Source organism: Oncorhynchus keta, chromosome 3 (genome assembly GCF_023373465.1).
Source record: "Oncorhynchus keta strain PuntledgeMale-10-30-2019 chromosome 3, Oket_V2, whole genome shotgun sequence".
NCBI lineage: Eukaryota > Metazoa > Chordata > Actinopteri > Salmoniformes > Salmonidae > Oncorhynchus > Oncorhynchus keta.
This window is the reverse complement of record NC_068423.1, coordinates 3,732,104-3,872,075: the sequence shown is the minus strand read 5'-3', so window position 1 is coordinate 3,872,075 and position 139,972 is coordinate 3,732,104. Positions and strand designations below refer to the sequence as shown.

At 42.9% G+C, this 139,972-nt stretch overlaps 1 protein-coding gene across 5 annotated transcripts; it reads left to right on the top strand.

Moving 5' to 3' along the window:
- Positions 1-56,140: 56,140 nt before the first annotated feature.
- On the top strand, positions 56,141-135,832 carry LOC118363939 (double C2-like domain-containing protein alpha). Of its 5 annotated transcripts, XM_035745235.2 has the most exons (13): positions 56,141-56,228; positions 56,588-56,652; positions 97,204-97,263; positions 99,019-99,374; positions 99,936-100,015; positions 103,654-103,728; positions 103,988-104,097; positions 109,817-109,943; positions 113,791-113,850; positions 123,152-123,348; positions 125,174-125,255; positions 128,403-128,499; positions 133,863-135,832. In XM_035745235.2, exons 4-13 carry the CDS (start codon positions 99,023-99,025, stop codon positions 133,997-133,999), a joined length of 1,317 nt encoding a protein of 438 aa, XP_035601128.1. In that variant the 5' UTR covers positions 56,141-56,228; positions 56,588-56,652; positions 97,204-97,263; positions 99,019-99,022; the 3' UTR covers positions 134,000-135,832. The 5 variants fall into 5 exon arrangements, with proteins under 5 accessions (XP_035601128.1, XP_035601139.1, XP_035601142.1 ...); XM_035745246.2 differs by lacking the exon at positions 97,204-97,263 and having other exon boundaries at positions 56,160-56,228; XM_035745231.2 differs by lacking the exon at positions 56,141-56,228 and having other exon boundaries at positions 56,257-56,652.
- The last annotated feature ends 4,140 nt before the right edge of the window (positions 135,833-139,972 follow it).

Here is a 139,972-nt window from a genome sequence, read left to right as displayed (position 1 = left end):
TGTGAAGCATGGGGGTGGAAACATCATGCTTTGGATCTGTTTTTCTCCAAAGGGACCAGGACGACTGATCCGTGTAAAGGAAAGGATGAATGGGGCCATGTATTATGATTATGAGTGAAAACCTCCTTCCATCAGCAAGGGCATTGAAGATGAAACTTTGAGCATGACAATGATCCCAAACACACCGCCCGGGCAACGAAGGAGTGGCTTCGTAAGAAGCATTTCAAGGTCCTGGAGTGGCCTAGCCAGTCTCCAGATCTCAACCCCATAGAGAATCTTTGGAGGGAGTTGAAAGTCTGTGTTGCCCAGCAACAGCCCCAAAACATCACTGCTCTTGAGGAGATCTGCATGGAGGAATGGGCCAAAATACCAGCAACAGTGTGTGAAAACCTTGTGAAGACTTACAGAAAACGTTTGACTTCTGACACTGCCAACAAAGGGTATATAACAAAGTATTGAGAACCTTTTGTTATTGACCAAATACTTATTTTCCACCATAATTTGCAAATAAATGAATTCAAAATCCTACAATGTGATTTTCTGGATTTGTTTTTCTCATTTTGTCTGTCATAGTTGAAGTGTACCTATGATGAAAATTACAGGCCTCTCATATTTTTAAGTGGGAGAACTTGTACAATTGGTGGCTGACTAAATACTTTTTTGCCCCACTGTATAGTGAGCCATATGTTTGGAAAATCAAATCGCAATACATATAGAGATCGAAGTATCGTGGTAATATCGTATAGTGAGGTCCCTGGCAATTCCCAGCCCTGATTTAGCCACTTATCTAGCAACAGGTATTGTAAATACAGTGCATTCTGAAAGTGTTCAGACCCCTTCACTTTTTTTATTTTTTATTACGTTCCAGCATTATTCTAAAATGAATTTAAATAGTTTTATTTCCTCATTCTACACACAATACCCAATAATGATAAAGCAAAAACAGGTTTTTAGAAATGTATTAAAAATAAACAAACATCACATTTAAATAAGTATTCAGACACTTTACTCTGTACTTTGTTGAAGCACCTTCGATTACAGCCTCACGTCATCTGGGATGACGCTACAAGCGTGGCACACCTGTATTTGGGGAGTTTTCCCCCATTCTTCTCTGCAGATCCTCTCAAGGCCTGTCAGGTTGGATGGGGAGCGTCGCTGCACAGCTATTTAAGTCTCTCCAGAGATGTTTGATTGGGTTCAGGTCCGGGCTCTGGCTGGGCCACTCAAGGACATTCAAAGACCTGTCCCGAAGCCACTCCTTCGTTGTCTTGGCTGTGTGCTTAGGTTCGTTGTCCTGTTGGAAGATGAACCTTTGCCACAGTCTGAGGTCCTAAGTGCTCTGGAGCAGGTTTTTATCAAGGATCTCTCTGTACTTTTCTCCATTCATCTTTCCCTTGATCCTGACTAGTGTTGCAGTCCTTGCCGTTGAAAAACATCCCAACAGCATGATGCTGCCACCACCATGCTTCCCCTATGGGGATGGTGTCAGGTTTCCTCCAGGTGTGATGCTTGGCATTCAGGCCAAAGAGTTCAATCTTGGTTTCATCAGACCAGAGAATCTTGTTACTCACTGTCTTTTAGGTGGCTCTTTGGCAAACTTCAAGCAGGCCGTCATGTGCTTTTTTACTGAGGGGTAACTTCTGTCCGGCCACTCTACCATAAAGGCCTGACTTGGAGTGCTGCAGTGAGAGTTTTCCTTCTGGAAGGTTCTCCTCTCCCCACAGAGGAACTCTGGAGCTCTGTCAGTGACCAGGTCTTGGTGGTTTCAAACCTCTTCCATTTAAGAATGATGGAGGCCACTATGTTCTTCAGGATCTTCGATGCTACAGAAATTTTTCGACACAATCCTGTCTCGGAGCTCTACGGATAATTCCTTCGACCTCATGGCTTGGTTTTTGCTCTGATATGCACTGTCAACTGTGGGACCTTGTATAGATTGGTGTGTTTCTTTCCCAATTATGTCCAATCTATTGAATTTACCACAGGTGGACTCCAATCAAGTTGTAGAAACATCTCAAGGATGATCAATGAAAACAGGATGCACCTGAGCTCAATTTTGAGTCTCATAGTAAAGGGTCAGAAAATGTTTTTTTTTTTTTTTGTTGCAAACATTTCTAAAAATCTGTTCGCTTTGTCATTATGGGGTATTGTGTGTAGATTAATGAGGAAAATAATACATTTCAGAATAAGGTTGTAACGTAACAAAATGTGGAAAAAGTCAAGGGTGTCTGAATACTTTCCGAATGCACTGTACTCCCTTAATTTATCATGTATTGTCAATGCTCAATAGGGGGAAGCCTCTTGTATGACTGAATCCTCCTCCTCATTGTACTTGGGTGTAGACTTTGTGTGTCTCAAATGGAACGCTATTCCCTAAATAATGCCCTACTTTTGAACAGAGCCCATAGGGAATAGAGTTCTATTTGGGATGCAGCCCTGCTCTTGATCAGTGGGACGGAACCATTCCCTCCAGGCATCTACGTTGACATGACAGTTTTTCTGTTACACTGTGACAGCGCCACACAGGATCAATTGACTTCCTACCAAGCGTAGTTACTTTTGGGCAAGACCGAGTACAGCGACAATGCATGTGGTTAAGACAGTAAAACATTATTCTCATTCCCTCATTCACAGATTCTCTCACACATTTTCTCTCTTCGTCTCCCCCTCAGTGCTTTATACCCCTTACTACTTAAACATGATCCAATCCTTTCATATGTATACTAGTGCCTGGTGTCTATAGGTCCTGAGGTTCAACTTGGAACCAGTCATATGAATGTGAGTAGTACTGAATGCCATAGAATGATAACCTGAATCCAAACTGTTTCACTTCACGATAAAGTCAAATAGTGCAATGCAGTTGCCCACCTGGTGAATGGCTGGCCCTGAATCGTTATACTCCCACAGCTGGTTGCGGTAGCCCAGGGCATCGCTAACCCCACTCAGCAGCATGGCAGCCTTGTAGTCCTGGAGAGTGGCAGGCCTGGCAGAGGCGATGGGTGTATAAGAGGGAATGAGTTAATACCATCGGTTGTGGCTCTGAGAAGGTTTATTTGACTGGGTTAAATTGTATAACATTTTATGTAATTTTATTTGAAAGGGTCATTCCTACTGTCCAATGTATTTTCTGTCCACCTGAAATATCACTTATTATTTAGTGTTAAATGTGGATTAACAAAGGCTTTAATGATGAGGCTACAAAGTGGCGTAGCGGTCTAAGGCACTGCATCTCCGTGCAAGAGGCGACACTACAGTCCCTGGTTCAAATCCAAGCTGAATCACATCCGGCTGTGATTGGGAGTCCCAAAAGGCGGCTCACAATTGGCCCAGCATCATCCGGGTTTTCCCCCGGGGTCGGCTGTCATTGTGAATAAGAATTATTTCTTAACTGACTTGCCTAGTTAAATAAAGGTAAAAAAAATGTTAAAGGATACAGTGCCTTCAGAAAGTATTCACACCCTTTGACTTTTTCCACATTGTGTTACAGCCTTAATTTAAAATGGCCTACACTCACTACCCCACAATGTCAAAGTGCAATTATGTTTGTAGAAATTTTTACAAATGAATTACAAATGAAAAACTGAAATGTCTTAAGTCAATAACTATTCAACCCATTTGTTATGGCAAGCCTAAATAAGTTTAGGAGTAAAAATTTGCTTAACAAGTTGCATAATAAATTGTATGGACTCACTCTATGTGCAATAATAGTGTGTAACATGAGAATGGCTTACCAAGAAAAACATCCAAAAGGACAACTTCAAGGTAAAAAGGAGTTGGAGCGCTTGACAAAAAAAGTTAGTGATTTATTTTTGTTGACTTTAATCCATTGTACAGGTTGCGAACAGTTGACAGACGTTTCGACATCAAGTTGATGTCTTCCTCAGGTGAATCACATGATTTTTCACTTCATCTCTGTACCCCACACATACAATTATCTGTAAGGTCCCTCAGTCGAGCAGTGAATTTCAAACAGATTCAACCGCAAAGACCAGGGAGATTTTCCAGTACCTCGCAAAGAAAGTCACCCATTGGTATTTGGGGGGGTGGGAAAAAAGGGACATTGAATATCCCTTTGAGCATGGTGAAGTAATTAATAACACTTTGGATTATACTACCGTTCAAAATATTGAGGAAACTTAGAAATGTCCTTGTTTTTTAAAGAAAATCAAAATTTTTGTCCTTTAAAATAACATCAAATTGATCAGAAATACAGTGTAAACATTGTTAATGTTGTAAATGACTATACTAGTTGGACATTTTTAATGGAATGCGTACAAAGGCCAATTATCAGCAACCATCACTCCTGTGTTCCAATGGCACGTTGTGTTAGCTAATCCAAGTTTATCGTTTTAAAAGGCTAATTGATCATTAGAAACCCCTTTTGCGAATGTTAGCACAGCTGAAAACTGTTGTCCTGATTAAAGAAGCAATAAAACTGGCCTTTAGATTAGTTAAGTATTTGGAGCATCAGCATTTGTGGGTTCGATTACAGGCTCAAAATGGCCAGAAACAAATCTCTTTCTTCTGAAACTATTCCATGCTGAGAAATTGGCAAGAAACTGAAGATCTTGTAGAACGCTGTGTACTACTCCCTTCACAGAACAGTGCAAACTGGCTCTAACCAGAATAGAAAGAGTGGGAGGCCCCGGTGCACAACTGACCAAGAGGACAAGTACATTAGAGAGTGTGTAGATTGAGCAACAGACGCCTCACAAGTCGACTCCGGGATGCTGGCTCATTCCTCTCTCCTGTATCTGTGTACTTTTGCTCATTTTAATCTTTTATTTTTGTTGGCCAGTCTGAGATATGGCTTTTTCTTTTCTTTGGAGCAGCCAGAACATTTTTGTACTGATGTTGAAAAAAAAAAAATATATATATATATATATATATATATATATATATATATATATATATATATATATATATATATATATATATATATATATATATATTTTTTTTAATATGACAGAATTTCCAGACCAGGGGCACACGAGCGAGATTTACTACAAATAAAATTCCAGATATACCACGTCAGGCCACATTGCTGAAATTAGGACAGGGATTGGTGTGTGTAATTTTATTTTACTTTGAGCCAAAAACAAAAACTACTGGAAAATGTGGCTTTATGCTTTAAGTTACCCTTAGAAGTTTCAAACTCAGTGTCATCTGTCAACTTTTGGTTTAAAAAAAAAAACACACACTTCAAGCTAATGTAAATATTTCATTAAACCAATTTAATCAAAGAGCAGTTTGAACAAGAGTTAGCAAAGTTTAGGATCAGGGGGATAAAGTGGTTGATGTTGTCTGGCAGCAAGAGATTGGCAGTGGTGGGAAAAGTGTCCAATTTTTATACTTGAGTAAAAGTAAAAAATACCTTTACGGCTGCTGTCCCTGTACAGGGATCAACATCAGCGGAAATGTCAGAGTGACAACTAATAGTACTCGATACAACTCAAACTTTCATTAAAACACACATGCAGGGTACTCAATTAAAGCTACACTCGTTGTGAATCTAGCCAACGTGTCAGAATTTTAAAATGCTTTTCGGCGAAAGCATGAGAAGCTATTATCTGATAGCATGCAACCCCCGAAATACCCAAAGGGGACGTAAACAAAATAATTAGCGTAGCCGGCGCTACACAAAACGCAGAAGTAAAATATAAAACATTCATTACCCTTGACAAGTTTCTTTGTTGGCACTCCTATATGTCCCATAAACATCACAATTGGGTCTTTTGTTCGATTAAATCCGTCCATGTATACCCAAAATGTCCATTTATGAAGCCCGTCTGATCCAGGAAAAAACTGCTTTCCAAAACACAACGTAATTTTTTTTAATTAACAAAGTTGCCTATAAACTTTGACAAAACACTTCAAACTACTTTTGGAATCCAACTTTAGGTATTAGTAAACGTTAATAATCGATCAAATTGATCACGGGGCGATCTGTATTCAATAGCAGCAAGTCTTGAAATCATGGTCCATATTCTCCCTTTCATAACTTCCTCCGGTGTACTCGACGACAGGAAGTGCCTATTTCTCATTTGACCAAGGATTAACTTCAACCCAATTGCCAAGACTGGCGACATCGTGTGGAAGCTATAGGAACTGTAAACTGGTCACTATCTTTTTTCCCTTGCCATAGACAATTCAGAGACTGGCGGAGTGATATTTTTTTGTGTTTTTTGTGAACAGTTTTCCCACACACGTTCTGTTATAGTCACAGACATGATTTAACCAGTTTTATAAACTTCAGTGTTTTCTATCCACACATACTAATCATATGCATATACTATATTCCTGGCATGACTAGCAGGACGTTGAAATCTTTTAAACAAAAAGCTGCGAAAATTCGCAGCCTCTTTAAGAGGAAGAAAATGACTCAAGTAAAAGTGAAAGTCACCCTAGTAAAATACTAATTGAGTAAAAGTCTAAAAGTATTTGGTTTTAAATGTACTTAAGTATCAAAAGTAAAAGTCTAAATAATTTCAAATGTCTTATATTAAGCAAACCAGACACAATTTTCTTATTGTTTTTTAAATTACGGATAGCCAGGGGCACAGTTCAACACTCAATACTAAATTCACAAACAAAGCATTTGTGTTTAGTGAGTCTGACATTGTTATGGTTTTCTTCCGTCGAAGGAGAGTCGGACCAAAATGCAGCGTGGTTAGTTCGATACATCTTTAATGAAGAAAAAACATGAACAAACAAAAACAACAAACGGAACGTGAAAACCTATACAGCCTATCTGGTGACAACTAACACAGAGACAGGAACAATCACCCACGAAATACTCAAAGAATATGGCTGCCTAAATATGGTTCCCAATCAGAGACAACAAAAATCACCTGACTCTGATTGAGAACCGCCTCAGGCAGCCATAGACTATGCTAGACACCCCACAAAACCCCAAGACAAAAACGCACCACAAAAACCCATGTCACACCCTGGCCTGACCGTGACAGAACCCCCCCCCCCCTAAGGTGCGGACTCCCGGACGCACATCAAAACAATAGGGAGGGTCCGGGTGGGCGTCTGTCCATGGTGGCGGCTCCAGCTCGGGACGTGGACCCCACTCCATCAATGTCTTAGTTCCTCCCCCTCACATCCTAGGATAGTCCACCCTCGCCGCCGACCATGGCCTAGTAGTCCTCACCCAGAACCCCACTGGACTGAGGGGCAGCTCGGGACTGAGGGGCAGCTCGGGACTGAGGGGCAGCTCGGGACTGAGGGGCAGCTCGGGACTGAGGGGCAGCTCGGGACTGAGGGGCAGCTCGGCACTGAGGGGCAGCTCGGCACTGAGGGGTAGCTCGGCACTGAGGGGTAGCTCGGCACTGAGGGGTAGCTCGGCACTGAGGGGTAGCTCAGGCAGGTAGTTGGATCCGGAAAATCCTGGCTGGCTGGCGGATCCGGAAGAGTCTGGTTGACTGGCGGATCCGGAAGAGTCTGGTTGACTGGCGGATCCGGAAGAGTCTGGTTGACTGGCGGATCCGGAAGAGTCTGGTTGACTGGCGGATCCGGAAGAGTCTGGTTGACTGGCGGATCCGGAAGAGTCTGGTTGACTGGCGGATCCGGAAGAGTCTGGTTGACTGGCGGATCCGGAAGAGTCTGGTTGACTGGCGGATCCGGAAGAGTCTGGTTGACTGGCGGATCCGGAAGAGTCTGGCTGACTGGCGGATCTGGAAGAGTCTGGCTGACTGGCGGATCTGGAAGAGTCTGGCTGACTGGCGGATCTGGAAGAGTCTGGCTGACTGGCGGATCTGGAAGAGTCTGGCTGACTGGCGGATCTGGAAGAGTCTGGCTGACTGGCGGATCTGGAAGAGTCTGGCTGACTGGCGGATCTGGAAGAGTCTGGCTGACTGGCAGATCTGGAAGAGTCTGGCTGACTGGCAGATCTGGAAGAGTCTGGCCATCTGCAAGACTGGCTGGGCAGATCTGGAAGAGTCTGGCTGACTGGCAGATCTGGAAGAGTCTGGCGGACTGGCAGCTCTGGCTGCTCCATGCAGACTGGCAGCTCTGGCTGCTCCATGCAGACTGGCAGCTCTGGCTGCTCCATGCAGACTGACAGCTCTGGCTGCTCCATGCAGACTGACAGCTCTGGCTGCTCCATGCAGACTGACAGCTCTGGCTGCTCCATGCAGACTGACAGCTCTGGCTGCGCTGAACAGGCAGGAGACTCCGGCAGCACAGGAGAGGAGGAAGGCTCTGGCTGCGATAAACAGGCGGGAGACTCCAGCAGTGCTGTAGAGGAGGAAGGCTCTGGCTGCGCTGAACAGGCGGGAGGCTCCGGCAGCGCTGTAGATGAGGAAGGCTCTGGCTGCGCTAAACAGGCGAGGCGCACTGAAGGCCTGGTGCGTGGTGCTGGCACTGGTGGTACTGGACCGAGGACACGCACAGGAAGCCTGGTGCGGGGAGCTGCCACCGGAGGACTGGTGTGTGGAGGTGGCACTGGATAGACCAGACCGTGCAGGCGCACTGGAGCTCTTGAGCACCGAGCCTGCCCAACCTTACCTGGCTCGATACCCACTCTAGCCCGGCCAATACAAAGAGCTGGTATGTACCGCACCGGGCTATGCAACCGCACTGGAGACACTGTGCACTCCATAGCATAACACGGTGCCTGCCCGGTCTCTTTAGCCCCCCGGTAAGCACAGGAAGGTTGCGCAGGTCTCCTACCTGGCGTAGCCATACTCCCTGTGAGCCCCCCCCCCCCCAATACATTTTTGGGGCTGACTCTCGGGCTTCCATCCGCGTCGCCGTGCTGCCTCTTCATACCAGCGCCTTTCCGCTTTCGCTGCCTCCAGTTCTTCTTTGGGGCGTCGATATTCACCAGGCTGTGCCCAGGGTCCTTTTCCATCCAATATCTCCTCCCAAGTCCAGAAGTCCTGTGATCGCTGCTCCTCATGATAAACAGGGGGAGTTGGCTCAGGTTTGAACCTTGACTCTAACACACTATCCCTGAGCCCCCCCCCCCAAGACATTTTTGGGGCTGACTCTCGGTCTTCCGTCCGCGCCGCCATGCTAGCTTCGCCAACTCCATTCTCCGATAACCTTCTTCGCACGGCTCCAGCGAATCCCAGGCGGGCTCCGGCACTCTCTCTGGGTCGACCGCCCACCTGTCTCCCAAGTCTCATACTCCAAACTTCGTAGCTCCTGCTGCCGCTGCCTGTCACCATGCCGCTTGGTCCTCTTGTGGTGGGTGATTCTGTTACGGTTTTCTTCCGTCGAAGGAGAGTCGGACCAAACTGCAGCGTGGTTAGTTCGATACATCTTTAATGAAGAAAAAACAAACAAAAACAACAAACGGAACGTGAAAACCTATACAGCCTATCTGGTGACAACTAACACAGAGACAGGAACAATCACCCACAAAATACTCAAAGAATATGGCTGCCTAAATATGGTTCCCAATCAGAGAAAACGAAAATCACCTGACTCTGATTGAGAACCGCCTCAGGCAGCCATAGACTATGTTAGACACCTCACAAAACCCCAAGAAAAAAACGCACCACAAAAACCCATGTCACACCCTGGCCTGACCAAATAAATGAAGACAAACATACTACACATTTGAAATCCAAGATGGCGTAGCAGTCGGACGTATGTTTTGTCTTGTCCCGTCCTGTCTAGTGTAAATATAGTTTTCTTCGTTTTTTTTTTTCTGTATATATTTCGTACATATTTTAATCTCACTCTCAAACTAGAGCTGAATATACTCTCCTGCAACCCGCATCACCCAATGTGGTACGGATCCGCCTTTTCTATACTTTACATTAGATCCGGAGCCACCATCAGAAGCTAGCCAGTTAGCCACTTTAGCCATTGCTAGCGGTCTTCTAAGCTAACTAGAACACCAGCGCGACATCAACCCAGAGCATATCAGACTGCTCTTTCTCTACCACATCTCCGGATTCCTACCGCAAGCTCTGAACCTTTACACCGGATCATCGCAACTAGCTAGCTGCAATTCCGAGTGGCTACTCCTGGCCAACGTCTCTGGCCCAAAACAAGCTACAGTTAGCCTTGAGCTAAGCCCATCTCCCGACTAGCCGAAGAGGCCCAACGATACCTCTTTTGCCAATTGGCCTGGACCCTTTACTGCCGACACGGAGCGCCGCCGATCCATCACGACTGGTCCGCCGACATAATCGTCCGAGGTGGTTTCAACAGGCTTTTTCGTTGCGACATCGCCAAAGACCCATCTGCTGGCCAAGGCCCGCGAGCTTTCTGAAACGCTGTGTCTCCAGCTCACCCAGCGCACTAGAGCTCCTGTAGCATAATCCTGGGCTACAATTACCCGGGCCCACGACCGGTCTGTCGATGTCACCGCAAGAAGAGGAATAAACAGACTCACCCCATCGCGACGTCCCCCAAAGGTTAGCTCTCTAGCCCTCGCTATCTCCCTACTTGCTATTCGGCCTGCTAACGGCTAGCTTGTCTAGCCCGGGCCTACGAACTGTTAGCTTGTTAGCACAGGCCTGCTAACCATCTGACTCACCTCATCCCAAACACTTCTGAACCCATTTACTTTCTATCTCTCTTTGATTTTTATTTGTTTATACCTTCCGGAAACCTGCCTCACCCACTGTGATACGGATTCGCTATCACTTTTAATTTTGATTTATTTTTATGACACACTCAAGAACCTCCAGACGCTAACCAGCTAACTAGCTACAAGCTATTTAGTCATTGTTAGTTTAAAAAAAAAAAAAAAAAAACCCTGGATAACACTCGCCAGCCCAGCTTCCCTGCCCATCCACCGCTACCCCTGGACACTGATTTCTTGGCTACATAGCTGACGCACGCTGGACTGTCCATTAATCACGGTACCCCATTCTGCCTGTTTGTTTATCTGTCGGCCCAGTTGCCTAGTCAACGCCATTTTACCTGCTGTTTGTTGTGCTAGCTGATTAGCCTCGCCTACTGTTTTTAGCTAGCTTTCCCAATTCAAAACCTGTGATTACTGTATGCCTCGCTGTATGTCTCTCCCAAATGTCAATATGCCTTGTATACTGTTGTTCAGGTTAGTTATCATTGTTTTAGTTCACAATGGAGCCCCTAGATCCACTCTGCATACCCCTGTTACCTCCTTTGTCCCACCCCCACACATGCGGTGACCTCACCCATTACAACCAGCATGTCCAGAGATCAACCTCATCATCACCCAGTGCCTGGGCTTACCTCCGCTGTACCCGCACCCCACCATACCCCTGTCTGCGCATTATGCCCTGAATATATTCTACCATGCCCAGAAACCTGCTCCTCTTATCCTCTGCCCCCAACGCTCTAGGCGACCAGTTTTGATAGCCTTTAGCCGCACCCTCATACTACTCCTTCTCTGTTCCGCGGGTGATGTGGAGGTAAACCCAGGCCCTGCATGCCCCCAGGTACCCTCATTTGTTGACTTCTGTGATCGAAAAAGTCTTGGTTTTATGCATGTCAACATCAGAAGCCTCCTCCCTAAGTTTGTTTTACTCACTGCTTTAGCACACTCTGCTAACCCTGATGTCCTTGCCGTGTCTGAATCCTGGCTCAGGAAGGCCACCAAAAATTCAGAGATTTCCATACCCAACTATAACATCTTCCGTCAAGATAGAACTGCCAAAGGGGCGGAGTTGCAGTCTACTGCAGAGATAGCCTGCAAAGTAATGTCATACTTTCCAGGTCCATACCCAAACAGTTTGAACTACTAATTTTGAAAATTACTCTCTCCAGAAACAAGTCTATCACTGTTGCCGCCTGCTACCGACCCCCGTCAGCTCCCAGCTTCGCCCTGGACACCATTTGTGAATTGATCGCCCCCATCTAGCTTCAGAGTTTGTTCTGTTAGGTGACCTAAACTGGGATATGCTTAACACCCCGGCAGTCCTACAATCTAAGCTAGATGCCCTCAATCTCACTCAAATCATCAAGGAACCCACCAGGTACAACCCTAACTCTGTAAACAAGGGCACCCTCATAGACGTCATCCTGACCAACTGGCCCTCCAAATATACCTCCGCTGTCTTCAACCAGGATCTCAGCGATCACTGCCTCATCGCCTGTATCCGCCACGGAGCCGCAGTCAAACGACCACCCCTCATCACTGTCAAACGCTCCCTAAAACACTTCTGTGAGCAGGCCTTTCTAATCGACCTGGCCCGTGTATCCTGGAAGGACATTGACCTCATCCCGTCAGTTGAGGATGCCTGGTCATTCTTTAAAAGTAACTTCCTCACCATTTTAGATAAGCATGCTCCGTTCAAAAATGCAGAACCAAGAACAGATACAGCCCTTGGTTCACTCCAGACCTGACTGCCCTCGACCAGCACAAAAACATCCTGTGGCGGACTGCAATAGCATCGAATAGCCCCCGTGATATGCAACTGTTCAGGGAAGTCAGGAACCAATACACGCAGTCAGTCAGGAAAGCTAAGGCCAGCTTCTTCAGGCAGAAGTTTGCATCCTGTAGCTCCAACTCCAAAAAGTTCTGGGACACTGTGAAGTCCATGGAGAACAAGAGCACCTCCTCCCAGCTGCCCACTGCACTGAGGCTAGGAAACACGGTCTCCACCGATAAATCCATGATTATCGAAAACTTCAATAAGCACTTCTCAACGGCTGGCCATGCCTTCCGCCTGGCTACTCCAACCTCGGCCAACAGCTCCGCCCCCCGTAGTTCCTCACCCAAGCCTCTCCAGGTTCTCCTTTACCCAAATCCAGATAGCAGATGTTCTGAAAGAGCTGCAAAACCTGGACCCGTACAAATCAGCTGGGCTTGATAATCTGGACCCGCTATTTCTGAAACTATCTGCCGCCATTGTCGCAACCCCTATTACCAGCCTGTTCAACCTCTCTTTCATATCGTCTGAGATCCCCAAGGATTGGAAAGCTGCCGCAGTCATCCCCTCTTCAAAGGGGGAGACACCCTGGACCCAAACTGCTATAGACCTATATCCATCCTGCCCTGCCTATCTAAGGTCTTCGAAAGCCAAGTCAACAAACAGGTCACTGACCATCTCGAATCCCACCGTACCTTCTCCGCTGTGCAATCTGGTTTCCGAGCCGGTCACGGGTGCACCTCAGCCACACTCAAGGTACTAAATGATATCATAACCGCCATCGATAAAAGACAGTACTGTGCAGCCGTCTTCATCGACCTCGCCAAGGCTTTCGACTCTGTCAATCACCAAATTCTTATCGGCAGACTCAACAGCCTCGGTTTTTCGGATGACTGCCTTGCCTGGTTCACCAATTACTTTGCAGACAGAGTTCAGTGTGTCAAATCGGAGGGCATGCTGTCCGGTCCTCTGGCAGTCTCTATGGGGGTGCCACAGGGTTCAATTCTCGGGCCGACTCTTTTCTCTGTATATATCAATGATGTTGCTCTTGCTGCGGGCGATTCCCTGATCCACCTCTACGCAGACGACACCATTCTATATACTTTCGGCCCGTCATTGGACACTGTGCTATCCAACCTCCAAACGAGCTTCAATGCCATACAGCACTCCTTCCGTGGCCTCCAACTGCTCTTAAACGCGAGTAAAACCAAATGCATGCTTTTCAACCGATCGCTGCCTGCACCCGCATGCCCGACTAGCATCACCACCCTGGATGGTTCCAACCTTGAATATGTGGACATCTATAAGTACCTAGGTGTCTGGCTAGACTGCAAACTCTCCTTCCAGACTCACATCAAACATCTCCAATCAAAAATCAAATCCAGAGTCGGCTTTCTATTCCGCAACAAAGCCTCCTTCACCCACGCTGCCAAGCTTACCCTAGTAAAACTGACTATCCTACCGATCCTCGACTTCGGCGATGTCATCTACAAAATGGCTTCCAACACTCTACTCAGCAAATTGGATGCAGTCTATCACAGTGCCATCCGTTTTGTCACTAAAGCACCTTATACCACCCACCACTGCGACTTGTATGCTCTAGTCGGCTGGCCCTCACTACATATTCGTCGCCAGACCCACTGGCTCCAGGTCATCTACAAGTCCATGCTAGGTAAAGCTCCGCCTTATCTCAGTTCACTGGTCACGATGGCAACACCCATCCGTAGCACGCGCTCCAGCAGGTGTATCTCACTGATCATCCCTAAAGCCAACACCTCATTTGGCCGCCTTTCGTTCCAGTACTCTGCTGCCTGTGACTGGAACGAATTGCAAAAATCGCTGAAGTTGGAGACTTTTATCTCCCTCACCAACTTCAAACATCAGCTATCCGAGCAGCTAACCGATCGCTGCAGCTGTACATAGTCTATTGGTAAATAGCTCACCCTTTTTCACCTACCTCATTCCCATACTGTTTTTATACTGTTTTTATTTATTTACTTTTCTGCTCTTTTGCACACCAATATCTCTACCTGTACATGCCCATCTGATCATTTATCACTCCAGTGTTAATCTGCAAAATTGTATTATTCGCCTACCTCCTCATGCCTTTTGCACACATTGTATATAGACTGCCCATTTTTTTATTTTTTTTATTTTTTTTTCTACTGTGTTATTGACTTGCTAATTGTTTACTCCATGTGTAACTCTGTGTTGTCTGTTCACACTGCTATGCTTTATCTTGGCCAGGTCGCAGTTGCAAATGAGAACTTGTTCTCAACTAGCCTACCTGGTTAAATAAAGGTGAAATAAAAATAAATAAATATACTTCGACCAGGGCATGACAGACAGATCAGAGTCAGTAGGGATGACCAGGGAAATTCTCTTGATAAGTGCTTGAATTGGACACTTTTCCTGTCCTGCTAATCATCCAAAATGTAAGGAGTAAAAAGTACATTATTTTCTTTAGGAATGTAGTGGAGTAAAAGTTGTCAAAAATATAAATAGTAAAGTACAGATACCCCAAAACGACTTAAGTAGTACTTTAAAGTCTTTTTACTTAAGTGCTTTACACCACTGGAGACTGGTGACAACACCAAAGCAGCTTCCCCTAATGTATCCTGGAGAGAAAGAGCAAGAGCATGTGGCAGTGGAGGGATCATTAAATTATGTAAAGGTAACAAAGTAGAAGTAGACACCAATTCAGGCAAACTAAGTGTAAGTGTCTATGAGTAATCTATATGTAATACCACACAACATGGAAAGAGACACACCTTGAGAGCATCATGCCAAACGGGAAGTATAAAGAAGGTGCTTTTCTTGAAAGACTGGGAAGGAGAGAAGGCGCTCAGCTGAGGTCCAAGCATTCTGATATGTTCTGTCCAGTTGTCCCTTCAAACAGGCATGTAGGTGCCATCAACTAGCCTATACACCATCTGAGTGAGTGAACTGTGAGGATGGCAGAGAGAATCAATAATCACTGTTGAGCATTTCATTTAAAAAATAGTGTAGTACTGTTCTAGAGTCAGATTGTCTCAGCACGGTAGGGTACAGCAGGGTTAGAGATATGCAAATGTACAGTCATGGTGCCAGGCCTTTTGCTTCTCGTCAGGGTGTTGTAGGAAGAAGTAGTGTAAACGTTTTTGGATCGGGCTGAGTGACTGAACTGTGTAAATGAGAGGATGTGATGGGAATCAATAATCAAGTAATATCAGACTGGATCCGTATCATTGATTATCAGCCCCCCCCTGAAAGTTGATAGGTATACATTCAGAAAAGTTGGCCAATTGTCCTAGAAATTCATGTAGTATCCTCACACACATGCCCTTTCTGCATGTGCCTTTTATTAAACAGGAAAGGTTTGTGACATATACCCACACCAATAAAAAGGCGGATTTTTAACTTACTGCATTGGTTGATGTAACGTTAACTGGATGAAGTTCATGATGGTCTGCTCAGGTGCCCTTCTCCTGCAGGCACATTCCCGAACCCACACACAATATCAGCATTGACTATAGCTTATCTGGATATTGTTGTAATGAATGTGTAAGAAATAGCTCTATAAAGGCCCAGATAGGTAGCCATTTACAGTAACTACGGTAAATTAGTAGCCTACTCCATCAATGTGCACCAGCATCAGCCAGACAGAAGATCTAGTTAGCTACAGAAATTCATTTAGAAATATCACCTTGCTGTAACAGGTACCTCTGGCTGGGCAGCTTCATCTTGTATCAGGTTGAGGGACTAACTTACTTCCACTAGCTAGTTACTACTAGCATGACTATAGCCAGTAGCCATATAGGGTGTAATATTTGTGTTGTGGAGAAATGACCAGGCAGGAGACGGGTGTACAGTTAGTTTTTCCTTTAGTCAAAAAACCCTCGTGCTCTACCGTTCCCGGCATCCCAGTGCGCATGTGCATTTCCTATTAGGTGTAGTAACGTAACACTGCCGTAATGCATTACTGCTTAGTAACAGCACAGTAACTAATATAAACAGATGTAGATCCCAGATACGACATAGGGCTGGCTATCCAGTCTGCTAGCTAGTCAGTCAGCCAGCTAGTCAGCAGTAATGTTAGCCGGCTAATGCTAGCTAGCCATGTAGTGCAAGCCAACTTTGCTCAGATGTTGAGTATGTTCTATTGGCATGCTAACTTCATGGTAAGTTAAGCATTTTAGCTAATTTTACCATTTTTATATTCCTGTCACAGAAATGTCTGACCCTTTCCCTTTCTCAGCCCAAACGGTAGACAAGCACCCAGATCCTCCGTGAACTTCATTTTTTTGCTTGATGCGTAACTCACAATTCTTCCCTGGATTGCGAGTTCTTCATAAAGCATAAATTGAGGTTCACGGAGGATCTGACCTCTAATTTGGACAGAACTGGTAGGCCTTTTATTGTAAAGAATTTACACAAACACTTGAATGAGAAAAGGATGAACTGAAAACTGTTAAACTAAACACTAACTATGGGTGAATAAATATAGAGCTCCATTTTTATGGAACGGTCTGCCTACCCATGTCAGAGACGCAAACTCGGTCTCAACCTTTAAGTCTTTACTGAAGACTCATCTCTTCAGTGGGTCATATGATTGAGTGTAGTCTGGCCCAGGAGTGGGAAGGTGAACGGAAAGGCTCTGGAGCAACGAACCACCCTTGCTGTCTCTGCCTGGCCGGTTCCCCTCTTTCCACTGGGATTCTCTGCCTCTAACCCTATTACAGGGGCTGAGTCACTGGCTTACTGGGGCTCTCTCATGCCGTCCCTGCAGGGGGTGCGTCACCTGAGTGGGTTGATTCACTGTTGTGGTCATCCTGTCTGGGTTGGCGCCCCCCTTGGGTTGTGCCGTGGCGGAGATCTTTTGTGTGCTATACTCAGGCTTGTCTCAGGATGGTAAGTTGGTGGTTGAAGATATCCCTCTAGTGGTGTGGGGGCTGTGCTTTGGCAAAGTGGGTGGAGTTATATCCTTCCTGTTTGGCCCTGTCCGGGGGTGTCCTCGGATGGGGCCACAGTGTCTCCTGACCCCTCCTGTCTCAGCCTCCAGTATTTATGCTGCAGTAGTTTGTGTCGGGGGGCTGGGGTCAGTTTGCTATATCTGGAGTACTTCTCCTGTCCTATTCGGTGTCCTGTGTGAATCTAAGTGTGCGTTCTCTAATTCTCTCTTTCTTTCTCTCTCTCGGAGGACCTGAGCCCTAGGACCATGCCCCAGGACTACCTGACATGATGACTCCTTGCTGTCCCCAGTCCACCTGGCCATGCTGCTGCTCCAGTTTCAACTGTTCTGCCTTACTATTATTTGACCATGCTGGTAATTTATGAACATTTGAACATCTTGGCCATGTTCTGTTATAATCTCCACCCGGCACAGCCAGAAGAGGACTGGCCACCCCACATAGCCTGGTTCCTCTCTAGGTTTCTTCCTAGGTTTTGGCCTTTGTAGGGAGTTTTTCCTAGCCACCGTGCTTCTACACCTGCATTGCTTGCTGTTTGGGGTTTTAGGCTGGGTTTCTGTACAGCACTTTGAGATATCAGCTCATGTACGAAGGGCTATATAAATCAATTTGATTTGATTTGAATAACTGCTTTATTGTAAGGTCTAATACACAACGTCTCTCCCTTGTGAGTAAGAACAATTTGGAAACTTTTTGACCAGTATTTCATAGTTTTTTGTTGGAGGAGTTAATAATGGTATGGAAACCTTTTGAGATGCATATCCTTAGGAAAGGCTTATATTAGCATAACAAGGTTGTTGTTTGAAGTTCGTCTATCTGTTTGTTCAATTAATATCAGGGGTATTTGTAATTTACTCAAACGTATGGCCATTTTCCTGTATTGCAAACGGTTTAATGCAGACTTATACTTTCTACAAGAGACTCATGCTTGTTCTTCCAATCGATTTTTGGGGAATAATCAATGGGGTAACAACCACTCTGCGGGTGTTGCAGTTATAAGAGGCGCATTTTAAAGGGAAGGTCATCAGTAGTAAGACTCGCCACTCTGGATGTTGGTTCGTTTTAAAAGTGAATTTCAACAGTGAAATGTTTTTATTAGGGAATATTTATGCATCCAACAACAAACAAAACAACAGGATATTATTTCAAGAATTTGAAGAAGAGATTCATGGAGTTATGTGTGTATTTCAGGATATCAAAATTATCTTAGGTGGAGATTGTATTTCTGTATCTATTGTGATAATAGACACATATCCCCCACCTAACAGATCCAGCATTGTTAATCCTAAATTTAATAATCATTGTCTTCGATTAGTCTATAATTGGAGATCTAAATATCCTGATAAAAAGGACTTGGAGAAACAAGGACATGTCCAGACAGTAAAGAATTGACTTCTGGTTGATTTCTAATTCATCACTAATTGAGGGTATGTAAACTTCCGACCCACTGGGAATGTGATGAAAGAAATAAAAGCAATACAGGAAAATGGCCATACGTTTGAGTAAATTACAAATACCCCTGGATCTCGATGACAAATGCGTAATGTTACTTCCTGACTCCTCCAATAACATGACCAAAATTCTTCTTGATATGTCTAATTTGTAGTTCCTGTGTTGATAGGCTTTTGCTGTTTTTTGTTGTCTTGGTAAATGGGCAGAGAAGAAGACCATGCCTGGCCATTAAACCAGTCATGGTCTTCTTCTCTGCCCATTTACCAAGACAACAAAAAACAGCAAAAGCCTATCAACACAGGAACTACAAATGATAAGATACCCATTAAAATCTGGCCCATAACATTTCCAAATTTTCCAGTGAACCATTTACCCATCCTGGTCAGAACATCATCGTCACTAGGGCTGAGAGTATTAGAGAGCTTAGACATATCAAGAAGAATTTTGGTCATGTTATTGGAGGAGTCAGGAAGTAACATTACGCATTTGTCATCGAGATCCAGGGCCTTACACTTGCCTTCCTGTGCTGACAGCAGGTAAAGCCAAACTGTGCCTAGCCGTAACTGCCTTAATGACCAGATAACCTCTACCGTCGCAAATCCACATAAACCCCCAGGGTGATCCCATACCATCGTTTAGAGAAAGATAGGTCACTCTAGCGCTCTTCGTCAGGGAGTTAGCCTGCATAAGATCTACAATGCACTGTTACAGCCAAAGAGCCATTGTTACAGATACATAATGGTGGAACGCGTTCTTGCTTCAGATTCTCTAAAATTGGTTCAGCCACAGTGGTCCCCAGGTTTTCACTCCAGCCATACATCGTTGGGTGAGTACACAAGCCTTTTCCTAATTATCATCATCCCGGGGATTATGCCGTGGCCAAAACCCATGAGTTACAGTCCCTATTTTATCCACAGCTTCTGGATTCCCATTTGTTAGACACACTCCCCAGAGCTTGTATCCCCCAGTCCCTTTCGATATGTTCTTATTACCCTGATCAATTTGCTCATGTCCATAAAAGAGTCCTTGGGTACAATTACACGGGCTCTGCTTGTCTTATGCCCTCCTCATAAAATACAACATTCCACAGGCCTGATCTGTCTCTGCCATTGGTCTACTCATTGAACTAAACAACTCTCTCATGGATTTGGGTTTAGACAAAATTAACACCGCAGTTCCATTTGGGGACACTTTTCTACCTAAGTCTCGAACAAACTTTACCCACGTGTTGACAGGGCCGGCTTCACCCACATAAACAAGTTGTGTGGATAGACCCAACACAGTCAACCACCGACAACCACATGCAGTCGTCTTCCCTCTCTTATACCCCCTAAGGATTTTTTTTATTTACAACATAACCTTGCTGATCATGAAAACAGTTGGTTCTTCAGGGCTTTGGTCTTGCCCTTCATCTATTTCAAGTCTTTGGTCTCGACTCACATCTGCTTCTGCCTCTTGTTTCAGGCTGTGTCTGGTACCATAATCTCCTGTGGGCTGAACAACTTCTGGCAGTGGGACAGGTGATAACAGCCAGACCTTTCCTGAACTCTGACCGCCTTTGGTGTTGCCATGGTTACCTTGAATGGCCCCATCCATCTTGGCTGGTTCCATTTTCTCTTGTGGACCCGCATTTTGATCCAGTCTCCAACCTCCACAGGCAGGTAGTCGGGGTCCTCACCTGGTACCCCCTCCTGAGCTTTCCTAGTGTGAGAGTGGAGAGATCTGACAATAGTAGTTAGCTCTTTCATGTACTCCAAGTGTTCTACTTCAGTTAGAGTGAGGTCTATTTTTCTGTCAGTCATGGGTCTGTGTGCGGGAACATTCATGGGTCTTCCTGTCAATATTTCATGTGGTGTACACCCCAGGCCTTTATTAACACTTACTGCACATTTTCATGAACAGCAGTGGTAAACAATCCACCCAAGATTTCTTGGTGGAGTGGCATGCCTTAGCTAACCCTTTAATGGATTGGTTAGCTCTCTCGGTAACCCCATTACTCTGGGGGTGGTAGATAGACACAAACTTCTGGTCCACTCCCATCATTATGCCTACCTGCTTCACTACATCACCAGTGAAGTGGGTACCATTGTCTGCAGAAAATACCTAGATTTGGTGTTCCTGAGGTTTTATCTCCCTCACTAGTAGCTTTGCTACTGTCTTAGCATCACAGTGTGTGGTGGGAAATGCCTCCACCCACCTGGTGAACCTGTCAATAAGGACTAAACAGTACCTTTTCCTTTTCTTTCTGAAAGATCCATAAAATTCACGGCAAGATGGACAAATGGTCCTCTTGGCGTAGGGATATGACCTGGTTTCAGAGGTGTTCCTTTGGTAATGTTAAATTGCATGCACGTACGTAGCACATCGAAATAGAAACCGATTCACATGCTCAGTCAAATTTGGACAAAACCAATCCAAAGAATTTGCCTCTATCATATCCCCCCTTGACAAATGGGACACATGGCAAACAGAGGTGATAAGACAGTCTGTCTCCAAATTTTAGAAACGTGGTCAATTTTACAACCCCGCAGTTGCCATACCAAATGAGAACCAACATCCAAAGCCCGTTTAGATGCCAAATCATCAGCGCCTTTCCCAACAGTAGCAGATAAGAACATGGAGTGGCTATGACACTTTGAGGCAGCAAATTTAGCAGCCTCAGCTGCCATGGCATTACCCATATTCACAAAAAAATTCCCCCAGTTTGAGAAGCAACCTTCACAAGGGCAACATCATAAACATTGAAAACCATAGTTCTATTACGAATAGGACTTCCACAAGCATTGTAAAAACCCTACCTTGTCTCAGGATGGTAAGTTGGTGGTTGAAGATATCCCTCTAGTGGTGTGGGGGTTGTGCTTTGGCAAAGTGGGTGGGGTTATATCCTTCCTGTTTGGCCCTGTCCTGGGGTGTCCTCGGATGGGGCCACAATGTCTCCTGACCCCTCCTGTCTCAGACTCCAGTATTTATGCTGCAGTAGTTTATGTGTCGGGGGGCTAGGGTCAGTTTGTTATATCTGGAGTACTTCTCCTGTCCTATTCGGTGTCCTGTGTGAATCTAAGTGTGCGTTCTCTAATTCTCTCCTTCTCTCTTTCTTTCTCTCTCTTGGAGGACCTGAGCCCTAGGACCATGCCCCAGGACTACCTGACATGATGACTCCTTGCTGTCCCCAGTCCACTTGGCCGTGCTGCTGCTCCAGTTTCAACTGTTCTGCCTTATTATTATTCGACCATGCTGGTCATTTATGAACATTTGAACATCTTGGACATGTTCTGTTATAATCTCCACCCGGCACAGCCAGAAGAGGACTGGCCACCCCACATAGCCTGGTTCCTCTCTAGGTTTCTTCCTAGGTTTTGGCCTTTCTGGGGAGTTTTTCCTAACCACCGTGCTTTTACACCTGCATTGCTTGCTGTTTGGGGTTTTAGGCTGGGTTTCTGTACAGCACTTTGAGATATCAGCTGATGTACGAAGGGCTATATAAATACATTTGATTTGATTTAATACTCCTACAGACACCACACCAGGAGAGATAAACCCCTATTGCATAAGCAGAATCACAGAAAATTGTAACCATTTTCCCTTATCCCATTTTACAGTCAGTGGTTAGTGCCAAAAGTTCAGCCTGTTGAGCTGAGAAAGTATCTGGTAATGGTTGTATGTGAGTGGTTCTATCAATTGTCACAATACCAAACCCTGCATGTTTCTTCCCTGTAGTTTGATCTATATATGCAGAACTTCAACGAAAAGCTCCAAGTCAGCATCAGTCAGGGCAGTGTCAGAGAGGTCAGGTCCCTTTTCCCATCTTCGAATATGTACTGGGGACACTGGAGGAAAGGGTCTGGGCCTCTTCATTGCTGAACGTCAGGAAAATTGGAACTGGTGGTGTTCTGATTTTCTTGTGGCCAGACACCTCCCCTTCCCCGTCTGTGGTTGATTTCCTCTGCGTCCTCCTAGGTGGCCAGGGCCAGGCTGGCAACCTCCTTGTGCCTGCTGGGGGTTGTTGCCCATCCTTGATATTGAAGATTTTGTAGACATTGGTTCCGCATGTGTCCAAATTGTCCACACCCCCAACATTGCATAGGTGGCATTCTGGGTGATGGTGGGCCCCATGGTTGTGGGTTCCCATAGGTCTGAGGGGGAAATTGTACATAAGGCACTATGGGCTGTGGTTCTGGTGCATGTCCACTTGGGGGCGCTGTAGGAGCAGGAGTGTTCATCATCACCATGACAGGCTCACCTGCTTTATTACTCTCCTCCAATTGGGCCTTTTTTACTGCACCATCATGCCCCTGTTTTCTTGATTTCTCTGCTTGTTTATCACAAAGCCAGTTCTGTCAGTGGTGTCTCATATAATCCTCGCATTACTCACCCGCCTTTCTCTCCCAGCCCACGACCTCCCTCAGTTGCATCTGTACTTTTTCTGGAAGGTTGAGGCAGGCTCTGTCATAAAACATGTTCTCGGTGGCTTCAGAATGGTCATTGCAGTCTCCCAATTCCTCAAGCCATTTCTGTTTCAGGTTATCTATCCAATCTCAGAAATCTGAGTCAGGTCCAAATTTATAGTCAGTCTTCTCATGTCTCACATGGGAGTGGACATATCTCTCAAGCAGTCCCATAGGTGTTGTCTGCACTGGCTTAACTCCAGCTCAGCGGGTTGAGCCAATAACCCACAACGGATCATTACATCATTGAACTGTCCATGGGTGAGTGCCCAGGATAAAATTGCCTTCATATCTCCAAGGCATAGGTTCTGGTGGCCGTGCCTTGTTCCAAATTCTCTTATCCAGACTTCGGCTCCTTTCGACATTCTTGGTAGGGATTTAGCAGCAATTGCAATGTCTCCAAAACTCCAGGGCTTGTATTCGGCATAAATTTGCACCCCCCCCTCGGGCCTTGTTTGTACATTAGAGGGAACACGCCCTTTGGGTCATCGTTTGAACTTCTTGTGCTATATCCTCTACATTTTTCCTCTTCCAGTTTCGTTTTTTCCATTTTCTCTTCTATAGCACCTCCCGTTCTTTCCTCTTCCATGAGTTGTTCTCTTTGTCATATTGTCTCCTGTTTTTCTCAGAATCGTCATCCTGTAGGTCCCTCAGGTGTTTGCGGACTTTACGCCTTAAGTCTTTCCATTGTTCTTCGAAAACACAGTATTCTTTTACTCGTTTCAAACTTTGTTCTTCACACATATGGCAATTCTCACTGGTTTGTATGAGATCCTTTTCTTACTGCCTGTTTCCCAGTCCTTCTCCGGATTCCAGGGTCCACTACTGCCCTTATATGAACTGCTGGCCATATGTGGAATATTCCTGCCTTTGTCTTTGCCTGGGTTTCCTAGAGGGGTTGACGAGGACCCGAATTCGGCAATTCGCCAATTACTGAAACTTTTCTCTCCATCTCGTTCTACTCTTCTTTTTTTTGTAGACTCTCACCCTCTTCTCCTTCTTCATCTTCTTTCATTAGTTCTCCTTTAATATTTACCTTTGTACCAGTTGCTGTTACAGGGTATAAACCTTCTCTCACTTCCACACCTCCTTCTTTATCTTCATAAGGTGGGGGAGCTGCAGGGTGAAGGGGCCCACATCCCGGGTCTCTCTTTTTCCCTTGTTCCGCCACACTTTGACTCTTCAACTGTTTCAACTGACTTTGAGCATAAAATGTCTGTCCTTCAGTCTGAATTAGTCCAAATATAGTGGCTGACAGTATGGTAACCTTCTTATTACTCTTCTTCTTACTGCTTTGCCTCCCCTTGACTACGTCACTTATCACATCACACTTAGTCTTATCAAATGTTCCTGTGACCGGCTATCTGTACTTTTGTTCTTCGTTGGTACATTAATTACATTTTACAAAACAGTCAGGTCGGTTTTCAAGTAGGGATATTTGTCCTGTAGATATTGATTAGGACTAATATGTTACATTGGTGTGGGACCCACTGTCTCTGGTTGAATCTGTCATAGTGCCCCGTGATTTTGTTTTAATGGTACTGTAGAAAAACTGTATGGTACTGTAGAAAAACCCAGTTCTATCCCCAGATTTTTATTTTCTTTACCTTTATTTAACTAGGCAAGTCCGTTAAGAACAAATTCTTATTTTCAATAACTGCCTAGGGACAGCCCCTTGTTCAGGTGCAGAACAACCTTTTGGTTACTAGTCCAACACTCTAACCACTAGGCTATTTGCCCGCTAGTAGAACCTAACAGGAGGATATACAGTTGAAGTCGGAAGTTTACATACACCTTAGCCAAATACATTTAAACTCAGTTTTTCACAATTCCTGACATTTAATCCTAGTAAAAATTCCCTGTTTTAGGTCACTTTATTTTAAGAATGTGAAATGTCAGAATAATAGTAGAGAGAATGATTTATTTCAGCTTTTATTTCATTCATCACATTCCCATTGGGTCAGAAGTTTACATACACTCAATTAGTATTTGGTAGCATTGCCTTTAAATTGTTGAACTTGGGTCAAACATTTCGGGTAGCCTTCCATAAGCTTCACACAATAAGTTGGGTGCAATTTGGCCCATTCCTCCTGACATAGCTGGTGTAACTGAGTCAGGTTTGCAGGCCTTCTTGCTCGCACACGCTTTTTCAGTTCTGCCCACTGATTTTCTATAGGATTGAGGTTAGGGCTTTGTAATGGTCACTCCAATACCTTGACTTTGTTGTCCTTAAGCCATTTTGCCACAACTTTGGAAGTATGCTTGGGGTCATTGTCCATTTGGAAGACCCATTTGTGACCAAGCTTTAACTTTCTGACTGATGACTTGAGATATTGCTTCAATATATCCACATAATTCTCCTGCCTCATGATGCCATCTATTTTGTGAAGTGCACCAGTCCCTCCTGTAGCAAAGCACCCACAAAACATGATGCTGCCAACCCTGTGCTTCACGGTTGGGATGGTGTTCTTCGGCTTGCAAGCCTCCCCCATTTTCCTCCAAACATAACGATGGTCATAATAGCCAAACAGTTCTATTTTTGTTTCATCAGACCAGAGGACATTTCTCCAAAAAGTACGATCTTTGTCCCCATGTGCAGTTACAAACCGTAGTCTGGCTTTTTTTAATGGCAGTTTTAGAGCAGTGGCTTCTTCCTTGTGAGCGGCCTTTCACATAATTTTACTGTGTATATAGATACTTTTGTACCTGTTTCCTCCAGCATCTTCACAAGGTCCTTTGCTGTTGTTCTGGGAATTATTTGCACTTTTCGGACATCATCTCTAGGAGACTGAACGCGTCTACTTCCTGAGTGGTATGACGGCTGAGTGGTCCCATGGTGTTTATACTTGTGTACTATTGTTTGTACAGATGAACGTGGTACCTTCAGGCGTTTGGAAATTGCTCCCAAGGATGAACCACATTTGTGGAGGTCTACAATGTTTTGTCTGAGGTCTTGGCTGATTTATTTAGATTTTTCCCATGATGTCGAGCAAAGAGGCACTGATTTTGAAGGTAGACCTTGAAACGCATCCACAGGTACACCTCCAATTGACTCGAATGATGTCAATTAGCCAATCAGAAGCTTCTAAAGCCATGACATCATTTTCTGGAATTTTCCAAGCTGTTTAAAGGCACAGGCAAGTTAGTTTATGTGAACTTCCAACCCACTGTAATTGTGATACAGTGAATTATAAGTGAAGTAATCTGTAAAAAAATTGTTGGAAAAATTACTTGTGTCATGCACAAAGTAGATGTCCTAACCAACTTGCCAAAACTATAGTTGTTAACAATAAATTTGTGGAGTGGTTGAAAAACGAATTTTAATGACCCCAACCTAAGTGTATGTAAACTTCCGACTTCAACTGTACCCAATGCAGTTCCATTTTCTCTAACCCCTCTTCTTCTTTAGTTTCACTACATTCATTCACAAGCTACGCTACTGTAAATGGTACCACATACAATATGTGTGGTAAATAACCACAATTGGTTTCAATTGTATTTTAATTTCAGTACGGGTTCTCCCTGTCTCCTCTCTTGTGGATGTAATGGAAGAGTAAACTCACAACATCTCTTTCCCAATACGCAATTCACAAATATATAATTTTCTTGTACTAGTCTTAAAGACTTGTCTATACCAGTGTAGATGTATTTCAGCACATAGAAATTATTGATATTGACTAGCATATATCCATTCGCTGTTATCAAATACACTCAACTCATACAACAATTGTCCCACACCAAATCTATAATCCCATCAATTATACATATATCAAAACAAAACCAATGCCTTCCTTCAGGTAAGGACACCAAACATAAATCCAGTGTCTTCCCTCAGGTAAGGACACCAAACATAAATCCAGTGTCTTCCTTCAGGTAAGGACACCAAACATAAATCCAGTGTCTTCCTTCAGGTAAGGACACCAAACATAAATCCAGTGTCTTCCCTCAGGTAAGGACACCAAACATAAATCCAGTGTCTTCCCTCAGGTAAGGACACCAAACATAAATCCAGTGTCTTCCTTCAGGTAAGGACACCAAACATAAATCCAGTGTCTTCCCTCAGGTAAGGACACCAAACATAAATCCAGTGTCTTCCCTCAGGTAAGGACACCAAACATAAATCCAGTGTCTTCCCTCAGGTAAGAACACCATATATAAATCCAGTGTCTTCCCTCAGGTAAGAACACCATACATAAATCCAGTGTCTTCCCTCAGGTAAGGACACCAAACATAAATCCAGTGTCTTCCCTCAGGTAAGAACACCATATATAAATCCAGTGTCTTCCCTCAGGTAAGAACACCACACATAAATCCAGTGTCTTCCCTCAGGTAAGAACACCACACATAAATCCAGTGTCTTCCCTCAGGTAAGAACACCACACATAAATCCAGTGTCTTCCCTCAGGTAAGAACACCACACAGAAATCCAGTGTCTTCCCTCAGGTAAGAACACCACACATAAATCCAGTGTCTTCCCTCAGGTAAGAACACCACACATAAAACCAGTATCTTCCCTCAGGTAAGAACACCACACATAAATCCAGTGTCTTCCCTCAGGTAAGAACACCACACATAAATCCAGTGTCTTCCCTCAGGTAAGAACACCACACATAAATCCAGTGTCTTCCCTCAGGTAAGAACACCACACATAAATCCAGTGTCTTCCCTCAGGTAAGAACACCACACATAAAACCAGTATCTTCCCTCAGGTAAGAACACCACACATAAATCCAGTGTCTTCCCTCAGGTAAGAACACCACACATAAATCCAGTATCTTCCCTCAGGTAAGAACACCACACATAAATCCAGTATCTTCCCTCAGGTAAGAACACCACACATAAATCCAGTGTCTTCCCTCAGATAAGAACACCACACATAAAACCAGTATCTTCCCTCAGGTAAGAACACCACACATAAATCCAGTGTCTTCCCTCAGGTAAGAACACCACACATAAATCCAGTATCTTCCCTCAGGTAAGAACACCACACATAAATCCAGTATCTTCCCTCAGGTAAGAACACCACACATAAATCCAGTGTCTTCCCTCAGGTAAGAACACCACACATAAAACCAGTATCTTCCCTCAGGTAAGAACACCACACATAAATCCAGTGTCTTCCCTCAGGTAAGAACACCATGCTCATATAACACTTTCAATCACTTGTCACCCAGTACCTCAGTACTGACTTGGTTCATCCTAATCTATAACCAAGTTCCTCACACAAGGTTCAATTAGACCCTCAGTAATTTCTAACTATTACACCTGGGGTTCTGTGTCATTTATCACATATACATCCTATTACGGGCTTATACAGAAATGCAGGTATCGACTGTTCCTGTAATTATCAACCCTATGAGCGAGGTGCCACTTACATACTGGAATGAGTCATCAACCACACAGTGCTTTTTCGAATTTCAGACTTTTGGTTTAACAGGCATCTGCTTACCTTATAATTTGATGCACTGCACAGTGGGACGAAGATCATCCAGACGCAGTCGTCACTCACTCCTGGCAAGCTCGCCAAATGTTGGCTGGTCCTTTGTATGGAGTGATGTATGTTTCCCTTTAACAATCAGTCTTCCAGATAGATGACACAGAAACCTTGGTATAAAACTATTTAGTAATAAAATGCAATTGCAGACAGAGATTCACATACAGAGTACCTTAGTAGTCTATAGTAAAGATCTGTGTGACGAAACAGGAGACCACACTCTTTATACAACCTACCGTCAATCATATCTTAACATGGTTGTATTGGATTAGATACAAAGTATCTAAGATGAGATAAACATGTCTTGATGGTGGTTTCTCACTCTACTATCTTGGCCTTGAGCCGGCGTGACTCAGCAGGTGCAGACAATTCTCAGCCTGAGAACTAAAGCAGTACATCAACATTTGTCCAGTACTTTTCCATCATTGCGCATTGCGAGCATACAAAGGTTATCACATATATACAATAATCATGGCATTGGTGTAGCCCCATACCCGACCCCCAGGGTAACGCCCAACCTACCTTTCCAACAAGTCAGTCAGTTTGTAACTTTTTTACCCTGCTAAAGCTGCCACGGTCAACTGTAAGTGCTGTTATTGTCAAGTGGAAACGTCTAGGAGCAACAACTGTTCAGCCGCTAAGTGGTAGGTCACACAAGCTCACCGAACGGGACCACTGAGTGCTGAAGCACGTAGCAATCGTCTGTCCTCAGTTGCAACACTCACTACCAAGTTCCAAACTGCCACTGGAGGCAACGTCAGCACAAGAACTGTTCTTTGGGAGCTTCATGAAATGGTTTTCCATGGCTGAGCAGCCGCACACAAGGCTAAGATCACCATGCGCAATGCCAAGCGTCGGCTGGAGTAGTGTAAAGCTCGCCACCATTGGACTCATAGCAGTGGAAACGCGTTCTCTGGAGTTATGAATCACGCTTCACCATCTGGCAGTCCGACGGACTAATCTGGTTTGGCGGATGCCAGGAGAACGCTACCTGACCCAATGCTTAGTGCCAACTGTAAAGTTTGGTGGATGAATAATAATGGTCGGGGGCTGTTTTTCATGTTTCGGGCTAGGCTCAATAGTTCCAGTGAAGGGCAATCTTAACGCTACACCATTACAATCCTAGACGATTCTGTGTTTCCAACTTTGTGGCAACAGTTTGGGGAAGGCCCTTTCCTGTTTCAGCATGACAATACCCCTGCGTGCCCAAAGGTCCATACAGAAATGGTTTATCAAGATCGGTGTGGAAGAACTTGACTGGCCTGCACAGAGCCCTGACCTCAACCCCAGTGAAAGCCTTTGGTATGAATTGGAACGCCGACTGTGAGCTAGGCATAATCGCCCAACATCAGTTCCCAACCCCACTAATGCTCCTGTGGCATAATGGAAGCAATTTCTTGCAGCAATGTTTCAACATCTAGTGGAAAGCCTTCCCAGAAGAGTGGAGGCTGTTATAGCAGCAAAGGGGGACCAACTCCATATTAATGCCCATGATTTTGGAATGAGATGTTCGATGAGGTGTCTATATACTTTTGGTCATGTAATGTATCTCTAGTTGCCACCAATTGTGCAAGTTCTCCCACTTAAAAAAATGAGAGAGGCCTGTAGTTTTCATCATAGGTACACTTCAACTATGACAGACAAAATGAGAAAAAAAATCCAGAAAATCACATTGTAGGATTTTTAATGAATTTATTTGCAAATTATGGTGGAAAATAAGTATATATACAGTGCATTCGGAAAGTATTCAGACCCCTTGACTTTTTCCACATTTTGTAATGTTACAGCCTTATTATGAAATAGATTAACCTGTTCACGCTACCAGGTTCCCCAAGCCCCCCACACCACACCACGCTCAACTCAAAAGATGGCGCACAGAATGCAAAATATTCTACCTCCACACATTAACAAGTCCAATAGCTCAAATGAAAGATAAACACCTTGTTCATCTACCCAGCAAGTCAGATTTCTAAAATGTTTTACGGCGAAAACATGGCACATATTTATGCCAAACCACCACCAAAGACACAGCCAATATACAGCTATTTTGTCGAACAAAAGATGCAATCACAAACGCAGGATTAAAATTTAAATAATTCACTAACCTTTTGAAAATCTTCATCAGATGACAGTAATAGGACATGTTACACAGTACATTTGTTTTTTTCAATAATATGCTATTTATATCCATAAATCACCGTTTACATCATGTTCAGAACATGCTAAAAAAAATGTCCGGAGAAATATATAACTCCGCCAGATATATAACTCCGCCAGATAACAGCAATACACATCATAAACTTTGACTAAATATACATGTTCTACATATAGTTAGAAAGATACACTGCTTCTTAATGCAATCGCTTTGTCACATTTCTTTTTAACGTTACAGAAATCGTTCATTTTTCAATAATCTGAGACGGCGCTCAGACATAAGCAATATTTCTCCGCTATGTTGGAGTCAACAGAAACACAAAATTACAACATAAATATTCCCTTACCTTTGATGGTCTTCAATCATAATGTAGTGGAAGAAGTCATACTTACCCAAAACATCATTTGGTTTCAATTCGTGTGTCTTTGTATTAGCAAATGCTGCAAGTTCCTGCTGAAATACTACCAAAAATTACTTCTGGTCACGAACAGTTGCGCATCAAAACTTCCAAATTACATATTATGTGTCGACTAAGCTGGTCAAACTAAGTGCAGAATCAAGCTTTAGGATGTTCTAAACGTACCAAACTATTATCTAATCTCTCGGATGAACGTGCTTCTTGGCAGTGTCTCCAAAAAGCGCGCTCCCGTAACCTTGAATTTTCTCGCGACACTCAGTCTTTTGCCTACCAAAGGCTCAAAACACGCGGGATTTGCACAATTAAATGCTGTACTGAATGAGGACATCTAGTGGAAGACATAGAAAGTGTCTCCAGATCCATAGCTGGTCGGGAAGGGTGGGTGCCATGACGTCAAAGTTGCCCCAAGTTTCAGGCTCCCAAAAATAGTTTGGGAGATTGCCTGCCCTGTGAGTTCTGCTGTACTTACAGACATAAGCTTTAGAGTGTTTTCTATCCAATAATAATTATTATATGCATATATTAGCAATTTTGGACAGATTTCTTTTCAGTTTACTATGGGCACGCAATTCCTCCAAAGGGGGCAGTATTCTGCCTATCCTCATCTATCTACACACAATATCCCATAATGACAAAGACATATCTCGTAATGACAAATAAAAATATTCACACGCTGTACTCAGTACTTTGTTGAAGCACCTTTGGCAGCTATTACAGCATCAAGTGTTCTTGGATATGTTCTTGGATATGACAAGCTTGGCAACCATGTATTTGGGGAGTTTCTCCCATTCTTCTCTGCAGATCCTCAAGCTCTTTCAGATTGGATGGGGACTGTCACTGCACAGCTACTGCACAACAGGGTTTCAAGTCTGGGCTCTGGCTGGGCCACTCAAGGACGTTCGGAGACTCCTGCATTGTCTTGGCTGTGTGCTTAGGGTTGTTGTCCTGTTGGAAGGTGAACCTTCGCCCCCAGTCTGAGGTCCTGAGCTCCCTGGAGCAGGTTTTCATCAAGGATCTATCTGTACTTTGCTCCGTTCATCTTTCCCTCGATCCTGACTAGTTTCCCAGTCCCTGCCGCTGAAAAACATCCTCACAACATGATGATGCTACAACCATGCTTCACCATAGGGATGGTGCCAGTTTCCTCCAGAAGTGACGCTTGGCATTCAGGCCAAAGAGTTCAATCTTGGTTTCATCAGACCAGAGAATCTTGTTTCTCATGGTCTGAGAGTCCTTTAAGTGCCTTTTGGCATGCTCCAAGCGGGCTGTTGTGCCACTTTCGTCTGGCCACTCTACCATAAAGGCCTGATTGATGGAGTGCTGCAGAGATGGTTGTCCTTCTTGAAGTTCTCCCATTGCCACAGAGGAGCAATGTCTGAGTGACCATCATGATCTTGGTCACCTCCCTGACCAAGGCCCTTCTCCCCCGATTGCTCAGTTTGGCCTGGCGGCCTCGCCATCACACCTCCTCCATGCTTCACGGTGGGAACCACACATGCGGAGATCATCCGTTCACCTACTCTGTGTCTCACAAAGACACAACGGTTGGAACCAAAAATAAAACATTTGGACTCTTCAGATCAAAGGGCAGATTTCCGTAGGTCTAATATCCATTGTTCGTGTTTATTGGCCCAAGCAAGTCTCTTCTAATTATTGGTGTCCTTTAGTAGTGGTTTCTTTGAAGCAATTCATGTTAAACAAATCCAAATACATTTGCTATGAGATTCTTCAAATATTGACCCTTTGCCTTGATGACAGCTTTGCACACTCTTAGCATTCTCTCAACCAGCTTCATGAGGTAGTCACCTGGAATGCATTTCAATGAAGAGGTGTGCCATTTTAAAGTTATGCTGAACCACACTGCTGACATTTTACGATATTCTTTAGGTCAGTGTTTCCAAAACCCGAATCTGGGCACATAGTTTTTTTTTTACTTTATATAAATATTCTATTTGAATCAACTGTGTAGTCGTATTAATGCATAACCCCAATTTCTACCCCTTGGGGTCCCCAGTACCGAGTTTAGGAAACACTGCTATCGGTTTTGGGCAGAGTCAGCAGTCAGATCAAATAACTCAGCTAGTGCCTGAAAGAAACGGGAGCTTGATTAGTGGGGAGTTTCAGTAGGGTCCAAAAGCTGCTGGTCAGTGGTAGAACCAGCCAAGCTGGGTCATGGTTCTAAGTTGACTCCGAATGGACAGCTCTTTGGGAACAGTAGCATTAGAATAACAATATTGAGTTAGATGTCAACTGGGTAGCAAGGATGACTTGTTAAACAGAACAAGACATTTGAGTCGTTTTATTGAGTCACTCTATAAAAGTAAATAAAAGGAGGCAAGAAGACCAAATGCTGGAACCCAAGCCAATAACACACGGTTGCTGTTCCTGATGACATGTTAACTCCTTCCATGTGTGAGTGTGAATGGATGACGGGGTGTGTCAATGTGTGTGAATCGGTGCATGTATTGTATATTCACTTCAAGGTGTCATCATTATGCAATTTTTGTCAAGTTGTCATAGGTTTACTTTTGTAATTTCATACTTCAAAACATTTTCTTAACAACTATCAGATTATCTTGAACCAATAACGAATGAATAACAATAACTTTGCCTTTTATTTAACTGGTTACATTGCCCAGTCCCTCAACCCAATGATGCAACAATAGAGTGAGGGAGGGAACTGACTGTAATCAACCACATAAGGCATATTGATTAGGAAACAACATATTAATAAATGTAGCTAAGGATGCACAACACATGACTTGGCTAGCAAGCCTACATGGAGCAGAAAACAGAAGCTGAATTTCTAGTGGTGGAAAAAGTACTCAAGTGTCATAAAGGTAAAGATCTTAATAGAAAATGACTCAAGTAAAAGTAATCCAGTAAAATACTACTTGAGTAAAAGTCTAAAAGTATTTGGTTTTAAATATACTTAAGTATCAAAATCATTTCAAACTCCTTATATTAAACCAGAAGTCACAATTTTCTTGTATTTTTATTTATTTATGGATAGCCAGAAGCACACTCTTACACTCAGACATTATTTACAAACAAAGCATTTGTGTTTAGTGAGTGTCAGATCAGAGGCAATAGAGATGCCAGGGATGTTCTCTTGGTAAGTGTGTGAATTGGACAATTGTCCTGTCCTTCTAGCATTCAAAATGTAACTAGTACTTTTGGTTGTCAGGGAAATGTATGGAGTAAAAAAACATTTTAATTAAGAATGTAGTAAAGTAAAAGTAGTCAAAAATATAAATAGTAAAGTACATTTACCCCAAAAAACTACTTAAGTAGTACTTTAAAGTATTTTTACTTAAGTACTTTACACCACTGAGAATTTCTGTTACACCCGTCGGAAAAGAGTGCTTTATCCTGCCGTCAAGCATCAATTGCCCTGAATAGTCCCTGAAAGAAAACAGATTGAAAAATATATTTCCAACATTTCTCATTAACTAGCTAGCCAGATCATCAATTCAGGATTTAAAAACTGAGTGGTCCTTCATAATTTACACATTCTTGAATTAACTAGATAATTTAACTTTGCTTGTTCATCTAAATAGCTGATGAGATTTGCCTAATATAGTTAGCTAGGTTGGTTAGTGGGCTGATCTCGAAAGCACACACTCTGCGTTGCATGCCCCAATTGTCAAATTGAACGTTCATATCAAAGTCATTAGTTTAATATTTTAACATTTTTTGAATTAATAAACATTATACTCACATTTCATGAAGTTGTTCTTTATTTGTATAGTTAGCTAAAAAACGTTCTCCCAAGAAATGGTGGAATGAAACACTGCTTCGCGTCAAGAATTTGTTCTTAACTGACTTCTAGTTAAAGCTTAAATAAAAAATATATATAATTAGAACTGACACAAAGATTATCCCAATGAATGGAGATCCCTGACTCTCATCTGAAGCCACATTTGTGCATTACAATACATCGACAGGCAAAAAAAATATATAAATTCTGTTAGCACAGAATGCAGATCCACAAGCACTTTTTGAATGCGCAAATTCACATTCCACCGTTGTAAATGTTAGGTATTTCTGAACATTTGCTCACAAATCATTCTACATTTGTTCAAATTGTATTTTCATTTGTGAGCTGTGTTGAATATAGTGCAAATCAATCCCAGAACAACAGCAAAGGACCTTGTAAGATGCTAGAGGAAACAGGTACGAAAGTATCTATATCCTCAGTAAAACGAGTCCTATATCGACATAACTTGAAAGGCCGCTCAGCAAGGAAGAAGCCACTGCTCCAAAACCGCCATAAAAAAAGCCAGACTACGGTTTGCAATGGCACATGGGGACAAAGATTGTACTTTTTGGAGAAATGTCCTCTCGTCTGATGAAACAAAAATAGAACTGTTTGGCCATAATGACCATAGTTATGTTTGGAGGAAAAAGGGGGAGGCTTGCAAGCCGAAAAAAACCATCCAAACCGGTGACAGCATCATGTTGTGGTGGTGCTTTGCTGCAGGAGGGACTGGTACACTCCACAAAATAGATTACATTATGAGGGAGGGAAACTATGTGGATATATTGGAAGATGTTAACTCAGGAAGTTAACTCAGGAAGTTAAAGCTTGGTCGCAAATTGGTCTTCCAAATGGACAATGACCCAAGCATACTTTCAAAGTTGTGGCTAAATGACAACAAAGTCAAGGTATTGGAGTGGCCATCACAAAGCCCTGACCTCAATCCTATAGAAAATCTGTGGGCAGAACTGAAAAAGTGTGTGCGAGCAAGGAGGCCTGCAAACCTGACTTAGTTACACCAGCTCTGTCAGGAGGAATGGGCCAAAATTCTCTCAACTTATTGTGGGAAGCTTGTGGAAGGCTACCCGAAACATTTGACCCAAGTTAAAGAATTTAAAGGCAATGCTACCAAATACTAATTGAGTGTATGTAAACTTCTGACCCACTGGGAATGTGATGAAAGAAATAAAAGCTGAAATAAATCATTCTCTCTATTATTATTCTGACATTTCACATTCTTAAAATAAAGTGGTGATCCTAACTGACCTAAGTCAGGGAATTTTTACTAGGTTTAAATGTCAAGAATTGTGAAACTGAGATTAAATGTATTTGGCTAAAGTATATGTAAACCTCCGACTTCAACTGTACATATGAGATGAGTATGTAAACATTATTAAAGTGACTAGCGATCCATTTATGAGTGGCCAATGTGTGTGTCCAAAGTGGCCAATGATTTCGAGTCTGTATGTAGGCAGCAGCCTCTCTGTGTTAGTAATGGCTGTTTAACAGTCTGATGGCCTTGAGATAGAAGCTGTTTTTCAGTCTCTTGGTCCCAGCTTTGATGCGCCTGTACTGACCTCGCCTTCTGGATGGTAGTGGGGTGAACAGGCAGTGGCTCGGGTGGTGGTTGTCCTTGACGATCTTTTTGGCCTTTCTGGGACATCGGCTGGTGTAGGTGTCCTGGAGGGCAGATAGTTTGCCCCCGGTCATACGTGCAGACTTCACCACCCTTTGGAGAGGCTTGCGGTTGTGGGTGATGCAGCCCGACACGATGTTGCACCTTCTTCACCACACTGTCTGTGTGGGTGGACCATTTCAGGTTATCCGTGATGTGTACACCAAGGAACTTAAAACTTTCCATCTTCTCCACTGCTGTCCCGTCGATGTGGATAGGGGGGAGCTCCCTCTGCTGTTTCCTGAAGTTCATGATCATCTTCTTTGTTTTGTTGACATTGAGTGAGAGGTTGTTTTCCTGATATCACACTCCGAGTGCCCTCCCCTCCTCCCATGTAGGCTGTTTCATCATTGTTGGTAATCAAGCCCACAACTGTTGTGTCATCTGCAAACTTAATGATTTGAGTTGGAGGCATGCATGGCCATGCAGTCATGGGTGAACAGGGAGTACAGGACGGGGCTGAGCACGCACCCTTGTGGGGCCCCAGTGTTGAGGATCAGCGAAGTGGAGATGTTTCCTACCTTCAACACCTGGGGGTGGCTCGTCAGGAAGTCCAGGACCCAATTGCACAGGGGCGTGGTTGAGACCCAGGGCCTCAAGTTTAATGATAAGCTTGGCGGGTACTATGGTGTTGAATGCTGAGCTGTAAGCATAGGTATTCCTTACATAGGTATTCCTCTTGTCCAGATGGGATAGGGCAGTGGTGCAGAGTGATGGCAGTTGCATCGTCTGTGGACCTTTTGGGGCGGTATGCAAATTGAAGTCGGTCTAGGGTGGCAGGTAAGGTGGAGGTAATATGATCCTTGACTAGTCTCTCAAAGAACGTCATGATGACAGACGTGAGTGCTATGGGGCAATAGTCATTTATTTCAGTTCTCTTTGCCTTCTTGGGTACAGGGACAATGGTGGCCATCTTGAAGCGGGTACAGCAGACTAGGATAGGGAGAGATTGAATATGTCCGTAAACACACCAGCCACTTTTAAATGTCTTACTCACGTTGGCCACAGAGAAGGAGAGGGGGGGGCCCGCAGTCCTTGATAGTGTGCCACATTGGTGGCACTGTATTATCCTCAAAGCTGGGAAAAGAGGTGTTTAGTTTGTCTGGAAGCAAGACATCGGGGTCCGTGATGTGACTGGTTTTATTTTTGTAGTCTGTGATTGCCTGTAGACATTGTCACATACATATCATGTCTGAGCCATTGAATTGCGACTCGGCTTTGTCCCTACACCGACATTTTGCTTGTTTGATTGCCTTATGGAGGGAATAACTACACTGTTTATATTCTGCCATGTTCCCAGTCATCTTTCCATAGTTAAATGCGATGGTTTGCACATTCAGTTTTGCTATCCTTGTTTTCTGGTTAGGGAAAGTTTTAATAGTCACAGTGGATACAACATTACCTGCACTTCCTTGTAAACTTACTCACCGAATCAGCATATAAATGCATGTTAGTCTCTGAGGCTGCCCAGAACATTTTCCAGTCTGCGTGATCAAAATAATATTGAAGCGTGGATTCCGATTGGTCAGACCAGTGTTGAATAGTTCTTGACACGGACACATCCTGTTTGTTTCTGCCTTTAGGATGGTAGCAGCAAAATGGAGTCGTGCTCGGATTTGCTGAAAGGAGAGCGGGGAAGGGCCTTGTATACATCGCAGAGGTTAGAGTTTTGGTGATTGTGTATTGCCCACACGAGTGCTACAATCAATATGCTGGTAGAATTTAGGTAGCCTTGTTCTCAAATTTGCTTTCTTAAAATCCACAGCTACAATAAATTCAGCCTCAGGATATATGTTTTCCAGTTTGCATAGAATCCAGTGGAGTTCCTTGAGGGCCGTCATTGTATCAGCTTGAGGGGGAATATGCATGGCTGTGGCAATCAAAGACGAGAATTCTCTTGGGAGATAATACAGTGGCTTGTGAAAGTATTCACCCCCTTGGCATTTTTTCCTATTTTGTTGCCTTTACAACCTGGAATTAGAATTGAGGGGGGGTTGTATTACTTGATTTACACAACATGCCTACCACTTTGAAGTTGCAACATATTTTTTATTGTGAAACAAACAAGAAATAGAACTTAAGCATGCATAACTATTTACCCCCCCCCCCCAATACTTTGTAGAGACACCTTTTGCAGCAATTACAGCTGCAAGGCTCTTGCGATTATTCTCTATAAGCTTGGCACATCTAGCCTCTGGTATTTGCGCCCATTCTTCAAGGCAAAACTGCTCCAGCTCCTTCAAGTTGGATGGGTTCTGCTGATGTACAGCAATCTTTAAGTCATACCACAGATTCTCAATTGGATTGAGGTCTGGGCTTTGACTAGGCCATTCCAAGACATTTAAATCTTTCCCCTTAAACCACTCGAGTGTTGCTTTAGCAGTATGCTTAGGGTCATTGATTTTCCCTGTATTTAGCGCCATCCACAATTTCTTCAATTCTGACCAGTTTCCCAGTCCCTGCCTATGAAAAACATCCTAACAGCATGATGCTGCCACCACCATGCTTCACTGTTCTCGGGGTGATGAGGTGTTTGGGTTTGCGCCAGACATAGCATTTTCTTTGATGGCCAAAAAGCTAACTTTTAGTCTCATCTGACCAGCGTACCTTCTTCCATATGTTTGGGGAGTCTCCCACATGCCTTTTGACGAACACCAAACATGTTTGCTTGTTTTTTTTTCTGGCCACTCTTCTGTGAAGCCAAGTTCTGTGGAGTGTACGGCTTAAAGTGATCCTATGAACAGATACTCCAATCTCCGCTGTGAAACTTTGCAGCTCCTTCAGGGTTATGTTTGGTCTCTTTGTTGCCTCTCTGATTAATGCCCTCCTTGCCTCGTCTGTGCGTTTTGGTGGTCTTTTGGCAGGTTTGTTGTGGTGCCATATTCTTTCTATTTTTTAATAATGGATTTAATGGTGCTCCGTGGGATGTTCAAAGTTTCTGATATTTTTTTTATAACCCAACCCCGATCTGTACTTCTTCACAACTTTATCCCTGGCCTGTTTGGAGAGCTCTTCGGTCTTCATAGTTCTGCTTGCTTGGTGGTGCCCCTTGCATAGTGGTGTTGCAGACTCTGGGGCCTTTCAGAACAGGTGTATGTATACAGAGATCATGTGATAGATCACTTGACACTTAGATTGCACACAGGTGGACTTTATTTAACAAATTATGTGACTTCTGAAGGTAATTGGTTGCACCAGACCTTATTTAGGGGCGTCATAGCAAAGGGTGTGAATAAATATGCACACACACATTTTTTTTCTTCATAATATTTTGAAACAAGTCATTTTTTTCATTTCACTTCACCAATTTGGACTATTTTGTATGTCCATTATATGAAATCCAACTAAGAATCAATTTAAATTACAGGTTTTAATGCAACAAAATAGGAAAAACACCAAGAGGGGTGAATACTTTTGCAAGGCACTGTATGTTCGGCATTTGATTGTAAGGAATTCTAGGTCAGGTAAACAAAAGGACTTGCATTCCTGTATGTTGTTACGATTACACCTTGAGTCGTTAATCATGAAGCATACACACCCACCCTTCTTCTTCCCAGAGAGATGTTTATTTCTGTCTGCACGACGCATGAAGTATCCTAGTGGCTGTACCAACTCCGACAACATATCGAGAGAGCCATGTTTCCATGAAACAGAGAATGTTACAATCTCTGTCTCTCTGGAACGCAACCTTGCCCTAATTTCGTCTACCTTGTTGTCTAGAGACTGAACATTGGTGAGTGATATACTTGGAAGCGGTGGGTGGTGTGCACACCTTCTAAGTCTGACCACGATGCCACTCCGTCTACCTCTTCTAAGACAATGTTGTTTTGGGTCGGCCTCTGGGATTAAATCCAATGTCCTGGGTGGTGGTACTAACAAAGGATCCGCTTCGGGAAAGATTGTAATGTTGGTAAGTTGACTTTGCTCTGATATCCAATAGTTCTTCCCGGCTGTATGTAATAACACTTCAGATTTTCTGGGCAAACAATGTATAAAAAAAAAATCAAGGCGACCATCTCTGTCAGCCCATAGTTTCTACTCCCTTCCTCCGGCGAATCGGTCTACAAACAACCGGTCCTGGCAACACATTATTACACACAACCTTCATTACACACACCTACGCCTCATTAGGCACACCTGGACTTCATCACTTCCCTGATTACTCCCCCTTTATTTAGCATTCTGTTGTTATCACCCATCAGGCAGTATTGTTTCTATGTTTATGTTCAGATACTACTCTTGTTCGTGTATTCACTCTGTTCGTTCTTATTAAACTCACTGACTGCACCTGCTTCCTGATTCCCTGCATCTGTGTTACTAACATAGACAAACCTTCTATAAAATATGCTGAATTTGTACCTTTAAAACAATGTCAGTTAAGTTATATCCACTAAGTTATATCCACTATCAGAAACAAAATAGGCTGGCCAGCACCTTCTACTGGAGAATTGATCAATCTACAGCTACCCTTTGGTCTCCCATCTAAGGTTTTAACCTTCCCTAGCCCTGCTTAGCTATGATATTTGTCACTTTACTATTACCATTGCTATTGTGAGAATAATTTTTGTGAGGTCTCCACTTAAAAACTAAATTGCTATCAGTCATTCCAAAATGGAGGTTTTACTGGGAAATTAAATGTGACCATAATTTATCAATCATTAATGATGACATTTAGGCCTATATAGCATGTGAAAAGTAATCAACAATTCAGCAGCAATTGAATTCAACAAAGAATTGACAATACAATAGGCTTAGGGTTTCAAGCTCTGGTTGATTTCTAATGTAATTATATTTAGTGATATTGAATTGTGTTTGGTTCTCAATGCAACCAAATATCATAATTTTTAAGGAGATGTATCTTCTGCTTGGATAGTTCCATCTGTGCCACTGACTTAGTCTGACTTTAATTCCGGTTTGTCTGCAAATACAAAAATATATATATACGTTGGATTCACATTTCCATCTCAACCCAATATATATTTTAAAGTGAATTTAAAGTTCAATTAGAATTGATTTAGTCCTATTATTTAGTCCTTTCAGATAGGAGTCTAGGTGTAATTTAGATTTTGGCCACCAGATGGCATCAGTGCGTGAGCAAAGTTTCAGACTGATCCAGTAAAGAATTACATTACTGCACAATAAGTCTGCCAGGTGTTTGTCCAAATGTGCCAAATTAATAAATCGATAGATTTTCAACTATAGAGAAAATACAAAAATGCTATGTAATAACAAAAAAATTAAGTTTACACACTCCCAGGAATGTCATAATGATGGATCATTAGCTTATACACTAACTTTCACACATCTTGATGCCTGGGCGGGATGGATGTGAAGCCAGAGACAGCAGGTGTCAGGACCTCCGGGTCTCCGGTGTGAGAAACAGTCACTTAGCAAACTGAGCCACTAATAGTCGGCAGAACCCTGAAGATGAGGCAGTGTTGAGACTGTGTTTTAATAAAGTAAAAAGGAAAGTTCTTCAGGGAAAAATAGAAATTCACAACGTCAAAAGTAATTTGAAGAGAAAAAGGTAATCCTCCAAGTCAAAAAGGTAAATCCACAAGGTGGTAGGTACAGCAGGAAAAATCCTCAAAAGATAACCAAAAATAAATAAACGAGACCAAAAACCAGAGTTCAACTGGAGCAACAAATGTTCACAGCATCACTGGGGCTGGGTGCTAACATTCAAACACAGAGCAAAGAACTGAGGAAAACTAAGGGTTTAAATATATTCAAGTGAAATGAGGCACAGGTGCAAATAATAACTGGAAACAAGGGAAAACAAAAGGGTCAAAAAGCACAATGGGGGCATCTAGTGGCCAAAACCGGAACAATCCTGACAGCAGTGGGATTAAACTGTAGACCCCAGTTCCTACATTTGAACATAGTTTTGTTTGGTAAAATCCATTTTTATGATACATTCTATCTCTGGGGCCCTCAGGAGGACAAATCAGAGCAAGATTACTAAATGTAAGTACATTATTTACCTTCATAGGTGAATGTATCAAACCAGTTGCCGTGATAAAGGTTTTGTTGTTGTGCAATCTCCTCAAACAATACCATGTTTTTCTTTTCACGGTAATAGCTACTGTTAATTGAATACTGCAGGTAGATTAACAAGAATATGAGCTTTCTGCCCATATAAGACATCTATATGTCCAGGAATGTTGGCTGTTATATACAACATCATTCTGGTCACATTAGCACACTTTAGCAACAACTGTCCCGTTTTAGGGACACCGATCCCGTAGAGGTTTTAATAACGTGAGCAAAGCATCCTATCTGTGGCCCCAATCCAGCTAGTGTAACTGCATTTACAATTTTTCTAGGGTTGTCAATGGTCACAGGAATCGTTACGTTATCCCTCTCTAACTTCCGCACTGCAACAACTTCCCCTTCGCTCTTCCCCCAAGTTTACACTGGTGTGACTCCTCTCAAGGGGACGTGTTTGAAGGACATGGCTTTTTATCTCTCACTCTGCCGTAATGAAATGAGCCGTTACAGTAAGGTAGCTCTCTGTATCTCTAGACGTCCAACTGTCTGTTGTTAGAGCAACAGCCTGCGTTTCTGACAACTCGCTCTCAAGGTGTTCTTTTGTATAAGGCAGGTATTAATATCTGGGCAAAAATGTGTACAGGAGGGATAGTGAAGCGAGACTCGAGATATATATATATATCCCCCCCCCCTAGCTATAATATATGATTAATGTATTGTTCGGTTTGCAGTGCGTACCGAACCGTGCACTGTGGACTCTGTACCAAACGGTTCAATACAAATACAGGTTCAATACAAATACACATACGGTTTCACTCCTAGTACATATCATTAATGTATAAGTCCAAAAATGTATGTAACAACTGCTGGTTGCCTCTTCAACTGTATATCTCAGAACATAACTAAAAAAAAAAAAACGCTCAGTAAAGCTGAACGAAGCTGAAGCAGGTAATTTAAAAAGAACAACATGCGGGATGAATGCAAATAGGCCTGGTTGGTAATTAGTCCTATTGAATCTGGATATCTTGTGAACTTCGATTGACTTTGACACCCCTTGGTTGCTTCTGTAACGATGCTTCGAGGGTGACTGTTGTCGATATGTGCAGAAGGTCCCTGGTTCGCGCCCGGGTATGGGCGAGGGGACGGTTTAAAGTCATACTGTTACACATGTATAATTATTGAATGTCTGTGACGTGTGGAAACAACATTGAAATCAATCCATATGTGCCTCTCCAAACTACACACATGCATATGAGCATGAATTTGCATGTATGCACACACACACAAACAAACACAGAATTATAAATATGTGGAAATCACTGTGCATGAGCTGTGTTTGCTTTACATTTTTTACCAATGTGTTTCCATGATGATGTTGGTACAGTGACAGAATATCTCTAGCAAGAAGAGGTCCAGAAGCCTCCTATTCTATTCAAGAGTATCATCACATGGATCACATGCACCACTTTATATCTCCACTTTCCATCAGCTTTATGGCCAGATAAGTCTCATGTAACAAATTACCAGCAGGCTATCGCCAATACTTCAGCCATCAATATCTCAGCTCTGTGTGATCTCAAGACATTTCCTGAGACAAAATATTTTTTATATCCTGGATTACAATGTGCAGTAGTCGTGGGATTGCCTCAAGCTATCATACACCAACCCTGAAGAACTATTTTCTGTGAAATGGAATCTCTGCTGATATATAAAAACAAATCATATTTTTAAAGCCACTTCAGAGATAAACATTTTCATATAATTTAATTCTGCAGGGCCCAGCCACAGATACCACAGGAGCCAACCCCTCTCCAGAGACGGCAGACGACAGGGGTTCTCCTCCAGAAAAAAAAGTGTGCCATGGCTGAGCTTTTTGGAGAGTTGTTCACGACCCAGGAGCAGGGAACCAAGTCAAAGGTCATAGAGGAGGAGGTGACCTCATACGGGGATGTGGACTATTCCCCTGGATGCTGATCCACTAAATGGCAGAAGACCAAAGAGTTTATATAACCTCAGGTTGTCATGTTAGCAAAGCACTACCTGGCTGTGCCCGGGACCTCTGTCCCTAGCGAGAGGGTATTCTCTACAGCGGCTGACATTGTCACAGCAAACCGATCTGTGCTCACTGCAGATAATGTGGATAGACTAATGTTCTTAAAGTAAAACTTGAAAATCTGATACTGTTTACATTTTTTCACGTAAATTAAAGTGGTCCTATTTTATTTAAGGCACTGCTATGTGACGTAATTTTGATATATGCTGCTGGACTATGCACTCTTGTTGAAGTTCTGTTTTAAATGACTATTTTATAAGGCAGGCCCTGCTTGTTTTTGCTGTCCCTTTGTTTCCATATACTCCTGGGAATTCATGCTACCTGTACCGAGTGTGCTGAGAGTCGGGAAGTTCAGGGAGTGAAAACGTTGAATTAATAAATGAACGAAACATGAAACATGAACAGCTCACCGACATAAAACAGGAACAATGATGACTGGGGAAGAAACCAAACGGAGTGACATATAAAGGGCAGGTAATCAAGGAGGTTATGGAGTCCAGGTGAGTGTCATTATGCACCTAACGCTGGTGACAGGTGTGTGCCCTAACAAGCAGCCTGGTGACCTAGAGGCTGGAGAGGGAGCACACGTGACACTACCCATGTATACTATTTTAATAAATGGAAAATCTAAATACAAATGACATATTTCTCAGGCATTTGTTTTGTCGCTGTACCATATCGTACCGAACTGACCGTGAGTTTTGTGAACCGCTTCACCCCTACTATGTACCCATTGATTCTTGAAGAAAATAACTCATAAATGTCTCATGAGCTTAGTTCAACTGTCGTACCCCATCAGAACCCAACATAAATGCATGTTTTACTCCAATGTTTATAAACAAAGTAAATGTAAACACTATAGCCTCAAAACTTTGATAAAACTATACTTTTGATGTCATGGATGGTCACTCTTGCATCCATAACTCTAGGAATTTAAGAAGGATTACATTTCTCAAGCCCCCTCCATCAGCTTTTTACCCAACACTTTGTTTCTAATCAAATCAACGTTTTTGTCACGTGCGCCGAATACAACAGGTGTAGTAGACCTTACAGTGAAATGCTTACTTACAGGTTCTAACCAATAGTGCAAAAAAGGTATTAGGTGAACAATAGGTAGGTAGAGAAATAAAACAACAGTTAAAAGACAGGCTATATTCAGTAGCGAGTCTATAAAAGTAGTGAGGCTACATTCAGACACCGGTTAGTCATGCTGATTGAGGTAGTATGTACATGTAGATATGGTTAAAGTGACTATGCATATACAGTGGGGCAAAAAAGTATTTAGTCAGCCACCAATTGTGCAAGTTCTCCCACTCAAAAAGATGAGAGGCCTGTAATGTTCATCATAAGTGCACTTCAACTATGACAGACAAAATGAGAAAAACAAATCCAGAAAATCACATTGTGGGATTTTTTATGAATTTATTTGCAAATTAAGGTGGAAAATAAGTATTTGGTCAATAACAAAAGTTTAACGCAATACTTTGTTATATAACTACCCTCTGCACGGCCGTAACAGGCAGTGATGCAACCAGTCAGGATGTTCTCGATGTTGCAGCTGTAGAACCTTTTGAGGATCTCAGGACCCATGCCAAACTTTCTAGTTTCCTGAGGGGGAATGGGCTTTGTCATGCCCTCTTCATGACTGTCGTGGTGTGTTTGGACCATTCTAGTTTGTTGTTAATATGGACACCAAGGAGCTCTCAACCCGCTCCACTACAGCCCCGTCGATGAGAATGGGGGCGTGCTCGGTCCTCCTTTTCCTGTAGTCCACAATCATCTTCTTAGTCTTTATTACGTTGAGGGATAGGTTGTTATTGTGGCACCACCCGGCCAGGTCTCTGACCTCCTCCCTATAGGCTGTCTCGTGGTTGTCGTGATCAGGCCTACCACTGTTGTGTCATCTGCAAAGTTAATGGTGTTGGAGTCGTGCCTGGCCATGCAGTTGTGGGTGAACAGGGAGTACAGGAAGGGGACTGAGCACGCACCCCTGGGGAGCTCCAGTGTTGAGGATCGGCGAGGCAGACATGTTGCTACCTACCCTCACCACCTGGGGGCGGCCCGTCAGGAAGTCCAGGATCCAGTTGCAGAGGGAGGTGTTTAGTCTCAGGATCCTTAGCTAAGTGAGCTTTGAGGGTACTATGGTGTTGAACGCTGAGCTGTAGTCAATGAATAGCATTCTCACGTAAGTGTTCCTTTTGTCCAGGTGGGAAAGGGCAGTGTGGAGTGCAATAAAGATTGCATCATCTGTGGATCTGTTTGGGCGGTATGCAAATTGAGTGGGTCTAGGGTTTCTGGGATAATGGTGTTGTGAGCCATTACCAACCTTTCAAAGCAATTCATGGCTATGGATATGAGTGCTACAAGTCTGTAGTCATTTAGGCAGTTTGCCTTTGTGTTCTTGGGCACAGGGACTATGGTGGTCTGCTTGAAACATGTTGGTATTACTCAATCAGGGACATGTTGAAAATGTCAGTGAAGACACTTGCCAGTTGGTAAGCACATTCCCGGAGCACACGTCCTGGTAATTAGTCTAGCCCCGCAGCCTTGTGTATCTTGACCTGTTTAAGTTAGAGCTAGGCAGAATACTGCCCCCTTTGGAGGAATTGCGTGCCCATAGTAAACTGAAAAGAAATCTGTCCAAAATTGCTAATATATGCATATAATAATTATTATTGGACAGAAAACACTCTAAAGCTTTTAAAACCGTTTGAATTATGTCTGTAAGTATAGCAGAACTCACAGGGCAGGTAATCTCCCAAACTATTTTTGGGAGCCTGAAACTTGGGGCAACTTTTACGTCATCGCCCCCACCCTTCCCAACCAGCTATGGATCTGGAAACACTTTCTATGTCTTCCACTAGATGTCCTCATTCAGTACAGTGTTTAATTGTGCAAATCCCGCGAGTTTTGACCCTTTGGGAGGCGAAAGAATGGATGTCGCAAGAAATTACCTGGTGACTAGAGCGCGCTTTTAGAACAGACCTTCCTTTGTTCCAGAATGCCTGAGAAGAAGCATGATTGTCCGATAGATTTGAGAATTGTTTTGTACGTTTAGAACATCCTAAAGCTTGATTCTGCACTTAGTTTGACCAGTTTAGTCGACATATAATATGTAATTTTGAAGTTTTGATGCGCAACTGTTCGGGACCAGAAGTAATTTTGGATGCATTTCAGCTGGAACTCATAGCATATGCTACTATAATATATGTATATTTAGTCAAAGTTTATGATGGTTATTTCTGTTATCTGGCGGAGGTATCTATAATTTCTCCGGACATTGTTGTGCATTTTCTGAACATGGTGTCAATGTAAACGGAGATTTATGGATAGAAATGGCATATTATTGAAAAAAACAAATGTACTGTGTAACATGTCCTATTACTGTCATCTGATGAAGATTTTCAAAAGGTGAGGAAGAAGGTGCAGCGTATGTGTCCATATTTATTAAATGAACACGGAAATAACAAAATAACAAAGAGAAGCGACCGAAAACAGATCTGGCTGGTGCAGACACACAACAGAAAACAGAAAACAATCACCCACGAAACACAATAGAAAACAGGCTACCTAAAAATGGTTCTCAATCAGGGACAACGATTGACAGCTGCCTCTGATTGAGAACCATACCAGGCCAAACACAGAAATAGCAAATCATAGAAAAACTCACATAGACAACCCACCCAACTCACGCCCTGACCATACCAAAACAAAGACATAGCAAAAGAACTAAGGTCAGAATGTGACAATATCGATGTGTCAAAAAGGAAAGAGTGCATTTTATATTTCATGTTTGGAGTGTTCCCGCAATGACACCCTCCATCTTCTTAATCTAACCTGAGGCGTTGCTTGGTATTGCTCATCAAATCGACATTGGGTATGGGTATGATGATAAAATAGATCAGAGGTTGGCAGACTGGTGGGGCTGAGAAGTAGACAGGTCTGTGCATCGCTGTCTCTCCCAATCAAGCACAGGGTCTAAATGAAGTCCCCCTTTTCATCATTATTCTCAACCAACCCCCTTCACACATTCCCTCCTCTGACCCTCCACCCACGTCCCCACCCCCACCAGGCCACTGCAGTCATGATACAGATGGTATAATAAGTTCAACGGTTGCCTAGCAACTGAGTTGAGATTTGCCAGTGGGACCATACACAGCAGAGAATTAACAGTGTTTAGGATTGTGTTTGGGTGGGGTGGGATTGTGTGTGTGTGTGTGTGTGTGTGTGTGTGTGTGTGTGTGTGTGTGTGTGTGTGCATAGCAGTAACTCAGTCTTAAGTTCTGTTCTATACATTGTAGCCTCTGTTCCCCAAGTATTATTCTTCAGTTTTCCATGCATTAGCCTATAGTTTGTTCATTTGTTACACTTACTTCCACTTTTTTCAGAGTTTGGGGGGAAATAGTGCTTCTAAACGAAAATATTACATGAAAGCTATTTCAAGTCCATAAAAGTGCAATGTCACTCTTGACCTACGATAATGTTTAATATATCCTCTTTCTCCTCCTCTTTCCCCTTGGCTCTCTCTCTCCAATCTTTCTCCCTCTCTTTATTTTCTCTCTCTCTCTAATTCATCATCACCGCTCAGGCAGACTTCCTGAGACTCTTCATGAGACTCTTTCATTAATAAAGCAATCAATTAAACAGAAACTCTTCGAGGGCCATGTCACAATAACCCCTAATCACTCTCTATTAATTGAGTTTTCTCCAAATGGGGCATAATTTCATGCACATTACATGACATCCACCTTCATACTACTTTCCCTATTCTAAGGGCTCTATTCAAACAGATCCGCTTTAGCCGACATCTGCATAGCGGTTGTTTTGGCAGTGTCGGAGGTGGAACTGTATTAGAGCTTTCAAATCCACATGCAGCTCCTGACATTATGCCTAAAGCGGACATTGCCATTGGCTGCAAGGAGTCACATTACGAGAAATCCCATGCAGCCTTGTTTAGAAGTTTGAACACTGGAATGTGAGATGTAATCTACACCTCCATTAGGCTGATAGAAATCATTTGCAATTTTGGCATCATTATTTCTATACAGTCACAACTGTCCCGTGAGAGATTTTTTTTTGCACCCCAATTTTTTTTGGCCAAAAAAGACACAAATAACCAGGAATTCAGCAAAAAAAAAAGATATCATTGAGGAAATCTGTTGCCAAGTTTTCACACAAATCAAAAAATGTATGCGATCGTGTCTCAATGCTATAAAGGTATTAAATTATTGTCATTTTCAAATACAATATCTTTTGGGCTTAGTTGTGGTCTATTTTTTTTTCACCTTCATTTAACCAGGTAGGCCAGTTCAGAACAAGTTTTCATTTACAACTGTGACCTGGCCAAGATAAAGCAAAGCAGTGCGACACAAACAACAACACAGAGTTACACATGGAATAAACAAATGTACAGTCAATAACACAATAGAAAAAAGTCTATGGTGCTATGGTGACCAGTGAGCTGGGATAAGGCGGGGCTTTACCTCATTAAAGATTTATAGATGACCTGGAGCCAGTGGGTTTGGCGACGAATATGAAGCGGGGGCCAGCCAACGAGAGCATACAGGTCGCAGTGCTGGGTAGTATATGGGGCTTTGGTGACAGAACAGATGGCGCTGTGATAGACTGCATTCAGTTTGTTGGGTAGAGTGTGGGAGGCTATTTTATAAATGACATCGCCAGGGTTGTAGGAGAGTTGTATGGCATTGAAGCTCGTCTGGAGGTTAGTTAACACAGTGTCAAAGAAGGACCAGAAGTATACAGAATGGTGTTGTCTGCGTAGAGGTGGATCAGAGAATCACCAGCAGCAAGAGCGACATTATTGATGTATACAGAGAAAAGAGTCGGTCCGAGAATTGAACCCTGTGGCGAACCGCCATAGAGGTCCGGACAACAGGCCCTCCAATTTGACACACTGAACTCTGTCTGAGAAGTAGTTGGTGAACCAGGCGAGGCAGTCATTTGAGAAACCAAGGCTGTTGAGTCTGCTGATAAGAATGTGGTGATTGACAGAGTCGAAAGCCTTGGCCAGGTCAATGAATACGGCTAAACAGTAAAGTATTTTATCGATGGCCTTTATGATATCGTTTAGGACCTTGAGCGTGGCTGAGGTGCACCCATGACCAGCTCGGAAACCAGATTACATAGCGGAGAAGGTACAGTGGGATTCAAAATGGCCACTGATCTGTTTGTTAACTTGGCTTAAGACCTTATAAAGGCAGGGTAGGATTTATTTTTTTATTTGTACTTTTATTTAACTAGGTAAATTCTTATTTTTAATGACTGCTCAAGGGCCTTGTTCAGGGGCAGAACCACAGGTTTGTACCTTGTCAGCTCGGGGATTCCATCTTGCAACCTTTCGGTTACAATTCCAACGCTTTAACCACTAGGCTGCCTGACGCCCTGGCTTAGATCTGTAACAGTTTGGGTCTCGAGTGTCTGCCCTTTGAAGAGGGGGATGACCACGGCAGCTTTCCAATCTTTGGGGATCTCAGAGGATACGGAAGAGAGGTTGAACAGGCTAGTAATAGAGTTTGCAGCAATTGTGGCGGATAATTTTAGAAAGAGAGGGTTCAGAATGTCTAGCCCAGCTGATTTGTACATCTGCTATCTGGATTTGGGTATAGGAGAAATGGGGGAGGTTGGGGCAAGTTGCTGTGGGGGGTGCAGGGCTGTTGACCTGGGTAGGTTTAGCCAGGTGGAAAGTATGGCCAGCCGTAGAAAAATGCTTATTGAAATTCTCAATTATCGTGGATTTATCGGTGGTGACCATGTTTCCTAGCCTCCGTGCAGTGGGCAGCTGGGAGGAGGTGCTCTTATTCTCCATGGACTCTACAATGTCCCAGAATCTTTTTGAGTTTGTGCTACAGGATGCAAATTTCTGTTTGAAAATCTTGCCTTTGCTTTCCTAACTGCCTGTGTGTATTGGTTCCTAACTTCCCTGAAAAGTTGCATATTGTGGGGGCTATTCAATGTTAATGCAGTACGCCACAAGGTGTTTTTGTGCTGGTCAAAAGGTAGTCAGGTCTGGAGTCAACCAAGGGCATGCTTATTTAAGATGGTGAGGAAAGCACTTTTAAAGAATAACCAGGCATCCTCTACTGACGGACTGAGGTCAATATCCTTCCAGGATACCCAGGGTCAGGTCGATTAGAAAGGCCTGCTCGCTGAAGTGTTTTTAGGGAGCAGTTTGCAGTGTACAAAGGGAGCAATTTGCAGTGTACAAATTACAATATTTATTTTCTGGCCCCCGGCAGAAATCGTCCTGTGGCTGTATCTAGCTGCCTATCCCTGCCCTAAACTAACATAGCTACAGCCAACCAGGGCAGATCTCAAGCAACTGCACACACAACCATGCTCTGTGCAGACTCATGTGAACGAGTGTAAGGCCCTACAGAGAAGTGTGTTGCAGGCTGCCTGTCTCCAAGTGGCAACCAAGGACACTGGGAATGGCGCTTTTGCCACTTGTCTATAGAATATACACTGAGTATACAAAACATTAAGAACACCCGGTCTTTCCATGACATAGACTGACCAGGTGAATCCAGGTGAAAGCTATGATCCCTTATTGATGTCACTAGTTAAATCCACTAATCTCAGTGTATATAAGCGGGTGGAGACAGGTTAAAGAAGGATTTTTAAGCCTTGAGACATGGATTGTGTGTGTGTGCCATTCAGAGGGTGAATTGGCAAGTCAAAAAATGTAAGTGACTTTGAACAGGGTATATGGTAGTAGATGCCAGGTGCACCGGTTTGTGTCAAGAACTGCAATGCTGCTGTGTTTTTCACACTCAACAGTTTCCCGTGTGTATCAAGAATGGTCCACCACCCAAAGGACATCCAGCCAACTTGACACAACTGCGGGAAGCTTTGGAGTCAACATGGGCCAGCATCCCTGTGTAACGCTTTCGACACCTTGCAGAGTCCATGCCCCGACAATTTGAGGCTGTTCTGAGAGGAAAATAGTGGGTGGGGGGGGTGCAACTCAATATTAGGGAGGGGTTCTTAATGTTTGGTATTCTCAGTGTAAACTTGTTTGAATCATTTTGTAGTGCATATTTTACATTTTAGTCATTTAGCAGATGCTCTTATCCAGAGCGACATACAGTAGAGTGTGCATACAGGGTGGCAGGTAGCCTAGTGGTTAGAGAGTTGGACTAGTAACCAAAAGGTTGCGAGATTGAATCCTCGAGATGACAAGGTAAAAATCTGTTGTTCTACCCCTGAACAAGGCAGTTTACCCACTCTTCCTAGGCCGTCGTTGAAAATAAGAATTTGTTCTTAACTGACTTGTCTAGTTAAATGAAGGTAAACCCAAGCACCATGCTCTACCAACTGAGCCACACAACTAAAAGCTCTCCAAGATGTTAAGGCCATTTTATTTTTTTTGTGTGAAATTACTGTTTTCTTCTTCAAGATGTCAAGACCATTATGAGTCGGAATATCTAATGTAAAAATTGACAGTCTTTTCGGGATCATGGATCTAGCCTATTACCTTTTCACTTTCCCATTCAATGATGTTATTTTAATATGATCTATACTAGTGTTTGGGGTTGTACTCTCCCAGTATCATACACCAATGTTGATATTCGTCTAGCCTGAGTGCCAGTCTGTTTGTGATATCATGCTAAACTTCTGGTCATGCACAACATGGCATGACAATGAGCAATGGATTTGGCAAGAGCACAAACAGATCTGGGACCAGGCTAGTATTTGTCCTCATATCATTAATAGACTATACTGTAAGTCACACAACAGCCTCTCCTTTATTTCAGGCAGGATCTAAGTCAATACATGTAATGATGCCAACGTTTCCGTCTGTCACTTCTGTCAGCTAGTGAATCACCCAATACTCCAGGGTGGATCTGGATCACAGAATATGTACTGGAGAGGATGTCTGCTTCCCCAATAGCACCCTATTCTTTACAAAGTGCCGCTCAAAAGTAGTCTACTATATAGGAAATAGGGTGCCATTTGGGATGCAGTCGATATACCAGAGTGCTTCTTTTACAAGAGCCTTCTTTATATTTCACTTCTCCGTACATGATCTTACTCGAAAAATATCTTACTTTCAGGAGAATTTGCAACAGGAAAATGAAAGAAGCAAACCTTCCCTTCCATGTCCACAAGCCTCTGCGATCATCGTCTGTGATTTTATTAGGGGTTCACCGCGAAGCTGTGAAATCTATTGTTATTGTCTGAATTATTCATTTAAAAAATCATATTTACATGGTCAAATAACCGAATCATAGATTGGTCAAATGTTTTCTAATTTGGCACTCAGAAACTAGAGGACATGAGTAACTTGGTCAAAAAGAATGGCACCGATTGGCTTATAGGGGGGGGTGCTATTATAAGCAGTCTCACTTAAACCCTCATATCGTCACCCCATTTGGCCTACTTTGTATGTAGGTGTCTTTCCTCATGCTGAACCCATAAGGTCCATCAGCATAGATTTTCCTCAATCCTTTTTTATTAAAAAAAAAAAAATTACAATCTTTGAAAATCTTCTCATGAACCATACGTCCAAATAGCACCAACTAAGGGATTGGATTGGAGTTATTGATCAATCAGGAAATCAGAATTTATGTGTCCATTTAAATCCTTTGTAAATCCACTCCACAATGGCCAGTTTCAACTTGAAACTGTTTAGGGTCATCAAAGACATTACCAGGATGTACCATGTTACATTTGGCATTGATATCTGAATAAATAGGGAAACTATTGACATGAACCTTTTTTACGATGCAACGCTAATGCTTCAAATAACCATTAAAACAATCTAAACGTCAGATTCACTCCAAATGAGGTCTTTGGACTCATCACAATAGTCCCTAAAGAGTTTGTGAAAATAACATTGATGCATTCAAAGATGCCAACACTATGCCAGTAGATTCATATTAGCGCATACACTAATATGCAAACATTTTTAAAAAAATACTTCTAAAATCTTCTTCTCATGAACCAAATGACACCAAATGACATGTACATGTTTAACCTTAGTTTGAGAAAAAGCGAAGGACTTTTACATGTTCATTTAAATCACTGTAAATCCACTCCATTGTGGCGTTTTAACTCAAAACCTATAATCACTATCATGGACGTCCCTACGGTGAACCACACTGAATTCCTACATGATAGAGTGGTTGCTTTGTTATCCAAATGATCTGCTGTCCTTTCTGCCATACTGTGAAACCTGACCATTGCTGCCCACAGCTTTAATATATGTTTTTCCTTTTCAGCATCCATCATCAATCATCCCTCTATTCCAGAGAGTCTTGGGATCCTTTAGTCGATATTGCTGTATTTCTCATATATGGTCTTCTACTCACTTTGAGGTAAAATATTTGTCAGATTGAAACACCTGGTTTGTTATTATGCCAGCACAATCTTTAAAAAAAAATACAGAACCTTGCATGTACACAGTATACTTCATATAATCCACAGGCATATGCAATATAGGAGTCAATATTTATTTTTATGGTCAATCGTTTGTAGACTTCGTAGACACAGCCAAGCATGACATAATTGCTTTGGAGATACTGGGTAATTACTTTCACGCTGATAGTGGACCACATGCATTTTTTTATGCGGGGATTTTCACTGTTCATCAACACTGGTGGGATGTAAAAGAGAAGAAAAGAGCAGCTTTGAGAAAGTGAGATATGGGTGGGGGAAAAGGGTAGCGGAATAGAAAAGGTTAGAGTGATTGAACACCCTTTTTTTTGTTTTTTTTTGTTTACGGGTATGTGTGTGTGCGTGCGGTGTCTGTGTCTGTGTGTGTGCGTTCGTGTGAGTGTGTGTGTGCCTGAGAGAGAATGTGACCGTGAATTCATATGCATTTGAGGGGAAGGGGGAAAGAATAGAAAGACATGAACAGAAAGAGACTGACTCTGTGCCAGCTAGTCCTAAAAAATGGCCAGCTAGTCCTCATTGCTATACTACAATGCAACTTTGACATTATTTGTGCTGATCTGTGATGGATGAATAGATTCAGAGAGTGAAGGCCAAGGATTGGGTTGTGAGAGCCACAGAGAGAAAGGGATAGGGAAGGACGGAAAGAGAGAGAGAGAGACAGAGAGAGAGGGAAAGACAAGGAGGGAGGGATCGGGGGGTAACGACAGGAAGACCCGTAAGCAACACCAATTATGACCCTTTACCAAGAGGAGAGAAGGGGAAATAGCATGTCTCCCTGTGTCTATCACTGCCTGAAGTACAATTAGTTTAATTATATGGAGAGAAAGAGTGAGTGTGTGAGAGAGGGAGGGAGGGAGAGAGAAAGAGGGGCAGACAGAGAGAGACTGAGGGGTGGGGGGGTTGACTGAGTGTGGGGAGTCGAGAGTGGAGTGTAGAGACCGAGAGAGACTGGGAGGGGGAGAGGGAGGGGAAGAAACAGACATACTGAGAGGAGAGAGAGACAGAAAGGGAGACAGTCTGTACTGCATTGCATTGGCACTGGCTTGGAAAGCAAAACAGAACAGAAAAGAGAGAAAAAGGAAGCGAGAGTTTTTCTGGTAATCCTGGAACAACTGCAACACTGCACTGAAGGAGGAGGGAGGGCAAGTGGGAGGAGAGAAAGAGAAGGAGGGAGAGAAAGGAAAGACAGAAATAGTCACACACAGAAGCGCAAAACAGACTGTCAAGGAATATCTGTCAAGGAATCATTTTCCTTCCCGTTGAGTCACTCTATAATCTTCCTCCTCCAGCATGCCTTTGTTCTTCCTCCTCTCCTTCTCTTTTTTTTTTATCTCAACTTGAACTATTCATGCATTAAATTTTGAATGCATCTTTCTCCTCTCCCTGACTCTCACTGTCTCTCTTTCTCCATCTCTCTATCTGTCTTCCTCCCTCCCTTCTCCTCACCACCTGTTAGTCTTGATTCTCTCTTCACCGGTATTTCCAGTTTTATGGGGGAGTTTCACACTCGCTATTACTAAGGTAAGTCCATACTTTTATCAGTGGATATTGCATTTTCATCTATTTCTATTTCTTTTTGTGTGATTGCAAATGTTTCTTTTTTGTATCTTGATCTTTCCGTTTATTCTATCACTCTGCTTATTTTACTGTCCGCATTCACTCTTTCCCCGCGTTGTCTGCCACATCCCCTCTACTCCTCTTTTTCTTCACTATCAAGTAGGTCTAATGTGCAGTTTGTCAGTATTAGCTGTTTGAGCTGTCAATGTCTCCTCACTCAATGTAGTCGTCAGTGTGTCCGTTCACTTCACGTGACATTTACTCTCAACGATTGTCACCTGTGATTGTCACCTGTGATTGTCACCTGTGCTACGCTGTGTAAAACGAATACAGGAAAAACAATGCGTAGCCAAGTTGTAGGGTGCACCCATCCGTGCACACATGTACGTACAGACACATACACACACGTACACACTTTAAGTTAGATTTATTTAACTCTCTCTCTCACTCACACACAACTAGAGACTTGATGCTTTATCTCGCCCTGACACATATGTGCAATTTTTGGGTCTTTTTGGGTCTTTTTGGGTCCCCCCCCCCCAATCCTGAAACAAACACACACAAAAGCACACACACACTGGAAATAATTTGACTCTAATTGACAAGCGCTCACCGTGGTACTAGGAGGCTGAGTGAAACACAGACTATTAGGTTCTAATGAGTAGAGTGCACTGCACAATAATGTCTGTCTCCACAGTATTATTTAAAGGTGAAAAGAGACTGCCGAGGGCCTATTTGTGTTCTATGAAAGACTGGAAAGAAAGTAACACAACACAGGTTGGGGGAAAGAAGCGCCAAAAAGACTGACAGAGAGATAATTTGAAAGATAAAGACAGGAGGATGCAAGACGAAGGGTTGACTAATAGAGAGCGGAAAAGGGGGTGAGAGGATGAAAAGAGGAAAGTCGTGGAAGCGACCATGCATATGATATGATATGAGTCTCATTCAAGGTGAAAGAGCTAACTGAAGAAGGGAGAGGCAGGGTTGAGTTGGAAGGGGGACTCTTGTTGCTAAGAAGTTTTTCTGAGATGTTCTTGTCTGTCAGGGTGGATAAAGCCCTTTTTATTCACGTTTGGACCTGAGAACTGTCTGTCCCCATAGGAGAACCCTTTGAAGAACCCTTTTTGGTTCCAGGTACAACCCTTTTGCATTCCATGTAGAACCCTTTCCACAGAGAAAAAATATATATCCAAGGGTCAAGGTTGGAGAATTACAGTATCTACAAGTCTCTAAATCTACAATTAGATGCCACCTCCATGCCAATAGGCTTTTTGGAAGGGTTGCCAGAAAAAAAAATCCTTTATCGAGAGCAACCAGCAAATGTATACACCTGGAGTTTGCTAAACGGCATTGGCACTTGTATTGGAACCAGTGCAATTGGCCGATGAGAGGAAAATAGAGCTATTTGGTCATGCACACCAGTGGTGGGTTTGGCATCGAATGAAAGATGCATATACAGAAAATAACCCCACCGCAATGATGGCAATCATACATTTTTATCACCAGCAAGAAACAATTGGCTGCTAACAGCTGAGAACTTCTAGCTAACCGGCAAGCACGAAAACAGTCAACAACTTCGGGAGTAGAGAGAACCCTATAAATTGGCAGATCGCCCTCGAGTTGCGAAAGTAAGAACCACCGAAAATGCGGAGTCAAGGAAGAGAATAAGTATTCTGTAAAGGAAACATACATACAGTACCAGTCAAAAGTTTGGACACACCTACTCATTCAAGGGTTTTTCTTTATTTTTACTATGTTCTACATTGAAGAATAATAGTAAAGACATCAACACTATGAAATATCACATATGGAATCATGTAGTCAAAAAAGTGTCAAAATATACTTGAGATTTTTCAAAGGAGCCACCCTTTGCTTTGATGACAGCTTTACACACTTTTGGCATCCTCTCAACCAGATTCACCTGGAATACTTTAACAACAGTCTTGAAGGTGTTCCCACATATGCTGAGCACTTGTTGGCTGCTTTTCCTTCACTCTGCGGTCCAACTCATCCCAAATCATCTCAATTTGTTTGAGGTCGGGTAATTGTAGAGGCCACGTCACCTGATACAGCACTCCATCACTCTCCTTCTTGGTCAAATAGCCCTTACATAGCCTGGAGGTGTATTGGGTCATTGTCCTGTTGAAAAACAAATGATAGTCCCACTAAGCGCAAACCAGATGGGATGGCATATTGCTGCAGAATGCTGTGATAGCCATGCTGGTTAAGTGTGCCTTGAATTACTACATATTCCACGTCTTCACTATTATTCTACAATGTAGAAAATAATACAAATAAAGAAAACCCCTGGAATGAGTAGGTGTGTCCAAACTTGACTGGTACCGTATATATTTTTTTAGGCACTCTAAGACAAAAGAAACCTGAGACAGTGTGTAAATGATAACACAGGGCAGGAAATTAAGAAATTGATTAAAATGCTTGAAGTGAATGCTGAAATTAAACAACAAACTATGCAAATGGCAAAAAGCACTGTGCATAAAGGAAATAGACACCTGGCTCAAATAGAAGTCTCTCTTCTAATAAAGCGCCTGTTTAGTTGAAGTTTTACAGTATTTATTTTACAGTTATAAGGAAGGTAGCCTCGCGTTGCCATGTCTCCAAAATCACGTAATTGTCACGCCTCCCTTGGAGGTTTGGAGATTTTTGCATTGCAAAAACAGTTTGAAAGATCCACTGGGGACAATATTTCGATTGGATGTTACATTTCAAGTACCCTCCCCCAACACTCCCATTGAAAGGGGTGTTATGTTCGTCACTCATTTCCGACTGGGTAGGGCACATTTTGTAGAAAGTCTCTCTCCGGGAAGATGTCAATTTATATTTACAACCTGAATTTTTCTCAGTTCAACATACTGTAAATATATATATTTTAAAAATGTATTACCGTAAAACGTAAATTAAACGCTGAGTCTCAAATAGCTGCCTGTCCTTTTTAATAGCTGGGCAACAGCACACATGTCAGCAAATAAACAAATGCCTGTTTTAAATAAATGCCCGGGCTAACTGAATTGTTTTCAAGGTTTAACGTTTGATTTTTTTGTTCATGAAATAATTCCGTAATGACTTGAAAAAATTATGGCAATCATCCATTTTTATCGGCAGTAAAAAAACTGCTAGCCATTGGCTGCTGACAGCTGAATACTGCTAACATGGCCCCAGATGAGTCAACTGATCGATGTCCCCATGATGTGCATCAATATAATAGTCTTATCTCCAGCTGTTGTGACTCTTATGCATTAATGGATATTTGGAGAGTTCAGAACCCAGATGTCAAGCAATTTGCTTGGTTCAAACCCAATGGTCCCAGTAAATCAATAACTAATGATTGGCTCAGTTGGAAGTTTACATATACCTTAGACAAATACATTTAAACTCAGTTTTTCACAATTCATTACATTTAATCCTAATACAATGTCCCTGTCTTAGGGCAGTTAGGATCACCACTTTATTTTAAGAATGTGAAATGTCAGAATAATAGTAGATAGAATGATTTATTTCAGATTTTCTTTTTTTCATCACATTCCCAGTGGGTCAGAAGTTTACATACACTCAATTAGTATTTGGTAGCATTGCCTTTAAAATCTTGAACTTGGATCAAACATTTCGGGTAGCCTTCCACAAGCTTCCCGCAATAAGTTGGGGGAATTTTGGCCCATTCCTCCTGACAGAGCTGGTGTAACTGAATCAGGTTTGTAGTCCTCCTTGCTCGCATAAGCTTTTTCAGTTCTGCCCACAAATTTTCTATAGGATTGAGGTCAGGGCTTTGTGATGGCCACTCCAATACCTTGACTTTCTGATCCTTAAGCCATTTTGCCACAACTTTGGAAGTATGGTTGGGGTCATTGTCCATTTGGAAGACCTATTTGCAAACAAGCTTTAACTTCCTGACTGATGTCTTGAGATGATGCTTCAATATGTCCACATAATTTTCCATCCTCATGATGCCATCTATTTTGTGAAGTGCACCAGTCTCTCCTGCAGCAAAGCACCTCCACAACATGATGCTGCCACCCCCATGCTTCACGGTTGGGATGGTGTTCTTCCGCTTGCAAGCCTCCCCCTTTCCCCTCCAAACATTACGATGGTCATTATGGCCAAATAGTTATATTTTTATTTCATCAGACCACAGGACATTTCTCCAAAAAGTATGACATTTGTCCCCATGTGCAGTTGCAAACCGTAGTCTGGCTTTTTAATTGTGGTTTTGGAGCAGTGGCTTCTTCATTGCTGAGCGGCCTTTCAGGTTATGTCGATATAGGACTAGTTTAAATGTGGATATAGATACTTTTGTACCTGTTTCCTCCAGCATCTTCAAAGGTCCTTTGCTGTTGTTCTGGGATTGATTTGCACTTTTCGCACGAAAGTATGTTCATCTCTAGGAGACAGAGCGCATCTCCTTCCTGAGCGGTATGACAGCTGCGTGGTCCAATGGTGTTTATAGTTGTGTACTATTGTTTGTACAGATGAGCGTGGTACCTTCAGGTGTTTGGAAATTGTGGAGGTCTACAATTGTTTTTCTGAGGTATTGGCTGATTTCCTTTGATTTTCCCATGATTTCAAGCAAAGAAGCACTGAGTTTGAAGGTAAGCCTTGAAATACATCCACAGGTACACCTCCAATTGACTCAAATTATGTCAATTAGCCTATCAGAAGCTTCTAATGCCATGACGTCATTTTCTGCAATTTTCCAAGCTGTTTAAAGGCACAGTCAACTTAGTGTATGTGAACTTCTGAACCACTGGAATTGTGATACAGTGAATTATAAGTGAAATAATCTGTCTGTAAACAATTGTTGGAAAAATGTATTGTGTCATTCACAAAGTAGATGTCCTAACTAACTTGCCAAAACTATAGTTTGTTAACAAGAAATGTGTGGAGTAGTTGACAAACGAGTTTCATTGACTCCAACCTAAGTGTATGTAAACTTCAGACTTCAACTGTATGTCTGTAACACTTACATTTCAATTTCCCCTCCCACTGATCATAGTGCCATATCTCTAGGTATTTAAAACCTACGAACCATAACTCTGTTAATAAGTTTTATTGGAAATGTATGCTGATCTTCTTAAGGATGAATCTTACTGGAAAGAGTACCCCATAACACAGTACCCCATAATGACAAAGCAAAAACTGGTTTTTAGAAGAAAGAAAAAATAACACATTTACATAAGTATTCAGACCATGTACTCAGTACTTTGTTGAAGCAACTTTGGCAGCGATTACAGCCTTGAGTTTCTTGGGTATGACGCTACAAGCTTGGCACACCTATACTTGGGGAGTTTCTCCCTTTCTTCACTGCAGATCCTCTCAAGCTCTGTCAGGTTGGCTGGGGGGTGTCGCTGCTGCAAAGCTATTTTCAGGTCTCTCCAGTGATGTTCGATATAATTCAAGTCCGGGCACTGGCTGGGCCACTCAAGGATATTCAGAGACTTGTCCCGAAACCACTCGTGCATTGTCTTGGCTTTGTGCTTAGGGTCGTTGTCCTGTTGGAAGGTGAACCTTCGCCCCAGTCTGAGGTCCTGAGTGCTCTGTAGCAGATTTTCTCCAAGGGTCTCTCTTTACTTTGTTCAGTTCATCTTTCCTTCGATCCTGATGCTGCCACCACCATGTTTTAACTTCTTGGTGACAGGGGGGCAGTGTTGAGTAGCTTGGATGAATAAGGTGCCCAGAGTAAACTGCCTGTTACTCTGTCCCAGATGCTAATATATGCATAGTATTAGTAGTATTGGATAGAAAACCCTCTGAAAATTCTAAAACTGTTTGAATCATGTCTGTGAGTGTAACAGAACTTATTTGGCAGGCGAAACCCAGAGGACAAACCATTCCGATTTTTTTTAGGTCACTCTCTTTTCAATGGGTTTCATTGGGAGTCCAGATATCAAAGGGACATTCTTGCAGTTCCTACCGCTTCCACTGGATGTCAACCGTCTTTAGAAATTGGTTGAGGTTTTTTCTTTGTGTAATGAAGAAATAACACTGTTCTGAATGAGGCTAGAGTGAAGAGGACTCTTTGTTAGAGGCGCGTGACCTGAAAGCTAGCTACAGTTTGTTTTCCTCCTGTTTTGAACACAGTTCATCACGTCTTCAATTTTATTGATTATTTACATAAAAAAATACCTAAAGTTGTATTACAAAAGTAGTTTGAAATGTTTTGGCAAAGTTTACAGGTAACTTTTAAGATATTTTGTAGTCACATTGCGCAAGTTGGAACCGGTGTTTTTCTGGATCAAACGAGCCAAATAAATTGACATTTTGGATATATATCGACGGAATTAATCGAACAAAGGGACCATTTGTGATGTTTATGGGACATATTGGAGTGCCAACAAAAGAAGCTCAACAAAGGTAAGGCATTAATTATATCTTTATTTCTGCATTTTGTGTCACGCCTGGAGGGTTGAAATATGCTTGTCAGTGTTTGTTTACTATTGTTTGCTATCCTCAGATAATAGCATTGTTTGCTTTCGCTGAAAAGCCTTTTTGAAATCTGACATGTTGGCTGGATTCACAACAAGTGTAGCTTTAATTTAATATATTGCATGTGTGATTTCATGAAAGTTAGATTTTTATAGTAATTTAGTTGAATTTGGCGCTCTGCATTTTCACTCGCTTTTGGCCACAATATCCAAGAGAGGTTTTTTAACAAGTACATTTTTTTTATTAAGTTTGCGTTCAAATGCACCTACCTTCCTGTTGCACACAACAAGCTCCAATCCCCCTGTCATAAGGGGAGTTCTGTCTTATTTCATCCTTAAAATCTCTAGTGACTCCCCATCCTGCATTAGGGAGCGTAATCATCACCTGACACTAATTAGCATAACGCAACGGACATAAATATTCCTAGAAAATATTCCTATTCATGAAAATCACAAATTAAATATATTGAGACACAGCTTAGCCTTTTGTTAATCACCCTGTCACCTCAGATTTTCAAAATATGCTTTATAGCCAAAGCTAGACAAGCATTTGTGTAAGTTTATCGATAGCCTAGCATAGCATTTTGTCCAGCTAGCAGCAGGTAACTTGGTCACGGAAATCAGAAAAGCAATCAAATTAAATTGTTTACCTTTGATGAGCTTTGGATGTTTTCACTCACGAGACTCCCAGTTAGATAGCAAATGTTCCTTTTTTCCAAAAATATTATTTTTGTAGACGAAATAGCTCCGTTTGTTCTTCACGTTTGGCTGAGAAAACGCCCGGAAATTGCAGTCACGAAAACGCCGAAAAATATTCCAAATTAGCTCCATAATATCGACAGAAACATGGCAAACGTTGTTTATAATCAATCCTCAAGGTGTTTTTCAAATATCTATTCGATAATATATCCATCGGGACAATTCGTTCTTCAGTAGGACCGATTGGAGTAATGGCTACCTCTGTATTTTACTCGAGAATCTCTCTGGGAGCATCAGGTGACCACTTGCGCAATGTAGCCGCTTACGGGTATTCTTCAACATAAATGCGTAAAACTACGTCACAATGCTGTAGACACCTTCGGGAATACGCTCAATAGGGACTCATTGGAAAGCAGCGCGTTCAAAACAGGAGGCACTTCCGGATTGGATTTTTCTCAGGCTTTCACCTGCAACATCAGTTCTGTTATACTCACAGACAATATTTTTTACAGTTTTGGAAACTTTAGAGTGTTTTCTATCCTAAGCTGTCAATTATATGCATATTCTAGCATCTTGTCCTGACAAAATATCCCGTTTACTACAGGAACGTTTTTTTCCAAAAATGAAAATACTGCCCCCTAGTCACAACAGGCTTTAAGAGTCTACTGATGTACCCGTGGGTCAATCTAAGTAAAAAAAAATGTTTTTGCATGGGCAACAATCCACCACATTCGTCTGACTGCCTTCCGTAGCATCAGAACCGTTTGGGCTAAAAACTAATGTGACCCCACCTTGGAAAGGGGACACTCTCATGAACAGAACGTGTTCTCCGTTTTGCTCTACGACCTCACTAGTGTCACGGGATGTGTCAGAGGGTAGCCCATACAAATAAATGGAAGTATGGAGGTAGTTATATGCCAACAAAAATAAGGGGTTAAATGCGTGTAATATATACAGTGTATTCAGACCCCTTCCCTGTTCCCACATGTTGTTATGTTACAGCCTTATTCTAAAATAGATTAAACATTTGTTTTTCTCATCAATCTACACACAATACCCCAAAAGGACAAAGTGAAAACAGGTTTTTAGATGGTATTGAGTATGCCACCTCAGTCACTGGCCTCATCAATAAATGCAGCGACGACGTCGTCCCCACAGTGCATATCCAAACCAGAAGCCATGGATTACAGTCAACATCCGCACCGAGCTAAAGGCTAGAGCTGCCTCTTTCAAGGAGCGGGACACTAATCTGGACGCCTATAAGAAATCCCGCTATGCCCTCAGACGTTCCATCAAACAAAGTGTCAATACAGGACTAAGATTGAATCCTACTAAGCCTATTCCCCCTCAGGAGACTGAAAAGATGTGGAATGGGTCGTCAGATCCTCAAAAAGTTCTACAGCTGCACCATCGAGAGCATCCTGACCAGTTGCATCACTGCCTGGTATGGCAACTGTTTCCAACCACAAGGCACTGCAGAGGGTAGTGCGTACGGCCCAGTACATCACTGGAGCCAAGCTTCCTGCCATCCAGGACCTCTATACCAGGCGGTGTCAGAAGAAAGCCCTAAAAATAGTCAGACCCCAGCCACCCTAGTCATAGACTGTTCTCTCTGCTACCGCACGCCACACAGTGTGGCTACCGCAAGCCACAAGTCATAAGACTCCTGAACAGCTAATCAAATGGCTAACCAGACTATTTGCATTGCCACCCCCCTTTTACACCGCTGCCACTCTTTGTTTATTATCTATACATAGTCATCTCTACCTACATGTATGTACATACAACCTCAATTACCTCGACTAACCTGTGCCCCTGCACATTGACTCTGTACTAGTACCCCCTGTATATAACCAATCTATTGTTATTTTACTGCTGCTCTTTAATGATTTGTTACTTTTATTTAAACATTTTTACTTGTCTATTTTTTACTTAACAATGATTTTTCTTACAACTGCATTGTTGGTTAAGGGTTTGTAAGTAAGCATTTCACTGTAAGGTCTACCTGTTGTATTCAGTGCATATGACAAATACATTTTTGTTCTTGTGTTTCTTGGCCCAAGCAAGTCTCGTCTTCTTATTGGTGTCCTTAAGTAGTGGTTTCTTTGCAGCAATTCGACCATGAAGGCCTGATTCACATAGTCTCCTTTGAACAGTAGATGTTGAGATGTGTCTGTTACTTGAACTCTGTGAAGCATTAATTTGGGCTGCAATTTATTTGGCTGGCAACTCTAATAAACTTATCCTCTGCAGCAGAGGTAACTCTGGGTCTTCCTTTCCTGTGACGGTCCTCATGATAGCCAGTTTCATCATACCGCTTGATGGTTTTTGTGACTGCACTTGAAGAAACTTTCAACGTTCTTGAAATGTTCTTCATTGACTGACCTTCATGTCTTAAAGTAATGATGGACTGTCGTTTTTCTCTTTGCTTATTTGAGCTGTTCTTGCCATAATATAGACTTGGTATTTTACCAAATATAACTATTTTCTGTATACCACCCCTACCTTGTCACAACACAACTGACTGTCTCAAACACATTAAGAGGGAAAGAAATTCAACTAATTAACTTTTAACAGGGCACACCTGTTAATTGAAATACATTCCAGGTGACTACCTCAGGAAACTGGTTGAGAGAATGCCAAGAGTGTGCAAGAGCTGTCATCAAGTCAAAGGGTGGCTACTTTGAAGAATTTCAAGTATATAATATATTTTGATTTGTTTAACACTTTTTGGCATTTCTTCATGATTCCACATGTTATTTCATAGTTTTGATGTCTTCACTATTATTCTACAATGTAGAAAATAGTGAAAATAAAGAAAAACCTTTGAATGAGTAGGTGTGTCCTAACTTTTGACTGGTACTGTATATTTCTTGAGCTTTCTTATATCTCCTAGATATAGGTCAGACACTTCAAAACCTTATTACTTATGATACATTGTATGACTGTATTTTTTGTCATTTATGAACGTGTTACTCAATGCGTTTCTATGGGCTATAGTAGTAAAGGCCAAATTCAATATTTTATTAAATCATTTTTTTATATATACATTTTTGATAGTAAGGATCTGCCCTTTTTTTCAATTTTTGCCTAAAATGACATACCCAAATCTAACTGCTTGTAACTCAGGCCCTGGAGCAAGGCTATGCATATTCTTGGTACCATTTGAAAGGAAACACTTTTAAGTTTGTGGAAATGTGAAAGGGATGTAAGAGAATATAACACAATAGATCTGGTAAAAGATAATAAAAAGACAAAACCTACCGTTCTTTTGTATTTTTTTGTAACATCATCTTTGAAGTGCAAGAGAAAGGCTATAATGTATTTTCCAGCCCAGGTGCAATTTATGTTTTGGCCACAAGATGGCAGCAGTGTATGTGCAAAGTGTTAGACTAATCCAATGAAGCATTGCATTTCTGTTCAAAATGTTGTATCAAGACTGCCCAAATGTGCCTCATTTGTTTATTAATAACATTTCATGTTCAAAATTGTGCTCTCTCCTCAAACAATAGCATTGTATTATTTCACTGTTATAGTTACTGTAAATTGGATAGTACAGTTAGATTAACAAGAATTTAAGCTTTCTGCCAATATCAGGTAGGTCAATGTCCTGGGAAATTTTCTTGTTACTTACAACCTCATGCTAATCGCATTAGCCTGTGTTAGCTTAACTGTCCCTTGGAAGGGACACCGATCCCAAAGAAGTTGAAGTGGGAATAAAATTATAAATCAAATAGTTAAATAATCCATCCATCTTTAAACAATTCCATATATTAGCTTAGACCACCCCCCCCACCCCAAAGGTCAACACTGTTATGGTCAAACTTTTATAGTAATTTTTCTTAATTGAATCTTTTAAAATGGGAAAACATGCTTCTTAAGAAGTTGAGCGTGCTCTTTATGGCGGAATGTAAAAATGTTCTGAAATAAATTATCTTTGTCAAAATTACACAATCCAAAAGCAACTCTATTTGTGGAAGGACATAGTTGTTGCAACTGCGACAGCTAATGGGGATCCAAATAAACAAATAAATGCATACTTTGTCAAAGGTGTGGTAGGAGGCTATACTTGGGGTTTGAGCAATGGCAGGACATATATAATAATACATATATAATACATTTGAGGTATTAGGCTATGCATCTTCTAGCAGAATGCAAGTACGAGGTGACACTTCCATATGAGTTATGCATGAGGCAACTAATCTCCAACAGAAGCCATAAGAAAGCCATGATAAGATTAATTGGAGAGGATATTATGAAGAGGCATAATAAGATTAGTAGCCTCAAAGTCATAATTTATATACCAGCTTATTATAAACTAGTCTGATCCAAGATCGGTTTGTGCTCTTGCCAACTCCATTGCTCTTATTGTCAAGCCAAACATGTTTGGCATGACAAGTCCATAAAGAGGTGGTAAGAGAGCAGAATCAGTCTGGCACCCAAACTACATATTTTTAGGAACTATGAATGAATCATTTATTTGTATAAGCTGTAAGTTACGAGGCTCGGCGACTGGTATATATAAATTATGACTTTGAGGCTACTAATCTTGTACAGCAGCTATAAAAGATCCATGATAAATCCTGACAGGTTAGGATATATGACAATGAATTTGTACTTTGTATGAGCTGTAAGCTTTGAGGCTGGGAGACACATCTGTATAATGTTCTGGAGCTGGTCATGATGTGCAGATGGTGCTGGTTTACGGGTGATTCTTCGGGCTTGTAGGTGACTGACTGATCAACACCCACCAGCTGCCATGGCGGGGGTGCGAGTGTGTGAGTGTGTGTTTTTGCGAATGTGTGTACCAATTTCCATCTGATCTTGATGTTGTCTGAGAGAGTGTGTGTGTGTGTGTGCTTGTGTGAGTTTTGCTATCTGTGTTTTGTCCGTTTACATCTGATCGTGTGTGTGTATGTGCGTGCCAGTGTCCATCTGATCCTGATATTGTTTGAGAGAATGTGTGTGTGTGTGTGTTGTCATCATGTATTGGCATTGCTTTCAAAGGACTGCTTGCATTACATTTTGAAATGGAACCGAAAATCCTTCATACTCTGATATTTCTGATATCATTGCTTTGTACTGTAGGCTGGGCCCAATAGCGGTGTGGTGGTCGAGTTGTTGGCTCTCCTGTCACCACATCAAACCCCCCTACACTATCATGGATGGCGTGTCACAGAAACACAATGTGGATTTACAGAAGCTCCATTTAGAATAATGGCCCCTTTTCTTCAGGTGCTGCAATCCAAGATTTGTCTCTCACTATGCCACGCTATTCAATTGAGTGCTGATGAACTCTGACCTCGGGCTTCCAGCTTCAACACAGAGTCATTCATTCTGCCTTTGTGCTCTGATTTTGTCGGTTGCGTCCCAAATGGCACCCTATTCTCTATGTAGTGCACTGCTTTTGACCAGGGCCCGTGGAACCTAGCTTCCCATGCTTGGGAAGCTGGATGTGCACTGACAGTGCTACAACATTGAGTCAATATGGTCGCAGTCTGCCCCAGCCAGCCAACAGAGTCATGTTCAGTAGATGATTCTTATTAAGTCCACATAGTTACTCTTTATTTAGTTTGGGGCCTGATTCAGACGCCTTTCCTACGCACATCTTTCCTACCCACTTCTCAGTAGTTGGTATTCAGACTTATCTTATGCAGGTCCGTAATGGGCTTTGCAGACGTGTTTCCCTTACACATGCTGAATACATATAATTACAACGCTGAAAACCATCCCACTTGCTGGCCAACAGATTTTCTCGTGGAGTTTGCATTCAATAGGGGTTTCAATACTGTGTCTTAAGCCATCCCTTTAAATACGGTGTTCTTTTCATTTGAATTTTGACAAACTCACAAGAAAACATCGAGAGAATGGGTTCAGAAAATGGGGATCAAGGAAAGCCATCTAAATACAGTTGTAGTCCGAAGTTTACATACACCTTAGCCAAATACATTTAAACTCAGTTTCACAATTCCTGACATTTAATCCTCGTATAAATGCCCAGACAGTTAGGATCACCACTTTATTTTAAGAATGTGACATGTCAGAAAAATAGTACAGAATGATTTATTTCAGCGTTTATTTCTTTCATCACATTTCCAATGGGTCAGAAGTTAACATACACTCAATTAGTATTTGGTAGCATTGCCTTTAAATTCATTAACTTGATTCAAACGTTTCGGGTAGCCTTCCACAAGCTTCCCACAATAAGTTGGGTGAATTTTGTCCCATTCCTCCTGACAGAGCTGGTGTAACCGAGTCAGGTTTGTAGGCCTCCTTGCTCGCACATGCTTTTTCAGTTCTGCCCACAAATGTTCTATAGGACTGAGGTCAGGGCTTTGTGATGGCCACTCCAATACCTTGACTTTGTTGTCTTTAAGCCATTTTGCCACAACTTTGGAAGTATGCTTGGAGTCATTGTCCATTTGGAAGACCCATTTGCGACCAAACTTTAACTTCCTGACTGATGTCTTGAGAAGTTGTCCACATAATTTTCCTCCCTCATGATGCCATCTATTTTGTGAAGTGCACCAGTCTCTCCTGCAGCAAAGCACCTCCACAACATGATGCTGCCACCCCCGTGCTTCACGGTTGGGATGGTTTTCTTCGGCTTGCAAGCCTCCCTCTTGTTCTTCCAAACATAATGATGGTCATTATGGCCAAATAGTTATATTTTTGTTTCATCAGACCAGAGGACATTTCTCCAAAAATGTTTGTCCCCATGTGCAGTTGCAAACCATAGTCTGGCTTTTTTATGGTGGTTTTGGAGCAGTGGCTTCTTCATTGCTGAGCAGCCTTTCAGGTTATGTCACATACACATGGTTAGCAGATGTTAATGCGAGTGTAGCGAAATGCTTGTGCTTCTAGTTCCAACAATGCAGTAATAACCAACAAGTAATCTAACTAACAATTCCAAAACGACTGTCTTATACACAGTGTAAGGGGATAAAGAATATGTACATAAGGATATATGAATGAGTGATGGTACAGAGCAGCATAGGCAAGATACAGTAGATGGTGTCGAGTACAGTATATACATATGAGATGGGTATGTAAACAAAGTGGCATAGTTAAAGTGGCTAGTGATACATGTATTACATAAGGATGCAGTCGATGATATAGAGTACAGTATATACGTATGCATATGAGATGAATATATATATATATATATATGAGATGAATAATGTAGGGTAAGTAACATTATATAAGGTAGCATTGTTTAAAGTGGCTAGTGATATATTTACATAATTTCCCATCAATTCCCATTATTAAAGTGGTTGGAGTTGAGTCAGTGTCAGTGTGTTGGCAGCAGCCACTCAATGTTAGTGGTGGCTGTTTAACAGTCTGATGGCCTTGAGATAGAAGCTGTTTTTCAGCCTCTCGGTCCCAGCTTTGATGCACCTGTACTGACCTCGCCTTCTGGATGGTAGCGGGGTGAACATGGCCTTCCTGTAACATCGGGTGGTGTAGGTGTCCTGGAGGGCAGGTAGTTTGCCCCCGGTGATGCGTTGTGCAGACCTCACTACCCTCTGGAGAGCCTTACGGTTGTGGGCGGAGCAGTTGCCGTACCAGGCGGTGATACAGCCCGCCAGGATGCTCTCGATTGTGCATCTGTAGAAGTTTGTGAGTGCTTTTGGTGACAAGCCGAATTTCTTCAGCCTCCTGAGGTTGAAGAGGCGCTGCTGCGCCTTCTTCACGATGCTGTCTGTGTGAGTGGACCAATTCAGTTTGTCTGTGATGTGTATGCCGAGGAACTTAAAACTTGCTACCCTCTCCACTACTGTTCCATCGATGTGGATAGGGGGGTGTTCCCTCTGCTGTTTCTTGAAGTCCACAATCATCTCCTTAGTTTTGTTGACGTTGAGTGTGAGGTTATTTTCCTGACACCACACTCCGAGGGCCCTCACCTCCTCCCTGTAGGCCGTCTCGTCGTTGTTGGTAATCAAGCCTACCACTGTTGTGTCGTCCGCAAACTTGATGATTGAGTTGGAGGCGTGCGTGGCCACGCAGTCGTGGGTGAACAGGGAGTACAGGAGAGGGCTCAGAACGCACCCTTGTGGGGCCCCAGTGTTGAGGATCAGCGGGGAGGAGATGTTGTTGCCTACCCTCACCACCTGGGGGCGGCCCGTCAGGAAGTCCAGTACCCAGTTGCACAGGGCGGGGTCGAGACCCAGGGTCTCGAGCTTGATGACGAGCTTAGTCGATGAACAGCATTCTCACATAGGTATTGCTCTTGTCCAGATGGGTTAGGGCAGTGTGCAGTGTGGTTGAGATTGCATCGTCTGTGACAGTTATTTGGGCGGTAAGCAAATTGGAGTGGGTCTAGGGTGTCAGATAGGGTGGAGGTGATATGGTCCTTGACTAGTCTCTCAAAGTACTTCATGATGACGGAAGTGAGTGCTACGGGGCGGTAGTCGTTTAGCTCAGTTACCTTAGCTTTCTTGGGAACAGGAACAATGGTGGCCCTCTTGAAGCATGTGGGAACAGCAGACTGGTATAGGGATTGATTGAATATGTCCGTAAACACACCGGCCAGCTGGTCTGCGCATGCTCTGAGGGCGTGGCTGGGGATGCCGTCTGGGCCTGCAGCCTTGCGAGGGTTAACACGTTTAAATGTCTTACGCACCTCGGCTGCAGTGAAGGAGAGACCGCACGTTTCCGTTGCAGGCCGTGTCAGTGGCACTGTATTGTCCTCGAAGCGGGCAAAAAAGTTATTTTTTGGCACCCTCAATGAGTTGAATCAGGTGTGCATGTTCAGAAATGTGTGCTGTTGGGGGTATTCGAGGAGTTGGGAAACAGTGTTCTAAAGTAGAAACTGTATTCATGGGTTGCACCTCCGTCACTCAGTCGTCACGCCATTTTTATGAATGTTCTAAAAATGACGCTGACCATAGTGGTCATCGGAAGTTCACTGGTGTTCAGTCATGCTGAACGGGGTTAATGACTGTTTAATTGAAATTACACTATATTTGCCTTGGAATACTATGACAATGCTTAATAAGGCAAACAAATTAGTAGGAAACAACTTTGCTATCATTATCATGTGGTCAAATTAACTTTAGAGAAATGGTAATGTTGTCATTAGCTAGCAAAGTTTAAAAGTTTAAAAGTTTAAAAAATAGTTAGCAATGCTTACATTAGCAAACTAAAATTCAGTTGACTCCCCTCATTCTTAGTTAGCTAGCTAATGTTATAGTACATCGAGAGTCAACCTGGCGACATCACAATGATGACAAATGGATTTCCTACTAAAATGTGCCTTCTTTAGAAATGTCATTCTGTTTCCAAGCTACTATAATGCGCTTCCCTGATAATGTTTCCAAATGCTAATGTTTTAGGATTTGTGGCTTGAATACCATTCAAGTCATGAAGCCGATATTAGCATTTTTCACGCATCATGTTCAAATCAACTACAAGGGACTTTGTTGAGCTTCCCAATCCATTTTTTTTATACTTTCGGATGATTTGGACATGATGTGCGAAAAATGCTAATATCTGTCCCATGACTTGAATGAGATTTGTGCCACAAACGCTAAAATATTAGCATTTGGAAACAGTGCCTGTGAAACTAAACCAAAGCATCGATTGCTGTCATAGCTTGTCCATAGACTGCTAACAGGGTAATTTGGGTGAGCTATCCCTTTAACTCCCATTAGTTCACGTGAAAATAAAAAAATGTATGACATGGATAACCCTCTTTTAAATGGAGCTCCACCTGTAGGATTGTCTCTGAGGACCTATCAAGGGACATTGAAGGAAAAAGAGTACTGAATATGAGAGAGAAAGTTTGACTGATTGTCTGGCCCTGATTAAAACTTCTATGTGACACCACGGAACATCAAGCTAGCTCCACCAGGGTCTTTGAGCCCGGAGAGGGGGGAGAGAAAAGGGGGGTGACACTCTGTGTTTGAGTTTATAGGGGAGGGCTGAAGGGTAATGAGGACTCAGACCTGGCTGACATCCTGGTCCAAGACATCCTGGTCCGTGACGGGGCTGGATTTCTTCCTGTAGTCCGTGATTGACTGTAGACCCTGCCACATGCCTCTTGTGTCTGAGCCGTTGAATTGAGATTCTACTTTGTCTCTGTACTGACGCTTAGCTTGTTTGATAGCCTTGCGGAGGGAATAGCTGCACTGTTTGTATTCGGTCATGTTACCAGACACCTTGCCCTGATTAAAAGCAGTGGTTCGCGCTTTCAGTTTCACGCGAATGCTGCCATCAATCCACGGTTTCTGGTTAGGGAATGTTTTAATCGTTGCTATGGGAATGACCTCTTCAACGCACTTTCTAATGAACTCGCACACCGAATCATCGTCAATATTGTTAACTGACGCAATACGAAACATATCCCAGTCCACGTGATGGAAGCAGTCTTGGAGTATGGAGTCAGCTTGGTCGGACCAGCGTTGGACAGACCTCAGCGTGGGAGCCTCTTGTTTTAGTTTCTGTCTGTAGGCAGGGATCAACAAAATGGAGTCGTGGTCAGCTTTTCCAAAAGGGGGGCGGGGCAGGGCCTTATATGCGTCGCGGAAGTTAGAGTAACAATGATCCAAGGTTTTTCCACCCCTGGTTGCGCAATCGATATGCTGATAAAATTTAGGGAGTCTTGTTTTCAGATTAGCCTTGTTAAAATCCCCAGCAACAATGAATGCAGCCTCCGGATAAATGGTTTCCAGTTTGCAAAGAGTTAAATAAAGTTTGGGTGTTTGCTCACAAGGATGAACCAGACTTGTGGAGGTCTACAATTGTTTTTCTGAGTTCTTGGCTGATTTCTTTTGATTTTCCCATGATGTCAAGCAAAGAGGCACTGAGTTTGAAGGTAAGCCTTGAAATACATCCACAGGTACACCTCCAATTGACTCAAATTATGTCAATTAGCCTATCAGAAGCTTCTAAAGCCATGACATCCTTTTCTGGAATCTTCCAAGATTTATAAAGGCACAGTCAATTTAGTGTGTGTAAACTTCTGACCCACTGGAATTGTGATAAAGTGAATTATAAGTGAAATAATCTACTTGTGTCATGCACAAAGTAGATGTCCTAACCGACTTGCCAAAACTATAGTGTGTTGACAAGAAATGTGTAGAGTGGTTGAAAAACAAGTTTTAATGACTCCAACCTCAGTGTATGTACTTCCGACTTCAACTGTTTATGCATATTCATCTCTGTTTCAGCACCAACTGGTAGACAAAAAAATACTCTGATCTTGTAGATTATTTAGGCAAATTGTAGGGTTAGGTAAGTATGTATGAATCATAAGAACAGTGTTTGAGTCATCCAGAGATTTACCGTATTCAAATTCGATGCATAAAATATTGGAAGGTGGAAATAAATGTACAATAGGGGTTGAACAACAGTCCTATAAATCTACCCTAATCCTCACTAATCATGGAACTGTATGGCAACGGTCCAGTCGTTGTGAACTGGCACTAAGCTCCATAATGATTCAAATAGGCTACATGTCTCAGGTTATTGCACAACTTTAGCCTAATATGAAACACTATTGCTAGCGACCATTGGGAACATTTACACAGACGAGGAAAGACAGGTGAATGGATTGGAATGGAATAACGCTAAATTTAGGCTACAAATTGAAGGAAAAAAACACTAAAATGACAGTTATAAATTCATGTGGGTATTACTGACAGTGGGTCTCGATAGTGGCTAATATTTAACATTGTAAAAATTGTAGAATAAAATTGAGAAACTTCATCCCTGCAAATGATGAGGGCATCCAATTAAAATTCGGAATAACGGCACAGCTATTTATAGCCTACTTCACTGTTTAAAAGTCGCCGCAATACATGTCATGTTGATATGATTTTCAATTTGCTTCAATTTGACTGATATCACATGCGTCTCTAGGGATCATGAGGAAAATGTATCTAAAACAATTGCTATGTGTTGTTAGGTTCTTCTTTTTCAGAGTAAATAACTTACGGACACTAGAGAAGCTTTAACCAAGTTGAATTCTTCCCAAAGATTCTGTAGAGCTGTATTCAGACAACGTAACATTTCTCCCATCCAGATATATATCCCACTTAAGACACTTCTCCTTCTCTCCAGTCCTTACATGTTATGGTTCTACAGGAAGAGAGTAAAGAGGGTAACAGGATACCAAGCATTAATTACTCCCTTAAGAGAATCTGTCCACACCTCCTGACCTCAACCCCTCCTTCATCTAATCCACAGATGTCCATCAGTCTCCCCTGTATTAATACATTGCTCTCCTCTTGTCACCCAACACAGTCCACAGCTATCTGTCTTGCTACAGAGACCCAGTCTTTTTCCCTCCTTGATGTACTATGCGTCGGATCAATCATGTCTTTAATATCTCAATGTTCAAAATGTCAAATCCAATAGTGTATTTACAATCCAGTTCTCCAAACAGATTGCTAATTTACCTAGCTCTCATCAATCTCTCCTATGAATTTATAAATTACAGTGCCTGGAGATTATATCTGAAAAAAAATAAATTAGATGCTTTTTCTACCTGGAACCGGCAGGTTCGATCAACCTTATTCATGGTCAGAATACGGTGTATCTGTAGACACACCTCCGCCACACGTTCATTTCTTTGATATCCATCCAAAATGGATAGCGGATGAATAGCATGTCATTCTCATGCTTAAGTTCAAGGTCAGAATACGTGTGGAGAAAAAAGTGCATAGAAAGGGAATTACATCCCATTGAAGCACACATAACTAGACTCCTAATGACCATGACCTAGGTCTGTGTCAGGGTCATGTTCATTAGGGCACGCAAAGGAAAATGTTTTAAAACGGAAAATGAATGTTTCTTATTATTAAGTTCAGGTTGTCGTCTTTTCTGTTTGATGCCTAATGGTCTGTATCCTTTGGTCAATGTGGAGGTGATCTACCTGGTGTCAGCGTGGGAGATGTTTGTTTGATCCCAGGTCAGAGAAACCTAGATGAGTTCTGCCTCCTTCCACCCAATTCGCTGCAGAGAGCTTGGGCTCAACATGACCAATGACCCTCATTACTTTTTTAAGCACTCTCAAAGACATTGATCAGTGACCCAAAGTGTGTCGACACTACTGAACATTTCTTTAGTGTGTGTCACATTCCCCTAATGTTCCCAAGAACTCTAAGACATCATGCCACAATGACAATCACCCTATGAAAGGCTTTGAGAGGCTGGTTATGGCACACATAAACTCCCTCATCCCAGACACCCTAGACCCACTCCAATTTGTGTACTGCCTTAACAGATCCACAGACAACGCAATCTCAATTGCACTCCTTACTGCCCTCACCCACCTAGATAAGAGGGATACCTAGGTGAGATTTCTGTTCAATGCTCAGTGTTCAACACCATTATCCCCTCCAAGCTCAGGACCCTGGGACTGAACACCTCCCTCTGCAACTGTGTCCTGGACTTCCTGACGGGCCGACCCCAGGTGGTGAGGGTAGGCAATATCACCTCCGCCACACTGACCCTCAACAGGGGTATATGCTTAGTCCTCTCCTATACTCCCTGTGTTACAAATACACAGAGGCTTGTTGTGCAATTAAACTGATCGTCTTTACTTCAGATCAACATGTTCACAACTCGTACAAAACTCACCCATCCCATCCTCACACCTCCGTTCACACACAACGTGCCTGATACATATTACTGAACACAGCACAACACCATGGCCACGACTGCGTGACCATGAACGACTCCAACACCATCATCTAGTTTGCTGACTACACAACGGTGGTAGGCCTGATCACCGGTGATGATGAGACAGCCTACAGGGAGGAAGTCAGTGACCTGGCAGTGCAGGAACAACCTCTCGCTCAACGTCAGTAAGGCTAAGGAGCTGATTGTGGACTACAGGAAACGGGAGGGCGAACACGCCCCCCATTCACATCGACGGGGTGGCAGTGTAGCGTGTGTCGAGAGCTTCAAATTCCTCAGTGTCCAAATCACAGACATAAAATGGTACACTTACAAGCGCACAATCATGAAGAAAGCGTGACAGGTCCTCTTCCCCCTCAGGAGGTTGAAAGGTTTTGGCATGGGCCCTTAAATCGTCAAAACGTTCTACAGCCATACCACTGAGAGCATCTTGATTGGCTGCATCACTGCTTTGTATGGCAATAGCACTGCCCTAGATCGCATTAGCGCTACAGAGGATGGTACATTACTGGGGCCGAGCTCCCTGCCATCAAGGACCTCTATAAATCGTTAAAGACTCCATCCACCCAAGCTATAGAGTCTCTGCTTCCGCACGGCACGCAGTACCAGTGCATCAAGTCTGACACCAACAGGCTCCTGAACAGCTTCTATCCCCAAGCCATAAGAGTGTTAAATAGCTAACAAAATTGCTCAACAGACTATCTGAGTTGACCCTGAGTTGACCCTTGACCCTCGCTATGCACACTCACAGGGCCCTACACACTCACGCACACTGACACTTCAACACACACAAACACTCACTTCATCATTTGCTCACACATATGATATGCACATACATTTATACTGACTCTACACACACGCACACCCACTCACAAACAATCATCATACACTAAGTGTACAAAACATTAAGAACATCTTCCTGATATCGAATTGCACCCCCATGTTGACGCCAATGCGTCCCACAGTTGTCAAGTTGGCTGGTTGTCCTTTGGATGGTGGACCATTCTTGATACACACGGGAAAGTGTGAAAAACACAGCAGTGTTGCAGTTCTTGACATAAACCGGTGCACCTGGCACCTGCTACCATACCCCGTTCAAAGGCACTTCACTCTCTGAATGGCACACATACACAATCCATGTCTCAAGGCTTAAAAATCCTTCTTTAGCCTGTCTCCTCCCCTTCATCTACACAGATTGAAGTGGATTTAACAGGTGACATCAGTAAGGAGTCATAGCTTTCGCCTGCACAACAGGGCATGGGCATCTGTGGTGGCTGTTGATATCCCACTGGGCACAGCACATAGTTTCTGTCTATGTCATGTTTTGTACACTCAGTGTACAGGTTGTCATCGACCAAAAATATCAACCAAACATTTATCCACACTGAAAAGATGTGGTGTGCCCAGTGGGACATCACCAGCCACCACAGACACCCGTGCTCTGTGTGAGTCCCAAATGGTACCCTATTCCCTATAGTGCACTATTTTTGACCAGAGCCCAGACACTGTAAACGTCCCAAATGCCACCGTATTCCCTATATAGTGCAATGCTTTTGACCAGAGCCCAATGTAGGGAATAGGGTGCCATCTGGGATGAAACCAATATGAACCACTCAGTACAAGAACCACTGAGACGTCTACAGCCACAATGTTAGAATTGTCGTCCTCCATAAAGCAGACGTTTTTATAATTAGCCAACTCTTCAATACGCTTGGTGAGGCAGTGTGCTGCATGTTAAGATAATGTGCATGTTTGAAGTGGCTCCCGGTCTGACACTGCTATCAGACCGGGATAATGAGTATTTGGCGTTTTAGTTCCCCGGCCTGACTGTCTTCAGACCAGTAATTTGTTTCTATAATATGCTGATGTTTTTTTTTCCGAATCAGTCCAATGACAGACTTTTATTCAGGATGAAATTTTAAGGGAGCAATTATAGACTTTTTTTGGGGGGGGGGGGGTGCTCATCACAAGTATAAGATAAGACAATTAATAAGTTCAAGTATAAGAATAATTCTAAGTATAAGGGCTCTATTTTCACAAACCTAACACAATGGCAAATCTAATTTTTTTTTGCTGTTTCAAAGCCATTATTATGAGAACAGTAGCTAGCGGAAGGGCAAAGGGTCTGGATTCTAATGAATAAACCATTTGTAGGTGTGAAGAGGGCTTGGCCATGGCTTAATACTGCATACATTTGTCTCAAGTTGTGTAGGTTCATCCTTGACTTAACTAGGCAAGTCAGTTAAGAACTAATTCTAATTTACAATGACGGCCTACCAAAAGGCCTCCTGCGGGGACGGGGCGGAGATCTTTTTTTTTTTAAACAACACACATCAATGATAAGAGAGACACCACAACATCAAGAGAGACATAAGACAACAACATAGCATGGCAGCAACACATGAGAACGCAGCATAGTAGCAACACAACATGACAACAGCATGGTAGCAACACAACATGACAAGAGCATGGTAGCAACACAACATGGCAGCAGCACAACATGGTAGCAGCACAAAACACTGTACAAACATTATTGGGCACAGACAACAGCACAAAGGGCAAGAAGGTAGAGATGCAAAGCAGCCACAAGTGTCAGTAAGAGTGTCCAGGATTGTGTCTTTGAATGAAGAGATGGAGATAAAACTGTCCAGTTTGAGAGTTTTTTGCAGCTCGTTCCAGTCGCTAGCTGCAGCGAACTGAAAAGAGGAGCGACCCAGGTTCATTTGTATTGATACTACTGTTTATTAAATAGCATAGGCTAAGGTAACCAGTGATAGCAACAATAAAAAATAAAAACAGGCAATATTGTTGTAATTAGCTTCAATGAGTATAGGCCTTTTCTCCTCACAAAAAATACTAGGCTCCTGTAAATTGTATTGTATGTGAGGCACATTCTCAATAAGCAAGATATAGCCTACCTTTGATATGGCATTATAGTACTGAACATTTTGAGCATGTCTTTGGCAACCGGACAAGAGACGCTCTTTGGAAATGGGGATGGATTCAAGCCGAATGGAGTATGTACTGCAGGTACTGTAGGCCTATGTCAATTGTAAATAATGCAAAAGCCTCATGAGTAGACCATTTAGAAACATTTAATGGATAGGCTACTTGGCAAATGCATGGCCAGGATAAGAAAGGCTGAGATGAAAAGGATCTTTCGATGATCAGACCTTCATCAGAGCATACAAAAACACACAATGACAGAGGCCACATATAGCCAATGTGCATCAAAGCAATCAGACATTCAGATTGAAATTCATGTCCATAGGGTGAGTAGGAGGAGGAGGGGGAAGGTGTTAGCTGACCAGTGGTGGCTATACAGCAACCTGATGGTATGAGGAGGGAAGCTATTAGCCAATCTTCCAGTTTGGAAGCCTTGTTGATGAGGATGGGGTACGTGTCCAGCCTGGTTCCTCCTGAAGTCCACAATAAGCGCCTTTGTTTTGATAACGTTGAGGGATAGATTGTTTACCTGGCATCACGCTGTCAGAGTGCCTACGTCCTCCGTGTAGGTAATCAGGCTTATTACTATTGTGTTGTCAGTGAATTGGAACTGTGTGAACTTTGTGAGGCCACCCAGTCGTGGGTATACAGGGAATAAAGAAGGGGACTGAGGACGCACCCTTCTGGTGCCCCCATGTTGAGAATCAGTGTTGAGGAGGAAATGTTGCCAACCTTCACCACCTGGGGGCAGCCCGTCAGGAAGTCCAGAACCCAGTTGCATAGGGAGTTCAGACCCAGGGCCGTGAGCTTTGTAATGAGCTTATATGGCACTATGGTATTGTAGACCGAGCTGTAGTTGATGAACAGCATCCTCGCATATGCATTCCTTTTGTCCAGGTGGGTGAGGGCAGTGAAATGGTAATTGTGTCGTCCGTGGATCTGTCAGAGCGGTAGGCGAATTGGAGAGGGTCGGGAGGGAGGAGTTGATATGGTCTTTGACTAGCCTCTTGAAGCTCTTCATGATGACGGAAGTCAGTTCTACTGGGAGGTAGTCATTCAGTTCAGTTACTTTCCCTTTGTTGTGCACAGGGAATCTAGAAGCAGGTGGATATAGCGTCCTGTGCTAGGGAGAGATTGAACATGTCAGAGAACAGCCAGCTAGTCTACACATGCTCTGAGGGCACAGCTAGGGATGCTGTCTGGGCCAGCAACCTTGCAAGGGTTAGCGCCTTTGAAGGACTTTACATATGGCCTCAGTGGAGACTGTGAGTGTGTAGCCCACATTGTCATCGAGGGCACTCCTCGGCAGCTCAGGGTCATTGTGCTCGAATCATGAGAAAAAGGTGTTTAGCTCCTCCGGTAGGGTTGCGTTGCATTGGTGACCGCGATGTGACTGTCTTTCTTTTTGTTCATTAGGAGCCCGACCCTCTGTGTGTCCGACCCTCTGAAATGCTCATCCACTTTGTCCCAATGCTTTTGTTTCGCAATCTTGATCAATCTGCGTAGGTCGTATTTAACCAAACTATTGTCCCCGGCCACCTTGCCCTGTTCATAAGCAGTATCTCTCTCTTTCAGTTCTTACAAGGCTGCTATCAATCCACGGTTTTTGATTCAGGAGCATTTTGAAAGACATTATTGGTATCACGTCTATGCATTTTTTTGATGCAGTGATTGAGTCTGAATATTCATTGGTGTTATCTCCAGAGACGACCCGGAACATACAGTGCATTCTGAAAAGCTTTCAGACCCCTTGACATTTTCCACATTTTGTTACGTTATAGCCTTATTCTAAAGTGGATTACATTTTTTTTTAAATTCTCATCAATCTTCACCCAATACCCTATAATGCGAATGTATTACAAATAAAAACCAGAAATTCCTGATTTACATAAGTATTCTGACCATTTACTATGAGACTCTAAATTGAGCTCAGGTGCATCCTGTTTCCATTCATCATCCTTGAGATATTTCTACAACTTGATTCGAGTCCACCTGTGGTGAATTCAATTTATTGGACATGATTTGGAAAGGCACACTCCTGTCTATATAAGGTCCCACAGTTGACAGTGCATGTCAGAGCAAAAACCAGGTTGAAGGAATTGTCCGTAGAGCTCCGAAACAGGATTGTTATCGAGGCACAGATCTGGGAAAGGGTACCAAAACCTTTCTGCAGCATTGAAGGTCCCCAAGAACACAGTGGCCTCCATCATTCTTAAATGGAAGAAGTTTGGATCCACCAAGACTTTTCCTAGAGCTGGCCGCCCAGCCAATCTGAGCAATTGGGGTTGAAGGGCCTTGGTCAGGGAGGTGACCAAGAACCCGATGGTTACTCTGACAGAGCTCCATTGTTCCTCTGTGGAGATGGGAGAACCTTCCAGAAGGACAACCATCGCTGCAGCGCTCCACCAATCAGGCCTTTATGGTAGAGTGGCCAGACGGAAGACACTCCTCAGTGCCTGAGGTTCATGTCTCTGTTCATAGGAGTCTTCAATCATCCACCGGAGGGCAGAGAGGGGAGTGAGCGCCTTCTCCAACAACGGCAGGAGGACCAGACCACTGCGGAAGTACGCCCTCATCTTCCGTACAGTAGCAGCATCCATCGGATGGAATGAGCCGGTGCTGTGCACCTTATTCAGAAGAGGATTGCGCGAGGAGGTACAGAGGGAGTTGGCATGCCGAGACGACACCCTCTCATTGGACTCACTCATCACAATGGCCATCCGCATGTATAACCTCCTTCGTAAGCGTCTGCACTCCCATCGCCTCTCTCCCTCCTTCATTGACCGATCTGAGTCAGAGTCTGAACCCATGGAGGTAGAGGCCACATGCCTCTCCGCAGCTGGGCAACGCCATCAGAGATAGCTGGCACTCTGTCCCTACTGTGGTCAAGAAGGGCACTAGCTTCAACGGTGTCTGCTACGTCCCAAAACCCGGGAGCCACTAGAACAGATTGACGGCCCTGTGATCATCCGTCTCCTGGGGTAGGTGTGAATATTCCATCGTCATCAGTCTCCACCAAAGCCTTTTTAGTACCGATTTCACTAGCTGGCTGTCCCTCGTGTTGTTCCTACAGCTCTAGTGCACTCTGGTGCCACGGGGAATTTTATTGACCAGGCTCTTGCCTCCTCCCTGAACATAACATCATACCCGCTCTCCTCTCTTTTTCCGATTCAAGAGCTGGATAACTGACCACTGGGATCTGGGACAATCACACACATCGCAGCACCACTCACCATCACCGTGGGACCCCTGCTCCAAGAAAACTGCTTTCCCTTATCCTGTCATTCCACGTTGGTTGAGAGTCCTGTGGTTGCCCTCCAGGCCGACATCCCGGAGGTTTACCAGGATTGTAGGTTTTCTCCAAGACCCTGTCTCCCTCATCTCCCCTGGGACTGTGCCATTGACCTGCTAACAGACTCGGCGCCTCTGCGCAGCCACATCTACCCCCTGTCGGTGGCTGAAATCAAGGCTATGGCGGAATACATCCAGGATGCTCTCCAACAGGGTTTCAGCCGCCCATTCACCTCCCCTATACACGACCACCTGATGCCCAACGTGTCCCGAAACACCTCGTTCACGAATGCCTGCCACACTGACAGAGCATTGGCTAAATGCAGGTTTCTTCTTTATGGCCAAGAAGGAGGGGGGTCTTAATCCATGTATTAACTAAAGAGGTCTCAATGCCATCACCACCAAGTACTGCTGACTGCCATTGTACAGCTCCGCGGGGCCCGCTTTGTTTCAAAGCTGGACCTGCGGAGTGCCTACAATTTGATCCGCATCCAGGAGGGGGAATGGAAGACGGCCTTCAGCCTGATGTCTGGGCACTGCCAGTACTTGGTGATGCCTTATGGATTAGCCAATGCTCTGTCAGTGTGGCAGGCATTCGAGAATGAGGTATTTTGGAACATGCTTGGGCGTCAGGTGGTCGTGTATATCGATGCCATCCTGATCTACTCGTCCAACTTGGAGGAGCACATTGCCCACGTCCAAGTAGTCCTGGAATGCCTCCTGGAGAACGATCTGTACGTCAAAGTGGAGAAGTTCCTGTTCCATCAGGCCATCGTCTCCTTCTTGGGATATCGGATTAGCCCGCAAGGAAGGTAGATGCAGTCAGGTCATGGCTAGTCCCAACCACCATGAAATGGGTCAATGAAGAGACATACCAATTACAGCTTCCCACTAACTACCAGATCTCACCCTCTTTCCACATTACCCCCCTCAGGCCGGTGGTTTCTGGTTCCCTGGCTGATGTGGTCCCCCACAACACCCCTCCCCTGGACATCCAGGGAAGCTCCGCCTATGCTGTCTGATCCCTCCTGGACGTCATGGGGGTCGGCTCCAGACTGGGAGGGGTATGGTCCAGATGATCGTTGGGTTTCGGTGGACGAGTAGTATTGTTTCCTGTTTTCATGTTTAGACTCTAGATTTTGAATACACTCCATGTTCATTCCTATTAAACTCACTGACTGCACCTACTTCCAGACTTTACCTCCAGCTGCACATCTTGCCAGGTCACCAACGGTTGTCGATGGGGTTAGTAGGTTTAGTCTGACCTGTTCAAACTTCAACATAGTACCTGTTGTGTGTTAGATATGACCTAATTGCCATTGATAATAGAACAGTGACTGTGTGTGTGTGTTCACAATTGCCTTTTTCACAATTGCCTTTTTGATTATTGAATTGAATGGTATCGGTCAATATGGGGAGGGAGAACCCCTGTGTATTTTGCCAAGGTAGCCCCATTACCGACAGAAAAAAATGCCGATAGTCATAGTATCTGTATCAGCTGGGAATGACGATGAAAGATGAAATGTGCACATTGTTTTATTAGCAGAATACTACTTTTATTGTATTATGTAAAGGGTTGTTTATTCGACCTGTGACTACATCTGAAAGTTATCAAAACACTTAGTTTAGAATATGTACATACATTCAGCAATTGCATTCTTCTCGTGCTCTGTAGGCTACTGACCTATTCAAAGCTTCCTCTGTCATCTCACTGTAGTTATTGAACTCGACCTGCAAGAGGGTTGTTTGTTGTGATTGAGTGGGGGGAAACAGCCGTGGGCAAAGTTCTGAAGACACACCCACATCTAACCACACCCCCAAGGCAACTCACCTGCATTTCTTGAGGAGCCAAGCCATAAAAATAGGACAAATCAATGGGTGCAGTTCCACTTTAAGCCCCGATGGTTGTAAAGTGCCAAAAGAGTTCTCTTTGGTACATCTTTTTCTCAGTGCTCCCTCCTCTGGGTAAAGGTGACACTGTGTGAAGTGGCAGACAGAGTCATTTTCCTCATTACACCTTATGCTCACTAATTATTTGCTTAAGGCACCAAGAGGTTTTCCCAACATACAACATATCACATGGGTAACATAAGATGTAAATAACATTCATTGTGTTACATGTGATAAAAACCTTGAATGTTAAACCTTTTACCAGACCAAAGTCAGAGCTTTTTATTGTATTATTACACTGTCCTTAATTGCCACAGAGATGATTGCCATCAAGGCAAAGGGTGGCTACTTTGAAAAATCTCAAATATATTTGGATTTTTTTAACACTTTCTTTTGGCTACTACATGATTCCACGTGTGTTATTCCATAGTTTTGATGTCTTCCCTATTATTCTACAATGTAGAAAATAGTATAAATAAAGAGTAGGTGTATCGAAACTTTTGACTGGTTCTGTATGTATTTACACCCCCGAGTCAATACATTAAGGAAGCACCTTTGACAGTGTTTACAGCTGTGAGTATTTCTGGGTAAGTCTCTAAGAGCTTTCCACAGCTGGATTGTGCAGCATTTGCCCAATATTATTTTCATAATTATTGAAGCTCTGTCAAATTGGTTGCTGATCCTTGCTAGACAACCAATTTCAGGTCTTGCCATAGATTTTCAAGCAGAATTAAGTCAAAACTGTAACTCGGCCACACATTCACTGTCTTCTTGGGAAGCAACTCCCTCCAGTGTAGATTTGGAATTGTGTTTTAGGTTATTTATTGTCCTGCTGAAAAGTGAATTCATCTCCCAGTGGCAAGTGGAAACAGACTGAACCAGGTTTTCCTCTAGGATTTTTCCTGTGCTTAGCTCAATTCTGTTTATTTTTTTATACTGGGAAAAACTCCCCATTCCTTAACAATTACAAGCATACCCATAACATGATGTAGCCACCACTATGCTTAAAAATATGGAGAGTGGTACTCAGTAATGTGTTGTTTTGGATTTGCCCAAAACAACCCTTTTGGTAACAATTTACTTCACTTCTAGCATCATAAAACATTATGCCACAGTTATAATGATGTCAAAATATGTCATAACAGCTGACATAACGTGTCATAACCTGGCATAATATAGTCATAACACTGTCATGACTTCTATATTTAGACCTGTTGTGAGATATATTGCGTTATTTTACGGCTGGTTATGACACCTACATAATATATGCCATTTAGCAGACGCTTTTATCCAAAGCAACTTACAGTCATGTGTGCATACATTCTACGTATGGGTGGTCCCGGGGATCGAACCCACTACCCTGGCGTTACAAGCGCCATGCTCTACCAACTGAGCTACAGAAGGACCACATAAGTGTCAAAACACGTAAAACCTACCACAGAAGGCAAAACATTCCATTACATCATAGCATATTTGTCAACAGTATTTTTTATGTAATAACATTTTATGAAATTGACAATATTAAATTATCACTATCATTTTCTTAGTCCCAGCAAAGTGACACACGCGATGGTCATAATGCTTTATGACAGTGTCACGAAGTGTATTTTCTAGAAGTTATTCAAAATACATTGAAATAAAACGCCGGAAAAGAATTAATTACAACAACAAAGGATTTAAGAAACTAACGTTCAAACTAAAGGAAACTTCCTGGCAGATAAAAAGATGATTTTAATAAATGTGGGTTTTGACACTCATAACCAGACATAAAATAACACAATATACAGTATGTCACAACAACTGTAAATATATGGGTCATGACAGTGTTATGATCATATTATGACAGGTTATGACAAATTATGTCAGCTGTTATGACATATTATGACATGATTATGACTGCGCTATAATGAATTATTTTTTATTTATTTTATTTCACCTTTATTTAACCAGGTAGGCAAGTTGAGAACAAGTTCTCATTTACAATTGCGACCTGGCATTATGAAGCTACACTATACATACAAAAGTTTGTGGACACTTGCTGACAGGTGTATAAAATTGAGCACACAGCCATGCAATCTCCATAGACAAAAACATTGGCAGTAGAATGGCCTTACTGAAAAGATCAGTTATTTTCAACCTGGCAACCGTCGTAGGATGGAAGTCAATTTGTCCAATTGTTGCCCTGCTAGAGCTGCCCCGGTCAACTATAAGTGCTGTTATTGTGAAGTGGAAACATCTAGGAGCAACAACGGCTCAGCCTCAAAGTGGTAGGCCACACAAGCTCACAGAACAGGATCGCCGAGTGTTGAAGCACATAAAAGTTGTCTGTCCTTGGTTGCAACACTCATGATTGAGTTTCAAACTGCCTTTGGAAGCAATGTCAGCACAAGAATTGTTAGTCGGCAGCTTCATGAAATGGGTTTCCATGGCCTAACAGCCACACAAAAGCCTAAGATAAGTCAGCGCATCACCAAGTGTAGGCTGGAGTGATGTAAAGCTCGCTGCCATTGAAATTTGGAAATGCGTTTTCTGGAGTGATGAATCACGCTTCACCAGCTGGCAGTCCGACAGATAAATCTGGGTTTGGCTGATGCCAGGAGAACGCTACCTGCCTCAATGCATAGTGTCAACTGTAAGGTTTGGTGGAGGAGGAATAATGGTCTGGGGCTTCTTTTATGGCTAAGCTCCTTAGTTCCAGTGAAGGAAAATCTTAATGCTACAGCATACAATGGCATTCTAGACGGTTCTTTGCTTCCAACTTTGTGGCAACAGTTCAGAGAAGGCCCTTTCCCGTTTCAGCAAGACTGTAAATAGTCTAGGTGCTTTGGGTAAGGTGGAGTCAGGCGCAGGACACAGAGATGAGTAATAATTGTAACTTTACTCAACAAACAGTCTTCTATCAAGGAGAATGAATATCGAGAGCACATTAACGAGACAACAATAAACACGCACAAAACCATGATGGAACCAGAGGGTTAAATACGGAATAAATTATAACGTAATGGAAAGCAGGTGTGTACAATGAAGACAAAACAAATGGAAAAAGAAATGTAGATCGATGGAGGCTAGAAAGCCGGTGACGTCGACCGCCGAACGCCACCCGAACAAGGAGTGGCACCAACTTCGGCGGAAGTCGTGACAAAAGCATTACCCCCGTGCACAAAGCGAGGTCCATACAGAAAGGGTTTGTCGAGATTGGTGTGGAAGAACTTGACTGGCCTACACAGAGCCCTGACCTCAACCCCATCGAACACCTTTGGGATGAATTGGAATGCCAACTGCAAGCCAGGCCTAATAGCCCAAGTAATCCTTCTCACCCCCCTTTTAAGATTTAGATGCACTATTGTAAAGTGACTGTTCCACTGGATCTCATAAGGTGAATGCACCAATTTGTAAGTCGCTCTGGATAAGAGTGTCTGCTAAATGACTTAAATGTAAATGTAATGTAATCAGTGCCCGACCGCACTGATGCTCTTGTGGCTGACTGGAAGCAAGTCCCCAGCGCAACGTTTCAACATCTAGTAGAAAGCCTTCCCAGGAGAGTGGAGGCTGTTATAGCAGCATAGTGGTGGCCAACTCCATATTAATGCCCATGATTTTGGAATGAAATGTTTTACGAGCAGGTGTATACTTTTGGTCATGTAATGTAGGTGTCAAGTAAACCACACATTGTATTTAGGACAAAACGTGAATGGCTTTGATGCATTTTTTGCTGTTGTACTTTAGTGCCTTGTTGTGAACAGGATCCATGTTTTGGAATATTTTTTATTCTGTACAGACTTCCTTCCTAGTATTTTGGAGTAACTGCAATATTGTTGATCCATCCTCAGTTTTCTTCTATAACTGTTTTAAAGTCACCATTGGCCCTGTGGTGAAATCCCTGAGTGGTTTCCTTCCTCTCCGGCAACTGAATTTAGAAGGACACCTGTATCTTTGTAGTGATTAGGTGTAGTGATACATGCTCAAGGGGATATTCATGTCTGCTTTTTATATTTTTACCAAATCAAATCAAATGTATTTATATACCGTAATTTCCGGACTATAAGCCGCTACTTTATTCCCACACTTTGAACCTCGCGGTTTATACAATGACGCGGCTAATTTATGGATTTTTCCCGCTTTCACAAGATTCATGATGCCAAAAAAACTGAGCACCGTCACATAATGTGACGTAAATCGAGCACGCTCAAACTTCCCATCATTCTGATTACGGTAGTAATTTTGTCACCCTCATCATGGCAAAGACACGGAGAAATGCATATGATGCAGCTTTCAAGTTGAAGGCGATCGATCTGGCTGTTGGAAAAGGAAATAGAGCTGCTGCACAGGAGCTTGGCCTTAATGAGTCGATGATAAGACGTTGGAAACAGCAGCGTGAGGAACTGACTCAGTGCAAAAAGACAAGAAAAGCTTTCAGAGGGAAGAAAAGCAGATGGTCCAAAGTATTTGCAGCCACTCGACATCAGTGTAAATCGTGCATTTAAGGTGGCGCTCCTTGTTCAGTGGGAGGCTTGGATGACAAGTGGGGAGAAATCCTTCACTAAAACGGGCTGCATGCGAAGAGCAACTTCTGGTCAAGTTTGCCAGTGGGTCCTGACAGCGTGGAGCATTGTCAAAAAATCCACTATCATCAACGGGTTTCGAAAGGCTGGACTGCTGCGTGTTGAAGGGGCAGCATGAGCTCAGCGGGGTATTTGCCTCCGGATGAAAGTGACGAGAGCGACAATGAAAACGATCCAACATCGGATGAAGCAATTCTGAGGCTATTCAACTCCGACACCGAAGGAGATGACTTCAGTGGTTTCAGTGCACAGGAGGAGGAAGATAGTGACCAAGTTCATTTGTTTCAATGTACCGGTAGGCATCTGAGGCTTATAGACATGTGCGGCTTATTTATGTACAAAATACATATTTTTTAATAATTCAGTGGGTGCGGTTTATATTCAGGTGCGCTTAATAGTCCAGCAATTACGGTAGCCCTTCGTACATCAGCTGATATGTCAAAGTGCAGTATAGAAACCCAGCCTAAAACCCCAAACAGCAAGCAATGCATGTGTAGAAGCACGGTGGCTAGGAAAAACTCCCTAGAAAAGCCAAAACCTAGGAAGGAACCTAGAGAGGAACCAGGCTATGTGGGGTGGCCAGTCCTCTTCTGGCTGTGCCGGGTGGAGATTATAACAGAACATGGCCAAGATGTTCAAATGTTCATAAATGACCAGCATGGTCCAATAATAATAAGGCAGACCAGTTGAAACTGGAGCAGCAGTACGGCCAGGTGGACTGGGGACAGCAAGGAGTCATCATGTCAGGTAGTCCTGAGGCATGGTCCTAGGGTTCAGGTCCTCCGAGAGAGAGAAAGAAAGAGAGAAAGAGAGAATTAGAGAGAGCACACTTAAATTCACACAGGACACCGAATAGGACAGGAGAAGTACTCCAGATATAACAAACTGACCCTAGCCCCGCGACACATAGACTACTGCAGCAAAAATACTGGAGGCTGAGACAGGAGGGGTCAGGAGACACTGTGGCCCCATCCGAGGACACCCCCGGACAGGGCCAAACAGGAAGGTTATAACCCCACCCACTCTGCCAAAGCACAGCTCCCACACCACTAGAGGGATATCTTCAACCACCAACTTACCATCCTGAGACAAGGCTGAGTATAGCCCACAAAGATCTCCGCCACGGCACAACCCACCTACCAATAGGTGCCCTTCTTTGTGAGGCAGTGTAAAACCTCCCTGGTCTTTGTGGATAAATCTGTGTTCGACTGAGGGACTTATCAAATACTTGTATGTGTGCAGAATATTTGAAAGCACTGTGTAAAACAGGTAAATTACCAATCCTGGCCCCATGGCTGGACTGATAATTCAGGATCAATTTCGCCTTTTACAGTGCCTTCAGAAAGTATTCACTGACTTTTTCCACATTTTCTTGTGTTACAGCCTGAATTAGACATTTATTAAATGTAGATGTTTTTGTCACTGGCCTACACACAATACACCATAATATCAAAGTGGAATTCAATTAAATGAGTTGCATTTGTACATAAAGCTGCGTTGAGTACATTGGCCACATTTGTAATTACCTTCCTTTCCCTTTTCTCTGGTGGGTAATCAGATTTAACCGGAATATCTCTCACGTTTGGGGGTCTTTTAAAACCCATACAGTGGGGAGAACAAGTACTTGATACACTGCCGATTTTGCAGGTTTTCCAGAAAATGCATGACATAAGTATTTGATCACCTACCAACCAGTAAGAATTCTGGCTCTCACAGACCTGTTAGTTTTTCTTTAAGGATCCCTCCTGTTCTCCACTCATTACCTGTATTAACTGCACCTGTTTGAACTCGTTACCTGTATAAAAGACACCTGTCCACACACTCAAACAGACTCCAACCTCTCCACAATGAAAAAGACCAGAGAGCTGTGTAAGGACATCAGGGATAAAATTGTAGACCTGCACAAGGCTGGGATGGGCTACAGGACAATAGGCAAGCAGCTTGGTGAGAAGGCAACAACTGTTGGCACAATTATTAGAAAAAGGAAGAAGTTCAAGATGACGGTCAATCACCCTTGGTCTGGGGCTCCATGCAAGATCTCACCTTGTGTGGCATCAATGATTATGAGGAAGGTGAGAGATCAGCCCAGAACTACACGGCAGGACCTGGTCAATGACCTGAAGAGAGCTGGGACCACAGTCTCAAAGAAAACCATTAGTAACACACTACGCCATCATGGATTAAAATCCTGCAGCGCACCAAGGTCCCCCTGCTCAAGCCAGCGCATGTCCAGGCCCGTCTGAAGTTTGCCAATGACCATCTGGATGATCCAGAGGAGGAATGGGAGAAGGTCATATGGTCTGATGAGACAAAAATAGAGCTTTTTGGTCTAAACTCCACTCGCCGTGTTTGGAGGAAGAAGAAGGATGAGTACAACCCCAAGAACACCATCCCAACCGTGAAGCATGGAGGTGGAAACATCATTCTTTGGGGAAGCTTTCCTGCAAGGAGGACAGGACGACTGCACCGTATTGAGGGGAGGATGGATGGGGCCATGTATCGCGAGATCTTGACCAACAACCTCCTTCCCTCAGTATTGAAGATGGGTCGTGGCTGGGTCTTCCAGCATGACAACGACCCAAAACACACAGCCAGGGCAACTAAGGAGTGGCTCCGTAAAAGCATCTCAAGGTCCTGGAGTGGCCTAGCCAGTCTCCAGACCTGAGCCCAATAGAAAATCTTTGGAGGGAGCTGAAAGTCCGTATTGCCCAGCGACAGCCCCGAAACCTGAAGGATCTGGAGAAGGTCTGTATGGAGGTGTGGGCCAAAATCCCTGCTGCAGTGTGTGCAAACCTGGTCAAGAACTACAGGAAACGTATGATCTCTATAATTGCAAACAAAGGTTTCTGTACAAAATATTTGGTTCTGCTTTTCTGATGTATCAAATACTTATGTCATGCAATAAAATGCAAATGAATTACTTAAAAATCATACAATGTGATTTTCTGGATTTTTGTTTTAGATTCCGTCTCTCACAGTTGAAGTGTACCTATGATAAAAAATTACAGACCTCTACATGCTTTGTAAGTGGGAAAACCTGCAAAATCGGCAGTGTATCAAATACTTGTTCTCCCCACTGTATGTGGGGGATATTTAAAAATAGGTTTCAATTGAGGGTCAATATCAATAATGTACCAGTGCTTCCTTAAATGCCTTCCCCAATGGTGAGTATTGGGTAAAGCATGATGGGACATGTTCTGATTTTTCTTTGTCTTTTGGTTGAAGGCTTTCCAACTGTGTTAAACCTTCAAAAAGACAAACAAGCGGAAAAGGTTTGAGCGTGATACTGCGGACTACAAGGAGTAGAAGGTATATTTTTGGAGGGATGGCTGGAGACTGGAGTGCCAATTGGCACTCCCCCACAAGCAAGCTGGAATGGTATATGCCAGCCCAGCCATAATCCTAGAGGGCCATTAATGTGGCGATCAACCAACTCCCTCACATCTGACTCCAGTGGCCAATCCAGAGCCGGAACGTCTTCGAATAGGCCGTCATCACGACCACCGCCAACCCTGCGTCCCCGCAAGAAATGCAGGAGAGGACTACGTACGAAGACGGTAACACCCAAAATCCCCACACCACACATGGAGCAAAAGACACACCTGTTGGACAGGTTTATTACCGTATCTGATACATGTTCATCTGCCCTAGGTAAGGGATCATTTTCCCAACATCTCAGGCCAAGGACTTTGATACAGTTATAGACTTTCAAAAGTTTCCTCAGTTTGAGATTGGCTAAGTTCCCTATGCACTTGCCAATGTTAATCTATTGAACTATAGTCGCTCCTACCAGGTGGCGTGGCGAGAATCTGTCTCCTCACCACGCGCTCTCACCACTGGTGTCCCCCAGGGCTCGGTTCTAGGCCCTCTCCTATTCTCGCTATACACCAAGTCACTTGGCTCTGTCATAACCTCACATGGTCTCTCCTATCATTGCTATGCAGACGACACACAATTAATCTTCTCCTTTCCCCCTTCTGATGACCAGGTGGCGAATCACATCTCTGCATGTCTGGCAGACATATCAGTGTGGATGACGGATCACCACCTCAAGCTGAACCTCGGCAAGACGGAGCTGCTCTTCCTCCCGGGGAAGGACTGCCCGTTCCATGATCTCGCCATCACGGTTGACAACTCCATTGTGTCCTCCTGCCAGAGCGCTAAGAACCTTGGCGTGATCCTGGACAACACCCTGTCGTTCTCAACTAACATCAAGGCGGTGGCCCGTTCCTGTAGGTTCATGCTCTACAACATCCGCAGAGTACGACCCTGCCTCACACAGGAAGCGGCGCAGGTCCTAATCCAGGCACTTGTCATCTCCCGTCTGGATTACTGCAACTCGCTGTTGGCTGGGCTCCCTGCCTGTGCCATTAAACCCCTACAACTCATCCAGAACGCTGCAGCCCGTCTGGTGTTCAACCTTCCCAAGTTCTCTCACGTCACTCTGCTCCTCCGCTCTCTCCACTGGCTTCCAGTTGAAGCTCGCATCCGCTACAAGACCATGGTGCTTGCCTACGGAGCTGTGAGGGGAACGGCACCTCAGTACCTCCAGGCTCTGATCAGGCCCTACACCCAAACAAGGGCACTGCGTTCATCCACCTCTGGCCTGCTCGCCTTCCTACCACTGAGGAAGTACAGTTCCCGCTCAGCCCAGTCAAAACTGTTCGCTGCTCTGGCCCCCCAATGGTGGAACAAACTCCCCCACGACGCCAGGACAGCGGAGTCAATCACCACCTTCCGGAGACACCTGAAACCCCACCTCTTTAAGGAATACCTAGGATAGGATAAAGTAATCCTTCTCACCCCCCTTAAAAGATTTAGATGCACTATTGTAAAGTGGCTGTTCCACTGGATGTCATAAGGTGAATGCACCAATTTGTAAGTCGCTCTGGATAAGAGCGTCTGCTAAATGACTTAAATGTAAATGTATATTAGTAACCAGACAGGAAACAGTGCTAATGTTTTTCCCATTGATAACCTGAATGACAATGAACCTGACTCTCGACCTGAGGACATGACAAGGGAAAATACATATTTTAAGAGGAAAAGCACATTTTTACCACCTAAAAGACAACCCTCGAAACATATTGCCACCTAGATAAGAAAGATGTACATAATCTCCTGGCTAAGAAAAAAAACAAGGTATTCCACAAGATGTCCAAAGCAGAGAAAGAATCTGAAAAATAAAGGACCAAACTAATCAATTCAAGTCTCTGACAAAATGTATGAATGAAGGGGAAATTGCAAAGACCAAATGAGTTTATGAAAGTTGACTGCCCAACCACACCTGTATTAATACTCTCTACCCAAAATTCACAAGAGCATGACACCACCTATACCAGGCAGGCCCACTGTGAGTAGATGTGAATGGATCTCTGACAGATAATATCTCTACCTTTGTAGACCATTTTGTGAAACTCTGGGCGATCTCCCTCCCCACGTATACTAGAGACTATTGATTTTATACATTTTTGGAAATCTGTGGATCATATACCTGAAAATTCTATTGTGTACTTTTGATGTTACCAGTCTATATACTAACATCCCCGGCCTAGGGGCCCATCCATCAGGGCGGCCTAGGGGCCCTCAAGTTCTAACTCAATGAACGTCCCCCTAATGCTGTACCCAGCACCAATTGTACTGTGGACTTGGCTGAACTGGTACTAACTTCCAACTATTTTATTTTCAGGGGAGACTTTTTCCTTCAGACCAAAAGGGACAGCGATGGGGAGCACTATGGCTCCTAATTATGCTCTCCTATATCTAGGAATGTTTGAAAAACAGGTGGTGCTGAATCCAGACCTTAACCCTTTTCTCCCCAATATTCTCCTAATTCTGAGATATTTGGATGACATTTGTGATCTATACAGGCGCCCAGGAAGAACTTTTGGAATTCCCAGATGCAGACCACATCGAATAAACAATAGTTTAATATCCCAACAAAGGTAGGCAATAGACAGGTCAAGGCAGGCAGGGGTCAGTAAACCAGAGGTGGGGCAACAGTACCTGGCGGCAGGCAGACTCGGCGTCAGAAAGAGGTCGGTAATCCAGAGGTGGGCAACGGTACAGGTCGGCAGGCAGGCTCAGGGGCAGGCAGAGTGGTCAGACAGGCGGGCTCAGAGTCAGGACAGGGTCAAAAGCAGGAGGGCGAGAAAATAGAAACTGGAAAAAGCAGGAGCTGAGACACAAAACTCTAGTTGGCTTAAACAAACACGATGAACTGGCAACAGACTAGCAGAGAACACAGGTCTAAAAACACAGGGGATAATGGGGAAGATGGGCGACACCTGGAGGCGGGTGGAGACAATCACAAAGACAGGTGAAACAGATCAGGGTGTGACACTTACCTAAAGACTATGAATTAACACCTTCACTTCACCATTAACTATGACCTATCACAAATCAGTTTTCTTGATGTGATGGTTATTAAGGACAAACCCTCCCTCTACAGATTTCTATAGGAAACCTACAGACAGAAATACCCTCCTTAGAGGTAACAGCTTTCTTCCATGTCCACTTTTTAAAAGTCTCCCTATAAGTCAATTCAGTCGTGTCAGAAGAATATGCAGCTCTGATGCTTCTTATCAGAAACAGACGACGGGACCTCACACAAAGATTTAAGGAAAGGGGGTACAAAAGACAATTGGGTAAAACATGCCAATGATTGTTTTGAAGGTTTAACACAAAAGTAAAAGAAAAAGCAGACCATGTCCCATCATGCTTTACCCAATACTCACCATTGGGGAAGACATTTAAGGACAGTAATCAGGAAACACGGGTACATTATTGATTCTGACCCTCAATTGAAACCCATTTTTAAATATCCCCCACGCATGGATTTTAAAAGACCCCCAACGTGAGAAATATTGTGGTTAAATCTGATTACCCACCAGAGAAAAGGGAAACGTTTTTGGACAAGGTTCTGGAGGGTAATTACAAATGTAATTTACCCACAGGACAAAGATTTAAGATCAAGGGCCTGATTACCTGAATTTCCACCAATATTATTTACATGTTGAAATGTCCTTGTGGTCTGTCTTACATAGGGAAAACCAGTGGAAGCTTTAAGACACGGATCAGTGAGCACCGCAGCAATATACGGACAGGTGAGACAAAAATCCAGTTACTTCTCATTTTGTACAAGCTGGACATCCTATTAGCTCTCTGAGATAAATTGGAATAGAAATGGTCCAGATGTCACACATTGAGAAGAAACTTCTTCAAAGGGAATCTTTCTGAATCTACAGGCTCAACACGCTGTCTCCTCTTGGCCTTAACGAGGAGTTTGACTTGGAACTGTTTGTATAGTTTCAATATGTCTAAATAGTTGTTTTAAAAAAAATCCTAATTGAATATTGCATGTATATTACTGTAAATATTGATCACATTCCCTGTGTATGATCATATATTTTGATACATTGAATGTTAATATTGTGAAAATATATTTTTTCAAGAATTTACCTCCTGTTTCAGGAAGTGATGTCACTGAGTACTGCCCCTATACATATATAGGACCTTCCACCCCCACCGGGAATATGGATGCCTGATGAAGACCTAAGGGTCGAAACGTTGTTAATAAATTTCACCTGGGAGCATGAGCAGCAGTGTTTTCCATGAGTTTGCCTACAACTCCAGCTCCTGCGGAAAGTACCTGGGTGTGCGTATGTTCTTATTAAATACACTTTGGATGGTGTATCAATACACCCAGTCACTGCAAAGATACACGCATCCTTCCTAACTCAGTTGCCGGAGAGGAAGGAAACTGCCCAGGGATTTCGCTGTGAGGCCAAAGGTGAAAACAGTTAGAGTTTAATGCCCGTGATAGGAAAAAACTGAGGATGGATCCACAACTTTGTTCTTACTCCACAATATTAACCTAATTGACTGAGTGAAAAGAAGGAAGCCTGTACAAATCACAATTATTCCACAACATGCATCTTGTTTGTAACAAGGCACGAAAGTAATACTGCACATTGTTTTGCAAAACAATAAACATTTTGTCCTGAATAGAAAAAGTGTTATGTTTGGAGCAAATCCAATGCAACACATTACTGAGTACCACTCTCCATATTTTCAAGCATAGTGGTGGCTGCATCATGTTATGGGTATGCTTGTAATCGTTTTTCAGGATAAAAAAGAAACGGAATGGATTTGAGCACGGGCAAAATCCTAGAGGAAAATCTGGTTCCGTCTGCTTTCCACCAGACACTGGAAGATTAGTTCACCTTTCAGCAGGACAATAACCTGAAACACAAGGCCAAATCAACACTGGAGTTGCTTACCAAGAAGACGGTGATTGTTCCTGAGTGGCCAAGTTACAGTTTTGACCTAAATCTGCTTGAAATCTATGGCAAGACCTGAAAATGGTTGTCTAGCATTGATCAACAACCAAATTTGGCAGAGCTTGAATAATTTTGAAAAGAATAATGAGCAGATGTTGCGCAATCCAGGTGTAGAAATCACTAAGACTCACTGCTGTAATCACCGCCAAAAGTGTATTGACTCATGAATGCGTATCTAACATGAATACTTATCTAATGAATATATACTGTATGTGTTTTATTTTTCATATATTTTTTTTACAAACGTTAATGTCAGTATTTTGTATAGATCGTTGACAAAAAATGACAATTAAATCCATTTTAATCCCACTTTGTAACACAACAAAATGTGGAAACTTACACTGAATCGCTTGATACGTACAACCCCGGGACTGAGTTGGAAAACACAAAGTGGTTAGATGGGAAAAAAGGATCAGATGTCATCACAGACTAAGTACCACAACTGAATATATCCTCAAGGTCAATATCATGATTTGTGTCTATTCCCTGACTATAACAACTGTTTCTTTCCCCCTCCAGCCCTATGACTGTGCGAAAGGGAAACAAGCGCCTGACCATCTCCATCCAGGAACACATGGCCATTGACGTCTGTCCCGGGCCAATCCGCCCCATACGACAGATCTCTGCCTACTTTCCCCGCCTCTCGCCCACTTCCTCCATCTCTGAGTTGAATCCAGCCAATCCATCTGGGTTTCCCGCCACGCTCAGCCCCAGCAGCGGAGGAGGGGCAGTAGGGGGAGGAGGAGGGGGCGGCGGTGGCCTGTTGTCCCCACTGTTGGCGGGGGCAATGGGAGACGGCGGAGGGGGCACGTTGTCGGCCATGGGTAGCATGGACACATCAATCGAGATTGACAGCTGTGACAGCGATGACAGCAGTGAGTGGAAGGGTTATGGAGTGGAGTATCAGAGTGGAGCAACAGGGTAGAGTAATGCAGTACAAACCCAGGGTGGAGTAAGTGGGTCGCACAGGGTGGAGTAAGTGGGTGTAGAAACACAGTGGAGTAACAGAGTTGAGTAAGAGGGTAGGGTAATTGAGTGGAGTAATGGGGTGGACTAACAGGGTGACGTAACAGAGGGGAATAACAGAAGGAAGTAATAGGGTAAAGCAACAGAGTGGAACAACGGGGTGGAGTAACATGATGGAGTTAACAGGGCGAAATTACAGAGTGGAGTAACAGAGTGGAGTAACAGAGTGGAGTAACAGAGTGGAGTAACAGAGTGGAGTAACAGAGTGAAGTGACAGAGTAGAGTAACACGGATGGAGTAACATGGTGGCGTAACGGAGCAACAAGGATAAAGTATCAGGGTGTACAAAAAATGAAGTAACGTGGTTGAGTAATGAAGTGAATTAATGGGGTGGAGACCAGAACCATAACATAGATTTGTGGGATAAAGGAAACATACATTAAAGTTGTATTTCTGTTACTGTCTTTCAGCCGCCTTGGGGACATTGGAGTTTGACCTGCTGTATGAGCGAGCCACCAGCTCCTTACACTGCACCGTAATCAAAGCCAAGGTAGCTACACTCAAACCCAGAGTCTCAGAGAAACTGTTCTCTCCAAGCATCTCTCTCTATCCTTCACCTGCCACTAGTGGTGGAAAAAGTACCCAATTGTCATACTTGAGTAAAAGTAAAGATACCTTAATAGAAAATGACTCAAGTAAATTGAAAGTCACCCAGTAAAATACTACTTGAGTAAAAGTCTAAAAGTATTTGGTTTTAAATATACTTACTGTAAGTATCAAAAGTAAATGTAATTGCTAAAATATACTTAAGTATCAAAAGTAAAAGCATAATCATTTCTAATTCCTTATATAAAGCAAACCAGATGGCATTATTTAAAAAATAATAATAATAATTTACGGATAGCCAGGGACACATTGGCAGACTCACTGTTTAGTGAGTCCACCAGATCAGAGGCAGAGGGATGACCAGGGACGTTCTCTGTTTAGTGAGTCCACCAGATCAAAGGCAGAGGGATGACCAGGGACGTTCTCTGTTTAGTGAGTCCACCAGATCAAAGGCAGAGGGATGACCAGGGACGTTCTCTGTTTAGTGAGTCCACCAGATCAGAGGCGGAGGGATGACCAGGGACGTTCTCTGTTTAGTGAGTCCACCAGATCAGAGGCGGTAGGGATGACCAGGGACGTTCTCTGTTTAGTGAGTCCACCAGATCAGAGGCAGAGGGATGACCAGGGACGTTCTCTGTTTAGTGAGTCCACCAGATCAGAGGCAGTAGGGATGACCAGGGACGTTCTCTGTTTAGTGAGTCCACCAGATCAGAGGCAGTAGGGATGACCAGGGACGTTCTCTGTTTAGTGAGTCCACCAGATCAAAGGCAGAGGGATGACCAGGGACGTTCTCTGTTTAGTGAGTCCACCAGATCAAAGGCAGAGGGATGACCAGGGACGTTCTCTGTTTAGTGAGTCCACCAGATCAGAGGCGGTAGGGATGACCAGGGACGTTCTCTGTTTAGTGAGTCCACCAGATCAAAGGCAGAGGGATGACCAGGGACGTTCTCTGTTTAGTGAGTCCACCAGATCAGAGGCGGTAGGGATGACCAGGGACGTTCTCTGTTTAGTGAGTCCACCAGATCAGAGGCGGTAGGGATGACCAGGGACGTTCTCTGTTTAGTGAGTCCACCAGATCAAAGGCAGAGGGATGACCAGGGACGTTCTCTGTTTAGTGAGTCCACCAGATCAGAGGCGGTAGGGATGACCAGGGACGTTCTCTGTTTAGTGAGTCCACCAGATCAGAGGCAGAGGGATGACCAGGGACGTTCTCTGTTTAGTGAGTCCACCAGATCAGAGGCGGTAGGGATGACCAGGGACGTTCTCTGTTTAGTGAGTTCACCAGACCAGAGGCAGTAGGGATGACCAGGGACGTTCTCTGTTTAGTGAGTCCACCAGATCAGAGGCGGTAGGGATGACCAGGGACGTTCTCTGTTTAGTGAGTTCACCAGACCAGAGGCAGTAGGGATGACCAGGGACGTTCTCTGTTTAGTGAGTCCACCAGATCAGAGGCAGTAGGGATGACCAGGGACGTTCTCTGTTTAGTGAGTCCACCAGATCAGAGGCAGTAGGGATGACCAGGGACGTTCTCTGTTTAGTGAGTCCACCAGATCAGAGGCAGAGGGATGACCAGGGACGTTCTCTGTTTAGTGAGTCCACCAGATCAGAGGCGGTAGGGATGACCAGGGACGTTCTCTGTTTAGTGAGTCCACCAGATCAGAGGCGGTAGGGATGACCAGGGACGTTCTCTGTTTAGTGAGTCCACCAGATCAGAGGCAGTAGGGATGACCAGGGACGTTCTCTGTTTAGTGAGTCCACCAGATCAGAGGCGGTAGGGATGACCAGGGACGTTCTCTTGGTATGTGCTTGAATTGGACCATTTTCCTGTTAAGAATTCAAAATGTAATGAGTACTTTTAGGAGTCAGGGGAAATGTTTGGTGTAAAAAGTACATACTTTTCTTTAGGAATGTCGTGAAGTAATATTAAAAGTTGTCAAAAATATAAATAGTAAAGTAAAGTACAGGTACCTCAAAAAACGACTTGAGTATTACTTTAAAGTATTTTTTACTTTATTTTACACCATTGCCTGCCACCCTCTTTTCTACCCTCAGCATGGAGCTCCCTTTCTACCCCCCAACCCACCTCTTGTTTCAAAACACACCACCCCACTCCTCTCTCTCCACAGTATACCTGCCCAGTGTTGGGCAGATTACTTGAAAAATGTAGTCTGTTACTGATAATGAAGTTATCAGTAATATAATCATTTGGATTACTCAAAATGAGTAACGTGATCTGAATACTTTTGGATTACGTTCACTTCTATCACCCCGACATATTTAAAAATGTTTTAAAAGTTTGTACCTAATGTAGCATTATTTAATTTAATAATGTGACTATTTCCAAATTGGGGACTTGTGTGAGAGCATGACGCCCTATAATTCACTAATTTACCGCCTGGTGATGGCCAGCCAAAACTCCAACATTTCAAAGAGCGTGTTCACTAAAAGCACGTTGTAATCCTTTTCAAAATGTCACAGTATTATTCCAACCTCATAGCGTGGAAATATATATAAACACAGGTAAATCAAGTTTTTGAATGTACCGGGCCTTTAATCTAACATGTCCAAGCAGGAATGCATGATTCCGGGTATTTTTGTTTGAAAATTTAAACAGCGATTGTCATGAATGTTGGGTTTGACAATATTAGGCAATTGGTGCTACGATTTCATTATCGAAACAGAGAAATGGCAGCCTAATAGGGAAACGCCAGCCTAATATTTAGGCTACTAATAGTTAGCCGTGTAATTGATATCAGTAAATGTAATGAATAGGCCTATGCACTCACTCACCTTGAATGGCTGAAGTGAGTACCCTTTGGTCAATATTAAGAGTTGATAAATAACTTTCTGACCAAATGAAAGCTGGGACCCTCTTTTACAGTAACAATAGTTGTTGCTTTCAAGACATTGCGCAATAAATAAATCGCGAGAAAAACAATCACGACAAAAATGATCCCGCAATGGAGCACACAAAGGAGAGAGAGAGAGAAAGTGGACTGCGACAAAGCAGTCTGATTGACCAGAAGGCCAGGTGTAAATGTTATGGAAGTCTTGCCTATTCATTCAACCAGTTTGAATACAAAAGAAGCCATCCACCGTAGAAGGGCAATCAGCAGAACACTGATATTTGAGAGCATGTTAGAATCTTGAGGGTACTCTAAATGACAGCAACGCTGACAAAGTTTGATCAATTTTCCCTCTTGATACTAAGTAATCCCAAATGTAATCAGCTGTTTTTAAGAATGTAACTGTAATCAGTTTTTTTTTTTTGTATTTACACTGATTACAGTTACTTGACATTTGCATTCGGATTACGCAATCCCCGTTACATGTAATCCTGTACTACCCTGTCCCCTCCCCCTCTACCATTATTATCCTCTACTACAGTAAGATAGATGTTTGGTGAGGTTTCATAATGAATTGTTCACCTGCCCACCCGTGTAGGGCTTCGACTGTGCACAATCGATGTTGTCAGTCGGACTTGATATCCTCTCTCTCCTCCCCACCACATGCTCTACCCCCCCCTTTCTCCCTCTCGCTATCCTCTTTTTTTGCCTTTCCCCATCCCCCTCTACCTCCAAGGGTCTGAAGCCGATGGATTTCAATGGCCTGGCCGATCCTTACGTCAAGCTGCACCTGCTCCCGGGAGCCTGCAAGGTCCACTGTTGTTATTAGCACACATTACATACAGTGTGTTGATATCATCCAACGTCACATTTATTTTGCACCTCCTAAGAGTTTTTACACATAATCGTTGTCGGAGTAGGGAAACCCCTTGCCACTGATGATTTATTATTGACACGGTTATCCTGTACCATGAAATGTTTCCCAAATAGGTTGGCACTGTGCCCATTAGGGCCAATGTAAATGGGTCTGGGTTTTAACCCTGCTTTGTTGTGATCTTCAACACTCCCAGGCGAACAAACTGAAGACCAAGATCGTGCACAACACCCTGAACCCTGTGTGGAATGAAAGACTCACCTACCTGGGCATCACAGAGGAGGACATGTACAGAAAGACACTCAGGTAAGTGTTATACTTGGGCAGGGTTGAAAAGTAGATTGAAGTTGTCCAACGGACCAGGTATCCCCTTTCCCTATTCATTCAATAGGATCTCTGTGGACCTCGTCGTAAAGATTTGTCATTTCACTTAGAAAGTGTTTTACCTAATATTGTGGCATAAACACAGCCGGTCATGATGTTTTCATCTGATTGTCAAACAACCACTTCAAAGGGCTCCTTTGCTATACTACCTACGCACATTCATCCACTCGCGACATATTTCCAGTGGTGATTGGAAAGAGACATCTGATGCTGCTGGAGGAAGGTCATGACCTGGAATATGACATTTTAATGCAATTGGCCTAAGAGCATTTTTGACCTCTATTGGATGTAGAAACTAAGTGACTTGTTAGAATTAATTCTGAAAAGAATATTGTCACATTATTTTGGATTGATTCCCGAGTGGGGCAGTGATCTAAGGATCTAAGGCACTGCATCTCAGTGCTAGATGCGTTATTACAGACACCCTGGTTCGAATCCAGACTGTATCACAACCGACCTTGATTGGGAGTCCCATAGGGCGGCACACAATTGACCCAGCGTCGTCCGGGTTTGGCCGGTGTAGGCCGTCATTGTAAATAAGAATTAGTTCTTAACTGACTTGCCTAGTTAAATAAAGATTAAATTAAAAATGTAAAAATACTTAAATGCATTAACAAAAACGTCTACCATATGACAGTCATCTTTTCCCATTGAAAAAAACATGAACCATTTGACACCCAAATTTTCCCACTGAATGCAATGCAATGTATTGACAAAGACAATATATTGTCATGTTTTCCTTTTTCCAAAACAGGCTGTAACAATAAATAATGCTTTAATAGGCTACAGTTTTCTTGACCTATTGTGATAGGCTCATGTTTTACCGTTACAGTGTTCCCCCACTATTTATTTTGCTGGGACTTCGTACTGGACGTACCGCCTTACGTTCACCTCTGTACTCTGGGTTCCCTTTCTATTTCTGTCCTCTTTGCTCTCTCTCTCTCTCTCAGACAGACAGACAGACAGACAGACAGACAGACAGACAGACAGACAGACAGACAGACAGACAGACAGACAGACACAAATAAACAAACAAACAAACAAACAAACAAAGTCTGTCTGTCTGTATAACTCTCATCTGCATGTTTTGTCAACCCCTTTTCTGTCTTCCCCTCCTCTCTTTCTCTCCCCTCCCTCCCTCTCCCTCACCGCATCCTTCACTATCACTCACTCCATCTCTCTCTCTCTCTCTCTCTGTCCCCTCCATCTCTCGCCCTCCCTCCCTTTCCTGCTCCTCCCTCCCTATCTCCCTATCTCCCTCTCTCCCTCTCTCCCTCACTCCCTTCCGCCTTCCCTCTCTCTCTTCAGCTGCAGTGACAGATTGAGGTCGGAGTCATCACCAGGGGGTATTTAAGTTCATTGACCCCTCCCCTAGAAGTGACGAAAGCCTCAGATTGTTCGTCTGGGTGACTTCAAGCCGCACGTGGGAGACGCAGTTGTATAGAATAGACTATCAATCTCCTGCGGGAAATTAGATTGTCACCAGCATGAGAGAAAATGTCTGCATCGAAAAATAGTGCCCTATGTAGGGAATAGGGTGCCATTTTGGCACTGTAATAAATCATATATATATATATAAACTCAGTAAAAAAAGAAACGTCCCTTTTCCAGGACCGTGTCTTTCAAAGATAATGCGTAAAAATCAAAATAACTTCACAGATCTTCATTGCAAAGGGTTTAAACACTGTTTCCCATGCTTGTTTAATGAACCATAAACAATTAATGAACATATACCTGTGGAACTGTCGTTAAGACACTAACAGCTTACAGACGGTAGGCAATTAAGGTCACAGTTACGAAAACTTAGGACACTAGAGGCCTTTCTACTGACTCTGAAAAACACCAAAAGACAGATGCCCAGGGTCCCTGCTCATCTGCATGAACATGCCTTAGATATGCTGCAAGGAGGCATGAGGACTGCAGATGTGGCCAAGGCAATAAATTGCAATGTCCGTACTGTGAGACACCTAAGACAGCGCTACAGGGAGACAGGACAGACAGCTGATCGTCCTCGCAGTGGTAAGCCACATGTAACAACACCTGCACAGGATCGGTACATCCGAACATCACACCTGGACTTGTAGGCCTGTTGTAAGGCAGGTCCTTACCAGACATCACCATCATCATCTATGGGCACAAACCCACCGTCGCTGGACCAGACAGGACTGGCAAAAAGTGCTCTTCACTGAGTTGCGGTTATGTCTCACCAGAGGTTATGGTCGGATTCGCGTTTATCATCGAAGGAATGAGCGTTACACCGAGGCCTGTACTCTGGAGCGGGATCGATTTGGAGGTGGAGGGTCCGTCATGGTCTGGGGCGGTGTGTCACAGCATCATCGGACTGAGCTTGTTGTCAATGTAGGCAATCTCAACGCTGTGCGTTACAGGGAAGACATCCTCCTTCCTCATGTGGTACCCTTCCTACTGGCTATATAATAGTAATTATATACATCACAGAAGACTGAAATGTATTTTGAAAAACATAATTCCACTTTGACATTATGGGGTATTGTGTGTATACCAGTGACAAACAAAATCGCAAATTAATCAATTTTACAAAGCAAAATGTGGAAAAAGTCAAGAGGTGTGAATACTTTCTGAAGGCATTGTATAGAGATGAATGAGATATATTGATGCATGGACATTATGGAGTTGGTCCCCCTTTTTCTGTTATAACAGCCTCCACTATTCTGGGAAGGTTTTCCACTCGATGTTGGAACATGGCTGCTGGCACTTGTTTTCATTCAGCCACAAGAGCATTAGTGAGGTCGGCCACTGATGTTGGGAGATTAAGCCTGGCTCACAGTCGACGTTTCAATTCACCCCAAAGGTGTTCAATGGGGTTGAGGTCAGGGCTCTGTATAGGCCAGTCAAGTTCTTCCACACCAATCTTAACAAACCATTTCTGCATGGAGCTCGCTTTGTGCACGGGGGCATTGTAATACTGAAACAGGAAAGGGCCTTCCCCAAACTGTTGCCACAAAGTTGGACGCACAGAATCATCTAGAAAGTCATTGTATGCTGTACCGTTGTATGGTCATTCTACTGACAATGTTTGTCTATGGAGATTGCATGCCTGTTTGCTCGATTTTATATATACGTCAGCAACGGGTGTGGCTGAAATGGCTGAATCCACTCATTTGAAGGGCTGTCCACATACCTTTGTATAAATAGTGTACGCTAATTTGCATGTTTGGTTTGGATTGGCTTATTTCACTGATTGAAGCATCTTCATTTAAATAAATTATTTCACTGATTGAAGCTTCGGTTTGTGCCACTTTCCCAGTGCGAGGATTAAATTCAAACAGCCTTTTATCACCGCTACAGACATTGTGTTCGCCAAGGAGCTGAAAATGTCAGCCACCATCACGGTAATAGGAAATTGATCATGTATTCTGTGGGCAATAGAGTGTCACTCCCTTCCTCCCCCCTCAATTTTTGTCTGCTTCTCTCTCTCTGTCTCACTGACTCCTTATCTGCCTCCCCGCTATCTCTCTCTCAATTCAATTCAATTCAAGGGCTTTATTGGCATGGGAAACATGTGTTAACATTGCCAAAGCAAGTGAGGTAGACAACATACAAAGTGAATATATAAAGTTCCCTGCCTCCTCTCTCTCTCTTTCCCTGCCTCCTCTCTCTCTCTCTCTCTTTCCCTGCCTCCTCTCTCTCTCTCTCTCTCTCTCTCTCTCTCTTTCCCCTGCCTCCTCTCTCTCTCTCTCTGTGTCTCTGTCTGGGTCTCTCTGTCTCTATGTGTTTGTTTTGCTGGTTTTCTTCTAGAGGACGTGAAGTAAAAGTTGCTTGTGTTCTGAAGGCTATTAAGACAATACAGTGTAAATTATCTCTGGAGCCGTCAACAGCTATCGAGTGGTTTCCCCGGGCAACTGGCCTCTCGCACCTGACCTCACATAAGCAAAGTCCTAAATGGCACCCTATTCCCTACATAGTGCACTACTTTTGACGATAGCCATATGGGCCCTAGTCAAAAGTAGGGCATTGTATAGGGAATATGGTGGGACACAGCCATATTTGTACAGTACATCCTTCCCAGTTCCAGGCCAGCAATTTGGCCATCTTGGTCACTTGATCAAGGATTTAGTTAAAGAGGAAAATCAGGCGATCGGGTCGGTGGACTAACAGGCAGCACATTCTATCACACACTCTCTCTTTCACACACACACACACACACACACACACACACACACACACACACACACACACACACACACACACACACACACACACACACACACACACACACACACACACACACACACACACACACACACACACACACACACACACACACACACACACAAATGCCTGTGCATACAAAACAGAAGGTAACACTTTATTTTGGAGATGGCAGTAACATTTCAACCATCTACTAACCCTGACTCTAACCCTAACCTTAACCCTTACTCTAACCCTAACCTTAACCCTTACTCTAACCCTCATTCTAATCCTAACCATAACCTTAGCAAGCAGCTGCTTATCAACAGTAGTTTGTTGATACTATGACCATCTGTACAGATGGACTATCCAGATTATCCAAACAGTGTCTCTCTCTCATTTTCCTTTCTCACCCACATCTTTCCCTCACTTTCATCACCTTCCACGCTCTGCCTTGATTTCACATGCACACCCTCTCTATCTCTCCCACCCTCTTCTTTCTTTCTCCATGTGTGTTTCTGTCTAATTTAGGGGACATAGTGGCAGGATATGAAAACAACTGCAGGGCCCATAAATATGGATTAGATTAGCCTAGCACACTGCACTTTCACTCTCTGAAATCAGACCACTGCGCCTCTCGGGAGCAGAATTATGATACAGTTGTAATGCATTTTAAGACTTGTCATGAGCATATAAGCTTCATAATGTCTTATCATGATGACTAATGACCAAATACCAACCTTTTGAGTCGGTTGAAATGTGGATACATAGAGACACATAACACATTGCAAATAATAAGACATTAATAAAGGCTGATGTATGTTTATAACGAGTTAAAAAGCATTATACCTGCAGGTGTAACAGATGTGGATTTGTGAATCTCACTCCTCAGCCTGAAAACTTGCGACTGGTTAGAATGCATCAGGACAGAGATCACGTGTCTGCAAGGCAAATGTCCCGGGTTCTAGTCTTGGTGTGAGCTAGAGCGGAAGGAATTGGTACAGCTACGCGATGCACAATGACGTCTGCTACACAGGCTGTTTCTTTCTAATTCAGTGCATGTCAGTCCTGTCAATGGTTAGTCATCATAATTGAGTTAAGTTAATCATGACCAACTTTGTTAAATGTTCATGTCTACTTGTATGCTCTCTCTCTCTCTCTCTCTTGTCTCTGTGCCCTATTCCTCCCCCCTATACCTAGGGCTCTATTAAATCTGCATCGCGGAAGTTTAGCTTTCTGGGTAAATGTAATTTAAAGGCAATGTTACTGCTTTAGTGGAGACTGCATTCACGGTAAACGCTGCATGTCTGCTCAACCGGAAATTACAGATTGAACAGAGCCCTTAGTCATGACTGAGTTAGACACAAGTGACCAACTCTGCTTGACTTGTGTTTGTTCTCTCTCTCTCTCTCTCTCTCTCTCTCTCTCTCTCTCTCTCTCTCCTGCTGTCTCTCCTCCATCCATCCGTCAGGGTGTCTGTGTGTGACGAGGACAAGCTGACGCATAACGAGTTCATCGGAGAGTCGCGGGTGGCCCTGCGCCGCGTGAAGCCTGACCAAACCAAACGCTTCAACATTTGTCTGGAACACCCACCGCCCGTGAGAAAGAGGGAGAGAGGGGGGGATGGAGTTCACTTCATTGGACTTTTTCATGAATTTCTCTCAGTTGTTCCTGAGTCATCTCTTCCCCACCCCAAACAAAACCAGACAGAAACCGAAGTCAAAATGTCAGATCCAAACCAACAGCGATGAGAAGATAGAAAAAGGCAGATTACAATAAAAAGGGATAATAATAAGGGTTACAAGAAGAAAATCAGACCACTCTGAAATTAAAATGGATGGCCCCCTCTTCAGCAAAATATATTTGACCTAAACCCTCCCTGAACGTTTGGAAATAAAACCCTTTGCTAAACACAAAATAACAAAACAAAGTGGATAGCCGAGAACATGTCTACCCTTTACCCTCACTTCTTCAACAGACCAGAGTGTTAGATATGCATCCTGTAAGCATTACATGGCAATGCAGGAATTGTGATAGTGCCCAGGGCTGTGGACCAGAAGGTTGTGGGTTCGCAGACCACTGTAGACAAGGGTTGGGGTGGCCTCCCAAGTGGCACAGTGGTCTAAGGCACTGCATCGTAGGGGTAGCTGTGCCACTAGAGATTCTGGGTTTGAGTCCAGGCTCTGTTGCAACTGGCCACAACCGGTAGACCCATGGGGCGGCACAAAACTGTCCGGGTCAGGGAGGTTTTGGCCGGCAGGCATGTCCTTGTCCCATCACACACTAGCGACTCTTATGGCAGGCCGGGCGCAGTGCACCCTGACACGGTCACCAGGTGTACAGTGTTTCCTCTGACACATTGGTGCGTCTGGGTTAAGTGGGTATTGTAAGAAGCAGTGCAGCTTGGTTGGGTTGTATTTTGGAGGATGCGTGGCTCTTCGCCTCTCCCGAGTCCGTACGGGAGTTGCAGCGATGAGACAAGACTGGACACCACGAAATTGGGGAGAAAAATACGTAAAAGTCGTACTATAAAGACCTCCTTTATAGTAAAAGTATTGCATGACTCTATCATCATATTTGCTGGTCTGAGAATTTTTTTTTTTTATAAACCTTTCATGCAATTCTAAATCATTTTACAAATTGTCACGAACCGGCTCGAAGTTTGTAACAAAAAGGGAGACAACGTTGAGATCAGAAATAACAAAATATATTTATTAACTGAAGTAAACTAAATACAATTGACAATGGTGTGTGTATTCAGTAATCAGTAGTGTAAGTGAGTGGTTGCGTGCATAAATGTGATAATGAGAGATGAAGGTGCCAACGCAAACAAAAATTCCACAACCAAAATGTATCAGTGACTGCACGGAGAGAGTCTCCCCAGTGAATGGGGAAGAGGTGTATTTATCCCGGGACACACCTGAGCCCAGGTGTGTCCCATTTTGCTGACGACCCTCCCAGCTCCGCCCACCGACATCCTATTAAGGAAAACAAAGAGCAAAGAATTCGTCAGACAGTGGGAGGGTCGTCACAATATAAGCAGAATATTTTTTAATACCACACAAATTATCAGGTGTGACGGTAAAACAGTGATGCTGACAATGTCAAATGAACAATGGTTTAATAATCCAACAGGGGCAGACAATAGACAGGTCAAGGCAGGCAGGGGTCAGTAAACCAGAGGTGGGGCAACGGTTCCCGGACAGCAGGCATGCAGAGGTCAATAATCGAGGTGGGGCAAATGTACAGATCGGCAGGCAGGCTCATGGTCAGGGACAGGCAGAGTGGTCAGACAGGCAACGGTCAAAACCAGGAGGGTGAGAAAAAGAGAGAGACTGGGAAAAGCAGGAGCTGAGACACAAAAACGCTGGTTGACTTGAGTAACAAGACGAACTGGCAACAGACAAACACAGGTATAAATACACAGGGGATAATGGGGAAGGTGGGAAACACCTGGGGGGGGGGGAGACAATTACACAGAAAGGTGAAACAGATCAGGGTGTGACAAATTATGGAAATTACAGGCTAAGAATAGACAGAGGCCGATGTGTTCATATCATATTATTCCAATGCCAAATCAGTGTGTCCTGTTTGCAAATAATTCAATCTGAAACTATAAGGGCACAAGAAGAGATCCAGATGCAGACGCAGGAGGCAGATGGTTAGAGTCTTAGTTGTTTATTTATATCCAAAAGGAGTAGGCAAGAGAATGGTCGTGGACAGGCAAAAGGTCCAAGAGGTAGAGGTACAGAGTGGCAGAAAGGCTTGATGGCTCCTCAGCTATAGGACTTTGTAGCTCAGCCTCTGAAAGTCAGATACATGAAACAATGATATCCCCATATGCATCAGTGTCACGGTCTTTCGTGGATATTTTACAGTTTGTTTCTAGAATAAATTACTGCGGACCAAAGCGCTGTTATAGATCATTTTATATAATCAGATCTGTTTTATGTTCTTCAAAATCTTAAGCTAACAAAGGGCAGGCCTGTGCTTTTTGACACTTTCTTTAAAATAAGGTAGGCCTATGGCACACCCTCTCATACCCCCTCAATTCGAATCTTGATTTTAACTTAACGGCCGTTCACTGACACAGAGTTAGGCTATTTTAAGAGTGAATAGTGGGTGGAGGAACTGACCGACAAACCTATGGTCATAGCAGCCTATAGCTTAATTTCATCTGCCAAACAGTTAGGCTTACCTCTTATTTCTTAATAGGTAAAAATAGGCTCCAACACAAAGCCCTCTTGTTGTTAGTAGTCTAATTCAAATGAAGACGGTTGAAATGCCTCGTCGAATTTGCCTTCTTTCAGCAACATGAGCTGTCCATTTCCAATTGCTGCTGCTTGAAGTTTCAGCACCACAATGTAAATGACTCAAATCTGTCTAATTGTGAGGTCAATAACTCTGATAAAAACATAATGGGCAAGAAACATATTGTTTTTAATCAAATCGATTATAGTAGTAGCAAGCTATCAAAGATGACCTCCAGTCCTCCCCTTCGCACTCTCTTTTCAGACTGAACAGAACATAAACTGTAGGCCAGTCTTCACGCACATTTTTGGACTAGGCTTAATGCCCACCAAAAATCAAAAGAAGCCTTTGACTCTCCTCCTGAACTGCCACCGTAGGTCTACACAGCACAGCCATTGGTTAAGCAGCACACAAAAACGTTTTTGATCAGTAAGAGCAGAGCAGCCCAGGGCTCAGGGTTGGAATATCCATTGCCGTGTTTAATGCTGCCTAGTTTTATTTACACCATCCCAGCAGATATCTTAGAAATATAACTTTGCTCTGTGCTTCTCCGAGCACGCACTTCATAGCCTATATTTGGCACGCAGAAACTAGAGGTCATGAGTAACCTGGTCAAAAATAATGCTACTGATTGGCCTATGAGGTGCTGTTATAAGCAGTCTCACTTAAACCCTCAAATCCGTCGCCCCTTTTGACCTCGGGACTTGAAATGTTGAACAAATTTGCCGCAAGGACCCAACGGTCTCTCAGGATCGATTTTCCAACATCTTGAACATTTTTGAAAACGTATTCTCATTCTTCTCTTAACTTTAAGAATGATTACCAGCTGCATTCCAAGATAACAAACCTTCCAGCACTAGACTAAACTTCACTTGCATCATCCTTGTGATACTGAGAGATAAACATGCTAATGCTTTCACTGATTGCACATAAAGGAAGCCAGTTCCTACCTGATAGTGCTTGCATTGTTATCCAACTGATCATTTGTCCTTTCCGTCATCCTGTGAACCGTGTTCATTGCTGCTCGCAGTTATATTTATCTTTATTCCTCTCTCTCTCTCTCTCTCTCTCTCTCTCTCTCTCTCTCTCTCTCTCTCTCTCTCTCTCTCTCTCTCTCTCTCTCTCTCTCTCTCTCTCTCTCTCCCTCTCTCCCTCTCTATCCCTCTCTTTCTCTCTCTCTTCCTCTCTCTCCAGCTTCCCTCCCCTTCTGCAATGAGTGCGGCACTGAGAGGCATTTCCTGCTACCTGAGAGAGGTACACCAAACACCACTTCACCTCTGTCTGTCGGGACCATGGTTCAAACAAACTGCGCTGTGCCGACATCGCACTGCGCTTTGACTTTTAAAGGCAGTGTTGGCTTGAGCAACACCGGATTCAAAACTTAGAATTTTTTCCATTTAAATTATTATACAAAATTCTTGCCACCAATAGAATGTTATATAAATGGGGGATAAAACCACCCCAGCTCTGCAAATTTTGCTACGAAGAGACAGAATCATTTGATCATTTGTTTTGGTACTGACCATATGTCGCTTGTTTTTGGTTGCAGGAATGGTTGAAGAAGTGCAACATTTACCTGGAGCTAACTCTGCAGATAGCACTCCTGGGTGACTTGAAAAGTCATAGTCAATCGATCAATAATATAATAATACTTTTAACAAAAAATGTTTATTTTCTTTAATTTACAATCTGTAGAAACTGTCAGAATAGAAAGGTTCAGAACTTTCAAAACATCATTTAAAAAAAACTGAACTATGACATTCAGACCCTTTACTCAGTACTTTGTTGAAGCAAACTTTGGCAGAAATGTACAACCTTGCATCTTCTTGGGTATACAAGCTTGGCACACCTGTAATTGGGAAGTTTCTCCCATTTTTCTCTGCAGATCCTCTCAAGCTCTGTTCAGTTGGATGGAGAGCGTCGCTGCACAGCTATTTTCAGGTCTCTCCAGAGATGTACGATTGGGTTCAAGCCCGGGCTCTGGCTGGACCTCTCAAGGACATTCAGAGACTTATTCTGAAGCTACTCCTGTGTTGTCCTGGCTGTGTGCTTCAGGTTGTTGAAAGTTGAAAGGTGAACGTTCGCACCAGTCTGAGGTCCTGAGCACTCTAAGCAGGTTTTCATCAAGAATATCTCTGTACTTTGCTCCGTACATCTTCCCCTCGATCCCGACTAGTCTCCCAGTCACTGCCACTGAAAAACATCCCCACAGCATGACGCTGACACCACCATGCTTCACCGTAGGGATGGTGCCAGGTGACATGACGCTTGGCATTCAGGCCATAGAGTTCAATCTTGGTTTCAAATAACTTGTTTCTCAATGTCTGAGAGTCCTTTAGCTGCCTTTTGGTTAAATTCAAGCAGGATGTCATGTGCCTTTTACAGAGGAGTGGCTTCTGTGTGGCCACTACCATAAAGGCCTGATTGGTGGAGTGATGCAGAGATGGTTATCCTGGAAGGTTCTCCCATCTCCACAAAGGAACTCTGGAGCTCTGTCAGAGTGACCACAGGGTTCTTGGTCACTTCCCTGACCAAGGCCCTTCTCCACCGATCGCTCAGTTTGTGCAAATTCTTCTATTGAAGAATGATGGAGGCCACTGTTTTCTTGGGGACCTTGCAATGCTGCAGACATTTTTTGGTACCCTTCCCCAGATCTTCCCCACAATCCTGTCTCAGGGCTCTATGGACAATTCTTTCAACCTCATTGCTTGGTTTCTGCTCTGACATACACTGTCAACTGTGGGACCTTCTATAGACAGGCGTGTGCTTTTCCAAATCATGTCCAGTCAATTGAACTTACCACAGGTGGAATCCAATCAAGTTGTAGAAACATCTCAAGGATGATCAATGGAAACAGGATGCACTGTATAGGCATCCTAAAATATATTTTATGTTTTGAGATTCTTCAAAGTAGCCACCCTTTGCTTTAATGACAGCTTTGCACACTCTTGGAGTTCTCGCAACCAGCTTCATGAGGTAGTTACCTGGAATGCGTTTCAATTAACAGGTGTCCCTCGTTAAAAGTTAATTTGTGGAATTTCTTTCCTTCTTAATGCGTTTAAGCCAATCAGTTGTGTTGTGACAATATAGGGGTGGTATACAGAAGACAGCCCTATTTGGTAAAAAACAACAACTCTATATTATGGCAAGAAGAGCCCAAATAAGCAAAAAGAAATGGCAGTCCATCATTACTTTAAAACATGAAGGTCAATCAATCCTGAAAATGTCAAGAACTTTGAAAGTTTCTTCGAGTGCAGTGGCAAAAACCATCAAGCGCTATGATGAAATTGGCTCTCATGAGTACCGCCACAGTAAAGGAAGACCCAGAGTTACCTCTGCTGCAGAGGATAAGTTCAATAGAGTTAACTGCAGCTCAGATTGCAGCCCACGTAAATTCTTCACAGAGTTCAAGTAACAGACACATCTCAACATCAGCTGACTGCGTGAATCGACCTTCATGGTCGATTTGCTGCAAAGAAACCACTACTAGGACACCAATAATAAGAAGAGACTTTCTTGGGCCAAGAAACACTAGCAATGGACATTATATTGGTGGAAATCTGTCCTTTGGTCTGATGAGTCCAAATTTGAGATTTTTAGTTACAACCACCGTGTCTTTGTGAGACGCAGAGTAGGTGAACTGATGATCTCTGTATGTGTGGTTCCCACCATGAAGCATGGAAGCGGAGGTGTGATGGTGTGGGGGTGCTTTGCTGGTGACACTGTCAGTGATTTATTTAAAATTCAAGGCACACTTAACCAACATGGCTACCATACGCCATCCCATCTGGCTTGCCCTTAGTGGGAATATAATTTGTTTTTCAGCAGGACAATGACCGAACACCTCCAGGCTGTGTAAGGGCTACAGTGCCCATTGAACTTTGAAAGTATTAAAGATATAAAACTGTATATTTTTGCCCCAATCATTGAACTTTGCAAACCTTTTGCCACATTTCAGGCTTCAAACATAAAGATATAAAACTGTATATTTTTGTGAAGAATCAAAATGCAACAAGTGGGAAACAATCATGAAGTGGAACACACCAGGCAGGTCATTTATTGGATATTTCAAACTTTTTTAAATGGAAGGAGTATCAAATCAAAAACTGAAAAAGCTTGGGAAGACTGTGCAAAATTATATATCTTTATGTTTGAAGCCTGAAATGGCCTGGCAAAAGGCCATTTTTCTTAAAGATATCAAAAAAGTTTGTTTAAAGTTTGCCACAAGGGGAGACACACCAAACATGTGGAAGAAGGTGCTCTGGTCAGTTTGAACTTTTTGGCAACAATGCAAAACGTCATGGTTTGGGCCTCATGGTTTGGGCCTGCTTTTCTTCAGCAGGGACAGGGATAATGTTTCTTCTTGCCACTCTTCCATAAAGGCCAGATTTTTTTGAAGCCTGAAATGTGGCAAAAGGTCGCAAAGTTCAAAGGGGCCGAATACTTTCGCAAGGCACTGTAGTTATTCCTCTTGTCCAGACAGGATTGGGCAGTGTGTAGTGCAATGGCGATTGCATCGTCTGTGGATCTATAGGGGCGTTATGCATATTGAAGTGGGTCTAGGCAGTCAGGTTCAGTGCAGGTGATATGATCCTTAACTAGCCTCTCAAGCTTTTCATAATGACAGAATTGAGTGCTACGGGTAGTCATTTAGAGCTCACTGTCCTCGGGAGTGGCCCTTGTCAATGGCACTGTGTAATCCTCAAAGTGGGCAAAGATGTTTAGCTTGACCGGGAGCAAGACGCCAGCGTCCGCGACTTATCTGGTTTTCCCTTTGTAATCCGTGATTGTCTGAAGTCCCTGCCACGTGTCTGAGCCGTTGACTTGCAATTCTACTTTATCTCTGTACTGATGTTGTGCTTGTTTAATTGCCTTATGGAGGGCATAACTGCACTGTTTGTATTCAACCATATTCCTAGTCACCTTGCCGAGGTTAAATGCGATGGTTTGTGTTTTCAGTTTTGCGCGAATGCTGCCATCTATCCACGATTTTTGGTTTGGTTAAGTTTTAATAGTCATGGTGGGAACATCATCTCCTATACACTTCCTTTCCGACTGTATGTAATAACACAAAATACATTCTGGGCTAATGATGTAAGGAAAATATATCCTGCAAAGTTGCTTAGGAGCTAGAAGCAGAGCTGCCATTTTGAAATTATTTTTCTTTTTCTTATATATTTAAAAAGTAGTACTCACGCTTCAAACAAGTGATAGGCTACTATTACTATCGGACTACTACTATCGGACTATTCTGAATTGAATCTTGTCTTTACATTTACTAAATAATATATGTATGAAATGTGTTGCACCTGTCTCAGAACATATACATGTCATCTATATGCATTTTACCATGGCTTATTTTCATGCCAGCCAGGTAGGTTATACTCCTGTTGTAAAGCTAAGAAATGTGCTTGATAATTGGAAAGTTGAGAAATAAATATAATAGGCCTAGCCTATAGAAAGCTGATGGAATCCTCCTCTTTTTAATAGATGCCATCAAAAGTCTGTTTTCTCACGCAATTGCTTAAGCTATAGAAATGTTGCCCAACATGAGCTCATGGGCTCTCATGAAGTGCTTTTATACATTTGCATTGATGTTGTTAAAGGGACAATTACTTACTTACTGACTTTATTGTCCCCATGGGGAAATTTTGTTGCAGTGTCATGTACACGTTTAAAGTGGCGTTTAAATACAAAACCAAATTGACAATACAACTTTCTTAACAGTTACATACCAATAAAACATATATTTTAAAAGACTAGCCTGCTAGCCTTACTGAGTCGATAGGAACATTAGCCCGATCTATTTAGGAGGGATATCACACCTGGTACAAATGATTGTCTAGTTCTGTTTTTCCTGTTGAGTACCAGAGTGCTGAGTACCAGGTAGTTAGCAAGTTTGGTATGCTACTAATAACCATCAGCAGCATCAGAACTTGGAGAAACCTAGTTACCTTGACTAAAAGGTCATGTGGAATTTGAAAGTGGTCATGACTCGTGAATGCCAGTGTGCTGGTAGTATGGTCACTGTAACAGCCCTAATCAAAGGTTGGCAAATTTATGCACTCACAAAAATAACATAAAATAGACATACATGTAAGGGGGTAAAAATGGATGTGGAATATAGACGAATGTATGCTTCACTATTAATACATGCATGGAGCTCGGCTCTGCCTGTGGCCATGGAGTGACTCATGCTTCCCTGAGATGTTGCATCTCATCATTCTTAGCTTCTTTGAGTGGCTGCTCCCTCGCTTTTCTTTTCTATTCCTTTATCTGTCAATCTTAATGTGATGTGCCATGATGCGTACCGTGCTGTACTTGCTATCAGACTCTTCCACCACAATAGTCAGTCTACAAGACACACAAGAGAATGAATGAATGGATAAACTTTATTGATCCCCAGAGGGGAAATTGAACTTGTCACCCGCACAAGATCACTGGTGGACCACTAGGCAGAAAAGGCAGTTGCCTCAGGCCTCACATCATCAAGGGGCCTTGTGAGCTGGGCATAATACAATTTTAAAAAACACTAGTAGCCCCCCCCCCCACCATGCTCTGCCTGCTAGAGTGGCACCTCCTCTCCTTATTTTTCTTCTTCTTTGTCTGGTTTTCCGGCAGACTAGACGCTTTGTTGCGTGTTGCTCTCGTTCACAGTTTGGAAAATGCATTGCACATTTTGTTCACAAAAAAGGGAAAAGGGAAATGGGCAGCACCACCTTTCTTAGCTTAAAAATGGACTTTTCCACTGCTTCCTTCACTCGGATCAGACCAGGTCTATACGGAGCTGGTCGAGTTGGCCTCGGGTCCGTTCGGAATGGGTCTCTATATTAAACAAATACATTTATGCATATCGGGTCCAACTTTTTGGACCCATGGAAGACCTCTAACGTGACATGCCATACTTTTTTTGGCCAGTCAGCATCAGATACATGGCCTACACACTCTGAGTGTACAAAACATTAGGAACACCGTCCTAATATTGAGTTGCACCACCTTTTGCCATCAGGACAGACTAAATTCATCGGGGCATGGACTCTACAAAGTGTTGAAAGCGTTCCACAGGGATACTGGCACATGTTGACTCCAAGGCTTCCCACAGTTGTGTCAGGTTGGCTGGATGTCCTTTGGATGGTAGTTTATTCTTGACACACATGGGAAACTGTTGAGCGTAAAAACCCAGCAGCCTGGCACCTACTATCATACCCTGATCAAAGGCACTTACATATTTTGTCTTGCCTATTCACCCTCTGAACATACAGAATACATTTCTCAATTGTCTCAAGGCTTAAAAATCCGTCTTTAACATCAACAAGGAATCATAGCATTCACCTGGATTCACCTGGTCAGTCTATGTCATGGAAAGAGCAGGTGTTCCTAATGTTTTTTACAGTCAGTATACAGTATAGTTAGACAGAGGGGCGCTGTTTCCCTCGTTTGGATGCTTTCTCTGGTAAGATAAACTCAGCAAAAAAAGAGAAACGTCCTCTCACTATCAGCTGCGTTTATTTTCAGGAAATTAACATGCGTAAATATTTGTCTGAACATAACAAGATCCAACCATTTGAGACATAAACTGAACAAGTTCCACAGACATATGACTAAGAGAAAAGGAGTAATGTGTCACTGAACGAAGGGGGGGTCAAAAACAAAAGTAGCAGCCAGTATGTGGTGTGGCCACCAGCTGCATTAAGTACTGCAGTGCATCTCCTCCTCATGGACTGCACCAGATTTGCCAGTTCTTGCTGTGAGATGTTACCCCACTCTTCCACCAAGGCACCTGCAAATTCCCGGACATTACTGGGGGGAATGGCCCTGGCCCTCACCCGCCGATCCAACAGGTCCCAGACGTGCTTAATGGGATCGAGATCCGGGCTCGTCGCTGACCATGGCAGAAACTGACATTCTTGTCTTGCAGTAAATCACACACAGAACGAGCAGTATGGCTGGTGGCATTGTCATGCTGGAGGGTCATGTCAGGATGAGCCTGCAGGAAGGGTACCACATGAGGGAGGAGGATGTCTTTCCTGTAACGCACAGCGTTGAGATTGCCTGCAATGACAACAAGCTCAGTCCGAGGATGCTGTGACACACCGCCCCAGACCATGACAGACCCTCCACCTCCAAATCAATCCCGCTCCAGAGTATAGGCCTCGGTGTAACGCTCATTCCTTTGATCGTGACACCCCATTGAGCGTTACACCCCTGGTGAGACAAAATCACGACTCGTCAGTGAAGAGCACTTTTTGCCAGTCCTGTCTGGTCCAGCAACGGTGGGTTTGTGCCCATAGGCGATATTGTTGCCTGTGATGTCTGGTGAGGACCTGCCTTTTACAACAGGCCTACAAGCCCTCTGTCCAGCCTCTCTCAGCCTATTGTGGACAGTCTGAGCACTGATGGAGGGATTGTGCATTCATGGTGTAACATGGGTAGTTGTTGTTGCCATCCTGTACCTGCCCCGCAGGTGTGATGTTTGGATGTACCAATCATGTTGGTGTTGTTACATGTGGTCTGCCACTGCGAGGACGATCAGCTGTTCGTCCTGTCTCCCTGTAGTGCTGTCTTAGGCGTCTCACAGTCGGACATTGCAATTTATTGCCCTGGCCACATCTGCAGTCCTCATGTCTCCTTGCAGTATGCCTAAGGAACATTCACGTAGATGAGCAGGGACCCTGGGCATCTTTCTTTTGCTGTTTTTCAGAGTCAGTGGAAAGTGTCCTAAGTTTTCATAACTGTGACCTTAATTGCCTACCTCCTGTAAGCTGTTAGTGTCTTAACGACGGTTCCACAGGTGCATGTTCATGAATTGTTCATGGTTCATTGAGCAAGCATGGGAAACAGGGTTTAAACCCTTTACAATGACGATCCTACTTTTTGAAGTGATTTGGTAGTCAACGGTAATACATGTTTACAGTTAAATTACCTTTCTTTACTATAAAACCCCAAATCACTAAGTCTGTCCATGCATAAGATAGGACACGTACAGTTCATAGCGACACTGTATTGAATGTACTGACGTGGACATGTTTCAACCCAAAGGCTATTGGTCTTATGTCAGATAACGTGTTCATCTGTACTAGCAACGCATAGTAGTGGTGCACCTGTTGGAAGACGATGTCCCAATGCAGTAATTCAACAATGGCAACAACAAAGAAATGCTAATATGACACTGTATCCATAAGTATTAAATATACTTTATGTAAGGGATAAACGCCGAAGTCATATACATTGCCTTGGAAATAATGGACAACGCAGAGGGACGAGGCGGGACCGAGTCCCTTTGCAGAGTTCATTTTTCCAAGGTAATGTACAGAACGGAGCTGTTTATCCCGCTTATACCACCCACAGTTGCTAGAGAAAACAACATGATGAAAGCACACATTTACCAGTAGAAAAAAACATTGTTTATATTTGAATTTTTATAAACTAATTCATACTTTCTCATCTTTTGGTTGCTAGAGTCGCGAACAAGTGATTGTTCAGTTAGTTTGATACTTATGGACCCAATCCAGTCGTTCGTTCTTTATGTTCTGTTGTCATGCTCGCTGGCAACCTCCTTATCCCTTGCTTGCTAGCTAGCCAGCTAGCTACGGCTAACACAGTCACAACCTCTGCAGAGAGGACAACAACAAAGTAGCTGTTTTCTACTGACGTTAATTTGGATCCGTTTCTGAAAACAGCTGGTCAAATTAGAAATGTGGGAGTATTTGACAGCATAGAGCCACTCATGTCATGACTGCAACAGTAGGGACCAGAGGAATTCATTTCCATCACTCACCACGTTATGTCATCAGATGCTCCAAAAAGTAATGTCCCTGCAAAAACAAATCAATGCTAGCTAGCTAAGTTCTTCCTTGTTGGACCTGCATTTACAGTGTATCCAATTTTGGTTTGTTGGTTTATCTCTCTGTTACTTTGTAGCAAGTATGGTCTGCATGTGTAGCTGCTTATTGCATACTGATTCCAAGGTCTCCCAGTATATTTTACAACTGTCCAGAAATATTTTACAAATGCCCCATTATCTGGTTTTAATGTTCATTCTAGAATGTTCATTCTAGAGTGTTCCTTCTAACCAATGAGAAATTAGTATTCAGTAATGCTGTGGTATAATTCTCATTGACTGGGCATTCCAAGGTAGTTGCTAATTTTCTTTGACCTTGCACGTCCCTTTTCCCAAAATCTTGCTGCTAGGTCCTTTCAGCTAGTAGTTGCTATGTCAACATCGTGTCTGACAAATGCTGTCACTGCTAACTTAAGTGCCTTCAGTACAGACACAAAAGGTCAGTACATAGTCATCCCAACAGGCTGTTGGCCTAAATACTGAAGTTTACAAAGTAAAATGTTCAACAGTTCTTTGGCACTCGCACATTTAAGAGGGAGATGATAGCAGCCCCTGGTTTGACTCTTTCTTTTTCTCTCTCACTCTATCCTTAATTTAAAAAGAATCTCTGCTACTTTCTCTCTCATTCTCTATCCTTTTCTCTATATCTGTTCCTGTCTCTCACTCTCTCCTTTTCTCTCTACCACTTTTTCCTCAATGTCCCCTTTCCCTCAGTGGGAGAGTGAACAGCAGAGGAGTCTGGAGGAGAGGGGTCGTCTGCTGCTCTGCCTGCAGTTCCTCCCCACGTCCAGTGTGGTCGATAAGGCCAAAGGGGAGGAGAGGGCCCACGGAGGGCTCTGTGTGGGTGTGCGACGCTGCGCCCACCTAGCCGCCATGGATGTCAATGGATTCTCGGACCCCTATGTCAAAACGTGAGTATAGACGTTGACCGTGATACCAATACTAGACCTGGGTTATTTTCTTTAGAGCACACCGCAGCTAAATGTTTCGCAATGGAAATTAAAATGAGTGTTTCTCTGTTTCACACGGTTTTGGACCATTTTTGTTGTTTATAAATTGTTTGTTTTCTTTGAAATACTAAAGCTGCGCTTGATTGAGCTTGAATGTTGTAACGGAGTGAATGGAATAGTCCCAAAAGTGAAAACTCTTACCATTTGGCACTCCAGGCAGGCTCAATGAAAGGCTCTAAGTATCTGAAAGAAAACAAATACGTTATTATTTCCAGTGGGCAAGAGCGGTAGAAAGAGATGCAGTGTACAGGGAGTCATGGTTAGTAACATACAGAGATTTACGGACTGGAGCTGTTGCACAATTGCATTTCAATAGTAAATTATTTGAAAACAAGGGGAGGGAGGGAGGGAGGGAGGGAGGGAGGGAGGGAGGGAGGGAGGGAGGGAGGGAGGGAGGGAGGGAGGGAGGGAGAGGGAGAGAGAAAGCCATGGCTAGTGAGAGGAGGAATTTTCCCCAGCGTGACTGATGCATCCTGACAGAAATTGGACAAAGGAACTAAACATTTCCTCCCTTGTCAATGTGTTCACTTCAATTCCGTCACTGGCCTTGAGCTTTCCCTGGAATTAGTAAAAAACAGTGGCTGTGCCGAGCTCACTTTTACCTCCCTTTCTCACGTACATAAACACACACATACACACTTTCTTGGAGAAATATACCAAGCCAGCTATTTCCCCCCTCAGGTTAAAGTACAAGCAAATAATAGAAATAGACATGCCACTGTTTTCCTACTGCCAGTTCACACAATCAAATGTCTCTCCTGCAGACGCTTTCTCTCTCACGCACACACACACACACACACACACACACACACGGTCATGCACACACACACAACCATGCATGCGGACACAAACTCATGCATGCAGACACACACAGGCATACACAGACACGCAGTGTCTTGTTTTTTTCTCTCGTTCTCGCTCTCTCTCTCTCTCTCTCTCTCTCTCTGTACCACGCTCTCTCGCTCTTTGCTCTGAATTAGCACTCGGTAAATTCCCCATCTGTTTTTGTTGTGTCTGAGTGTGGGGGAGAACATCAGGTCTTCGTGCTGCGGGGTGGTGGGTGGAAAATGTGTGTGAGGGAAAATGCAGAAAACTAGCTCTCTGTCGGTTTATATAATAGAGAATGTGTCAGAGCACGGAGAGAGATACCCGGCACAGTTAAAGATTCTGCTGTGTAGCTTAAGACTTCAAGTCTCAGACCGTAAGATAATACGATTTCACGTTCAGAACTGTCCTTGTCACGACACACATAGCTAGAAACGTACTATACAGTATATAATCGGACATGGGAAATGTACCGAATAGCACCCTATTCCCTATATAGTCCATTATTTTTGACCAGGGCCTATAGGATCTGGGGTGCAATTGGGACACAGCCATAATTGTGTATGCTGTAGGATGACAGAATCACATCTACCCCATTAAATGATGGGGTCTTTACATTTGGAACGTAACAATATCACGCTCCGAAAGTTCTGTTTGGGATTTCATGCGTTTCAGAAGACATTATAATTCTGCAAAAGTTTCAGTGGATGGGGATTTACAATTACAATAGCAGCAAGAAATCATGCAGAATGTACAGGAGCTTTAAACAGGACCTTGCCTTAGGAAAAACAATGGGAAATGGCAACCTATTCCCTACATAGTGTATTACTTTGGACTGCATAATAAATTGAGTTTGTGTTTTCTTAATGGAGCGTGACAGCCTCACATTTCTCTGTATCAGGTACCTCAAGCCAGACCTGCAGAAGAAATCCAAGCATAAAACAGCCGTCATAAAAAAGACTCTTAACCCAGAGTTTAATGAGGTGTGTGTTTGTGTGTGTGGTGTGTGGGTGTGGTTCTTGTGCTTGTGTGCAAGTTATAATCTGCATGTTTGTGAATTGTGCAGTGTGTGTGCATGAAGAAAGCTTATTGGGACTATAAATCAGTCCTTGGAGACACAATCTAAAATGCCCAATTATATACAGTTTATTTGTACAATACAGCACTTACATTTCACATTGTAGTCATTCAGAGGATGCTCATATACCCGAGCCATTTGCACTGAGAACATACTAATACATGTTTTTTTTAGTTTCTCTGCTCCAGTCCTGGGGACGGCCGCTGTTTGGGTTCTCATTTCAACCAATCACTTCTACAGCCTGAGTGACAAATCTGTTTTTGTTATCATGCACAAACAGATCTGGGATCAGGCGGTCAGTTATGCTGAGCATACATTACACAAATTCTAAAAACATAACAACTTGGACTTGCTCACATTTCACAATTTCCCTGTCCCAAATCTTTCATCCCGTCCATCCTCAAACCCAGGATGTAAAAAAAATGCCAACACGCAAACGGTGAGCTACATTTTTTAAAATAAATTGGAATAATTTTACATTTAGATAAATTGATTTGTGTGCACATTATTACGTGCAGAAACATTTTTAAAAAATGATTTCACAGAGGTGCAGAATATGGGCTCCCACATTGAAAAGGCTTTCTTTCCACAGCTTCACCAATCTGTCTTCCATCACCTCCGTAGTACACACGGTGCCTGTTCTTGTTGCTTTCCTCTTCACCATCATTGTTTTGGTCTCACATGCTGCATGCTCATTGGCTATTAGCAGCAGTCCTTGGCACTGCTCATACTACAGCATGACCAACAATGAAAATTATTGGGACATCTGACACGGATCTGGAGAATGTAACAGCCATCGTCGGTGTGTCCTTAACCCGCTCAAACTACATGTGTCCCGACGTACTGATCCTAGCCCAAATTAATTTGGATTTCACCCTGATCATGAAAATTGTCATGTTTGATTTACGGTTTAAGGGCCGATTTTTACAAGATCCAGATAAAGCTTAGTCCTGGACTAAAAAGAAACCAGGACTATACATAGTATGGGCGATTGTAGGTGATTATCAATCTATTTTAGTGAATTGGTTTTGTTGAACTGTGCAGATACTAATTGTTTAACTTTGCTGGAGTCTTCACTGTAATGGCCATTGAGGCTGTGTCCTATGCACTGCTTAAAAAAAAACATGTAGCTGTATATCTATATATAGATATCTGCTTCTTATATGTCTTGCATTCCCAAACAAATTCACAAAAGGGCAGTTTAGCCAAGCAGAAATAATGACAATGTAAAGCATGACCCAAGAAGACAAATAAAATACATATATTTTATCCCTTTTTTAGTTCGGTCTGCTTCGTGTTTTCATTGTTGGTATCTTCCCAGCCCTCAAATTCAGGGTTGCAAAGTCATTCGAAAATTTCCGCAACAATTGCCACACAACACTAGCCAAAAGAACACACGCAATCGTGGAGCTGGCTAATTGTAATGCACACATGGCAGCAACCACCCTGACCACCTGTACTCATTAGCAACACTGTGCCGGGATTCAATCCAAGGCACATCATAGAGCAGCTCACTGGACAACTGACAATGTGCCTTTTAAAACGGCAATTTCACCTTTTAAAAGGCAATGGTTTGCATTGTTATTATTTTCACTTTGCTAAACAGCTCTCTATTTGTGAATTTGTTTGGAAATGCAAGACTTAAAAGCAGCAGATACACTACATATACAAAAGTATGTGGACCCCCTTCAATTTAGTGGATTCGGCTATTTCAGCCACACCTGTTGCTGACAGTTGTATTAAATTGAGCACCCAGCCATGCAATCACCATATACAAACATTGGCAGTAGAATGGCCTTACTGAAAAGCTCAGTGACTTTCAACGTGGCACCGTCAGAGGATGCCACTTTTCCAACAAGTTAGTTCGTCAAATGCCCTGCTGGAGCTGCTTCGGTCAACTGTAAGTGCTGTTATTGTGAAGTGGAAACGTCTAGGAGTAACAACGACAACGGTGTGTGTGTGCTGAAGTGTGTAAACATTTTCTCCTCGGTTGCAACACTCACTACCATGTTCCAAAATGCCTCTGGAAGCAACGTCAGCACAATAACTGTTTGTTGGGAGCTTAATGAAATGGGTTTCCATGGCCGAGCAGCCTTTAAGATCACCATGTGCAATGCCAAGTGTCGGCTGGAGTGGTGTAAAGCTCACCGTCATTGAACTCTGGAGCAGAGGAAGTACGTTCTCTGGAGTAATGAATCACGCTTCACCATCTGGCAGTCCGATGGACGAATCTGGGTTTGGAAGATGCCAGGAGAACGCTACCTGACGAATGCATAGTGCCCACTGTAAAGTCTGGTGGAGAATGACCATTTCCCCGTTCACAAAGCGAGGTCCATACAGGAATGGTTTGTCAAGATCGGTGTGGAAGAAGTTGACTGGCCTGCGCAACGCTCTGACCTCAACCCTATCGAACATCTTTGAGAAGAATTGGAAAGCCGACTGCAAGCTAGGCCTAATCGCCCAACATCAGTACCCGACCTCACTAATGCTCTTGTGAATGAATGGAAGCAAGTCCCCGCAGTAATGTTCCAAGATCGAGTGGAAAGCCTTCCCAGAAGAGTGGAGGCTGTTGTAGCAGCAATGGGGGGACCAACTCCATACTAATGGCCATGATTTTGGAATGAGATGTTCGACGAGCAGGTGTCCATATACTTTTGTTGTATGTAATGTATTTAATGCAGCTACACACATTTTGAACGCAATTGCATAGGTCCTAGGATGTAGGATCAATGACAATACAGTGAAGTACTGTATGCTGTCGATTTAAATTGGCTAAACTGGAGTGAAATTCAGCAAACACACTGGCTGCCACAGGACCAACAATGAGAAACTGAATCTGTTACCATTCTCATAAGGACATTTAAGAAATGCTGTTCAACAGTGTGCTTCTATGTTTCTTTCGTTTCTTTACTTTTTCTACCCAAGTTACTAGACATGCACACACTATTTCTATATTAATTATCCTTATAGGGCCCATTTTTCTCTCTCTATGTCTCGATCTCTCGTTAATGATTGCCTTTTGACCCGCCATCCATCCCCTGGCTCTCTGCAGGAGTTCTTCTATGAGATCTCCTTCACGGAGCTGTCCACCAAAACCCTGGAGGTCACCGTCTGGGACTACGACCTAGGGAAATCCAACGATTTTATTGGTGAGTTGGCGACTGTGCCACCCACAGTCATAAGTGGGATTCTAGTCGTGGGCAGCCTGGCTGCCCAATTGGGCCAGTTTCTTCATTTTCTTAACCAAGTCCGTAGTTCATTCAAAGGCACAAAGTACAACTTAAGTAGTTTTTCGGGCTATCTGTAGTTTACTTTACTGTTTACATTTTTGACAACTTTTACTTTTACTTCACTACATTCCTAAAGAAAAGAGTGTGCCCCTGGCTATCCGTAAATGTAAAAAACAAGAAAATTGTGCCATCTGGTTTGCTTGATTTAAGGATTTTCTTTGTTATTTGAACTTTTACTTTTGATACTTAAAGTATATTTTAGCAATTACATTTGCTTTTGATACTTGAGTATATTTAAAACCAAATACTTTAGACTTGTGTCATTTTCTATTAAGGTATCTTTGCTTTTACTCAAGTATGACAATTGAGTACTTTTTCCACCACTGGTCAAAGCACTGATCTCATCAGTGCAATTTCTCCAGGTCTTCAACAGTGGTTAGCTCGGATGCAAGCAGCTACGGCTTGGGTGGGGCACAAGAACACGACGGCACTGTAGCTGTCTGCTCACGTACACACAGTAACGCCAAAAAGAGATCGAGAATGAGTGACTCGCAGGCTTGTGGGCATCAGCAAAGATTTACTAGCATTTGTGAGGGTTGGAGAACTATCGCTTGATCACAGATCACAAACCGCTGGTGACATTGATAAACAACAAAGACCTATACAACGTGCCCCTTTGATGTCAGTGGCCGCTGATTCGACTTGATGAAGTTCAACCCCATTGAGGGAAGAACGGAAGAACCTCGTCATCGCCGATGCCTTTTCTAGGCACCCCAAACCAGAGATGGATGATACAAGGTTGGAAGCAGATGTCCAGGCATTCCACATTGTGTTGTGTTACAGGCTGAATTCACCAATCTAGATATAATAGCCCATTATGGCAAAGTGAAATCATGTTTTTAGACATTTTGGCAAATGTTATTGAAAATGAAATACAGAAATATCAAATTTACACTCCTGAGTCAACACATGTTAGAATCACATTTGGCAGTGATTACAGCTGTAATCAGCTGAGGCTTTCTGGGTAAGTCTCTAAGAGCTTTGCACACCTGGATTGTACAATATTAGCTCATTATTCTTTTTAAAATGATTTAAGCTCTATGAAGTCAGTTGTTGATCATTGCTAGACAGCCATAGATTTTCAAGCCGATTTAAGTCAAAACTGTAACTTGGTGACTCAGGAACATTCAATGTTGTTTTGGTAAGCAAGTATATTTGGCCTTGTGTTTTAGGTTATTGTCCTGCTGAAAGGTAAATTTGTGAAGTTGGCAGCAGACCTCAGCAAGTTCAAGGGGAAAACGTTCCTAGTCTTCCTAGACTACTACTCTTGGTGGCTCAAGATCTTGAACTTCACAAAGACAACTAGTGAGGCAGTCATCTGAAAACTTTCAAGCATCTTCGCAAGGTTCAGAATACCTGAAGAAATGGTGACAGATACTGGCCCACATTCTAAATCACAGCAACTTTGAGATTTCACAGCCAAGTAGGACTTCAAACACACAACGTCAAGTCCATAATATCCCCAAGCAAACGGGATGGTGGAACGGGAAAATTCATCCTCAAACAGAACTATTCACAGCTCGCACTAATGATCTACAGGGGGACACTGCAAAGGATCCAACACGAGAAAGTCCAACCAGACTCCTTATGGGAAGGAGACTCCACACGACAGCTTAGGATCTTAACAAAACCTGAAGCCAGCATGGCCAAACCTGGCCACTGTAAAGCACAATGATACCAAAGCCAAACGCGCCTATGAGAAAACGTACAACAGGAGGTACTCTACCAGACCACCTTGTGCTCTGCAGATTGGCTACAAGGTTCGCTTGAAAACTGATGGAGAGAAAGAGTGGAAAACGATCTGAGTCATCCAAAGTAAGCGCTTCACACCATAGTCATTTGTCGTACAAACATAGCATGAGGACTCGACAAGACGGAACCCCCAACACTTGCAACGCGGTCAGGACAAACAGAACGCAGGCAAAAGTCAATTGACCAAAGTTGCTAAGCTTGCTAGATAACCTCCTTCAACGAATGACAGAATATCGAATTTATGATTATACAGATAGCTCATGAATAATGGGGAGATGAAGAGTGGAAATGTACTTTACAAAAATATAAATGCAACATGCAACAATTTCAAATATTTTACTGAATGACAGTTCAATTACAGGAAATCAGTACATTTAAATAAATAAATGAGGCCATAATCTATGGATTTCACATGACTGAGCAGGGGTGCAGCCCCTTGGGAGCCAGGCCCACCAACTGGGGAGCCAGGCCCAACCAATCAGAATGAGTTTTCCCCCACAAAAGGGCTTTATTACAAATATAAATACTCCTTAGTACCCCCCCAGGACATTTAATTATGTGGCAACAGCTCTGTTTGACATTCTTGCAATCAGCATGCCAATTGCACCCTCCCTCAAAACCTGAGACATCTGTGGCATTGTTGTGTGACAAAACTACACATTTTAGAGTGGCTGTTCATTTCCCCAGTACAAGGTGCATCTGTGTAATGATCATACTGTTTAATCAGCTTCCCGGGATCCCGGTTACCCATGTTAATCCCTACTGGTAACTGGTGCTACCTTTGAACTCTCTGGTCCCAGACACCGATCAGCTTTGCCTCAGAAAAGTGTGATCCAGGACAAGCTCCTACCGGTCCGGAAGCATTGTGAAGCCTGCAACCAAGTTAACCTGTTAGTTAGAGAATGAGCAATATGGGGCAGAATGTTTTATGTATTATAATAATTGATTATGCTTATGTTGTATTAATAGAAGGGGAAGGGTTATAAGACCCCTCCCCCACTATATTTATAGGGTACTGGACTGTAGATTAGGAATATATATATTCATTATAAGGTTTAATGTTGTTCCACAGCTCTTTTCTAGTCTCTGCTTCTTATACGAAGCGGTCTGAGAGATGTGAGTTATTGCAGTCAAAATAGGGTGTCTGTGAGAAAGCGCCTCAAGGCTAAAAGAGATTCATAGACACAGAACCCTGCAGGGGAGTGAAAGAGATTAGAGACTAGTCAGACATACCACTTTAAATAATCTTGGGGAGTGGACAATTACTGCTGAGCCATTAGAAAACACTGGAACTATTGTCTCTCCTGCAAGTTTGTAAAACTGTATGTGCATGGGCTTGGTCTCATGCGTAGAAGGTATTGATGTAGGTAGTTACATCGTTAGGGGTTGACTGCAAGCATATTAAAAGCAAATTGGACTTCTTATTTTGCAGAACTCAGGAGAGACATCAGTTGTATGTTTGATCTTTGATCTTTGACTTCTGTCTACAGCTGTATTTTGATTAAAATTGTTATGATTTATAAGTGCACATTTAGAGTATTCCTTATTTGTTAAGTAAATAACGGAGCCCAGAAAGTGGAACCAACAAGAACTGAAAAAGCGTGTGCGAGCAAGGAAGCCTACGTACAAACCTGATTCAGTTACACCAGCTCAGTCATGGAGGAATGGGCTGAAATTCACCCAACTTCTTGTGGGAAGCTTGATGTAGGCTACCTGAAACGATTGACCCAATTTAAAGGCAATGCTACCAAATAGTAATTGAGTGTATGTAAACTTCAGACCCACTGGGAATGTGATGAAAGAAATAAAAGCTGAAATAAATAATTCTCACTACTATTATGCTGACAATTCACATTCTTAAAATATAGTGGTGTTCCTAACTGACCTAAAACAGGACATTTTTACTAGGATTAAATGTCAGGAATTGTGAAAAACTGAGTTGAAATGTACTTGGCTAAGGTGTATATAAACTTCCGACTTCAACTGTAGTTATACACGGTATGTTGTTTGTTTATATACTCTATGTGAACCTAGTTATTATGGGATCAGCCGTCTTGCTTAAAAACTTCTTAGGGATAAGCATCCAACTCGCGGGACACCACCCGACAACATACGATGAAATTGGAGGGTGCGCAATTCAAATAAATAATTGTAATAAACATTCAAGTGTCTTATATAATTTAAAAGTTTAAGTTATTGTTAATCTAACTGCGTTGTCCGATTTCAAATAGGCTTTACGGCGAAAGCATACCATGCAATTGTCTGAGGCACGGCGCCCCACATGAATATATTTTTCAACCAGCACAGGCTTCATAAATTCCCAAATAGCGATTAAATAAATCTCTTACTTTTGAAGATCTTCCTCTGTTTGCAATCCCAAGGCTCCCAGCTACAACATGAATGGCCGTTTTGTTTGATAAAAGCCAGTCAGTTTAGTTGGTACCATCGATTTCAGTAATCCACTCGTTCATCATGCAAACAAAGGAGTCCCAAAAGCTACCGCTATACTTCGTCCAAACAAGTCCAACGACGTTTCTATTCAATAGAAATTGAAAATTAGTAAGCGCGCCCTCTCCCTCACGCGCCAAAAGACGGATATTGTTTCCAGTGCTCTTCTCACCAAAACTCAAAATTCTTGCTTGTTTTTCAAAAAACAAGCCTGAAACTATGAATAAAGACTTGACATCTAGTGGAGGCTATAGGCATTGCAATCTGGGAGACAGATTTACATAGAAAATAGGTTTCCATTATAAGAGCCTGGGAGCTAAAAAAAAAAAAAAATCCAGTTGGATTTTCTTCTGATTTTTGCCTGCCATATCAGTTCTGTTATAGACCCAGACATTATTTTAACAGTTCAAAGTGTTTTCTATCCAATGCTACCAATGATATGCATATCCTGGCTTCTGGGCCTGAGTAACAGGCAGTTTACTTTGGGCACGTCAGTCAGGCGGAAATTCAGGAAACTAGACCCTATCCCTAAGAAGTTTAAGGGGGGAAATGTGGTGATATGCTGATAACCTAACATCATTAAATAGATTTTAGCCTAAGTTCAAGCACGCACTGCCAGACATGTGCAGTTAGACCAAAGATGTTCAGCAATAAAGACCCATAAAGATAGCTAATTTATACGTTTATACAAGTTAATACTTTTTACCAGTAAGACAGCAGAACTTTACAGTCCCTTTCATTGAATCCCGGCCCAAGACTTGTTGGGCAACAACTAGAGGTATTCAATGGTCGCGTTCTAGGTCGACTACATTGCAGTCACCTGCCAGAAATCTCAACTCCTGGATAAGTGTTTATCAGCTAACATCATTATAAATAATCTGATGCTGACTGCAAAGTTAATAACTTGGAACACATAAATGGATTGATCCCGCACAGTGCTACTATTATATAGGTTGCCTGGAAAGCCATCCAGTGCGACACAGATTGTTTTGTAACTTCATTTTTCTGTCTACATCTTCTAGGAGGCGTGTCCTTAGGCTGTCACTCACAAGGAGAAACTCTCCAGCATTGGATAGACTGTCTGAAGAACAAGGGCACAAAGGTGGAGCGATGGCACACGTTGACCAATGAGCTGCCTGGATCCACATTCCATGAATGAAAATGGGCCAATAATAATATCTCACCACTGTACTGTTTTTGGCCAAAATGTTTGGCTAAATTGGGATTATGGATGAAAAGGTGTTCATCATCGCATGTTATGAAGATGTATTCTGCATGACTTGAACATTTGAGTTCAGAAAGAAATGGTAGGGGTGTGGGGTTAGTTGAGCCAAAGGGGTTAGTTAAGGCATCCTTGTTTCTAAGAAACCATACACAAAATGTATAATTTGGCCAAATACTTAGGAAGCGGTCATCATTTCATGGAGTCTGTGAAGAAGGGTTTCCTAAACTCGGTCCTCGGGACCTCAAGGGGTGCACTTTTTTTTATTCCCTAGCACTACACAGCTGATTCAAATAATCAACTAATCATCAAGCTTTGATCATTTTAATTAGCCATGTAGTGTTCAGGCAAAAAAAAAAAAACATGTACCCCTTGGCGTCCCGGGACCGAATTTGGGAAACGCTGCTGTGAAGGAAGAAACCAGGAAAAAGTGTGACGCAAGTCAGGTCCCCAAAAATGATTTTCACCAAGTCAAATGAATATGTGTTAGAGGTTTCATGATGCTTGTATTTGAACCAAAGTAGATCATTTAAAGATTGTTCTATACATCAGTTGGGGTCTTTATGAGTTTCAATATGAGGTCCTAAACCTAGCATGAAGTTCATTCTTGTAGCTGTGTGGGCTAATATAGTCCAAATGTTTACATTTTGGGTAAGTGTTTTCTTCCCAGTCATAATGCAAGGCATTATCGCTGGGACATGAGGTAATAACAGGGCATGGCCTATGTTAAAAATGCTTAAAATGATTCAAAGACAAAAAGTGCTTGTGATTGTGTTGAATTGTGTTTGGAAAATAAAGATAGACATAGTTTTAAAAAGGTAGTGGTAATATTTCATCCAGTACAGAAATGTGCAGCTAAGTTTGTCCCGCAGCTCAACTTACCCCATACCCAATGTAAGTTGTACCAAGAGATCACTTTTTTTGGGACAAACTAGGCTTTCAATATTGAAATGAATTCTGATTATTTCCAGGGATACACAACATCCTGAAATATATAGAGATATCTTTGTTAGAAAAATACTATACTGTATGTCCCTTGATGGAATGAGGCTGAATGTAAAAAATGGCACAACTTACACCACTCTCCCCTAACTGGAGAATATCTCCTTATACTTAGGCTATACATAATTATCTTTCACGTTACAGATGGCCATATCCATTCTGTATATTTAATTTTGCGCTCAGTGTTCAGAAACATAGCGCCCGAGGCTACTGAATAGACCTCCTGTGAAAAAGCCTAATTAAAATCATGTAAATCACATCTAAGGAAGTGAAAAAATGTAATTATTTTGTCAATTTACTCCTCATTATTCATACTGTTTCGTTTGTTTATTCTTCTAAAATTAGATTTCGTTCTTTCATTAACTTCTGATTCGTCTTGACCTGGAAAATATCCCCCCGTATTTCCCTTCTCACTGCGTGAATACCTCTCCGACAGCAATAACGTCTTGCCTAATGCTTCCAAAGAATTCTAAATGGGTCTTATTAGTAACAAACATTTTCTATCGACTGCTGTAACTGCCATTAAATTATCTGCAAATTATAATTCATTTGATTAAATTAGTGCAAAGTAATAAGACAGTTGGTTCTTTGCATGTTTGATGTAATAAAAAAAACGTGACTCTCCTCCAGTTTTGGTGGAACAGACACAAATGCTTGAAGAGCATCATTTCAGGATGTAGGCCTACATCTCTGTGCTGTTCCATATTTTCTCGAGTCACGTTGGGATGATTACCCTTGTAAAATAAATATGTACTTTGTTCAAGTAAAGCATTGTGGAAAGGTTTTTCTGCTTTATGTTGTTTTTTGGACGGTCTAGTGCTGTGGCGGTCATGACATTTTGGCAGCCGGTAACTGTCATGCAATTGACCATTAATTGTAGAATAAAAAACATGAGCTGGTGCACACCCAGCAAAATGTGTTCGTGTGGAGGTGCTGACTAACGGCGAATAAGCTATCAAAATTAAGAGAGTCGCACACCCCACACATAAAATCCCAGTAATTTATTGGGTATTATGCCAAAACGTTGGTATATGGAGTGTGCAACTTTCTCTATTTTGATAGTTTATAATTGACCGTTAATTAACATAAACATGTTTAGCATCTCCAGGCTTCCAACACATAGAATTACAAGCCACTGATGCAGAACTCTGGAACATCTACATTATAAATATGGCCTATATCATCACAATAAATCCATTATTTATTTTAGGCAGGTCTAAATAAACATAACATGAAGAAAATTCAGCCTATTTCAGAACAACAGAATAATACTATTTTCCGAGTCGTCCTTTTGTTTGGCCCTGATCTGGCTATGCCAAAATATGCCATATGGATGTGGACTAAAATAGTACATTTAGCAGATAAGATTTTGCTTATAATCCTCGTTGCATTATTTTTATTTTATAGTAAGAATAATACATTTTAACATTGCTGAGTAAAATAGAAAGGACATTTTTCCCCAAACGATTTCCAAAGGAGTGCGGACATGTGGCTATTCTGTGTTGAGTGGTAAACAAAGGGATCATTTGAAACAGGTCCTCTTATATGCTTAATTTAGAGTTATTTATGCAAATTTAGTTGTGATACAAACCTTAGGCTATACACTGAGCGTAGAAAACATTATGAACACCTGCTCTTTCCATGAAGTAGACTGACCAGGTGAATCCAGGTGAAACTGTTGGTTAAGGGCTTGTAAGTAAGCATTTCACAGTAAGGTCTACACTTGTATTCGGTGCATGTGACAAATAAAGTTTGATTTGATTAGCTTTTATTTTGAAAGCTATGATCCCTTATAGATATCACTTGTTAAATCAACTTCAATCAGTGTAGATGAAGGGGAGGAGACAGGTTAAGGGAGGATTTTTAAAACTGCAGACAATTGAAACGGGGATTGTGTATGTGTGCCATTCAGAGGATGAATGGGCAAGACAAAAGATATGTACCTTTGAACAAGGTATGGTAGTAAGTGCCAGATGCACCGGTTTGTCAAGAACTACAATGCTGCGCTCAACAGTTTCCCGTGTGTATGAAGAATGGTCCACCACCCAAAGGACATCCAGCCAACTTGACACAACTGTGGGAAGCATTGGAGTTAACATGGGCCAGCATCCCTGTGGAACGCTTTCAACACCTTGTGGAGTCCGTGCCCAGATGAATTGAAGCTGTTCTGAGGGCAAAAGGGGTGGTGCAACTCGATATTAGGAAAGTGTTCTTAATGTTTTACATACTCAGTGTACGTTTTGATTTCTAACACATTCAAAGGCTGGATGATGCGACTCTCATGATGATTTGAAAAAAAGTTGCATGAAAGGCAAAGGCTCTGCTCTGTTTCTTGCGCAGGTGGGACACACTTCGTCAGTCACTCAATTATCAATTTGACAAGCACTTAATAATATTCTCACCCATTAGACTATTCTCAATGTAATCTGGTCTTTATATATAGCCTACTAATATATGTGTATGAAGGTCAAATAGAGACATAAGTGTACAAGAATGTAAAGTATGATTTGCACATGTAAAATATGAGTTGCACCTGTATAATCAGTTTTGTAGTTGCAAACATGTAGCTTCTTTTGAGAATCAGTGCAACAACACTTGCAAGCAGGTGATGTGACGTGTGAATAAATACCAACACCACTTGCGAACATGCAACATGATGTAACATGTAATCTTCTTCTTTGAATCAAAACTACATTTGCCGATGTCAAATCTGTGCGCTCAGAGTTTTGTCACTAATTCTGTGCTTTTAAGAGCTGCTCTGCAGGAAAGCAGCAGAGACAACATTACAGCTCTGGTGGGCAGGGTTTTTCTCTTCAGATCAATCAGGTGAGGTGTTGTCATTCTGGAACGTGCTTTCATGTTTCACAAGGTTCCGATCTGGAAGCAAGTTTGTTAAAATTACTAGCTAAATGATATTCACAGAATTTGAAAGCTACAGCAAGGGGATGGCGAGGAAGAATTAAAACGAGTATTTGGATGTTCCCTTTCAGTCCTTATATTCCATTTCAGTCCTTATATAAGTTATATACGCATGATTTACATGATTCATTATTAACGTTGGTTCCTGCATGTGACTGATTGATACCTCACAAGGCTTATCATCTCAAAGCTGAGACCTTTAAACTGAGATACTCCTTTTGGTTCCCAGAGCAATGATGTACTGCCACATCGCTTATCAGTGATAGTGTGGATTCCTCCCATGTACAATCAATCAGTCACTCGCAGTTGGTTAAAGAAAAGCAGCATTGTGCCAAACATACGATCTGATACACACAGAGAATCTTCCATCACATTCCCTCCTTTTATCACTCTGTGACAACTATTGTTACATTTTATAGTTTAAACGTTTCTATTACAAGTCAAACCAGACACTTTATCCTTTCAAACCCTTCATTATGGGTTGTACAATCTAACTAGTAACTGATCCTTATTCTATAGCCCTTACACTTGTAAAACCATTGCAATAGAATGGTTTAACTTGAGACCTTCATTTCATCATGTTACACACATGCTTTATTACACAATCTCATTCATGTAAATTATATCATCATGAGCAGCACCTTCATTGAGTTCCTTATAGTCCTCATTATCTTCATTATTCTTATTAGCAAATGGCATTTATTTTAGGCCAATCAAATGAACAGTCTCTCCTGCAGTTGCAGAAGTGAACATAGTTTTTTTTTTTTTTACCTTTATTTAACCAGGCAAGTCAGTTAAGAACATATTCATATTTTCAATGACGGCCTGGGAACAGTGGGTTAACTGCCTGTTCAGGGGCAGAACGACAGATTTGTACCTTGTCAGCTCGGGGGTTTGAACTCGCAACCTTCCGGTTACTAGTCCAACGCTCTAACCACTAGGCTACGCTGCCGCCCGCTGCTGAGACCTGTGAGACAAAAGAAGAGCACAGAGCTTTACAACACAAAATCAATGTTATAACACACAAGGACAAATACTCCCAACGTGGCCCATTTTTTCAAGGTTCACAGACTATGATTCAAACATAGCTGACAGCCAAGCTGTCACCTCCCACTCGGTATCTTCATTGCCAGAGTAGCTTCTAGCGGTTTCTGATAATGACATTTCAGCTGGAGCATTTAACTCTCTCTACTTCCTTCGGGTTCTTAAGAGAGTGACCGTAAAACACTTGAAAAGAAAAAGAAAAGACAAAATATAAAGTATTAGTAATGCATTAAGCTATGCATAATCATATATGGCAAGAAACAAAAGTTTGATAACATGACGATTCCCACTCCCCCTTCGCCTGACTCTTTACCTTTGGGATACTGTTCTGCTGGGATCCACAAAAATGAAGGCTTTAAAAAAAAACCTACTCATGCTTTTACCCAGGCTTCCCTGTCAGGCTACAGGTGTGTGAGAGGTGTTCCCACGCCATATCACTCTCACTTCACCCTCTATTTGCGTGCTATGTGCAGTCAGCTAGTGTAATTAATGTCTAGGCAGGTGGTGTTATCGTCCCAGCCCAAGTCCAGAACCTTTATATTCCTCCACACATCTCCCTGTCTTCTTATCAGTCAAGAGAAACCTTCAGATTAGGAAGTGCACATTCTTGCAGCCTGCCACTAGTTTCAGAGACAGGCCCCCTTTGTACTACACAAATACATTTGCACATAAATCATTCCATTTAACCCATAACACATTAATTACTACTAGACCAATTATATAGTTATAAACGTCATATTACATGCTCAAGTCAATTAGTCTGTTTCCAACAATCCCTCATCTGGAACAATGATCACTCAAATGTCCGTGCCACCTAGAAAACATATTAACTAAAACAGGGAAGAGAGAGAATACATGTATACACAATCATTTCACACCACCCTTGATGAGAATGAGATTGGGACAAGGACCACAAAGCCCCTACAATCAATGTCCCAAATATGG

Bases quoted from the DNA above. Each gene is read 5' to 3' on its own strand.
- LOC118363939 (XM_035745235.2), top strand. From the start codon at position 99,023: ATGACTGTGCGAAAGGGAAACAAGCGCCTGACCATCTCCATCCAGGAA. The intron at 109,944-113,790 runs GTGAGAAAGAGG...CTCTCTCTCCAG, and splicing joins GTCTGGAACACCCACCGCCC to CTTCCCTCCCCTTCTGCAAT. The intron at 123,349-125,173 runs GTGAGTATAGAC...TCTCTGTATCAG, and splicing joins TCGGACCCCTATGTCAAAAC to GTACCTCAAGCCAGACCTGC.